This window comes from Calonectris borealis, chromosome 1, assembly GCF_964195595.1.
Source record: "Calonectris borealis chromosome 1, bCalBor7.hap1.2, whole genome shotgun sequence".
Classification (NCBI taxonomy): domain Eukaryota; kingdom Metazoa; phylum Chordata; class Aves; order Procellariiformes; family Procellariidae; genus Calonectris; species Calonectris borealis.
In genome coordinates, this window is record NC_134312.1 from 143,054,999 (window position 1) to 143,197,625 (window position 142,627).

Sequence of the window (142,627 nt, forward strand, 5' to 3'; positions counted from 1 at the left end):
ACGCACGCCCAGTTTGGGGGAGATGTGGACACTCACCCTTCCCAGCAGCCGGCACCAGGCACAGGGGTTGTGACCGCGGCCCCACTCCAGCCACCAGTATGGAGCCCATCACTCGCCTCATTCACCTGGTACCCCCATAGTTGGTTGTCGGGACGCACACTGTTCCTGCCCCAGGGACTGCAGTTGAGTCCCCCACCTGCTCCGGTTGGTGCCCCTGAGACCCCACTTGCTCCAGCTGCTGACACCACCAGCCCAGGGCGCCTGCACCCCAGTCTGACTCCAGTGCCTGGCCCCAAATCCACTCTCGCACCCCCCAGCAGTCAGCACCTCATCCCTACAGCACTCGCACCTCCACAGGACAGCAAGTCAAGTGGTGCAGGGAGAGCTACCACAGGATTTAAGGAGAAGACAGGCTAGGGTGGGGTGATGAGGCCCAGGGCTGGGTCAGACAAGCGTGCTGACCCGCCACAGCCTGCACACAACCGGACCCTCTTAAACACAGCCCTGTCCACCTCTTACCCCTTTGCTCCTCCCCATCCCCTACATGCTCCCTCGTAAGTTTTGCATAGTCCCACTGACAGCCCACCACCCCAGATATCTGGGACATCCTTATCAGTGGCAAAGCCTGCAATTTCTTGATGGCCCGTCAGTCGGTGTGACTGAAGAGGTCGTCTTCCCACTGTCTCCCTTATCTTTGTCGTACGGGTTTGTGTCTCTGTGTGATCTCATCACTTCCCCCTTTACTCGTTATCCCCTTTTTCATTGATCATATCACATTACTGAAGCAGGGGCTCTCATCTTCCATGTGCCCTTATAGAAGAAACATGGCAGAAACTGCTGAGACGTAGGCAACGCTGAGTGCTGAAGTGGAAAAGGGACCATCCCTGTAAATACCATTGAGATCTAAAAATCAAGGGACATTCAAAGGCAAATGGTTGGAAAAAGTAGTTGGTGGGTTCTGGAAATTGAGATGTCTACAGGTAAGATTTCAGAGGTAGGGATGAAGGTTTTCCACTTGTATGCTCCTCCCAGTCAGAGCCCCTCATCTCTTTTTCATACAAAGTATTTTGTCTTTAATCATTTCATACCAGAAGGAAATGCTTTGGAAACCAGAATCTGTCAGCTGAGTTCCTGCATTTCCCACAATCAATTATGCTGGTATACAGATAATAATGAAGAAAGTAGCAGTTTCTCCTTCATCCTATATTTGCAAACCAGACCACCATGTACTCTAATGGAAAAGAGATTAGAAGCCCATGATTTTGGATCTCTTGTGCCTGTAAAGAAAACCAGTATTTCCCTAGGGAAAAGACAGGACGCTGTTCTTCTTCCCCCAAATGTATGTTTTATTAATTTCTCTATTCAGTTCTTAGCAGTTTAAGTGGTAAATAAGACTTAACATTTTTTAGCTCATCCAAGCAAATCTAAATCAGGGTTTCACTAACGTACAGCTTTTGGCATCCGACAAAGCCAAGAGGCCTTTTCATTGTGGTGTCATATTGAGCAAAAGGTTCTTCATTACAGTGTTAGTTTTGTTACAACTCAATCATCAATGTTTCGTTATGAAAAAACTGTCAGTGAATCCTCCCTGGGCAGAGCCCTCCTGATGTAAGGAGAGAGACATGAGAGTGTGCCCCAAATTAAGAAGAAAAGGATGTGGGTGTTTTCATCACTACCTCAGCCAGCTAAAGAAAATCCTGTTTAATTTGAGAGATGTTACTTCTATATTGTCTAACAGTAAAGCTTTGGAAAATGAACTTTAGAAAAGAAAATGTAACATGTGCCTCAGGTGAAAACCTGTCCAATACTAGGAATAATGGGTCTTTCACTCATCAAAATAATAATGACCAAAAAACTCAGATTAATTCCTCCAAAATATGATTGTTGAAATGTGCTGAAATAGGTAGTGACAGATTTCTAGTAGTCTTCCCTTCCTGCTTCCCCACCTCAGAGCATCCTGACCCAAAGAAACTTCCCATTAAATTGCCTGTACCTCCTCCATTAAAGCATGCTGATGAGCAGCAGCATTTGAGAGCCACTGACAACTGGCAAAGTCTACCTTAAGGAGTACTATTTCCATTTGTGAAAAAGGCAGGGTTTGTAATCAGGTTCTCTGGTATCAGTGCTCTTGGTTAAAACCAAAATTCTTTTTCATTCATAAAATTAATGTTTTTCTTATCTGTAACTTCAACCAAAAGAATTTTCCTAGCTACTGCAAGGCTATTTCCAAGTGTCAGGCAACAAGCCCATTCTTTATATATGACCCACACAGAGAAATGGAAGTGATTGCTTTGAAATCCTACAGCCTTCTAATGAAAAACCAGTAAGGGTCTTCTGCTAGACAACAAACTCAATAGAGCACTTCATTCTAAACAAGAGCATTTAGAGACTGAGCAGAAAAGCAGCAGCACACTACAAATGAAGTCAGATTATGCTCTATCTATCTATTCCTCTTCATGTCTGCCAAAGGCAGCTCACTTTCTGATACCTTTCCAGAGAAAGGTTGAGCAGCTGAATAAGGCAGCGGATAATGGCTGATAATGGCAGTTTCTCCATTCAGACTGCAGCCCCAACAGTTTCTTCATTTGTCTACCTTAGACGTTCCTTTATTTCTCTTACCAGGAATGCCCCATATAATTCTGCTAAATAAGCTCCATGCCCTTGTGCACTCTGCTGTTCATAGGCAAACTGACAGGTAGCTCACAGGCACTGGAGCAGATGGTTGAAAGCTGGAGGTGCGGCAACCCATGCTAAGCCTTTTCAATCCTGAGATCTTACAACATAGCCATGCTACCTCTCATGTTCCTCTGCCTTTAAGAAATTTCTCTTGAAGGAAATTATAGCGATGAAAGCTCAAAAATTTGCTCGTATCAACAAGCACTTAGAGGTGTATTTCAACTAAAAGGTGTGAACTTTTTCTTCTAATCTTCACCTTAAAAACCTCAACTAGTTGCACATTCTTTTCCAGTCATTTCAACAGTAGGAGCTACTTGTCTTGCAAAAGTTTAACACGTACATTACAAAAATGTACCGTAGACTATATATGTTTCATTAGTGCCACATATGCTTCTCATCCCAGATGAAGTATACATTCACATGTTTAAAACAAATTAGTGAAATGAAAGTTAATATACTATGCCAATTACTAGTAAGAAAATGAAACTAATTGGACAGTCAAAAGCCACAATGTTGCAAAGTCCTTTAATACCAATTAGCTGTGGCAATAATCAATATGCTGCTTCTAGGAAAAATCTATTTGCAAACAGCCGTTGCAAATTAAACTAAGCTTTAGGATACATAGTTAACATTGTATTATAAAAATTCCCTTTTTCTGGCAATAAGTGAGTAACAAATCCAGGATCTTTTATATTAATGAGTCTAATTTAGGTCAACTGACAAGTCACAAAAAAGGTAACTGGTCACAAACCTAGAATTAGTTTATTAAATCCTTCCAGTGCTCTGTTTCAACCTTACTATTCATTTGCTGCTTCTAATTTATGTACTGTTTTTTCTTTCTTCCTCTTTAAAAAGAAATTTCCGAGCAATTTGCTGGGCATGACAAAAGCACAAAATACAGTCCCTGATCCAAAAGCCTTACAGTCAACAATTGTTTATATAATATTCATTCATCATATTGCATCCATGTTCTCTGCTCTCCAGAAAAGAAATGTAGTATCTTCACAGAGTAATTTGAAGTAACCTAAAGGAGGTAGGAGGAAAGAGTCAAAAATAAATTATTTTCTTCATTATCAGATAATCAACTCTGTCTTGGATGTTAATCTTGTTTGTGAAGAATTCCAGTGTGAAGGACAGAAGCTTGCATATAGTTTAACCTAATTTTAAAATTACACACACTGAACTCAAACTGGGTATAATCAAAGAACTTTAAAAAAAAATCCTTCCTATTCTACAGAGGGAATGAAACAAATCTTTCAAAGATTTCAAAAGAGGAAAGACTCTCTCTCTCTCCTTCTTTTCACCATTTTTTTCTCCCTTCACTCTCATATTAGTCATCTGCCAAAGAAGTCAAGGCTTTATTCAGGATGTAGAATAAGTAAACTAAAAACCTTGTTCTTCCCAAATGAATTTCTTGGAAATTGATATCTCCATGTTCGACTTCACTTTTGTGAGTCAAAAAATTAACACTATAGTGTTGGGCAATTCTGTGAAAGTCATCTAGTCAAATCAAACCTGTTTCACTGCAGTTTTGCCTTTGGCTTGTAGTCCTGTGTGAAATACTGTAAACTCTTCTTTTCCTGGGACATTCACACGCTTCCACTATCACTCTTACAATGCCAGAAGTGGAAAAATATTGTAATTTGGTTCTGAAAATAAGATTTATCAAGAAGGTCGTTGTTAGTTTGTATGTACTTTTTTGTACGTACTTTTTTGTACTTGTAGGTAGAATAGGCCATTGGATCTCTAAATTTCCTTGGTGCAATCATCGGAGATCTGACCTTTGGCTTTTGATTTCTACAGGGGCGCAATAAATAGTATAGCATCATTGAGAATAATAAAGATCAAACTTGTAGTCTTCCTAGCTTACTGGAAGTGATAATAATAAATCTTCAGTGACTTAAATATATTTTATAGTAAAATCCAATGGTTCCCTATAGGAAGGTGGGACACAGGTAAATGGAACTGGAAGATAAAGAAGTGACTGGTTAACTGGACAGTTGCACAAACAATGACTGTAGATATGGTATTAAATAAATTAAGGCTTTTGTTTTGAAAGATATTGAAATGGTCAGCATGAACCACTTCCTATCAAGTAATAAAAGATACAGTATAACCCAGCCCTGCTGAAGAAGATGCTTGGTATGCCTTTTTAGCTGGTTTACTGTTTCTGCTCTGGAAAATATTACTTGGAAAACCCCATCTCTAGACAGTTTGGAAACACAGGAATATTGGCAGGGAGGCAGAAGAGCAGGTCAGCTCTATGTGCTGAGTACGTGCTAGAGTTTAATCATGCTCTGAGGTCTCGCCTCTGCTAACTGCAAGCAGCTGACTCTTTGGCAGCTCTTCTTTGAAAAGGGTCTTTAGTACTATAGCACCAGCAACAGAGTTGTTCATTGTGATTAAAACAGCAATAGCAAAAATTTCACTAATGGTCACAAAGACGACAAGTGCAAATCCTCTGTGTTGGTTGAGGAAAAAGGAGGGGAAGTAAGTTTGCTGTGACGTCTGTATGATTCAGTCAGAAAGTATTAAGTGACTTATCTCTAGCTTTACCTCCTGCATCTCTGTTTTGAATTGTTACATTTTTTTAAAACTAATTTCAATATAATACTACATTGGCAGTGTCATAACACAGCTAGGATTTAGTCAAGTTTTCCGTTGTAAAGATCTATTTTCAGATGTCTAAACTAGAACTTAGTGGGGAGAAAATACTTTCTGGGGCATAAAGGGATAAAATTCGACTTACAAAACCTTCAGTTCAGGAGAGCCTATTTTTTCCTAACTATTTCTTAAATGTAGAGACAGAAAAAAATTATTTTAAAGACTAGATATACAGTCAATTTTTCATTGCACTGTTTCAACTGTGTTAACCCCTCCTGTCAAGCAAAAGCAATAGATTTTTGTATGATCGATAAGCATGGTTATTTGGCATATAAAGCATTTTTAATGTATTTTGGGCTCAGATTTTTGAGGTAATGGAATTTAGGTTCCCCAGAGAGCTGGACTGGGATCTGATCCCACACATTCAGATTCATTAGCCGTGATTTTGTATCCCAAGGTAACTCTTTGGAAGAAAACAAATACATCTGGATTTTACATAGATTGTAATGGAAAGCTGCAAAAGGAAATGCTAAAATAACTGTTTCATTGCTAATGCAATAGACCCAAAGCCTAACTAAAGTCAAATAAAGTCTAATGCAACTTGGGGAATTTAGGTAACAACCAGACTGTCCACAATATATTACAGTGAAGAGCTTATTATTCTTCTTTAAAATAATGCTACAGGTCATGAGATAATAAGAACCATATAGCCTTTTCCAGACACAGAAGTTGTGTATCTTTTCTTTAAAAATATCTTGAGACGTTGTCTTTTTTTTTTTTTTCCACAGAACCACAGAGGAATCAAATGGAGTAACAAATGCTTATTTCTTATGCAGAATTGCTCTATTCAAAGTTGAAAGTCAAAGTCTACAACCAACAAAACAGTTAGTAGCATCTCTGTGTGAAAAAGCCATGATGTTGTGCAGCCACGTATGAAATAAAAGCTTTTCAATTCATGATTCATAATTGTCCAAATCTATAAAGCTTTCTGAGCAGACCTCAGAAGAAAAATAAATGTCTATTTCTCTTTAGTGCCATTTTGTAAATGTGTGGCCTCTAAAGTCTGTGTCCAAGGGATGCAATTTGAAGTAATTTTCCTTTAAATTAGCGGTGGTGAAATAGTCTTTTAATCCTTTGGGTCAGGGAGGGAAATCACTCTTTCACTGTATAGTATTTATAGGCATACAGCTTTGGTAGTCAAAGTCTTCAGTTGCCTTGGAGCATGGGTAACACGTCCCATTTTTAATTTGGAGGATCTATAGCCAGTACAGAGTCCAGCAATAACAGCTGCAACACAGGTGTGATAGGCGAGGAGCCTGCCCAGAGTGAGCCGTCTCGCTGCCACCTGTGTCTTACAGGAGAAGGATTGATTTGGGTCTGACAGAGGAGAGGCCTTTCCAGGACCTGGCAAAATCAGCACCCAGGCTCCCCGGGCTTGGCAGGAAATATGCCATAGCCCCTAGGCATTTATACACATGTCAATGTGTGAGATCCACAAGGTCTGCTGACACACACTCTTGTATTTTGGATCTTTTCCCTCTAAATAGTCAATACAACCTAATTGCTCAGCTTTGCTTGGCTGCAGTTCTATTGTACAAGTGCACGGATAAAGAACGATACAGCATATTCAAGCAAACACAAGGTTAAACTCTCATTATAAAGTTGGAAATGGCTTAGAAAAAGAACATATATTCTCTTAAAAACAGCTAGATTTATTTATGAAAATCCCGGTTTTGGCTGTGTACCTTTCACTTAGGGTATTTAAGAAATACCTCAGCTGTTAGACTTGTGGCAACACCTCATAGGGCAACATCCTCTTTCTGCTCAACAGACTTGAAACTTTTCAATTTCTAGATCAAAAGTTATCTTCGGGAGGCAGAGACTTAGTGCCACTCCTTCTCAGTGTAACTTACACAATCATTTTTCTGATCCACTCTCTGCCCTTTTCACTGTAACACAACATCTGTGACTGTGACTACTCCGCACCAGTTTCTACATCAGCTGTTTATCAGCATCAGAGACCAACCGAAGCTGCCATTGGATTGTTTGTTGTCTCATTTTACATGAGTGCCAGTGAGCACAGGCATTCTTTTATCCTATCTATTATTACATTTGCGTTGACCTGTATTATATTAATAGGCAGAAGACATTAATATTCATCGTTATAATATTAACAATTAATATTATTACAATGCAAATATAGCAAGCTTCACTACCTGTATCCATAATATTTAATAAAATGAAATAATTTTCTGTTGCTTCTTTGTAGTCTATTATTTACCATATTGATTTGTGTATTGTGTAAAAGAGCCTCTTATTTTTCATGGATTCTTCTTCTACACAATCTTCAAAATAAGTTCTTAATGCTGAAAAGTAAAACTTCCCCAAAATAGTAACAAAATAAATTAAGGAGTCCAGTCATATATCATAGAATCACAGAATGGTTTGGGTTGGTCAGGACCTTTAAAGATCGTCTAGTCCAACCCCCCTGCCAAGGGCAGGGACATCTTTCACTAGATCAGGTTGCTCAAAGCCCCGTCCAACCAGATTTTGAATGCTTCCAATGATGGAGTATCCACACCTTCTCTGGGCAACCTGTTCCAGTGTCCCACCACCCTCATATAAACAATTTGTTCCTTATGCTCAATCTAAACCTACCCTCTTTCAGTTTTAAACTGTTTGCTCTTGTCCTGTCACTTCAGGCCCTGGTAAAAAAGCCTCTCTCCATCTTTCTTATAAGCCCCCTTTATGTATTGAAAGGCCACAATAAGGTGTGGTGTCCCCGGAGCCTTCTCTTCTCCAATCCCAACTCTCTCAGCCTTTCTTCAGAGGAGAAGTGTTCCAGCCTTCTGGACATTTTCATGATCCTCCTCTGGACCTGCTCCAACAGGCCTTTCTTGTGCTGGGAACCCCAGGTGGGCTCTCACCAGAGCAGAGTAGAGGGGGAGAATCACCTCCCTCGACCTGCTGGCCACGCTTCTTTTGATGCAGTCCAGGATAGAGTTGGCTTTCTGGGCGGCAAGCGCACATTGCTGGCTCATGTCTAATTTTTCATCCACCAGTACACCAAGTCTTTATCTGCAGAGCTGCTCTCAATTCCTTCATCCCCCAGTCTGTATTGATACCGGGGGTTGCCTTGGCCCAGGTTCAGGACCTTACACTTGGCCTTGTTGAACTTCATGAGGTTCGCACAGGCCCAGTCCTCAACCCTATTAATGTCATGTTCCTTTATTTTATTGCTTCTTATCTGAGTTGTAGATACTTCACTGATCATCACAGCATTCACTGGGCACTCTTAAAGTAAAGCAGAATGATGATTCCCCTCCCTGGTCCCATGCTCTAATTTCACTGGCATCAGACAGTGCTAAAGCACATAAAACAGCAGGGAAAGACAAACAGTAAATGTGTCAGTTCTCAAAATTACAGCATTTTTCTTTTGAGTATGATTTTTCCTCAGCCACAAGAGGTTACTAATTTGCTCCGGTACCACTGTGAGCAACCGTAGCCTTCTTTAGGTGACACGTAACGCCCTTCAGCTATAGTCCCTCAGCACGCGGGGGAGCTTCCTCTTGTTTGGGTTGAGGCTGACTCTCACTCTCCAGGCCAAGGCACAGGTTTCAGAGCTCACTGTTTCCCTGCAGCAACTCTTCTCCAACAGCAACATTATCTTCCAAGGAGAGGAAAGCTGACAGCAGGAAGAGAGAGCATTTTCTACAAGGGAAGTCCTTTAGTCATTCTCCATAGGCTTCTGGAATAAGGGTCCCTCTTTTTACTTTGCTTTGGACAGACAAAGAAAAGAGGAAAAATGGTGCTAATGCTCTATGTCTAAAAGCCCATTAAGAATTGTTAAGCTGATTTTAAATCCATGGGAATGCATGTGAATCTGCAATTGACTGGGCATTTTTAGAGGTATCAAAAACCTTTTTTTTCTTGCCGGTTACACACACTGGTAAAAACTAAAAGCACAAATTGCACATACATTTTTGCATGTGCCCTTCAGCAAAGGAAGGTCCACAAATAGCTCCTTTAGGTAACCCTGGCAGCAGCTGTCAGTTGGTCTATGGCAAAAGTTTCCTTCTGTTATTTCATGCTGTAGAAACAGGACACTCTGCGGATAGATAAATCTTCTCCCTTAAGTTTTTCAGTGGCACGTACTTGGACATACGCTAGAGAAATTATTGTAATTTTTTGCTGCTAGACAGTATTCACAATTGACTTAATTTTTTGGCTCTGATTTTTTAATAGCTCTGAATATGACTTTAAAATATATGATAGTCTTAATAATATATTAGCTAACTTTGCACATGAGAATGGCAAGAACTTGCTGGATTCTAGCATCTGATTCTCTGACTTTATGGGCAGATATGTCATACAATTCTTTTTAAAAATAAATAATAGGTCTCATTATTGTGGGAAGGTTGTTCTAGAACGAGCTAGAATCAGGCTGTTCTAAAGCCAGCTTGTAACTGTTTGGTCCTCGGACATCACTGTCCTTAAATTAGAAATTCTTTTTCACTGTTTACCTACCCGAAATATATATAAACAAGATTTATGAATGATGCCACTCTTTTTTTCATTTTCTTCATTGTAAGTTCTAGAAATTCAGCTGACCTAGTAATGAATCCACCTCCTACCACCTATAATTTTCTGCCAATTTAGAGATGGGAAGAGAAATGGTCTCCTCTGGACAGGGGAAACACAAAGTGCTGGTCATACATAGCATTACAGTTTCAGTGTATTATTACACTGATGAAGTTTAACAAACACAGAACCATAGAACAGCCTGGGTTCGGAGGGGATGCTCCTTTGCCCTCCATAGATGCTTCTCATGGAACCCCTCGCAGATGGGCTCTGAGCATATTGAAGCTGGCTCTTCTAAAATCCAGCGTCTTTGTCCTACTACTGGTCTTCAGTGTGCTCAGCAGGATCTTAAACTCCCCCATGTTGTGATCGCTGTATCCAAGGCTAACATTGGCAGTTTTGTTGTCAAGTAAATCTTCTCGGTTTGTGAGCCGTAAACTGAGCAATGTGTTGTTCCTTGTCGACACGTCAAGCATCTGTAGCAGGAAGCAGTCCTCAACGTGTTCCAGGAACCTGATGGATGACTTGTGCACCGCCATGTTGTTTTCCCAACAAGTGTCTGGGTAATTGAAGTCACCCATGAGAACCAGGTTCTGTTGGCCCAAGACTTCCTTGAGCAGCCAACATAAGGTTTCGTCAGCCTCATCATCCTGATCCTGAACAAAAATATTTTCATTTAAAACTTCAACCACACTTTACCTATGGACAAATGTTACTCAGATATAAGCATTTTCAGTTCTGAATAAATATTAAAATTACCTATGTCCCTCTTCTATTACGTTCCGATATCTTGCAGAGAAACAGAAAATAGCAACTTGTTTGTGTTCTTCTATAGTTGCACAGAGATTCTGCATATGTCTAACCACTATATGAAATAACTTGAGATGATTGATGCTTTGACTCTAGAGTTATTCACCATTTTATATATTTTTTTAAGAGCTTAATGAAAACTCTGGTGTAGAAATAATGAATTACAGGAATTTAAATAAAAATTAACCTAGAGAACTGCATAGAGACACTATCTGTAAGTTCAAATAATGAATGTGAACTGTTTATCCAGTTATTTAATTACACAGACTGTTTTAATTCTCCTTAGGTAATCAATCTTTATTAGGTAATCTACCTTGACTATTATAAAATCTTTTTTTGTACAACAACATTGCACAGATTATGACAATGGGTTTCCTTTTAAGAAGCAAATTACAGATGAGTTAAAACAACTGTCATTCAAATATCCTTTTTCACTCTAAAGGATCCCAAAGCTATTCACAAATCTTGTGTATGCAGGAAATACTTCATCATCGATGCATATCCTTCTGGGAATAAGGGAGGGTAAGAGCATCTTAAAACAGGTTAAGACTTGCAACAAAACAAGACAGCTGAGGTTAGAGGAGGAACTGGAGGAGAATGAAAGGAGTGCTGGCAAGATTACCAGGACTAATACAAATCTCCTTCCAAAAGGGAATTGTGGTGTGCACTTGTAGCATGCAAGTGAAATGCTGAAGCATACTGCCCCCGCTTTCCTGCACTTTGGTTTCATTGCTCAGTGAAACACCAGCCCAAATTATGGTTTAGAGACTGCCGGAAAACTTAAACTGATTTGACTCCTACAGCCACTGTACATATATATCTCAGTGCACCGTCATTTACAGTTATCAGTCAAGATTCAAAAAGGGAATAACATGCAGCCTGTGAATAAAGCATCAAAATCACGTGAAAGACACTTTAAGAGTACTAAGAAATATAGTCACCAGAACCTATTGGCCTACTATTGTCCATTAGATATTTCTGTATTTTGTTGCTGTTGCATATTTGTCTGCAAGAGTCCAACAACATAATTACATATTAGATGTTGCATGCACACACATAAATATATATATTTCCTCCCCAACCTTGGTTCGGAGTTGTTGGGTCCACGGTCACAACACAAAGTAGTACATTGCCTGGGCTCTCCTGAGCTTTAGGAAAACAGCAGCATCTCAACCCTGTCCAAACCTCATCACCATGTTAGCAAAGATATTTTCGCCTGATGAAGGGGTGACCGTTTCCTTAGTCCATCGTTACATCACCAGCCACAGCACCCGAAATTCGGAAAGCACACGTCCTGGGCACGTTTGCATTAATCGGGTTGGTTCATGCCCTCCAGCCTTGTTCTCTGAGCAGTTTAGCTCATGGCGAGCACCTTGAGCTGCTCACAACTAAACCTTCTTCTGAATCACTGGAAGAAAAAACTTTATATGTTTGAGGTCTCACGCACTCTATTTTCTGTTTATTTCTGCCTTTTACAGTTGCCATCTGGCTCCACGCTCTGCATGCAGAGTTGGGGACACATGCAAGTCTACGGCCCTTTTCTATTATTTCTTTACCTTTCAAGGTGTTGAAGGACAGTATTTAATGTCTGTTTAAAGTCTGTGATTTGAAAAGGTTATGCAGAAGTACAGCTTGTTTTTACCACCACTGTCGGGGCCCTGTGGGGGGTTAGGGGCTCCCTGCGAGCAGCGGGGCTCCCCATGGTGGGGCAGGGCAGGGCCTGGCAGCCAGGGCCCGTCCCACCCCCAGGCAGGCGCAGGGCAGCCGGGGGCACCGGGGCAGCCCCAGCCCCGGGCATCGGGCACCTCCCTGGGGATGGGCCAAGGCCAGGCTGGGACATGGGTGGGCAGGTGGGCCCAGCTGGGCGGGGCCCATGGCCGGGCAGGGCAGGGCTGTGGGGAGCTGGAGACCGGCCCTGCTGCGGCATCGCTGGGGCAGGGGCTGACGGCCCTGGGGGGCCGATGTGGGGTCCTGGGCCCTGGGCAGGGTGGGGGGAGCCCCAGGGGGCTGGGCTGCGACAGTCAGGGCAGTGGGGGCACTCAGGGACACGGCAACCACAACACAGCCTTTGTTCAGAGGAAAAAAAACCTCTACTCTACTAACAGTGTTGTCTTTGCACACCAGTTTTTCGTTGGTAGTTTTGGGAATCCTGATCTGCTGGCTGGGCATGCCCATGCCTAGGGGCGTACCTACCCACCCGGGCGCAGGTAAGCCCCAACGCACCCTGCCCATCCCACGCACCGAGGCAGCCGCTCTTGAGCCAGTTTTGACCCAAAGACTGTGCAGTTCAGCAGAGGTTTGTAACCAGCCAAACTACTCGTGTTGAAGGAGCATGGCCCCGCCAGAGCCCAGCGCCGTGCCGAGGAAGCCATCTGCCTCCGAGGTGGGTGTGCAGCAGCCTGGAGCGCAAGCAGAACAAGCTGGAGTTCATCAAACCCCACCTAAGCACACCTGCCTGAAGTTGGATAACTCAGCATTTAGCTGGTTTTTAGATACTTCTAAACTAATATATTTAAGAGACAAGCGCAACAAGGCTCGTTGTTTTAATTAGCATTACAAAAAGCAATTCTGTAACTGACAGAAGAATTGACAGTATAAGATTGCAATCCTTAACGAGGCTTTTTTTCCACACATCCCCAGGCCACTAAGTGAACACATCAGAAGTTGTAAGTATGTTGTAGCTCTGAAATCATAATGTTTGGCACTGATTTCAAAATGCCTCCTGCACATTAAAGGATATAGGGTTTTGCTACTTGCAAGCACTACATTCCCCTGTATTGTAGTCATAAATAGATCAAGTCATGCTTTTGCTTTTAATGGATACATCTATTCTTTTGAAGCAATTCCCCCTGTACTTTCATGTACATGGCAGATTTGTTTGTATGGTGGAGTTAGTGGAGCTGGCGTGCACAAACTGGATTTCTTTCAAGTGAAATATTAAACTGAAAGATGAACTGCAAGACCACACTTCATGTGGACCACACTCCAGCAGCTCCAGCGTTCAGTCTCTGGGACCAGTTTGAAGTTAGTCCGAAGTAAGAAAAAAGCCCTCAAATGTGTTGTGAGGTTGTAGCACCAATTGCCTTGCACTGCAGATCCAGCAAGCAGTGTGTGCATTGGTCCCTGCTCCTTGCTAATGGAGATGGAGCCTATACGACTTTAGAGTTGGGGTTTTGACCAAATTTCACCCTTTACTTTAATGATGCAAAGATACTTTTCATACAGAAGCATGTAACATGATATATTTAAAATCTATATTTCCGCACAGGATATTGCAGGATTTATGTAATTTTACTTCTTGTAAAATGGCCTTACACCATGCTATATTCTACTGCTTTGCCATCTCACACGACTGTTTTAAAGAACATAATTCATGTCCTCTTATTTCCCATTCTAGGTTCCTTTCTGCATTTATCTTTTATCTCTTTCAGTATTCCTCATAATATTTCTAGAATTACAAACAAGAAACTACCAAGCAACTAGTATATTACTTTCATCAGTAAGGAAGCATATAAAATTTGGTAGATAACTTCCTGAAGAAGGTGGGATGAACGTTCTGTAAGCCCTTTGGCACCGCAGACTGGCTGAGCTGAGAGTTTAGGGTGACATAATACATTTTTCCATGTAAATGCAAGGAAGAAAAAAACACAAAGGAATCTAGGTTTCATCCATGTTGTCACAAAGTCTGGTAAACGCATTAGCTAAGGGCAGTGATTAATTCAGCACTCATGTAAATGAAATGTGCTGTCAAAGTCATTTTTAGTCTTAGTCCAAGTATAACTTCATCATCAGCTGTTGGTAACATGTCACTTCCTAACTTTGGTTATTTCTCATCCATATGCTCACTAACATATTAACTACTCTGCATTATCACAATAATGTATCTTTTAATACAAATGCATCAGTGTGTTCATAAAACCACCAGAACATTTTCCAGTGGCAAAGTACTTCTCTTCAGATATGATCTCATGACTAAATTATTCCTGACTTGCTGCCACATACACCCCTAGGTCATATCTGTGTTTTTCTTAATGGGTGAACATAAATTCTACAGTATGGAGAGAAATAAAACATGCCTAATAGGGAGGAAAACACATCCCTTGATGGGATTGAGGCAGGAAAAAGAAATGTTGCTCAATTACTGCCCTGTCTCCCCTGCCTCTCATTTATCTTTGCTCTTTTTTCATATAACTGTATGTGACAGACAAATGAAGTGCAGCATTTCTAAATAACGCATATTGCACCAGCATGCGGGAGGAATAAAATAAGGGACACCATTTTCATGATACTTAAAAACAAGAGCTCAAAATAGGGAAAAGAGAGTACACCCAAGTAAGGTTATCCTCGTAAGGCACAGAGGCCTCATCATGTTTTTTTTCTCCATTAGCTTGGCTGAGAGACCAGTGACCACCTCCCTCCACCTTGTGCCCATAGCTAGCCTTCAAGAAACCTTGCAGAATGCACCTATTTGATTGTTAGGCTGCAAAGACATTTTGAAAACTTCAAATTCAGCGAGTAGCTGTTTCCAAACTGTAGGATAGCTCTCTGTGTGCCTGGTTCTAGGAAGAATACTGCTGATGCAGTGTAAGCACTTCAATGGCAAGAACAACCTTGCAATTTAATACATTCCCCTTACTTTGCTACTAAGAACTCCTCTGGAGGTTGCAATTTTCCTTGGGCGAGGGGGGAACCAACAAAACAACACAGGGATCCGAGAGCTACAGCTCAATAGTGTTAATAAATAGCAAAGCACCTGGCAAAACATTGGCTGGAATAGCGGAACCTGGTGTGGAGGAGGGAGCATTATTATTATTTTCTCACTAAGCCTTATTTCAAGACAATGTTTAAATCAATCAAATCATTTATGTGATTTCCCAGCTAACTAGGTTGTTAGCTGAGATTTCTGTGTAAATTTTGCTTCATAGCATCATTGCTGTGATAGAAATTGCTGCTTCTAAAAGGGGAAGAACCAGCGTATGCAAGCATTGCTGCTATAAACAGCATGGCAGAGGAACTGAAGGCTTGTTTTGAAACTATGTAAAGCTTGCTTTGCAACTATGTAAAGCTTGTTTTGCCACATTAACACCAACTGGAGGTGCAAAAGCTCCTGACCTCTGACAACTGAACTGTTTATCCAGTCAGGTGCCTAAAAAGAATCAGACACTAAAATCTGCCAGCATTTAAATTTGAGGATTGTTCGGGGTCTCTAATAATAACCCACCAGATACTTGCAGTCATGTGAAATGGCTCAGCCATGTCAGACGGACCATAATGGCTCACTGGCATCAGTCTGTCTTTCTGTCTGCCTTTCTGTTTGTGCACTCAGATATGCCTAAAGAATATACTGCATGAAACTTGCAGAAAGAAATGCTAGCTAGAGGAGTCAGAGTCTGGAGGAAAGCCAAGGAATTATTTTATCCACAGAAAGTCAGATTCCTAAGTAAAGTCGCAAAATCTGGGCAAATATGGATTAGTATAAGAACTAGATTAGCATAAGAAATATGGAGTGCCTTTGTACGATGTCTTTACACCAGCACAATACATAAAGCTGTAACTGTGCTTGCATTTTATATCTGCAGATGGTTGAAAGGCAGAAAGGTTATGTCAATTTCTCTATTTAGACATACAAGTCTAGTACTTACAATGAAAATAAATGGGGGATTTAGACTTATAACCCCTGAAAAAAATTGCATTCCACAAAAAGATCTTATTAAGAAAGTCCTAGGCCCTCAGAATTTAGGTATTCAGCAGTGCTGATGGCATCTTGTAAAACCTAAGGCAGAAGTGCTCTCTATGAAGTCAGTATATCCTGTTCTTGAGCAGCCCCTTAAAGCTATGGCCAAAATATTTTTTAAAAGATAACTAATGTAACAGGATTTATAGTTCACATAAAGGCACACATTCACAGTTATAAGAGACATTTGAAAGAAAAGATTCACTATGATTTTTCTGCACTAGATTATTAAAAGTCATATATTAATATAAAAGAGAGAGCAAGAAAGAAATGAGAAGTTTGTTTGAAACCAAAACTGCAGATATTTGTACTAATCTGCAGAATCAATCATGGGGAAGGGGTAGATTTTATGAATGGAGAACAAAATATATGCTGTTTTAATAGTGAACATTTTGTATTGGCATGAGAAATATGGCATAATTGTTTTCTCATATGCTCAGGAACAAGCCACAGTTGACTTGACTGAAAAAAGTATAGTAAGTTCGAAGAACAAAATGAAAACTATTTCAGAAGAACAGCAGTAGCTTTCAGTTGCTCCCTGACTAGACAACACCTTACTTGTTATTTAGGCATTATTATAAGCCTGCCAAGAACAAACGGTCCAAGAAGGTCATTCCTTCTTTAAGGCCAGCTTGGCTTTTCTCCTGTACTAAACCAATGGGTTTTATTTTATAACGAAAAGGAATCCTGCAAAACTGCTTAAAAGCACTGGTTCCTGGTGTGCGCTTCAGTCTAGACTGTCTTGTCTACCCTGAACTGTTAGAACATGTTGGGTAACAGCCTTTTCAGAGACTCATAGAGTTGTATGTCGATAGGGACCATTACACCATCTAATCTGACCTGCAAGATAACAAAAGACCTTACATTTCATCCACTTATTTCTGTATTAAGCCAAATAATCTATTTGGCTAAAACTTCTCTTCCAAAAAGGCATCCAAGTTTGAGCTGAACACGTTAAAAGAGAAGTCTATGCCTTCTTCAACAGTTTATTCCAATCTGAGATCAAAAATGGTGGCTTATTTCCTTACAGGTGTCTATACAGATTCTACTGCCAGCCACTGGTATTTGTTAAGTCTTTCACCAGTAATATATTAGTGACTCTAGTAACCATTATCCCCCTGCTCACCCTCAGAGAAACCTACATATTTGTGAGGAACCACCTCTTGGTACATTCTTTAAGCAAATCTTCTGAAGCCTCCCACTGTAAATTGTGTTCTGTGATCCCAAAATTATTTTTCTGTACCTCTTCTATTGTTTCAAAGTCCTTTTGAGAGAGTAGATATCAGAACAGCTCCAGCACCCCGCTGTTCCTTCTTTGTGTGTGTAAACTCAATGTTCACATAATCCTTCCTCTATACCATCATTCTGGCAATTCATGCCAAGTTAAAAGGACACTATCACCAGCCCCTTTTCACAGCCACTCTGTCCAGGATACGCTCCCTACCTGATAGCTTGCCTTTTGCGGTCCAGCATGTGAATGCCCTGCCTCGGTCGAAAGGACCCAGTTTATCAAGCAATCCAAATTCCAGTGTAGGACTGTCTTGTCTTGATGATTACTTAGTCGTCTTCAGTCCTTGGAGCAAATGTGTTCAGCAGTAATTTTTTGCTCCAAGTCACACGGACAATGTCGATTGCACTAGATCTAAGACAGATATTTATAAACACAAGTCTTAGAATAATGTTTCCTCACCGACGACTGCCTTATTCATTATATGCCAGTTAGTCTATTCTTAACCCATTTAATATATGCTTTGCTGGTATTGTGGAGTATTTACTTTTAAAATTAGAATTCATACTATGTTATATAAAGGCTTTCAAAGCCGTAGGTAGATTGCAATATTGCAATTACCATCACCTCCCAAACTAGTACTCGCAAAGGAAAACATCAGGTTTGTTTGACATGTAATGTTAGTGTAGCTAGCCTAGGCTTACTCAGGTCAATCTTCCTGTGCATTTTAAACATCACCACCACATCACCACTCTCCTACTTTTTTGAAACTTCCCTGGTATTATCAGTATTTATTTTAAAAGCATGGCATTAGGCCAAAGATTTCCTTTGCCACCTATATAGTCAATGCTGCATTCGGTTTAAGACAGACAGAAGGTATGATGTCTCTGCATAATTATCTCATCCAGTCTGGGTAATAACTAAGCTTTTCGGTAATAACCTGCGTTGTGAAAAGGTCGCAGATGAGCTGTGCTTGAGACCTGTTGGTCTTCCAGCATCTCCTACAGTTTCTGTGCTCAGAAAAGGGCACTTCCCCCACCCACAACTCACATGGATCAGTTCGTCAGCTGCAGTACAGAGAATTAGAGGACGTGTCTTCTAGAGGCCTAAGCATGCAAAAAGGACAAAGCCAAGAACATACCACTAATGAGGAAACAGTAATTGAAGTAGACTAATGTGCTGTCTCCGAGCTGGATGCCAATCACTCAGATGGTGCCTGCAGTGAACACACACCCTCAACAAGCAGAGCACAGAGCAAATCCTCAACTTTCTGCGGGTCCATCTCCTTATCCACAGGCTCAAACTGCACAAAAAGACTCTTGCCTCCCTTCCCAAATAGCCTCTGTGTCATGCCCCTTTGCTTCATTTCCAGCAGCATTAACACACCCGGCACAGACCGACTCTTTCCTCTGGCTCTGCTTCAGGAACAGGGCTGGTGTCACTGCAGCTGATTGGACCCAGCAGGTGGGAATACACCTTTCCCCACAGTTGCGGAAGGTTAAAGTCACCCTTTCTTCTCCAGAGCACCTACAGCCAGGGCTATAAGTGCTAGGGCTATAGGTACGACTCCAGCTATAGGGGGTGCTAGGTCTATAGGTGGTGCTCCACACACAGAGGTTTGGGTTGTTAGACTTCCCCCTCCCACTCTTATCAGACAGCTGTGCCAAGGAGGAGGTTTAGATTGGGTATTAGGAAAAATTTCTTCACTGAAAGGGTTGTCAAGCATTGGAACAGGCTGCCCAGGGAAGTGGTTGAGCCACCATCCCTGGAGGTATTTAAAAGACCTGTAGATGTGGCACTTAGGGACATGGTTTAGTGGTGGACTTGGCAGCGCTAGGTTGATGGTTGGACTCAATGATCTCAAAGGTCTTTTCCAACCTAAACAATTCCATGATAAGAAGTGAGGAATAAACAGGGTTCAGGCCATTCATTCACACTGGGCCTGTGTCTGTTCCCATTTTGTTATTCTTTGCCTCAGCCTGAGCTGAAGCAAAGCTGTTGATGTGTATGGCAGCAGGCAATGAAAGGTGACTGTTTCAAGGAGGAATTCTTTACAGCAGATGTTTTTTAAATAAAGTGGGTTTTTTTTTCATCTAATGCTTTTAGCAAACTCTAAGGAAGCAAAAATCTGTTCTGAATATATAGAAATTCAGCTTTGTGAAAAGATGTTTTTATCTTCTGATTCTCTTTTACTTTACACATAATTTGGGGGATTTTTTTTCCTATCTTTTAATTACAGGGGTGCTTCTAAAACAGGATTCACTGGCTTCTAATGTTTCTTACCTAAGGAGTCAGATAGCAATTAATGACTTGTTGGAAGAGGAAAATGTTATTTTTCTGAGCAGGTTTTTTACTCCACAGAAGAAAACAAATTAATGAGAGAAAACAGAAAAGAAAAAAATCTCTCCAGTTATTGTATCTTATTGAGAGCTAATAAATTTCTCTTGACAGCCTAATCATCGATATTTATTCTTCATTTTTAGAGTAGGTTCTCATATCTGAGATAGGTTGAACTCCCCTGGAGTCCCTAAATCCCCTGCAGAGCACTACCATAGAATCCTACTACAAATTCTGTCAAAGAGGAGCACAGTGCTGCAAAACCCCAGTGATGATGACAAGTATCCTAGCACCAGGCGGCTGCGAGTGGTGTTGCTGAGAAATGTAAAACAAAGCCCATGAAACATTTAAAGTCTTTCTTTTGCAAGCAGTATGGCATTTCAAACAGCTTTAGGAAAGTGAATTAATTTAGCCAGAAAGTCAGGTGGGGATCTTAATTCTGCAAAATATATAATAACTCAAATTATAATATAGCCAGTACATAAGTACTAGTACCCTTCAGATTGATGAATGCACAGAAACATGTATAGGCTGAAATTAGAAGACATTCCTATAGAACAAACCCTGAGCTCAGGGATGCCACCTAAAGCGCTCTACAACGTTTACATCCCTAAAGAGTGAAGGAATCCATTAGAAAGTATCTATCTGAGCTGTCTGCAACAAAATTTTTTGACCTGTGTTTTTTTTCAGTAGAGGACAAATTTTATTGGGTTATTTTAGAAAGATCTGAGTGGCAAAGGATATACATAACCATCCTCCATTTCATGCATTTTGTTTCTGCTGTATACATTCAAAAGAAGTTGTCTTAGAATTTAATTGCCCAGTTTGTAACTTACAGATGCTTTAATTACAGTGCATAAACCTTCAGATAAGTTTAACTAAGAAGCTGAGTTTAACCTTGAGACACTGCAGTGATATACTACTCCACATACCATATTTTAATTATATCACCAGATGGTTAGAAGCCAGCCTAATTGTATTTTAAACACCTACCTATTCCCAGATGCTGCATTCTTGCATACAGATAAATTCTCTCAGAGGATTTTAAAACACAGCACAAAAATGGCCACAGTTTTGGATTGCAAAGCAGAGATACAGAGGACAAGTACTCATCAAAAATCCCACCAGCCTTATGAAAGTAGGCTTATTAAAGTACTTGTGTACTTTAACAAGTAATTTAGGCTACCTAATGCATAGCTAGGCTCCAGCTTTCCAGCCTTAGAGAATATCTGGGCTCAGTGTTGCAAACTTTACGCTCAGGTTGAAGTGAATCCTGTTAACTTCACTCCGTCTGAACCGTCGTGTTGAAAAGAACGATGGAGGAGCCTCTGGATCCTGAAAGCAACGAAGCAGAGTTATTTTCCTTGTAGCTCAGGGCCTTTTTACTTGCTGGCCAATGCTGTATTTCTCTACCCTCTAGTGGTGAAAACACACTCTCAGAAAACAACTTCAGTAAGTTTTAAAAACATCACTAAGATTTTAGCCAGATTTAAGCGTTTGGAAGTTCTGAATGAAAGATTAAATGACTTTTTATGTTGAAATAGGATAACAAAGCATTTAAGGCACCAAAACGTAATAGGATTCCACAAGTACTGAAGTGTCCACGTTAACAAACCCAGCCTGGAATGAGGCTGCAGCAAGTGACTGTGTGCTTTAGTAACAGAAAATGGCATGACTCAAATAACTGCTTGTTACTTATTTCGTAGAGTATTTTAACTAAGAATCTCGGGTTGAAAGTGTACACAAATAATTGTATCTTAACTACTTCTCCCTTATTTCACCTTCTTCAGTTGTTGCCCTTTTACATAATTTCTGCCTTAGAGTTCATAGTATGTTGCAGTAAATACAATAAAGTTTAACTGATTGTTAATATCAGAGCCTAAATAATGAATAATAAGACTTCTTTATTGGTCTGAGCATATGGAAGCTGTCAATACACTTTGGATCATAGTTGCTACATTAATGAATGCCCAAAACTTGCACGTAAAAGTAATACCAAACATTGTTCATATAATTTTGTCTTCAGCACAGGAAATTGTTTGCTATGGTAATTAGCATTCCTTAGATACATTTTCCATACTTATTAACAAACTAGTTAGCTCTGTAGCATAACAAATATTCTCCTAATTACTGCGTCTGGACCTGTTTTTTCACTGCTAATATTCTGCTTTTAATTTTCTTGCACGCATAGATAGATAAATAGATACACATACTATGCATACACATATGTATCATAATGAAATACATATGAAAAATAATTCACTCTCATAAGTAAATAAGAAATATAAATCAATTTAAAGTTGCTAAGATGTCATTTCCCTAATGCAGAGTTTGTAAAGGTCAGAAGTGAATAGTTGTGTCATTCAAAATCCCATCTCTGCTTTTAGCAATGAGGGCAGCCTCCAGAAATGACATGGGGAACTGCAGACGTCAGAGCTGAGTCTGCTGAAGTCAGAGTGACATTTCCAGTATTTTTATGTCTGTCTAAAAGAAGTTGAGCTTCAAACCCCAGCACAATTCTCTTCCTTCTTAACCAGACAAAAGAGAATGGATGAAGGCAGAGAGAGAAAGAGAGATGTAACGCAGCCCCAGTGCTGGCAGAGACAGAAGCCCATGTCGGGAGCCATAGCGGGGTCGAGTCCCAGACATTTTAGCGAACACTGGGACAGCAGCTGAGTGGGCAGCCCAGGCTCTCTGAAACACCAAAGGGTGTCCCCACACAGGGGTATGTATAGGAAGAGAGAGCTGGAGAAAAGTGAAGACTCTGCTCAGGGAGCGCATGAATCTCCAGGTCTTCTGCAGTGACGTGAGCATTTCGGATTAGTAAAGACTCTGAAACAAGGGGGCTTGGGTCAGGGTGTGCTGTGGGGGTGCAGTGGGGCAGGAGGGGAAAGCATTTGCAGGGGAAAGAAATCTGGGAATGAATGAAGAGCCTGGAGCCTCTTTGGGTCCTTGTTAAACCTGGATGTAGATGTAGCCCATATTGCTGATGATCAAAAGCAAAAGGAGAGCCCCTAGAGACAAACGTTGACTTTGGCAGCTTAGCAGAAATAAAGTACCTGGTATTGGTGAGCTCTTATGGTTGTAGACCAGTAAAGTTATAAAACTACAGGGGAAACTCTCGGTTTGTTTAATATTCTGAAACTGGCCAGTGCCTGTAACACAATATGGGAAGGAAGGAAGTCTGCAGTTTGTGGGAAATCTGATCCTCTTCATTGGTAAACCCCAGCTGATAAATTCCAGGATAAAACTAAAAATAAAGAGACTTTTAAATGAGTGCTATAGTTAGTAAATATGTGGCATGTAAAATACAACAAAATTTTGCTTGTTTTCTGTAGAAGTATTTTGCCAAGTAATAGAGACTTGTTCATTTTAAAAATGAAAGGGAATTTTAGTTCTGCTTCTGAAAATCTGCTTAATACAATGCCAGCTGTAAAGTCACTACTTAAACTTCTGTAACAAGAAAATGAAAGAGAATTCACAATTTTCAGAGACATTTCTTAATGACTCAATAGATATATATAGAAGGAGCAAAAGATGAAACTTTCTAATTACATCTGTGGGTATATTCTGTAGTGGTGACCTTCCCCAAGCTACGCTAGCAGTAGAATTTAATTTAAAAAAGGGGGTTTACAGTACTTAATTACAAACCACAAAAAACCAAGAGGGAGGGAATGGGTAGGAAAATCAGACATATTAAAATAAAATGTACACATGGGGGAAAAAGAATTAAATCTATAGCTTCATAAACTGATAGGTAATTGGGGTAGAGAGAGTGAAATATAGTACTCAGCATTTTTACAAGGCTACAGATGCTATAGTATTTGGATTCCAGATCACAGCGTGTAAGGTACAATCAAAAATTCCAAGGGTATTTTGATATGTTCGTCTACTCACCTCCCCCCAAGGCTACAGATGTTGAAGTGAGATGTTAGAAGAAGCCACAGCACATTCATGAGTGAAAAGCATGAGACCACATCCATTTTCGGAGCACTTAAATGGCACGGTGGAATATGGTATCAGCCAATCAGTTCTGCTGAAGATGCATTTTGTACCAAAAAAAATTACTTCTAGCACTTTAGTTTGTTTTAGGCATTTCTTTCCCACAGTACACTGGCAAAAATGCATTTCACTCCCTTGACCAACACAGCTATGCCAGCAGAAGTCTGTAGTACAACCTTGGCTTAAGAATGCCATTGATATAAAAATATTTCAGGTCTCATAATCCATGTTTTTGTTCTATGTAGACCATCACAGCAAAACTCTTTCTTTGTGGCTTCATTAGGAATGTTCCCACCATTGATTTCTGGAGCAAAGTTGCATTCCCTGCAAACAATATCCCTGTGATGAACCTGCACGTCCCCTTTCTGCAGCACTGGAGCCATTCGGGTGCTCAACTGTTGTGATTGCAATGGACGATTTATGTGATTTTAAATAGGCAAGAGGATCTACTCTGAAGTCGATCCTCAGTTCTGAAAGACAAGTGCTCTTCTGCAAGCTTGTAATACAAAAATACTATTTAAAAGGACTTTGATTTAACAAGAACTATTTTTAATGCTCTGGATTTAAAGGTCAGTGTTCCCCTTTTTTCTCTCCACTGTTTTTTCAGTGGTGACGATTACAATTAGTAGGCTTGAAATAAAAGTATGTCATGGCTTTTGAAATGCGAAGCTCAGAAACTGCAGCTTGTGGCAGTTGCCAGAAAAATACTGAAGATGGATAGTTTTAAGCTGACTTGTGAACGCTAGTAACAAGGAGCAACATGACTATAAATCTAGAATAGTAACCATTACCAAAATGTACTCCAGGGTTTCTTTTTGACTTTGCCATTGGGTCTGTTCGCAGACAAACATGAGTGTTGTTCTGTCCCCTGCAAGTCATATGCAATCTGTATGCAACACGTGCTCTATGGTATGGCTCCCAGCTTTTTAAGGAGTCTCAAGACCTTTTACCTTTTAAGAGTCCAGACCTCTGTGGATGTTGAATTATAGATTTGCTCTATCATGGGTTTAAGTGATCACTTTCCAGTAGACAGAAAAATTGACCTGAATGTGAAATACTCAAAGTTGTTAGGCTGTTTATTTTACTATAATTTTATCTAATGTCCACTTATTAATACCCATTATTATTAATTGCTAATTAATAACCAATAGAAACTAAAGTCTCCTATACTTCATCTTGAAAATCTTTCATAAAGTATATTAGCACAAAGGCATTCCTGACTTCATACTACCCGAGTTTATAAAAACATTGAAAATCTGTGACACCCTGTGAGTGCCTTACCTAGTCTTTATTTAGTGACACTGATGGTTTGTGGTTTTTCAGTATGCTATCTTAAAAATTATCATGATAGTAAAAATATTTTGTGAAATCCTTATAGTAATTTTTCTAGATAGTCTCTGCCTATGTGAATGTATTTAGTCTCAGCATCAGAAAACAGTCTTAAACGAAATACTGTAGATTTTTAACCATCCCCTATAGTTGGAAGAGCACCCTACTGAGACTACAGCTCTTGGTATCTGCAAGAACAGCTGCAGTGTTGGAAAATTCATAAAGCAGCAGAACGTGGGATCAGGTAATACCTTCAGATCCTCATGCACTATTGTGCTTTATCCCAGCCTCTTACAGATTTAAGCAGTTTTAAAGGGCAGGGTTTTTAAGAACATTCTAGGTATGTGCCTTGCTTCCACCAGCTATCAAAATAAAAATCTGTTTTGTGTATTTTATAGCTCGTCAGAAAAAATCCATGATTTTTTTTTTTCCAGATCTTTCCACTCTGTATTGATCTTATTATTTGTGAAACACTCTCGTTTGGGTTTGGTTTTTAATATTTTCAGTGTAAATTTTAGTCTAGCAGCCTCAACTGCCTAAAAACTGTTCTAAATCTATTTTGTGCTTCTTTCCCATGAGAAAAAAACAGAAATATTTGAAATAAGCTCTATAAATTCTGGTATGTACATATGTATTCACACACATATGTGCTGCCTGTTATTAAATGTTTAACCTACATGTGACTGTTCCTAAAAAGCAGTATCCATGCAGGCTGCCATGGATGCACACATGGCCTGCACTGTCCGCAGAGGTCAACAGCGGGAGTGATGATACAGTGGTTGGAGGAGGTGGGTGCCCCTCTAGAGCAGCATGCGGAGAAGTGGGCACCTCTGTGGGACAACACAAGGGCAGTGCGCTCCTGAGTGGGAAGAAACCAACAGAAAAAAGAAGCTGTAAACCTGCGACAAAAAAAGGGCAGCAGAAAGGCCTCGGGAGTCTGAATTAAGCACCCTCTTGTTCAGGCAAACACAAGAAGGAGAAGACTATTTCTTTTCCATTAAAGATCATCTACAGCAGTTTTTCCGGAGCTGGACAGACTGATCATGGCCCTTTTTGCTTTTAACTATCTTATTACAAGCTATAAGCTACTCTGAAGAGAGCTAACATCCCTCTCTCTTGTAAAAGGTGGGATTCCTGAAAGGGAAATCCAGAACCATGGTTTCTGTTGTAAGTGCTCTTTATACACCTTATTCATGGCTTTTAATTAAAAAAGAATCCACCAAAACTCATGGGAGCAAGATCCAGAAAAAAAGATTTTGATTTTTTAGCTAAGTTCCCATCCCACTCTGCTGAAGAGTTAGAACATGCCTACATGCAAGTTCCTGGCCCCTACCATTTATACTGGCCAAAGTAGACTGTTATGCTTAGACAGCACAGCAATTTTTTTTCAAAAATGGAAAGACACACTGCTTTTTAGATTTCCTTGAGAGGTTAGGTGGTGTGGAAGTAATCTGAATTGTTCTCTGAGTCTTGTGAGCAGCAGCCTTCTAAGTCGAACCTTAGGCAGGAATTGGGGCATCTGAACTACTGCTTTATCCCGGACCAGGAGTGCATTTTTGAAGTGACTCTCCCACTCGCCCCCACTTACCGCACTTTGGCAGAGCAGTCCTGGAGCGCACGAACCAGGTTCCTTCCCGGTGTCGCAAACCTGGATTACGTGCTCCAGGACAACAGGTAAGGCTCTGCAACTGCTCCTGGGCACTCAGGCCTTGAGGACCTAGTGTAAATCAGAGTTCAAAGAAATAACAGCACTTTACATCATTGTGCAATGACTTTTAGAAAGGTAGAGTGTGAATCAAATGTTCTCTGAAACGTAACAAGATTTCAAAAATAAATTAGTCGCTAGAGGGAGCCTCTTAATCGTCATATCCTAGTATGAAACCACTACTAACTTGGGCCTTCAACTCTTAAGATGTTGAAGTACTTTAACAGGGTCAGCGAGTGCTACTTCTTCCAGTAGTCAGTTTAAAGAAAATGAGGGTAAAAGACAAAACTATGCAAGGCTTCTGCAAAATTCCACATTCATTCCACATTCTGAACAAATACAGACTATCTAAAGATTTCCTCACAGAAAAACAGGTAGAGCCAGTTAGTGCAGGGGCTGGGAATAAAATTAGCTTTGCCTAGACCTTTTAAAAATGCTATCTTTACATAGCATCAGTGTGAGGGCATTCACCTTTCCCTCCTTCAAAGATCAAACACCAAAATAAGCACATGTTGTCACTGTGAGAGGAAAGTCTTCAGACCACAAGCACTACGAGCACTACGCTCCCGCCTTTATCTTCATCACACCATAGCTGTGCCCGGACGGTAATTCCCAGCAGCCAGATTCCAACGAGTGCTACTTACAGCAGTGATCTGGTCTAGCTCTCTCTGTGTTAGAAGGCAGCTACGTACAAAACAATGAAGACGTGCTCCTGCAGTGTAACTGCAGACATGCATTCAATTTTCTGCTGTATCTAAATTTAGTAAATAACATAGCAGTTATGGTTTGTGGTTCTCCATTACAAATACTACAGAATTTGCAAGAAGTCCTGGAAAAACACAAGGAGAATAGGAGAGCTGTGGAGGAGACCCCAGCTGCAAGAGGGGTGCTCCCAGTCAGCAGGGCTGGGATTGATTGCAATCTGGACAGAAAAACCCAGCACCTCAGAAGGTGCTTTCTTTTTAGAAAATATACAGCAGCAGAGGGCATCAGACAACAAGAAATCTTACCTACGTTAATGAATCCTGAAGCGCTAAAGGCACAGTGAAGGGGAATGGGAACTGGAAAGTACAGATTGAGATGCTGTAACACGGGTGGGAATAAGGAAGCAGGCACTGAGAGAAGGAAAACCAGACACATCACTTCTCCTGTGTGTGTTGGCCGTAACCACTCCAGCATGGAAACGTTGAGCTGGGAGAGAGCAGGGGAGGGGTCACCTATGGTGCTGTAACTAGCCTCAGAGGTGCTCCACTAGCAAACCAACCTAAGCACTGCAATTGGTGACGAACCACCAACTCATAATGTCTCCCTTCTCTTTTACAATATGAAAACACAGCAAATTCTGACAGTAAAGCAAGATTGCTCTTTGATAGTATCTCACGCTCTCCCAAAACTCTCAGTACAACAGGACTCAAACCTGAGTCAAGAAAAAAATCAAGAAAGCAAGCATTAGCCAGCATGTAACCGTAATTTGAGTGATGACTAGGAAACAGGCAGCACTCAGAAGTGAAGCCAAATGATTCATTTTCTGCAAAAGCAAATTCAGGTCTCTTCCTGGCATTTCCTCCCCACACCCTAAATCTGCTTCTCACTGCGTGTGCAGAGATGAACTTGTCATTGCTGCAGGCACTCGGGGCTGCCATAAAGTGAAGATATTCGCTCAGTTTCTATTTCTACAGACAAAGAATTGCTGCTACGTAAGTACAACAATTTTTTGTTTTCCTTGGTGGAAATGAGGAGAGGTTTATGGGGAACTGTTATTTATAGTGCCTTTCACTGGAATGTCTCAAACTTGACGGAGGTCCTTCCCTTCCCTTGAGAAACCACTGCTTGGGCAGAAAGCATTTTAGCTACATTGCTGGTGTTCCCCAGCCCGACCCACACACGTCTATGAATGTCACCATTGTGCAAACGGCAGTGGGAGGTGCAGCTTGAGGGACTCTGGGATAAGTTAGACCATCCAGCTGCTTGCAAGCTCCAGTATAACACGGCTTTCCTGTGGCGAAGTGCGCATGAGCAGCTAGGGCAGATTTAAGGACTGCCTTCAGAAACAGATGTTAGATGCTGTGCTGTAGCAGCCGCCGTTGCGCTGAAAAATTTTTAATGCTTTTAAGTCGACTGAAAATAAGCTCATACTCCAGTGTATCAGCTGCCTGCTTTGAGCGTAACTTGACCAGGTATCGTATTCCTCCCTTACTCTGTTGGGAAATGGACAGGAAAATTTTAATGGGCATTTGTAAAGTTTTTTTTTTGCTTCTGTAGATAAAAATATCTCAAGGAAGTTTTTAAAAGGCATTTCCCTTTACAATAACATTATTCTCATACATGTCTACGTGCAAAGTGAGAGCAGTCAGCTGCAGGCAACTTGTTATCATGAGTCTGGCTTTTATCGTACATATATCAGGGCTACAAAACAGGAAGTTTTAGAAGATATTTTCACAGGCTGAACAGTTCCAATCTGAATGGAATTACCTGCAATACCTGTCACTGAGTGTTACCAAACTGATGCCACAAATGGGTACTGTTTTTGTGAAATGTGTATCTGAGTGTATCTAAAATTATGAGTATTTTCTCTTACGCAAAGTGGCTTGAATTGGGATTTCAGTATCTTGTGAGTATTTTGATAGAAAAGTAAAAAAGTTCAATCAGTAAAGGAAAACAGTAAAATATTAAATATATGCAAGCTATACCCCCCCCGGGTTATTAAAATGGATGAAGAAAGGGACAAAATCTAAATTACTTTGGGTGGGTTAAATAACGGGAGAGGGAGGAGTTTTGCTTTAAGCCAAATTTAATTCAGATAGCAAAGCAGACAGTTTGCTTGCAGCACAGCTTAAGTGCCACTTTGGCAAAAGTGGTCCCAAAATGGTCTCCAAAAAGGCATCCTCCCAACTGCTGGTGGCTGAATCGGGTGGGCACTTGCTGCTGCCCCAGCTGCCGGGGGCTGAGCAAGGAGCTGCACTGCAAGGACCTGGGGCCCCTCTGGCTTCTCAGAAAGGGGAGGAACAGGGCAAGCTGCTTTCCCTGTCCCTCTTGTTCCCAGCCGGGCTGCTAAAGCTGCTCTGACCCGATTCCCGTCGCCTCTCACTAAGGAAATGGCTTGACAGGGATAATATCAGTCAATGCAGTGACTGTTTTCTGTATATTACCTGCTATGTTACAAGCAGCTTCTGAGGAAACTCAGCCCCGAGCTCCAGCCTGTGCTTTGAATCAGTGTATCTCTACTGCAAAGTACAGGCAGTTAGTGACAACCAATTACACAATTAAATTTGAATTTTTCCAACTCCCATTCATTTCAACTGCTTTGCAGGCACATAGCACATATATGTAGAAGATGGCTGAGGTGTCCTCCAGCATCTTTCCTACTCAGGATGCAGCAAAAGCACAAATCCAACTGCAGGAAACTAAGTCTGAGTGTCTGTAGAGAGCGATGCTGTATCAGCATTGCTGCTTGTAAATAAGTGTTTAGAGCTGTTTGGATGCCAATTTCCTAAGCATAGAAATTTAAATTTTCCCATTGAGGCCTGTAGTGTTGATGAATAAAATGTAAGAACTATGGATATTAACTAAGCTGCTAAATATTATCATTTCTGGAAAGCAAAATGTGAAACCAACCAAATTTATAAAATTGCGATGCTTAGGATAGTTCAACCAGCCATGGGATAAATTTGAAAGGAGTCTTTCTTTGAAGCCCTTACTTCAAAGCCTTTAAACAGTTTGTCTTGTCCTGGCAGTGAAAGAGAAAGCCCCGGAGGAATCTTTGCAGAAAGCTGTGCAGAGAGGGGGAAAAGAGCATCACACCCTGAAATCTGACACATACAAAGAAGGAAAAGGCTCAGCCCAGAGTCAAACAATAGGAGGTCACAAATTCAGTGTCTTCTAAGGAAATGTCATCATTGGAAGAGGATGACTAGAATTTCTACAACTAAAGATATCTCTTACAAGCCTGAAAGGAAATTTGGCACACTATGTGAAGAAACAGCAGGCTGCTACTCTCTCTGTGATCACAGAAAAATAAATGATACTGAGGACTGTATTTTAAAAAGCTCTTCTCTTCCTTTCTGAACAGTAAGTATTTTTCACACAGCTGAGTCGTGTAACAAAAGAGAATTATTTTGCTATTTTAAGATAAACTTCTCTACACAAAAAGAAAAATTCCTCTAAGAAGTGAAGTTCTAGCAATAAAAATAACATTAATGCCTTTACTCTTCTTCATTTAGGGTCTGATCTGAGGTGCACTGAAGTAAATAAAACAGAGAGAATGTTGATAGGCTTTGATTAAGTTTTTTATCCATTTTTATTGCAGTGACTATTAGGAAGATGTAAACATGACAAGGCGCTCTCTCTTGATTTTGCAGGATCTGAACACTCCGAATGCAGAAATGATTTGGCAACTAACGTCTTATTGGTAAGAAAAAAGTTCATTAATTATTGTTATATTGTACTTAGATCTAAAGTGAGCGAAGTTTAATAATGACATAATTCTGTATTATAAAAGAGTAGGGTTGTTTATCTGTAAAGCATACTCACAATGTGATTTTTTTGTTTGTTTGTTTGTTTGTTTTTCTTGTTCTTAACTTTTTCACAACACAAAGGTCCCAGTCTGGGTGAGAAGGACATCAGAGGAAGTTGATCACATTCTCAGTTTCCCAGACCAACTTCTAAAAAACATCCCAAGCCACTAAAGTAAAATAACGTACATGTAAATTCCCAAGTGAGACTGCTCATAGGAAGTTTAGAAACAATCAGAAAAGGAGATTTTAAAGTTATGGTCCTGACATTTTCCTTTTCGTGACATCTGTTTGGGTCAATGATCAAAATTTAACACACCCTCTACATCTGGGCAGAGAGTGGTCTGGTCTGCAGCCACGCGGGAGGGTCTTCAGCCACTTGCAGTAAGAGTGAGGAATGGCCAGGTCATTGGCTTCTTTCCTTCTTCTGTGTTCCAGGACATCCCTGGTCGCACCCCTGATTCTTGGTCTGCTTCTGCAGCCACCACTGACACAGCTTTCCATCGTCACACAGCCAAACATTGTCCTGTTGATGGCTGATGACCTCGGCATAGGGGATGTAGGTTGCTATGGGAATGATACTATAAGGTAAGGAAACTGAGCGTAACAGTGAACAGAGCCGGTGTGTTATTTAATGTAAGACTGCAATCCTTTGCCCATCATCAGCTGTTCCAGCTCTTTTCAAGTTCATTTCCTGGAGAAATGGGAGGATTTCCCATGGGTGCCATTAACAGTAAATGTAAAGCACTACCAGGATTATCTCACAGCCTAGAGGGCATTCCCAGGGCCAGCTCTGCTATCCCGAGCTACTTTACTGTGGGAATTTGTCAACCGTTCTTGTGTATTCCTTAATTGCCTGACATTGAGAAATGCTAAGCTCTTACACATACCTGGAGATAGAAACATTGTCCCATCTTTCAACATATAAGGCCTCATTATCTCATTTAACTCCGTTTTGCCATTCTTTCCCAGTCTCGCGTCAAAATACAGTCTAAATCACTGCAATGAGCTATGTTGCTAGGAAATACTTCTCTTTTCAGACCCAAGGACATAGTATTTGCCTTCTCTTTGAAAATCATGCCACTGTATTGCCTGCTGGCTTCCTACCAGCTTGTCACTTCTTTGAACAAAACCAAATTTGGTATGATCACTGCCCTCGTCCAGCAAAGTTCTCAGAACCTGATTGGCACCAGCCGGCACCGGCCGGCCAGTTTCTGATAGTTAACTGATGATCATAGGTAGCTGATGGGGCTCTGCATGGCCAGGCCTCCACTTCAGTATAGCATCATCCCCAAAGCATGAGTTTTCTTTTCAAGAGCAGTGGGGTACATTTCTGCAAGGCCCTTCATAGGACTTGGGAAACAAGAAGGAATGATTGCTTGAAATTTATCCAGATAGCCATAGGTAATGAAGAAAGAAAAAAAAAAGTATTTCCCCATCACTTGAGAAAATTAAAATAAAATAAAAAAATAAAATATTTCCTGACCATCTTCAAATAGAAGAAACTTCCCAAAATAAAGATAAATATATTATTCCACATCCCCATTCCCTTGAAGACCCTCTGAATGATATCTGACAGTGTGGGTTGCATTTTTAGGACCCCGAACATTGATCGCCTGGCAAAGGAAGGAGTGAAACTGACGCAACACATCACTGCAGCTCCACTTTGCACCCCCAGCAGAGCAGCTTTCCTTACTGGCAGATACCCCCTCCGATCAGGTTTGCCTTGCAAAACCAAGCAGCCTTTAAACATTGCTTTATTGCTGAAGGGAACAACGTCATACAATGGGCACAAAAGAAACGAGGGTGTGCAAATAGAAGGGGTGCCACAGACGTCATCCCTCCCTGAGGCACACAAAGACACACCAGCTATGTCTAGCACCTGTGAGGTGGCATCTACAATGAACCCACCTGGGGCAGAGAAGAACCAGCTCTGCAGAGCAGCTTGCTCCCCCCCGGCTCGCAGCTTCAGTTGCGTTTTGGTGCTCTATTGCACAGATTGCAGCCAGAATGGAGTTAGTACAAATTGTTACATTCAAAAAAGCCATTACACAGAACATGAAGAATAATAACACATTTCTAAAGCACTAGTTACATTAATTTCAGCCATGGGTGACTCCTCATCAGATATCAGAAACAGCTCAGCCCTGCAGGGAGCAGAGTAGATCTATGCAGATGTGTGTCCATTCCCTCCAGTCAAGGTGCAAAACGAGTCGTTTACAGGAAAGCTTTGTTACCTGTGTGTCAGAATTCATCCGTCCTATGAAATAACAGTTTGACAGCTATATTATTTTTCCCAGTTCTGTTTTTGAAGAAAAAATACTACCCTGTCAAACTGCATCCCTGAGATGAAGAGGTATGAAAAACAAATAGCTCTACATGTTTCTAACAGCAACTCTCTAACACTTGTTCTATTGCAAATGATCTTCAGTGCCTTCATTCCCAAGGCATTTTGAAGCTGAAATGTCATCCTACTTTTATCATGGCAGCTCTCACTGAGATAGACAGCTTGAAAATGCACATGAGCTTGTACAGACTCTCTCCCACTATAACAACAGGGCCAGAGACATTCAACGCTTCCATGACAGATTGTACTTCACATAACATTGTATGACAGGGTTATGCCAGTTTATAACGCTAAATAACAGAGTGTAAACCTGCAGGTGAGGAGAAGATTGCAGTGCTAGATAGATACTCTGTGGGTTTCAGAAGTCGGATACCAGCCATGCCACTGTGCAGGGAAATCCTGAGCTGGAGTTTGAGGCTGACAGAGGGCTGAAGTCTCCCTACCCTCCTCCTTGCCCTCACAGTCACACTAAGTAAGTGCACTTCATACAGCCTGGATGCCACTGTGACATATAAAAGCTCCTATACAACTGTGCCATTCTGAATAAAAATAAAATAAAATAAAATAAAATAAAATAAAATAAAATAAAATAAAATATCTCACTATGAGATACAAAGAAGAATAGGTATTATACAATGGAGAGACTTAACTCTTTCTTATTCTTGTCCAGTGTCCTAGATTAATTGCCCCAGACAAACAGCATTAGGATAAACATTTAACAATGAAACCAGGAAACAAAGAAGTGTTTGATAAAAGTACTCTACCAGTTATACTTACTAAGATTGTTTTTATTGCATTTTGTAGGGATGGATGCTATAAACAATTACCGTGTTATTTTTTGGAATGGCGGCTCAGGAGGGCTTCCTCCGAACGAAACCACTTTTGCCAAAATACTGCAGCAGCAAGGCTACAGCACAGGACTAATAGGTATGGGGACACTCCTGAAGATGGCCTAGAATGTGTTTCACCTGCACATCTCACTCAAACCACTTGTTTTAGTTAGCAACTGCTCATACCTCAGTTGTAATATTTTTATTTCCTGATTTAAGAATATCTTGTAAGAAGAAATCCTGGCCAAAAATAATCTCTCTTAAAAGAACAAGCATCTGATAAAGAGAATAATCTTTACTGTTGACCTGTTTTCAAGCACAGCTGTGGTTGTTAAAATGTATAATGGAAAATATGTTAGTATTTCTTGACTACTATTCTACCAAGTATATGATAATTTTTCCAATGCTACTTCATAAAAAACAAAAACATGAGTTCCATTTAAATATGCATGCCGATGCTTTACACAGCCCAGAGCAGATTCACAACAAAAGGGAACAGCTGCTACTTAAAACAATAGAGCCAGTTCATAATATTACAGGATTCGGCCTTTCAAAACCAGAAACAAAGCAATTCTTTTTTCTTTAATTACAGCTTGCCACTATAGTTCACCAAGATTTCAATACAGCCCACAAAAAATTGCCTCCTTCAGCATTAATAAGAATTCCATTTTACTTTATATTTTATAGGACTTTTTTTTTTTTAATACAGTTGTAACTTTTGGTCATGATCCAGCTGCACATAATTATTTATCTTTGGTAGGTCACATAGTTCCACAGACTGATAAAACACAAACATTCCTGAGCTGAATTTTCAGCTACTTGCCCTAGCTCATCTGAGCATCTAAATGTCAATATACAAAATCTATGTCTGACACATAAAAAAATCGGCTGCACAAATAAACTGAATTTATTAATAAAAGTGTCTGCCGGAATGGATTTGTATTCATTCAGCAGAATAAACCTAAACCACACAGGACAATACTAAACAAAGCTTTCCAAGCATTTTAAGTTCTATGTTATTGAATCTTCTTCTCCTGTTATTTTTGTAGTCATATTATTTTAGTTCTTTTAATCAGCTCATTAAAAAGCCCACGTCTATTAGCCATGTGCTTCAGCTTAGCTTCAGCATGTAATCACTAACAAAACAATCAGATTTGTCTCCACTTTGCCAAAGGAATTGCCCTGCAATTGTGCTAGGATTCTGCTGCATCCCTCCTAGAAGCTAGCTAGCAATATAAGCTGGCATTTTACCTGTGGGCATCTCAGCTAAAATCACACCATAGACACCAAGAGCATCACTTAGTTTAACTGGATTGACAGATTCTGATTAATTGCACCTTAGGGGATGATGGAAAGCACTGGTGATAAGTGACACAAAAAACCCATAAGAAGAACGTTACATTCAAGTCATGAAGCAAGAACTCCTAAAAACATCTACCCACATCACCACAGCTGAATAAGCACTAAATAGTCTCACCAGAATGGTTTGTAATTGTTTTGCTCTGAGCACAACCAGTTTAATTGCAGAGTTAAATCCTATTAATAACCTGCAGCTTGATGTGATAATGAGATTTTTTGTTGGGAAACGCTTTGCAGATTCTTTGTAGACAGAAAGCCAATGTTGTATAACATATGCCCTCAAAGATTAATTTATCTTAATTATACAGTTAGTTTATCTTCTGGAGATTTGAGTCTTTTGTAGCACGTTAGTAGTCTTTATTGACCTCAGCTGGAGATTTAGGGGTTGGAGTGCATCTGAAGTCCAAAGATACTTCAGCTGCACCTGTATTTATGACCAATGCATCTATGTATTGATTACAAACCTGTTTCATTGTATCACTGGCTCTAAATATGTCAAGAGGTAAATTGAGTAGAGATTTTAGCTGGAAGCAACTCATCCACCTAGAATAGAACTTTCACTCTTTCTTTATACTTATATCCAAAAAGCAGCATTTTTTTTCCTCTGAAGTAGTTTTTTCTGCTCCTATTGTAATGCACAGCAATTCTATTGAAACTTGCTCAGGGTTGACTGCTAGTAATGTATTGGTACATAGTGAACCATTTGTTTAGGATAATATCCTTCTGTAAGTACACAGTTCTTTACTCCACAATGAGAATTAGTTGCAAATTGGTTTTCAAATAAAATTCTAAAAGTTCATTTTGATCTAAAGATCTGGTATCCAAGGCCTGCATTACATCAGAGATCATAAAATGCAACTAAACTGCATCTCTCTGATGAGAGGTAGATTTTGGTCGCTTGATTCAGATATTCACAAGCCTCAGTGGTTGAGCCGAATGAGCCAACTTGTTATGTCTCTGTGTAAGTGCCTAACCAGTCTGTTTGAATAGACTGGGGGGGGAAGCAAAAGCATGGTTTTGATGTGCCGTTCATCATAATAGTGGACATATGTTCGTAATAAAGAACAACTTGTATTGGAAAGGGTCAGGAGATGTTCCTTTTGATACATGAAGACTTCAGACTTTAAAAGAAGGCGGCTTTGACTTTTTAAATTTGATGAAATACAAACAAATGGCAAAACCACTTATAAAACAAGGCCTTTTATTCTCATCCAGTATACAGAGATATGTAAGTAAATTTGCTGATAATAATATGTACAGCTTCATGAGAAATCCTGATCTCCTGAGCTCAAGTTCTTCTGGATCTGGTGGTGTGTCTGGCAAACCCACTGCTCAGCTGCCAGTTACTTGACTACGCTATCCATAGCTTCCCTTATCATTCTGGCACCAACACGTCGCCGAGTGTTGCCATAGTCCTGACGTCAAGCCGTTCAAAACTTTCCACAAACAAGTCTGCATAGCATCTTGAAGGTAGAGAAACAACAGAACAATGTTATTTTGCCCTGTGCTTACAAAAGGACTTCTTCCTCCTATTTCACACCTGACAAGTCTCCAGGAAGGCCGTACATTTTTGCTCGGTTCTGAAAACCTGAATTTTTCTCAGTTTCTAGTTCCCTTTATAGACCAGTTTTTTACATTTTGATCAAAGCTACAAGGCATGAATATGTATACAGAGCACCAGTAACTCTGCTGGAAATTTATAATTTGTAGAGGCTTACTTTCATTGGTCATAAGATATATCCCATTATATCCCTATATACTCCGTATATATGTGTAGGATGAAGAAGTTATCACAAGTAGGAAAAAACCAACCATTTTTTGAGAAATGTTTTGTATGAGGAAAAGCCCATTTTTAAATATTATCTCTTTCCATTTTAATAGTCTGTATTTTCAGGGAAGTGGCATCAAGGTGTTAACTGTGAATTCCGCAACGACCATTGTCATCACCCTTTAAACCACGGGTTTGACTATTTTTATGGGATGCCTTTTACGCTAATAAGTGACTGCCAACCAACGGAAACACCAGAGATGGACAGAGTCTTTAGAAGGAAACTCTGGATTTACACTCAGACGATTGGCCTCGTTACACTCACCGCTGCCTTAGGAAGACTGACCGGTTTGATTTCAGTCCGCTGGAAAACTCTGACCTGCCTTGCTGGGTTTAGTCTCCTGTTCTTCATATCCTGGTTCTCAAGTTATGGGTTTGTACGATACTGGAACTGCATTATGATGAGAAACCACGAAGTTACTGAGCAGCCAATGGTGACAGACAGGACTACGTCCCTTATCTTGAGAGAGTCCATTTCCTTTATTGAAAGGTAAAGTGTGTTTCCTTTGATCACATTTCTTCTGGTTCTTGCATGTCTTGCAGCTTTCAAACGGCCATGTGAAGTCTTCATAATTTTTATAATATTATATATATGCCTATTAATTATTAATAATATTAATAATGATACATATAATTAAACAAAAAAAAATAACTGCTGCTTAAGGATGCCTGTTATTCCTAGCTTCACTAAATCTCATAATGTTTCCAAATTTCCATGGGTTGGATTGAATATTTCTAGCTTATTTTGAGGAAATACATGTTTCTATCAATGAGACCAACATTGCAGCTTTAAGGGATAGCAGCTGATGGCAGAAATGTGTGTGTGGGCTGGGGAAGGAGAAGTAGAGCTGTGAGCTAGCCTTATCGTATGGACTGACACATGGGCAACAGCTGGCAGGAGATGAACCTGCTGCCTTTGTTTCAGTAGCACTGTGGTGGTTTGCAATAGCAGAGAGCGGAGCGTCAATCTGGAACTTTTCTATCTATGATTCAGGGAAAAAAGATGGTCATTTTATATAAGTCAAACATTATTTTATCAGACAGATCCTAATCACTGGGGTTTAATACCTAACGAAGGAAGATGTTTCTGAAACGATTGTTGAAATATGTATATACGCAAATCACAATACCATTTTCCATCACGACTGACCTCTGTATGTACTGAGAACCTTCCTCCCTAATAACAAAGTGTTGATTTCTGTTTTTTAGAAATAAGCACAAGCCATTCCTCCTCTTTCTTTCCTTTTTACACTCCCACACCCCTCTCCTCACCACAGAGAAGTTTCTTGGGAGGAGCAGCCATGGTTTATATGGAGACAATGTAGAGGAGATGGACTGGATGGTGGGTAAGTCACCGTAGCAAATAACAATGTCTCCAACTACCTAATACCTAGGTCTGAATATATAATAAAAATGCAGTTGTTATTAAAAGAACAAGGAAGAGAATTAAAAACAAGAACAAAAAAAGTCCTAAGCTTTTCATGAACATCTGTCAATCTTGTATGAGCACTGTTGGCTTACAGTGTTGGCTTTTTATTTTCTCCAGTCTTGGACCAAATGAGTCTGTTCACTCAGGTTTTTTGGTCTAGTGTTTACCAGTTTTAACCATGTCCCCTTGGTTCCTGTCAAGGAGGTCTTCTGTTCTTCTTACTAAATACTACATGAAGTGAGAATTATTTAGTTTTCTGTGATTATTAAAGGTCAGGTAATTTCAGCCTCTTATGGTCATGTCTTATCTATTTCTAAGTAGGACACATCAGAAGGTGATAAAACTGACAAGCAAATTAATTCCAGGTGTAAACCAGCAGGCTATTTCTCGGTGACTGCTGCATTTGGTGGAGTACTGAATATTTTTCAGCCCCATTCACAAATCCAGAAATGTTTGTAAATGTTAACTGGTATGTTCCCAGAAATTAGATTCATGTTATTTTTCAGCCTGTTTTTTGGAGGGGAAGAAGAGTTATTTATCACCCAGTCATGGCGGAGGAAAAGTAGCCACATTTGCAAAAGGGATAAGAATCAGGTACACATACAGAAAGAATTGGTTTTCAAATCTACCTGTTAAACACTTACACACCACAAATATGATTAAGAACATCAGAAACAGCTCAGAACAACTTTTAAATAAAAAAGAACTATGTTATTAATACATATTATACCGAGCCAGTAATTTAATGCAAACACTAACTGTGATCTAGACAATGTAAGATAAGGGTACATGACATTTTTTCCTCATTTCTCACGATGGCCATCACTGATGCAGAATCTAACTTTTTTGGGGCCTTGGATCATGCTTCTTTCCATATTTTTACAGCACATGGCACTTCTACCCTTTACAATACAGGCTTCTGTGACTGTGGTTCTTGCACTCCTTTGTTATAATACTAATAATACACACATCAGCACATCACAATTTTCTTTTACAGACAGTGAAATCACAACTACAAATCTTGATCCTAAAAAACTCTTCTTTTAAACAATGAGCAGCCCTACATAGATAAGAAATTACATTGATGAATGTTTACAAGTCAGAAGCTAAAATTTATGTAGTGTAAACAATATTTTTGCTTTTTAATACACACATATTCCTGTGTTTACAGGCCAGGTTCTAGATGCTATTGACAAGGAAGGCTTGAAAAATACTACCCTAGTTTACTTTGCCTCTGATCATGGTGGATGGCTGGAAAGACAAGAAGGCAAAAGGCAGCTGGGTGGCTGGAATGGAATATACAGAGGTAAGAGCTGTCAGGGATGGTGACAACCCAGCAACAACTAGTGAAGTACTCGGGACACCCCTAAAGCTTAAATAAGACTGCATGCTCAAGGAGTAACAGTCATTGAGAAGCAAATTTGTCTCATTTTAATTAGGCATTTAAAAATTTAGACAATTCTAGCATGTTCTTTATAAGCCTGAATTCTCAAACTGGCATTTCCTCATGAGGCAACAGATCACAAGTTAATTTTGATTAAGCATGTGTAACTTCTCATTACATATTAGTCACATCTACATCTGAAGCCTTGCCTTAACTACAATAGGTATGTTACAGGATGGTAAAAAAGAGAGGAGACCTAGGCTGGGAAATCACTTTATGCCTGAAAATTTTATTCACACTGAGTTCTGATGGGGCAATGTGTTTGTAAAAAGATAGAAGAGAGTAAGTATGTAAGGTCACTCGAGGGGTCTGATATAGTGAACACACTTTCACTGATGCCGAGGAGAAGGAGCTTAGCGGTAAAAACAAAAGGGTAAGGAAGGGTCATAAAGGTAACGTTAGACACCTTATAATAATACAATAATATTTGTCTAAAATTTCTGTTTTAAATGAAACATTTATTTTAATGAAAATGTATTGATTTTTTTTTATGAAAGGTGGAAAAGCTATGGGAGGCTGGGAAGGAGGAATCCGAGTCCCAGGGATATTTAGATGGCCAGGAGTGTTACCTGCTGGCACAGTCATTGATGAACCTACAAGCCTCATGGACATTTATCCTACAGTAGTTCATCTGGCTGGAGGGGTGTTACCCCAGGACAGGTACAAACACAAGTGTCTTTATTTCTCCTTCTCTCCCAGACAATGGAAAATCTAGTTTGGAACCACATTCTGAGTCTAACATTTTCTTTTTCACCCCTGCTCCTTTTCTAGATGCATTTATGTCACCATAGCTCAGTCACCTCTTCTCTACTTTTCAGATCCAGCACCTACCTGCAATCTTCTACAAGCATCTTCCTTGTTCAGAGTTGCCAGTTCCAGCAAGAGGTGCACAGGGGGAACGCAGTCCTATACAGCTTACCCCACTCTGACGGTCTCCATTTTTTTTGCTAGGGTAATTGATGGCCGGGACCTGATGCCTTTACTGCGAGGAACAGTTGAGCGCTCAGAGCACGAGTTCCTGTTTCATTACTGCGGCGTTCACTTACATGCTGTGCGGTGGCACCAGAAGGACAGTGAGTACAGAACTTCTTTCCCAAGAATTAGGTTCAATCTACAGGAGAGCAGATTTGTCTCACACATTTTTTCTGGGACTGTAACTTTCCAAGTAGTTCCAGGTGTAAGGTGGTAAAGAACTTAACAGCATCACCTGTACTTATATGGCCCAAAGAGTTTGTTTGTGGCTTCAAGGCAGGCTACTGGAGCTCAGCATAGGTCTTGTCCACCTCTCTATCTGAATGCAATCTGGGGAGTCCATGCCCTCCTTGTCTCAAGGAGAAGTCCTTATCTCCGTTTTTGCCTGTCCTTCTGCTACCTTAACAAGGAAGCAAGCCATGGAAACCCCAAAACTTTTTTTTCATGTCTTCATAAGAAATAAAGTCAGGGATAACTGATACTTGCTGAAAATTTTGAAGAAATTTTCAAACGTCAGAAATAATTTTACTTTATTGGTTTAATTCTATGGCACTTAATTTTAAATGAAATTACAATACTATATCATCTAATAAGTGTAGAGCTGAAGTGCAACCAGAAATGAACTCTAGAAAAATATTCACTCCTGTAATGCCTTGTGATAACCACCAGTGTCATTGCAAGCCTTCTTTCTTTCCTGCCAGGTGAAGCCATCTGGAAGGCTCATTATGTGACCCCCATCTTTCATCCACCTGGGGCTGGGGCTTGTTATGATAGAGGATTTTGCCCATGTTTTGGAGAAGGCGTGACCCATCATGACCCTCCGTTGCTGTTTGATCTCTCGCGAGACCCCTCTGAAGCCAAACCCCTGACGGCTGACACCGAGCCCCTCTTTGACACTGTAATAAGGGAGATTGGAAGAGCCATAGAAGAGCATCGCAGGACACTGACTCCAGTCCCAGAGCAGCTCTCCTTGTACAACGTCGTGTGGAAGCCGTGGCTGCAGCCGTGCTGCGGGACGTTCCCGTTCTGTTGGTGTGACAAGGAAGGTGATAATAAATCTATTGACCTATAAAGACAAGAACCAAAGTTACTTCCTCAAAAATATTTTCAGATCAAGAGTGTTTTCTTTGGGGGTGTTGATTGGTGGGTTGTTTGTTTGTTTTAATGGAGCCTTTATTTGAGAGTTGTTCCAGCGAATGGCACAGTATTTGGTAAAGGTGGCTTTAGGCTGGACACTCTCAGGGAGGGATCAAGACAGAATAATCTGAAGAAAATGTTTTAACTTGCATCTGCTGACAATTGAACGAATAGTTCAAATGCACTGAAGCAGGCCAAGATTAGAGCTGTACAAGTAATAACTTATGTTTTGTTGTTTATGTGAATGTATACTTAGAAGCTTTGCTTTGGTTTTTTGTTCTGAATTTCTAAGTGATTCCTGGACTGAGGTCTCCCTTAATTTTGTTATCCTTACTGGCAATGCATAAGATGTCCCTATAATAAATTTTTGCAGACTATTGCTTCCAAAATCATTAAAAAATAATTTCACCCACAGTTCCTCATAGAATCTCCTTTAAAAGTAGCTTTCTTCTTTCCTTGTAGCTAGTCTCTCCAGCAGCAGTGATGATGGCAGCTGATTAGCCTGGGGCTTCTGGATCGGGAGAGATTGCCCGGGTGAGGCATAAAGCTTGGAAATGTGACAAGCTGGGTAACAGCTGTCTGTGCTTTCTGAGAAGGAAGGGACTCCTCTGGTTGGAGTCAGCCTCTTTTGACAGCAACACACAAAAGGGAAAGGCTTTTCCCTTTCCAAATCTCCCATTGCACCCAGCTCCCTAAGCAGCACCGGCCAGGCCATAGTGGCACTGATGGTCACAGAAGTGCCACACTGATAATCAGTTCAGTCATTTGGGCACAGGACCGCATGAGTTACCTTGCTGCCCATATCTCAGTCATAACTGGTTCCTGCTAACAAGAAGTAGGTTCAGAAAAGACTCTTTGAAAGATGCCTAATACTAATTATGAAAACAAACAAATTCCAATTTACCATTAAAAAAGGAAATGTAGAATTAAGGTATTTTTTTGCTTCACAAGTTAAATTTTCATCCCACCAAATAGCTAGATTTACTTAGATCTATCTCCTTTACTGCTGTAAATTCAGTTCTTTCCTTCTTTGTGTTAAAATAGTTGCTCCTATTAAAGTGGCCCAGCAGGTAATGCTTTTCATTGTAGGGTACAATATATACCTGTTCACATAGACAAATTTACACTGGTGTATCTGAACATGTAGGCATCTGAGAACATAATTTGCCCATTCAATTTATGTCACATGTTTTTTACTGTTTCTCTAACTATCGTGCTAGCACCCATTTCAGTTGTTCATCTCCTTTGAGAAATGTTCGGTTTATTTTGGTTTTATTTTCCCCCTTGTTTCCCACAATTCAGCCACCAGGAAATCTGCAGGTAAACAAAGCCCTACAGCTTAAAAGAACAATTTTATTGTATGGTGTGACTTCGTGCATTTCATGGGAATTTCTGGGAACCCAGGGTCTCTGCCCAGGCTGGGGGACAAGGCTGCCACTTTCCCCTTTGCAGGTTCAAGCCGTGGTGAAGCTGAGCGTGTATCCCAGAGACACACAGACGGACACACGCAGAGGACACTGACACAGCCAGTCACTGTCTCCATGTATTGTGCTGACATGTATTGTGTAGTCTGATGAACGTGGCACAGGCTTACAAGCAGTTTTGGTAAACTCAAAACAGCATTTTTTAGATAAAACAAAGCAGTGCATCAAAATAGTCTCCTTGACAGTAAGTATAATGAACATCCATTTGCCCCTGTTAGGAGTCCTTCAGGCTGTTTTCAGTTGAACAAGAAGTGTATGATTAAGCCAGGTATTTCTTTAGGCTAGTCTTATTCACTTACAAAGAATGTACCATCTCCTGTACAATGCTGTCTCATAATTTCCAGTAAGTGTCACATCATAACATAGTATTTTATAACTAAGCATTTTTATCCTCTCTAAAAATAGTAATTAAAAAATAATATCCCAATGTAAATTACTAGCAATATGATATAAATAGCAAACACTTACTGTCCTGCTTTTCAGGGTTCAACTTCAGTTAGCATTGTTTTTTCTTGTACCCTTCAGTATCCTTCACAGGAATATTTTGGGGTTTTTTTTCTTAGAAGGGATTTTACTAGCCTAAGCAGAAGACTGGGATACTTCAGAAACTGAAACACATGAGCTAGTTACAGAGTTGACTTTCTGCCATTAGGCAGTTCATTTATTTCTTATTAATCATTGCTACAATTAATAAACTATTTATAAATTATTTATAAACATATTACTTATGTTCATTCACTCCACGAAATCTCATAATCTCTTTCTAGACAATAGGGGTAAGACAAGAATGGTATTTTATCCTTTGCTTACTATGTATTTTCTTTTCTACTTTTTAAAGCCGGCAGAATTTTAAGAAGACCAGAGATATTCTGTTTTGCCTTGGAAACATGGGCTCTTCAGGTTCAAGATTCTGGTTTATACCTCTTTCTTGTGTGTGATGTATGTTGCAGGGCGATGAGGAGGTCCTCCAACTTCTGTAGAACCTTACCAAGGAAAGGAATAGCAATGCTAAGAGCTAGCAGTTTCTAGGCGAGGAAACTTGATTTTAAATGTTGTTTCTTAACATTTAAAAACATTCATATTTTCAGGAAGCCACCATCAAGGTGCTTACTGTGAATCCAGAGAGTCCAATGTCGTCACCCTTTAAATGATGGGTTTGGTTATTTTTATGGACTGCCTTTTAGCTTAGTAAACAGCTGTCAGATAACTTAGCCTCCAGGACTGATGAGAGCCTTCAGTGTGAAGCTCTGGCTTTATAATCAGATGATTGGCCTCATTGCACTCACTTTTGCCTTTGGATGACTTACTGGCTCGATTTCAGTCAGCTGGAAAACTGTCATCTGCCTTGCTGTGTTTGATCGCTTGTTCTTTGCCACCTAATTCTCATTATTGATTTGTAAAACACAGGAACAGGGTTATGATGAGAGCCCATGAAATTACAGCACAACCAGCAGCGATGGAAAGGACTTCATTTCTCATCTTGAGGGAGGCAGCATCATCTACTGAAAGTTAAAGTATATTTCCCTGCAAATATACTTTTGTTTCTGGAGCATTTTGCTTCTCTGTTTGAATGTCTGAGAAATGAATGATCGATAAGTTAATTGTCTTAAGCCAAGATTTCAAAAGTAGGACAGAAATAACTAAATTAATGATAATATTATGTCTTCATTCCAAAAGCTAAGGTTGCCCTGAATTTTCCATGATCATTAGCTCTTTCCAGACACTGAAAATTTTTGAAAACTTTCACATTTTGGAAAAAAATTGTCCAAACTACACTTAAATAAATATTTATTTTGCCAAAAAATATTTATTTTTTGGAGACCAAAACTCTTTAAAGGATTGCAGCCAAAGACAGCAGCAGACTGGCCTCCCAGAACAGCACATCCAATGGCAAGTATTTCACTTCAGTCATGGGCCCACCAAATTAGTTGCATCTGATTGTACTTTACTTGAGCTACCGACCCACGTAAGAACTACGGGGAGGCTTTTTCTATTCTCTGCCCAGCACTTCCCAGCAGGAAGGATTCATCATAACTTTCAGTCTTCCCACTTCTGGCAGTACTGCTTAGGGCAGGTGCTACAATAACAAACCACATTAATTTCTGCAAGGGATCAAAAGCCAGGGAATCTTACCTGCTGTGCAAATCACATGTGTCTCTCAAGTTTTAAACTTTTCTCCTTTGTCTTCCAGACACATGTCAAGAAATGCTATCACAGCATCTGTAATCGTAGCTGAAAAACCAACACAGATCTGCTGAAGAGCAGAGACTGATTTGTTATTCTAATAACTGTATGATTAACAATATAACTACCATACTTTGACTATAACTAATAAATTTTGTTTCAAGTATCTAATATCTTAAATAAGTGTCTTCTTTAAGTGCAATGACTAGTTGTTATGATACGCAAGCGTACCAACTCGAGTCCACTCAGTGGGCCCTGATTTTAAATAGTGCTAGACGGGACTCTTCAAATATTGATACAACTGATAGACAAATGTCATTTTAACCTTATTACTACCTGTGAGTCTTCAATATTCAGAAGATCACTGAGCGTTGATGAACATTTTCAAATATTAAAAAAAGTTTATGAACTTTAACATTCACCACTTAGGGGCACAGCCCATTCTCTGTCTCTGCACTGTGTGACAGGGTCTTGGTCTGGAACCAGGTCTCCACATGTGGCAGCAAAGACACTGCTGAGGAACTCCCTTCACAAAATGCTCTTTCTTGGCACTTGCAGGCTTTTTCTGTGGTTAAAATACAGCTCCTGCAAACACTGATGTTTTAACTGGAGTAAAAGGGCCAAAACCAAATCCCTACTTTCTTCACTGTGTCTTTGCAGACTGGATCCTTTCCTTCAGTCTTGGTTTGTAACCCAGAAACTTTCTGCTGCTTCCCGAGCCGTACCATCTCCACTCACTTCTTTCCAAGTCCCTCAAAAAAATCTCTTTCTCTTTAGCATTTCTGAAGCTTTACTTTAATATCTGCCCCTTCATGCATGCAAGCATCCTTCTCTCCTCAGGAGTGTCCTTGTCCTAATTTGAGGCTCCTTCCTTGCACTCTCATTTCTTTGTCCCACTCCATGAGCTTCTCCCAGCTTCAATTACTTCTACCAATTACTTCTCTGGGCAGAAGTTCTTGGTTCTTGAAGAAAATGGTGCAATTGCTACTGCTATATCCAGATAAACATTTAAGTCCCTAATGTTCTCCTTGAGACTCATGCACTGCACCCACTGATGATGCTATGAATCTCATTGTACCATACATTGTATTTATCAAAATCTAGTTAATAAGTTCTGATTGTTTTCTCCACCTTGCCATGGTATTTTGTATTAATATTTATTTTGGCCTCTGAGCAATAATACGTCTATACCAAGAACCTCTATCCTTTTTTTCTGTCTTTCTTTGAATAAAGCCCTTATTCAGTGGATTACAGCATGACACATTTGTATCCTCTTTTTAAACCACCGTAAGAACACATAGCCAGTAAAAAGAAGGGTCCGGTGCCCCCATGGGCCTGTGAAGTTGCATGGCAAGCCAGACGGTGCAACCACGTGAGTATTAGCACTGGCACAGGAGAGAACTCGCAGACAGAGGAACTATAATAACATAATGGGGAATTAGCCAAGCTGCCAGAATTGGTATGCATACCCCAACGTGACACTACGATGAGTGATTTTCTTTGATCTTAAGGGGGCTAGTTGGCTTACCCTCTGCATTAGCCATGGCTGTCTTGCTTCCACCCATAAGGTGGTTCTCCAAACGGCATGATGTAGCCTACATTCTCACTGCCCGTGATTTATGATCTTCCACTCGGTTACGGCTAAAGCTCTTTCTATCGCCCTTGGCTGTTACAGGAGCTGTATTTCCAGCTTCTGCTTTAGAACAGTTCTTCCTTATTCAGCACTTAGCACCAGGAGCAGGCAGGGAAGCCCTCCCCTGCGGCAGGCAGGATGAAATGCCTTTGACCAGCTTTTTAAAGGAGACTGACACCCACCAGCTACTCTGATACGAATATAAGCCGTGCTTTTGAAAACCCCTCTTTAGAAGTAAAGATCAGAAAGCCTGAGACAAAGAGGAAAGTGAGAGCAAAGCTCCTCCAGTGAGTGAGCACGGAGTAAGTAAATGATCAGCTTTTTTTTTTTAAAAAAAAAGTCGCTTCCGTTTTTCCTCCTGGGAGGACTTTCCCTTCTTTCCTTTACACAAAGCTGACATGTCTTTCTAGCGGGGGTGAACTTGCCATTGCTTGCCACGGAGCCCTGGTACCTGGGTGTGGGGCCAGGGTGGGCGCTTTCCCAGGCGGCATCCAGCCCATTTCCCATGAGGTGTTTTTGGGAAGCTGTGCTGAAACAGCGAGCTTTGCCCACAGAGCTGTGTTTTCCTTGTCCTGCCTCTGCTCTTGCTGGTCTCTTCCCCTCCTAACCTACGGCTGAGAGGGCAGCCCGGCCTCTGCCGTCCAGCGGAGCTCATCCACCAGATCATAAATAACAAAAACAATGTGTGAGCGGGGTTAGAGCGTGTGTATGGGGGGAGGAGGGGGGTTTACAATAATTAACAACCTCTGTTTTCCTTCCTCTTCAGCGTTTCAAACCAAACTCCAGTTTTTGGAGGGTTAGGTGATGAATGGCAGGTATTCTGCTTTTATTATTATTATTGCTGGAGTTACTGCGGCTTTACAATGGCGTACAGAAAGCATAATTTGCCTCCAGATTGCTTCCATGTGATCTTCACTGTCTCTCTAGCAGCCGTGCTCCTAGTTGCTGCTCTTTTTGTTTCATTTGTCTGCCCTGTTTCTGTCTCCAATTTTCCACCCTTGTGTGTTGCTCTTGTCCCAGCTGTAAGGAAAGCTGCATGTTCCTAGCTGAGTAGTTTGAAGCCAGAAGGCACAATTAGATCATCTAGACCAGGGAGTGCTAACCATGATGTGAAAATGCATGAGCTAACTTGAAGCCTAGGGCCAGACCATCCCTTTCCGCTGTTGCTCTGAGGGCAGGGTGCTGCTGTGCAGCAGCAAGGCCAGAACAGGGTAGCCATAATAAACTAAAAAATTCGGGTTGCTTGCCGTGAGAGTTTTGGTTACTGACAATGCACAACGCCAAGTGGTAATACAATGCTATAAACATGGTAACAGATACCAACTATTGATATTACCCAGGTCAGTAAGAGCTATATCCCCCCAGTGAGCACTGTTGCAGTTGATTCCCTAAGAATGGACAGAAAAAAAGACAGACCACTGAGCACCTCCTGATTTTTGGCTTCTACCTTTCTTGCAAGGACATCCCTTGTCTTATGGTTGATGAACAGCACCTGTTTTGGACTCACCAGCTGCAAGCACTGAGCAAGTGACTATGTGCACACCAGCTGGGAGCTTTTTCTTCCTTTTTTCACTCAGTCCCCACTTGTTGCCTCTCCCTTCCTGAACATCTGGATGCCTAGAAGCTATGGGAGAGAGGGAGGAAAGGGACAACAAGGTGGAACAGCATGTTGCATATGTTTGTTCCAGAGCCATAATGCAAGCTGAAGTTAGCATTTTTAATTACATTCTAATATATTGTTTAATGTGATTAACCTGTTGTGTAGTGTATTTTTATAGAAGGTGGAAAGTGAGTGCTTATTTTTAGCTAACAGCTAAGCAGCAACATACCTCCACACATTACTTGAAAATGTTTGTCCTAATACTTATAATTCACTTTTGTTATGTTTAAGTAAGTGGTAAAGGGTTGGGGTTTTGTTTTGGTTTTGCATCAGTGTGCAAATAATTTCTTTCAGTATCTGAAGTTAGACAAAGAAAACAAGAAATCAAATTCTTTTGCTGTGTCCGATTACTGACTTTCAGCTTAACTGGCAAGAGCTTATTCCAAATTTTTCTGTTGGAGCTGTATCTCTTAACATTTTTAAGAATGAGAAGTTCCTTTCCATTCTGGTGGATTCCCAGAGCGAGTGGTGGTGTTGCCAGTCTTCTAGGGATGGGGTGAAACATAAGGTATGCCTGGCTTCAATAAATATTTTGGCCATGGGCCAAAAATGCATTCGCATTTTTGAAGCAAAGGTTTGTCTTTTTTCTCCTCTGTAAGACTTCAAGAAGGATAGACTCTAATCTGGGAATATATTCAACAAGTGAAATATTCGGAGGGTGGGGGAACTGCCTGGAGCCAAGCTGCAGTGGGGGAAGAAGGGCTAATTTCCTAGCAGTTTCAGGCTTGCAGCTTGCTTTCTGTAAAGCAGAGCTGAAAAAAAACAGGGTCTGCACAAGGCAGCTGGCTAGAAAAAGCTATCTAAGGCTACTTGGAGTTGTTACAAATCCATTTGAGTTAGATCCACCTAATTCAACCACTTAAGCAAGCAAAAGCTTCTTTTGCTAAATCTATTCAAGTGACTGTTGAGGCAGCTGCAGGCTTTGTGGCATTCCTGGCAGGTTGAATGAATTGTATTGTAAGTCGATTAAGCCCTGGTTAATGGCTGGCAAATTTAGAGAAAGAAGTGGTAGGCCAGTCATGTGTGGGATCAGCTGCAGATGACAGTAAGTTTTGGATAAGGTTTACAGACAATTAAAATGGTTTGGAATGGAATATGTCTACACAAAGTTGTGCTGGCCAGTTGCTGCTGTTCATGGCTCTGCAGGATTTGGCCTCATTTTGCAGAAATGTTTAGACTGAATTATTATAGAGTCCTATGACTTTTTATGTGCAGGTACTAGGCTGAATAACTGATGCTGTGTACTTCTGGTTGTAAATGAAGTAATAATGCTTTTAGTTAATAATGACATTTGAGAACCCTTCAGTTGAAATTTAGTAGTAACAGCAGTGATAAATTGCAAGACCGTACTCGCTATCAGCTTGAAAATAACTAGCTTTCTTAGACTTTGGGAAATCCACAGTTGTCTCCTGTGATTCTTTGTTTGGGGAGACTTCTGTTGAGAATAACAGTATCATCACTTATATTCAGAGTTCCCTTTGTCTGTGCAAAGACTAATCAATCTATAGAATTAGTATTTTAAGATTACTTTGGGATTAGATGAACCAGAATTTATATAGTGGGGAGGCTCATTAGTGTGAGAACTAAAAGCAATCTTGAAATAAAAAAGGAATGGTTTGATGAGAAGCAGCTTCTTCAAGTCAAGGGCCATTTTCCTCAGGTTATTTGAACACTTTAGGTAAGAGTCTTAAAATTAGCTTTAATTTAGCTCCTTTAGGTAGCTTAGAAAAAGATGTCTCATGAAGTGGCTGCTGGGGAAAATACTATGGAGTTTATATCAGGTTGTTGCTCTGATCATATTTACTGTGAACTGTTACATTTCATCTGACCACCCGTTATGGGGAGTCCCATAACTTGTGTTTCTTTACAATACTTTTCTTTCTTCCACTTAAGATATACAGTCATGATTATATTGCACTCTACTTGGAAACATGATTGAATAATAAATCACCTTGCAGAAAATGCATGCTCTATTTGTCTGACTTCACCTTCTGAATACTGGCTCTGTCTCAGCAAAACTGATGAGCTTTCTAAGACCTGTGTTTTTTCCCCATGAATTTGTGCACTTATTAATAGTTTACTGTCTTGTTCTTTATTGAGCTTTTGTTCTCTCAAAATATAACATCTTTTCCCACTCTTGAATCATTTATATGTGGTTTTCTGCTCCCTCTCCAGTTCTCAAACTTCACTTTGAAAATTCTCTACTTTTGGTCAATATACAGTTTGATCCCATCAGTACTCATGTCTTTGGGGTAAAATAATGTCACTAGTCCCTCTTTTGTAAAGAGATATAAGGATTAATGGAGTTCTTTTTTCCTCCAGCATCACACTGGTGACTGTGCTCAATTTGTTGCTTACAGTAAGCTTAACTTATTTTCAGGATCGCTGCCTACCAGAAGATGATTGCACCGCCACCTTGCACAGCCACTGCTGCCATTCTATTCAGGTGAACAGATTTCTGGTTCCTCTCTGCATGTATTTCTATTTCTATTTCGCAGAATTAAAATTGCTTTGTTTGAATTGACCCACCTTTTTTTCCCAAGCAGCCCTGGGCTCAAATGAATCACTTTTCCTGATGCTTTGTTTGCTTTAAGTCTTTGTTCCCTTCCTTATCGCCATGTAAGAAATTCAACTCCATCAAAAATCATGTCATCATTGTTCTCTCCCCCCCTCTTTTTTTTTTAATTCCTCCCTGACTGTGAGCCCCACATTGTTCTGAAGTTGTCTTTCCCTTTGTACAAGCCCTTAGAGAAGTAGTCTAAGGTGCCAGGCTCTTACACAGATAGAACTTCCCTGTGAAATCTTGTAGGAGGAGCAGATTTCTTGAACAGAAGGATGCTATAACCTCATAATGCTGTAATTCTCTATGTATGCACTAAGCACAGCAGCATTACCTTAGAAAATAATTCTAAGGCAAGTACAGACACCAAATTTTATAGTTTAGTAGGTTTTTTTCAACATCTGATTGCCTGTGCCAATGGTTTCTAACCAGTCCTCATAAGATCATTGTCAATAAAGCTATGGGAGCTCAACTATGGTGTAAATCCATATTAAGTCTTGTAAATAAAAGTTACATAAATAGTGGCCTGTGTTTTCCTAATGTTTTGCACTTACCTGATTCATTAAGCAGATTTTGTAAAAATCACTTAGTAATACTAGCTGTCAAATGATTTTTAGGACCATCTTAACTACATACTTATTTAATGTCCTCATGTTTTTAAACAATGAGATCTGTCTCCCAAGTGGAAGTCTCTGGCTATGCCTTTAACGTTATCATTTCCAGAAATAGCTTTCTGGGTAATTCTGAAAAGGTTTATATAGATACGTATGTATCTACATGCATGTTTTATGTTCTACTTTCTTTCAACCCTATTGCTTTCAAGATTTATTGGTGTTTAGTAACTAAACATTCTTGCACTCTTCCTCCATGTATTGCTGAAAGATGATCACTTTGAGCTCTAACCATGTTTATTTTATAATGTACAGTAATGCTACATAACAACTTAGGATACGGACTTGGAACTATAAGCAGTAGGTTACCTGAGATGGAATTTGTCCTTGACCCTATCTTAATTCACAAGCAGGATTACCACAGGGACCAGCAAATATCCAGCACTTAACAGCATGAGAAAACAAAGTGCTAGGATGGGGCTGCAGACATCAGGAAAAGCAGATTTCATCATTTGCTTTTTTTTCCTCTTCCTTTTTTTAATGTAACAGAAAGAGGTGGGGAGCACTACTCTTGTCCCCAGCTTGGAAAGAATGCCTGACTGACTGAAATGGGCTGTCAGGGGCTACTTATTTCCAGGGTCCTTTAGAGACCTTCTTCCTGCAGCTCTAACTTAATGTATTGGCGCTCTGAAAGGATTCATTATACCAGTATAATGCCCTGTAACCCTTAGGAGATACAACATTGGCAAATAGAAAATTCTCTTTTCCTTAAAATGAGTAATCCAAGTATAGGGATGGGAATTGCCCACAGTGCTTCTAAAGCAAGGTTTCACCACAACTCTGTAGATCACGTTGTAACTTAGTAGTAATATGTACAAAAAAAACCAGCTGGAACTTTGCTCTTGGATGATTAAATCCCCATAGCCTCTGGTTACTTATTTACAACAGGGAGTTCACAGTCACGTTTACAGAAAGTTCTGTGTGTTGTGTTTGCCTGTTAGAGGTGATGGTTACTTGTTCATTCAAAAGCATGTTTTTGTATACAAGATCTTCACACCAAAACTGCAAATCCTGGAATGATTTGCAGGAGCTTTCTCAGTCTGTGCTAGAGAGTTGCTGCTGCCCCATGTCCTGCAAAATTAGTACACACTGCGGTGATGACTCTGTCCAAGTGAAAAATCAATCCGGGATTAGGTTTTAATACTATTGATCAGCAATACTTACTTGGAGGAACACATAGCTTCAAATGTTCTAGGCATATTTGTATAAAAAGTATGGTATGTATGTGTAAAAAATGTAAATTCTGTTTTCTGCAGATATTAAATACAGTTGGCGCTGGTATGGGGCCTGATGGCTTCAAGTTCAAGTGTTCTTGAGTTGGACGGGAGAGTTTGTTTAGGATTGTCCACTTCCCTTCCAAATATAATTAAAACTGCTTTATTCACTGGAGACAAGATATTCAGAAAATGTCAGAGTGACTTTGGAACATAACCTGAATTTTCATAGAATTTATGAAACTGAGAAACATTAATTTTTCTCAGCTCTTTGAAGTTTTTGATACATTTTGAAATCTATGCAACTGATTCAAGACGAAAATTCCTGGGCCAAATGATAAGATGACAGCCTTCACTTATGTCCTTGCTTCTTGGGCTGTAGAAAGGCTACTGCAGCCTCTCTGACTAGAGTGATCTAGGTGGTAGAAATGGAGAAAATGGAACCAGTAAAACTGTCCTCCTCCTTCCCACTGAAAGTGGGGCTAGGAAACAAAGTTTCCCAGTATTTTGTGTTTCATGCTTCAGATCTGCTGCTAGAGGGCTCCCATCACTCTCGCCGTTACAAGTCACGTATGTAAAAAGTTATTTTGTTGTGTTTCAGGAGGCACCTGCTAACGTTACTGACATCATGTTTATTCTGGAACACGTTTGGCTTGAGTGCAGCTATGGACTCTAAACCCAATATACTTCTGTTTCTGGCTGATGATCTTGGCATTGGAGATATAGGTTGTTATGGGAACAACACCATAAGGTAAAAGATCTCTCAGTGCAATATATTTAACACTATAGAACATCTATCCTGAGTAATTAAGCATAATTATAAAATAAGCAATGTTCTTAATCCAAGGCTCTAGTAATTGTGTATTTAAGTACTTGTATATATGCACATAGGATTGGGGCCTAAGTAAACAGTGTGCAGTGAAAGGAAAAAAAAAAAACATATTTTCATTTTGGTTTTTAAGTTGTTTCTGGGAATTCCTCCCCTTGCCTCCTCCATGTGTTAACTCTCCAGCCACTTGTTTTAGTATTACAGTTACTGTTTTCTTTCCTTCTCATGCATGAATTTCTTCGTTCCTTTTCATGCATAGTTAAGCCTTACTCTATCCACCCAGTGCTTTTCCAGAATCCTTCATCCACTTGCTTGCCAAACACTCCGATCCATGTGGACTGACCCACATAATTTATTACGTGATTACGTGCCTTCAAAACTAGTGGTTACATTCCTTCAAAACTAAAAAGGCAAAGCAGAACTGAGTGGCCCCTGGGAGCACATCTTACAAGCCTCAACTCCTGTCCTCCAAGTGGAGCACAGACCCGTTGTTGGCATGCTCTGGGTGCATCTCCCTCACGTGATGTTGGTGGGGTTGTGCAGAGAAATGGGAATGTGCTTGTGGAACTCTGTTGTCCTCCTCTGCTGGTGGTGAAGACCAGGGGGGAGCCCTCTTTCACTCTTTGAGGTGTTGTAGTCCATTGTTCTGGGAGAGCTAGGCTCTCATAAAAATGTAACTGTGTAAGGATATCACCGTATTATGGAACAAATAGCACATGTTAAAAACGTGGAACAGAAAGTCTTGGTTCCAAGAGCTCCAGACACCCTGGGAGATTCTCTGGCTCAATGAACTCTGAAATTTAGGGTCCAAATGTGCTGGCAAAAGTGATCTATTGGAAGTATTGGAATAGAAAAATATCAGCCTTTCTTAGATAGGTTTTTCCGTTTCAGTTTTATTTTCAAACTAAACAGTACCAACAATGCCTAGGTTTCTTTTCAGTGTTGCCAAATGCATTCTGTGGTTGTGTCCCGAGAACGGATTCTCCAATGGCTACAACCCACTTCACCTGCTGTATCAAACTTGTTACTCTATCAGTCCTGGAGTATGTAAAGGAGATTTTTTTTTTAAGGAACTGTTCAAAAGCTCTAGTTCTTCTTGGCAATTTATTAAAATAAGTTTCAGATTACCTTGCTTCTATTAAACTTGAAACTGTTTTTTAGGACCCCGAACATTGACCGCCTGGCAAGAGAAGGAGTGAAACTTACTCAGCACATTGCCGCAGCTCCGCTTTGCACTCCGAGCAGAGCAGCTTTTCTCACTGGCAGATACCCCATTAGATCAGGTTGGGCCCATTTTGAATTACAAATTTCTGTGTATGGTGCTGAGGTACTACAATAGCCGATAAGTATTGGAATAGGAGAATTCAGCTATTTCCTCAACGTGAGATAGAAGGTATACTGCTAGAGGCTTAAACTTTCTATAAGTAACTTCTGAAGGGGAACCACTGCCTCACCAGCCAATAGATCTTTAGCTTGACTTTCTAGGTTGCGGGAGCTCTATATGATGAAAATAGATAAGTATGGAGAAATGCCAACAGCAGTAATATCTGTCGTTTCCTTACTGCAACACAGCCTAGGGCAAACTGATGGAATTCCTCTTGATGGTGATGGTTAGAGGTAAGGGCTTGAAACAGGGCTCCCAGGAGAAATGGGCAAGTTCATTGTCGACAAAGTGCAGAAAGGCACAAAACTCCGGCAAAAAAATGGAGGTTTACATCCATTCCCCACCTACCTAAGGTGCCTTATGGAGGACTTCATAGATATCCAACTCTCACTAGGTGCTATATAGGAAAATTAGATGCCTATTTGGAGAGCTAAGTGCAAAATGTGTGTTGGGTGAACTGCATCTCACCTAACATGATACAACATCCCTCTGAGGTAGGGAAATGCAACAGTTATCTCATTTTAGATGAAGAGCAGAGAGACTAAATTATCACAGTTATTCGAAAGGCAGAAAATAAAACCTACTATATACTGTCACCAATGATTTATTTCAGTTTGATGGTAAAACTGGTGCAAAGCAGTATTTGTTTTGAAATATGACTCTTGACTACCTGAAGTGCTTAGACACACTGATGTGACGGCATACAAGATATGCTTGGGTTTACATCTTGTCAGGAACTCTGTTGGCTTCCGATTGAGCTCCTGACATGGAGGTTGGCAGGAGTAGCCCAGCCTCTGCTGGCACAGAGCAAAAGGCCCGCAGGAATGACCGGAGCTGTTTCTATCAGGGATGGCGTCCAGCAACAGGTACCGAGCGCTGCAGTGGAACGCCGGGTCAGGAGGGCTCCCTGCTAATGAAACTACTTTTGCCAGGCTGCTACAGCAACAAGGCTATACCACTGGACTGATAGGTAAGGGGAAATGTTTTAGCATGACCTAGTTATATGAAGGGAATTTAGGGATTGTATTTGCCCAGATACGAATCCTCTCCAAAAAGTGGAGAGGGAAAAACCCTCTTATTTGCAAGACAACTAAAAATATTGCAGTCTGAAGAGTTTTAAGACAATACTAATGCCTGTACAGGGCACCCGAAACAGGAAGAATTAAAAACGGTCTCATGATTATAATGGGTGAGCATTTATTTTAGTTGGCCTAAGATTTTTCAAAGGCTGGTCCACTGTGAGAGTTTTGTTAATGTAGAGATTTTTCCAAACAAAACAATATCTTTAAGTATTTCATCTGCCTTTAGGAGGCAAGAGGCAGAGAAACAAAAGAGGATAGGGAAAGAAAGGAACAAAGTTTGTATCCACAAAGGAGAAGATGAAGCGCAAGTGTCTCACAGATGAGGTTGTGAGGTCCCAAAGAGGCATGATACGATGGCTGTTTCCTCAGATGAAGCCAAAATGCAAAGGTGTCAGGGAAACACTACTCTAGAGCACCTTCCTGTCTGTGACTTTGGTCAGACCTCAACAGTTTCAAGATTTATCATTCTTTTGTCAAATGTCTCTAAAATCAACTGGCAAAGTCTCTCTTTTCCCTTTCATTCGCTTTTATTACTGTCAAGTGACAGGCACTCTCACAATGGATCCCTTCACATAAATGGGTAGGTAGGGTAAGCCCTATGTCCCTTAAAGCCAGGGGGTCAGGGCCAGCTGTGCCAAATTCATTGTCATCTCCAAGTGCTGGAAATAGATGTGGCTGCACTGAATCATGAGTTAATGAACTGTAGTCTTCCTGGCTGAGTCTGTAATTACTTGGCACTCACATAACCCGGCAAACCTCAGGGTCCTTTGATCCAGCACCTTTTCTAAGTAGACAACAGCTTCTGTCTACTTGCTCTATTTTGGGCAGGGGTAGAGTGAAAGGTTGGTTTACAGCCTTTTCTCCTTTTCATACGGATCGGGACGTGCCTGAGAAATCATCTTCCTGAGTCTGGTGATCTGTTAACATTGGTCAAAAGTTTACTTCCATGAAGTTGCAAGTAAATGATTGAAAGTTAGGAAGGGAATGTATTAAAGCAGGCAGCGAGTTCGAGTACCTTAATTCCCTGATCCTCATTGAAAGGTAATAAAATCCCATGCTTATGTGACCCTCAGCTGAGTAGCTGAGCATCTTGCAAATTTCTCTGTTTATCCCATGTCCATTTGGGGATCGCCATACCATTACGGTATGACATTCACTTGATCAGGCACTGGTTTCACCCAGCATCCTTGTGCATGAGGAGAATGTGTCGATACTCTGTTGAAAAACAGAGTGACTCGCCTAATTCCCGAACAGATGCTGATGATGCTATTGTGGGCTCCTTTTGAGTTGTCTACCTTAATGTTCTAATTTCTTTCATGCTTTAAAACCTTCAGGAAAATGGCATCAAGGTGTAAACTGTGAATCCTTCAATGATCATTGTCATCATCCTCTAAACCATGGGTTTGACTACTTTTATGGTATGCCTTTCACACTTCTAAACAACTGTCAAGAAAACAAATCTCCAGAGCTGGATGTAGCCCTTCAAGCTAAGCTTTGGCTTTACAGTCAGATAATTAGTCTTGCTGTGCTCACTCTCACTGCTGGAAAACTGACTAGTTTGATTTCCATCCGCTGGAAGATAATTGCCTGCTTTACTTTGGCGGGCAGCCTTTTCTTCATTTCTTGGTACTCCAGTTATGGCTTTGTGCCGTATTGGAACTGTATCCTGATGAGGAACCACGATGTCACTGAGCAGCCGATGAGGTTAGAGAGGACTGCTTCCCTCATGCTGAAGGAGGCAGTGTCATTTATCAAAAGGTAAATGATTGTCTGTAATTTTCTTTAAAGGGACCAGGATGTTTTGGGCACTTGGAATAGAATATTTTTCTCCAGTAACTATAGCTGTATCATGATAACTGCTTTGAAACTCATATCCAAGTTCTCTATTTGGAAACCCAATGCACTTAAATTTTAATTGCAACTGTCTCACATTGGAGGATACAGTAAATGAGATAGATTTTAACCCAATGATACATGACCATTTCATTATGCCCTGTAATCTATATTTGCTCCAAGATTAACCAGCTAATTTTTACACTTCACTCTACAAGCCTCATTTGTGCTCTTTTTCATAAACCCTATAAAACTCCTAGACAAAATATGTGATGCACAAAATTATTTCATGTGAAAATCTCAAAACACTTTAAATCTATTTTTATGGATTGAGAAGGAAGCCAAGTAATATCATTCATTTCCTAGATTCAAGTTCCGCCTGCACAGAACTCTATAATATTTATGTGCATCAAGTGCCTTTCTGTAAAACAGGGAAAGTAACTATTCTTTTCTTAAAGTTTGTGAAAACAAATATACTGAAAATTGTAAGTGGCTATCTTAGAAAAGTCACATGAATATTGAAGTAAATATGAGACTGGCTCTAGTTGCATTTAACTAAAAAGGCATCAGAGTTAGGCATCTGATTCATTTAAGCACTGTGCAAATGCTATGCCTGTTTACACATTGGAATTTGAAAACAATCTGGCTGAAAAGGATCTTTCTTGCCCACATGTCATGCAAAAAAGAAAACTGTCAACTGTGATCAATGGGGATGCACTAGCTGTGGGTACAGTCTGGACCCAATGTGTATGTCTGTGCATGGATGAATATGAAACCTTTCAAAATACTCCAAACACACAACAAAAATTATTTTTCTTTGGTTTGTTTTTAAGAAACAGGCATGGGCCATTCCTCCTCTTTTTTTCCTTTTTACATGTTCACACCCCCCTCTTTACCACGGCAAAATTTCTTGGGAAGAGCCATCATGGTTTATATGGAGACAATGTAGAAGAGATGGACTGGATGGTGGGTAGGTATTCTTCATGAAGGATTTGTTTCAGACACATACACCTGTGTATTTTAAAGCAGGAAAACTAATAAGGCTAAAATACCTACAGAAATCTAAGCTATTAAGAACTTCTTATAAGGCATTGCAAAAGATTATTATTGAAACATTAGAAATGTGGCTTGATCTTTCTAATTGGTTAATAGGAACCTTGCTGTCTCTCTTCTTAAATTTAAGGCGAAATTCTGGATTCGCTTGACAAAGAAGGTTTGAAAAATCATACATTCACATACTTTGCCTCTGATCATGGAGGACACTTGGAGGCTCAGGATGGATCTGCCCAGCTAGGTGGCTGGAATGGTATTTATAAAGGTAGGAAAAACACTATGACTTTACATGAATGTTAGAATCAGAAACATAATGAATTTGCCTGGCTGAAGCTATCATGGCTGGAATGAGTCGCATTTTTAGCTTAAAATATAGGTGACATACAGAGGTGTTTTAATCTTAAAGTCACCTTTTCTTTCAGTAAAGTGCAAGCATTACACATCTCCTTGACAAAGGTATTGTCTAGCTTGATACCTGTAAATTATTTGGTGTTCTCAAGTAAAAGGTGCTGGAAAAAATGTGATAGTTCCCTATATTGAATTCTATATCTCTCGTTCGCTCTCTCTAAGGCTTTTTTCCTCTCTCTACAATAGGACTGTTTCCTGATTTGCTTGTTTCTTTTTCTCATTATGTTTCAGAAATCATTGCTGCCCAGCTAATCAATACAGAATAGAGTAAGGGCACATTGTGTCATGACTTGCGGCAACAATGCCGTATGCTTTGATATTCCACCCAAAATCAGGGATTGGCACAAAATCCAAATGGCCTTGGTGGTCTAAGAGGATCTCACTCTTTACCTCCTGCTCATCCCTTTCTGCTGTGAATCATTCTTCAATCTGCTGAGCAGTGCAGTGGCTTTTTTCAAGCCAAAAGAATATGCATTTGTTGCATTTTCTCCCACCTACCCCAACAGTCCTGTGTCATCAGACCACCTCATCCTGTGACCTGTCGTGAACATGTGACAATATGTGTCAGGTCTTAGGTTCTCTTATCACCAATGAACCATCCACCTCTTGCCCAAACTTTTGTTGTTTTTATTTTCCTAAAACAGGTTTCTTCCATTTCAAAACCTTCTTGAGCTGCTCCACAGGGCACAGCAAAGGTCAAAGACATGGAATTTTGGTTCCCATGAGGTGGGCGCTCCGCTGCTGAGCAACGGAGGTTGCTGGCCCTTATGAAAGGGAAGGGCTTTCAGTTAGTCTGAAAGGGAGTCTCCATCTCAATCCCTGCTTTTGCTTGAGAAAGTGCTTCTCTTTGTGGATGAAAGACTGATTCATAAGCCTGACGGGATCTAATAAAGACAATGTTTTTTCCATATTGAATATATGAATTAAAACAGGTTTCTGCTTTGGGAGTTAGGTAAATATTGTCTTCATACACCCAGGATCAGGATGCTTTATTCGGTTAGTTTCTGTTAGTAGCAAGTTGAGAAAAGATGTTTTCCTGCCATTTGAAGTAAAGCGTATATGGTACGATTTCATAGGTTCAGATTTTTTGCTTCTGAGTTAAGAGATGTTGCATTAAGCATTGGAAGAGTCAGGTCCAAATCTTGATTTCAAAAAAGGAAGAGATGCACAAGGCATATGGAAATATAAGCGTTAAGGAGACATATTTTGAAGGGAATCCATGTCTGTAAAGAGAAGATTTTTTCTTAGCTGTTTATTAAAATAGGATACTAATTAGTAAGTCTTGTGTAGATTTAAAGAGAATATCAAGTATTTCTTCAGTCTTATGAGTTCTTCCAATTTCCAGTTCCTCCTCTTTTCTTTTGCTAGGAAGCTCTTCAATAACACAGGTGAATACAAGCAACCCTTGAAATGGAGGATAATAGAAGGTTGAAGCTGTTTTATTGTTGCTGAACACAGGTCTTCACAGGTAGATTTATTATTCCTAGCCTCATTCCAGACCTGGACAGGCTGGATCGATGGGCCGAGGCCAACTGTATGAGATTCAACAAGGCCAAGTGCCGGGTCCTGCACTTTGGCCACAACAACCCCAGGCAACGCTACAGGCTTGGGGAAGAGTGGCTGGAAAGCTGCCCAGAGGAAAAGGACCTGGGGGTACTGGTTGACAGCCGGCTGAACATGAGCCGGCAGTGTGCCCAGGTGGCCAAGAAGGCCAACGGCATCCTGGCCTGTATCAGAAATAGTGTGGCCAGCAGGAATAGGGAGGTGATCGTGCCCCTGTACTCGGCACTGGTGAGGCCGCACCTCGAATCCTGTGTTCAGTTTTGGGCCCCTCACTACAAGAAGGACATGGAGGTGCTGGAGCGCGTCCAGAGGAGGGCAACGAGGCTGGTGAAGGGCCTGGAGCACAAGTCTTATGAGGAGCGGCTGAGGGAACTGGGATTGTTTAGCCTGGAGAAGAGGAGGCTGAGGGGAGACCTCATCGCACTCTACAACTACCTGAAAGGAGGGTGTAGCGAGGTGGGTGTTGGTCTCTTCTCCCAAGTAACTAGCGATAGGACAAGAGGAAATGGCCTCAAGTTGTGCCAAGGGAGGTTTAGATTGAACATTAGGAAAAATTTCTTTACTGAAAGAGTGGTCAGGCCTTGGAACAGGCTGCCCAGGGAAGTGGTGGAGTCACCATCCCTGGAGGTATTTAAAAGACGTGTAGATGAGGCCCTTAGGGACATGGTGTAGTGGGCATGGTGGTGTTGGGTTGACGGTTGGACACGATGATCTTAGAGGTCTTTTCCAACCTGTATGATTCTATGATTCTATGATCTGTGGTCAAAGTTAAAATAGAGATTGCCTCCTCCTATCTTTCTAGGTTCAGATGAGTTATATGTCACATTTTGAGGCCTTCTAAACTATGTGAAGTGCAATGCAAATGAAGAGTCAAATCTGTTGAATAAGCAGTGTATTACTGCATCTTTTTCTGTACATTCAAATGCAATAAGCCAATTAAGGGGTTTGTGTTTGCCTCTGAACTGGCATATGTTGATTCATTTCACTGCAGGTGGAAAAGGCATGGGAGGCTGGGAAGGAGGGATCCGTGTGCCAGGAGTATTTAGGTGGCCAGGAGTGTTACCTGCAGGCACAGTCATTGATGAACCTACGAGTCTTATGGATATTTACCCCACAGTTGTTCATCTGGCTGGAGGAATATTGCCACAGGACAGGTATGGAGATGTTTTCAACAGGAGAGAGTGATAGGAGAGCTAAATACTAACAATTTACTGTGTTTCTTATCATCCTTGGAGATCCCACAAATATCGCTTAGCCTCAAGCCTGGTCTGAGATTTTAAACTAGTGAGCAAACTCTCCCAGATATGCCCACAGGTGTGTTCACGGCCAGAGGAATTGTTCCTGCCAAAGACCAGGTGCTAGTTTCAAATAATGAGATTCAGCCTCATTCAGGAAAGAATTGGTGGCTGAGGTTGTTTTGGTATGAACTGACTTGACTTATGGACACTTAAAAATACCTCCTAAACTAATTAAATCCATCCCTGCTCAACAGATTTCTTTAAGCTCCTTTGAAAATTGCTGAATGTAAACAATTATGAGATTGGTATTGATTTCTTGAATAAATTACTTTTTTCTGCTAGACTAAGCTCTAAATATTGTTTACATATTGCTAAATGGAATTAGTTGATCCAGCTATTAAAAAAAAAAAAATATCTAGGGATTTAAACATCGGTTTGGCAGTCCACTGGCTACTCTAAATCTATGACCAAATTATTCTGTATGCTGTCTCAAGCACTGGTGCAGCCAATGCAAAAGCAGTGATAAGCATGCAGTTCACCGTCAGGTTTGGCCCCTGCCTGAAAATGCTTCTCCCCATTACATTAGGGTGATTGATGGACAAAACTTGGTGCCTTTACTGCGAGGAAGGGCTCAAAAGTCAGAGCACGAATTCCTGTTTCACTATTGTGGGGCCTACTTGCATGCAGTGCGGTGGCACCAAAAGGACAGTAAGTATAAATGTTTGTTCCATGATAAGTGCAAAACATTGAGTTTTCTCCTCTTGATAGGCATCTTGCTAATTGACAAATTTATTGCATGATGGGTGTTTATCAGTACTGATCTCTGAGATTCTTGAAATTGTTGTGCATAACATACCAGTGACTCTGGCTAGCTGGACATGTCTTGCAGCAAAGAAATATTTGTGAGTAACAAATCTGTAGAAAGTGGGGAGGGAAGGAGGGAATACGGGCTGTCTACTACTACACTGGAAATTTAATGTGGTTTTCTTCATATTTCTAGTGTGTTCCCTCTTCAAAGTCAGTACTCCACACAGATAATCTGATTTGTGGTGATGGGGGTGCCAGGGTGTGTGAGAGGAGGTCTCCTTAGTAAATAGCTGTACTCCTATTGCTTGAAGGCACTTTCCATTTTCCTCTATCGTCTTGTAGTCGTGCCATAAGATTTCTTTCCTGCCAGGTGGAGCCATCTGGAAGGCTCATTATGTGACCCCCGTCTTTCATCCATCTGGGGCTGGGGCTTGTTATGGAAAAGGAATTTGCCCATGTTTTGGGGAAGGCGTGACCCATCATGACCCTCCGTTGCTGTTTGATCTCTCGCGAGACCCCTCTGAAGCCAAACCCCTGACGGCTGACACCGAGCCCCTCTTTGACACTGTAATAAGGGAGATTGGAAGAGCCATAGAAGAGCATCGCAGGACACTGACTCCAGTCCCAGAGCAGCTCTCCTTGTACAACGTCGTGTGGAAGCCGTGGCTGCAGCCGTGCTGCGGGACGTTCCCATTCTGTTGGTGTGACAAGGAAGGTGACAGCACACAAAGTTTGTGAGATGGATGTCTACTAACATGTCCTGTGGCACTGAGTCCTCTGCTGAAAAAGCTTTCGGAAAATAACTGTGTCCTTTCTCTCTCTGGGAGGCAAAGTGGATGAAAATAAAGAAAAGGAATGTTGATCAGAGATTTTCCCCTTCATTCTTCACCACTAGCCAAAGGCCTAAGGAAATGCTGTCTGGTGTGGTAAAGAGCTTGAATGGAGACTGGTTTTGCAGATTCGCGTGTAAGAGATGGCTGTAAAGGTATATGCCTAAATTCTGCCTAATTTATGCCTGCTCAAGCAAGACAATTGGAGAACTCTGCAGAGAGCCCAGTGTATGACGCTGAGCAGGCAGCAGTTAGAAATACTAGACTTACGTGGAACTCCAGATGTTCGCAGTTGTGCCCCTGTAGTCCACAAATCATGGTCGTACTCTATCCAAACACAGTAGTTTGTGTCATTATTGCTTCCTGTACTTCTCTCTTCTCTCTGCAGTGATCTTGTTGAGATGTTGAGCAACACCTGAGACAGAGCGAATCTGATTTAGTGAGGGATCGTCCTCCAGTTGTGAATAGCTTTTTGAACAGCTCTGCAGCTTTAGCTATGTGACAACGTATATCACAAACAGTACGAGGTACAAAATGCTAAAGTCCAGTATAACCCTGCAACAGTTACAAAAGAGAGAGAAGCATTTTGCTCTTCAGAAAGAGGTTCTGGTGCATACTAATCTGGCAAACAGCAATTTTATTGAATATAAGATGCCAATAAAAAATGTTTTGGATTAATATCTTGCACTGTTTTAATGTCAGTTCCAGAAAAACAAGGTTCATTTGAGACTTATACTGGAATTAATGCTCAAAAATATTTGGTAGCAGTATACAGAGGTTTACAAACTACAATTTGTAAAAAGGGGTCTTGCCAATACTAGTTATTTAAAAAAAAAAAAACAAACACTACCAACCTAGAAAACACAAACAAGCAAACCAAAAATCCTGCAGTGGTGTGACCCTAGCCAGACTTTCTAAGAAGATGTGACTCTGCACTGAAGCTTGCAGTGAAATTGCAGTGATTTTAGGGCTTTGAATTGTATTAATGACTGGGTTTTTTGCAGAAGTGGATGAAGTCAGAGTTGCTAGAACTGCAAAGAACTTGGGGGTTGAAGTGAGTAAATGGAAACAGATTATTTTAGTTTGGTTTTTGCTGTTGTTGTCCCACCCCCCCCACCCCCCCCAAGGAATACCCCTGCAAAAGTTTTACTTGCTCAGCCAGTTTAGTTGATGAACAATTTTCTTTTTATCCCTTAGTCTTTTTTCATAAGTGTGACATAGGAATAATTTTACAAATTTCTGTTTGTGTCATTTCAATATTTATGTTCTTCTCTACTATAAATTCATTCTGAAAACTTGTCAAAGGTAGAAGGGACTATACAAATGCCAGTGTTTGCATTTAGTACTCAGACATGTGCAAAAAGCCAGGTAGAAAGTGGCAGTATAAAGCACACAATGACTCAAAAATTGAGTTTTTGCTGGCAGAGAATTTGCCTGTATGCAGCAGTGCGTAAACAGCAGCTTCCTGTGCTCAGGCGCAGTGAAAAACCAGTTATCGTAAGAGGAGGAAATACTGCAGGGCTCAAAATGCAGAGATAAAAATCATCTCCTTTCTGCCTCATTGTTACAAAGCTCTTTTTTTTTAAAAAAAAAAAAAAAGTCTTTGTTTAAAGCTTAGTTCTGTTGAAGACAATAAGTAATCACAGCTGTTACCTCTGTACTGGGTCACTAACGTAGTGGTGAGGAACAGGATGCAAGGTCTGTGCTAGCAGAATGCCTCCTCCGCTTCCAGACAGAGTTTTGTTATCAGGGAAAAATTTAAAGGTGTGGGGGTTTGGGAGGATTTTGTGTTGGTTTTTTTGATTGGTTGTTTTTTTAAGGCATGCCAGCAGCAGCATGGGCACATCTTCAGTAGTGATCACATGGTGAGAAAGATGTAAACAGTCTTAGTTTAGTCATAATTTGGACCAAAGACAGATGGAAATTAATACATATGTTATTGGCAACTTTTAAAGATCCATCTTTCCAAAGGCATGACGTAATTTTGAGAAATATATTTTTTTCAAGAAAAATCTTTGCACCAGAAGCATCACAAGCTGTTAAGTAATCATACAAAATTAGTAGTACAGTCAAATAGGTATGAATAAAAGTAGCCCAATTTGAAAACTTGTATCTTATAAAAATAACTGAGTATGGTCATAAATGCAAGGAGGCCAACAAATAAAAAACTGCTTCAAACCATGATTATCCCTGCCGTGTATTATACAAGTCTGATAGTTTAAGCTGCTTCATCTTTCCACCTCACTGACTCCTACTGGCTTCTCTAGAACACAGTGTTGAATTCAGCATTCACTGTATTCAAGTAACTCGGAGAACTGAAATGTCAGCAAACGAATAGATGAGAGCTCCTCTAAGTAATTGCTTAAGACCTTTTGAAGGGTAAAGTGCATTATAACAGAGTTAAGTTCTGAAAGAAGTGTGAGTGGGGGGTGGAATACTAAACTTTCAGTTCTTGGGGGTGGGGGAAGAAAGTGCAATTAATATCTTCAGCGCAGGTAAGTCTACCTTTCCTGAAAATGCAACGAAGAGGAAAAGACAACATGACAGAAGAAAAAGGGGAGGACAAGCTAGTCCTATTATTCTGCCAGGAAGGCTGGAAAAGCAGGGTGGGAGAAACAAAACCCCGGGGCTCCGAGTGCTCTGATGTTATTATTTATAGCATCTCTTTTGAGGCACTGAAATAGAGCAGTGACGGGCTTTATACAAATCTGCACAGAATTAACTGGATAGGGAGTCTAGCAAAGGCAGTAGCCATGTTGTGCCAGTATTTCAAGAATAAGGACTTTGTACTCCGCCTGGAATTCATATGAAACCTGCCTGGCTGTTCCACTTTGCTGGTGGTTGCTGGCGGGGATCCCAGGCGGTTTCTGTGCTGGAGACTGGGGGAAGGGAGACTAAGAGGAAAAGGAGCAAGTCCCAGCCCGCTTCCTCCCACACACGTCTTAGAGGATCAGGACTGTGCAGCACACCAAGGAGCAAGAAGAGTAACTGAGACGAGGGTTTGTTTTCCACATTGTTAAAAGGGGTTGGCCTTTTTTATTAGTCTTGATCATTTATTGTGGCGTACTGGCTTACAGAGGCAATTACTATCTGAGGTTTTCTCAGATTTCTGTAAGTAACTGCTGATTTCTAGAGGCTGATGTTAGATTTATGGATTAAATCATTTTTTCATTTAACAGCTAAAGAAACTGGACAAGCCCTAGGGCCCAGTACTGGGTTTGTGACACTCCTAGCGATGTTAGTGAGAGCTCTGCTTTCAGACGGAATCAGCCCCTAACAGAAAAAGGTGAATATGCATATCTAAATTGTTGTGGTTTTTGCATGGATGGGATATTTCAGATTTTTCTCTTCACAGCGAAGGAATGAGTGTCATCTCTAATTTACTTCAGTGTACAGCATGAAGATGAGCATGTGCCAGTCTACCGTGGAGCTGGTTTGTCAGGTACTTCTGCATGTGTCGCGGTTTAACCTGGCAGGCAGCCAAATACCACGCAGCCACTCACTCACTCCCCCCACCCCCCCTCAGCGGGACGGGGAGAGAATCGGGAGGGTAAGAGTGAGAAAAACTCGTGGGTTGAGATAAAGACAGTTTAATAGAACAGAAAAAGGGAAAATAATGATGATAATGATAGAATATACAAAATGAGTGATGCACAATGCAATTGCTCACCACCCGCGCTGACCGATAACCAAGTAGCGATCGGCACTTCCTGGATCACGCCTACCGTTCATATACTGAGCGTGACGTCACATGGTATGGAATACCCCATTGGCCAGCTGGGCTAGCTGTCCTGATTATGTTCCCTCCCATCCTGTGTACCTAGCTCAGTCAGTAGGCACGGGAGCTGTCCTTGGACTAGGAGGGCACTTAGCAACAACTGAAAACATCAGTGTGTTATCAACATTCTCCTCACACTAAATCCAAAACACAGCACTAGGAAGAAATTTAACCCTATCCCAGCCGAAACCAGGACAGCATGACTGTTTGCATGATTCCAGTGCAACATTTTCTGCAGATCCCTTGGTCTGTGGCCATTCACAAAGAAAAGGTGTGCATTTCCCAAGCCATTCTTTGACCAAAGTGACTAGTTGTGCTCTCTATTTCAGCAAGCATAGGAAATTGCTTCCGCTCATAAAATTTGCCTTGCCAGTCAAAAATAAATATTTAGAAACTGAAGGGTTATTTCTAGGCTTTTAAAGCCCAGGTTGGGTTCACAGAGTTGGCAGGTAGAAAAACTGGCTTGTTAAATTTATAAATTGTATTAAGGTTTGAAGTCCTTTAAGGAAATGATCATAATGACATTTATGTTTCTGGACAGTTTTTAGTACCATTCAGATAAACACCTCCTTGAATGTACTAGATGGCATCCACACCCAAGGATGTTACAGTCCATTCCCTAAGAATTGCACTGCAAATACCGCTTTCCAGGCTGACTTTTCTTTGAAGCATTTTTTGTAGTTTCAAAGCTCACAGTAAAGATTAGATTATTTTCCTGGACCTTAAAGATAATTTGAAGTTAAATAAAGAGTGAGATACTAGTTTTACTTATCTCCTGTTACAAACCTCCTGCTTGTAAAATGGTGAAAACCTTCCTTTCAGTGAACACCAACAGTTCTGTGCATGTATTGAGTAATTGGTACCTTTAACACTTGTTTAAAGCCACGGGCATTTAGCCTTCTTGCCAAACACTCACCAGTCCCCCTGAAGTTATTGGCAGCTGGGAACAGGCCAGATCTTGCAAAACTGCATGCTGTGCTATCCGACATCACCCGGCCTCAGAAGTGCCCTTTCTGCCTTGCGGTGTCAGTTCAACAGGGCTCTGCGAGCACACGGTCGGGAACGTAGGGCCTGCCTAATCGAGCCCTCGTAGTTCAGTCCACCTCTGTTGTAGCCAGCCAAGGCTGTGGCAGTATGATTGCGGTAATGCAGGGCAGTTAATGACCGACCTCACAGACAAGATCACCAGACCTACTGGGCTCTGATTTTTTTATTATTATTATTATTATTATTATTTTGTTTTTCCACCAGAATTTATGTAACCAGGTATGTACCTGTTTCATACATGGGGAAGCCACGAAGTTTACCAGGGAAAACAATGGTAAGAAAAGACATTTGCTGAGGGTCTTTTCTGGTTTTTGCATGTTGTGCTTAAGAAAATTTAAAAAGATCTCTCTCTTTTTTTTTTTTTTTTTCTCATTGAGAATCTGAGAGCAGTTAATACAGGTTTAGAACTATTGGTCTTTCAAGGACTTTTATCCTACTGTCATAGGACTGGAGGTTTAGGAGTATATACAATATATGGTATAGTACATTTACTATGCATTTATCACATTGCAGTATCTATTAATGAACAAGCAGTCAGTAGGTATGTTCTAGCGTATGTATTTTACTTCAGGTGAACATCCGTAAGGTGCCTCTTGCAAACACCTTGAGCAACTAAGACATGTGCTGAGATATTCTTAGGGTCTTCTAGGAAGATAATCAAGGTTAAGCCCATTGCTGCAACCTTGAAGGAGCACTTTCCAGATGCTGTGTGTAGCACTGGGTGCAGTGGATGCAATAGTCAAGGCATTGCCATCATAACCAGCATGTCACCACACCAACCACCTCCGTGCTCCTGTCCCACGCACTCCAGGAGCCTTAACAGGAGTGTTCTACACCCCTGTACAAGGGGTGTCTCAGGAGACTTGCAAGCATCCAACCACTCATTCTACTGGAAACATCTGCTGAGATTAGTGCAAATCTCAATAAAGAAATGTACACCAAAATTCCTGTGTGAATAAAAAAACAATATTACTGGCTTTAGAAAACTCAAGAACTTTTGTAAATATTCAGGAGCTCCATCTGCTGGCAGTATTTGGTAGCTGTTTGCATCTAAACAGTCCTCATAAAACTTTAATAAACAGTTTAAAGTCTATTGTAAAGCTTACAAATGTTTTTGTAATATTACCTCTTTACTTCTAATTTCAGGAGCTGCCTAAACATTTGGCTAATTTTGTGCTTGTTTCCAAGAACCTGTGTATCAAATCCTTCAAAACCCAATTTTTTACTGATACTGGCTGATGATCTTGGTATTGGAGATGTGGGTTGTTATGGCAATGATACAATAAGGTAAGAATGTATTCTACGAAATAAATTATCCCTTTCTGATGAATTTCAGTCGAAAAAACACTGATAACAGTATTAGAAAACTCATTATTAATTAATTAGTTTATCTAGATACGCTTCTTTTTAAACCATGTACAAAATAAATGTTCTACAGTAATTCCTACTGGAGTAATAATGATACAGGAATGCTTGAGCAACTTTCTTGGACTTCTCATTTTCAGCATGTACAGTCAGAACTTTGCAAATGTGTCTGTGCAGTGTATTTGTCAGGCATGTGTATAATTTATAAGTTTCCACAACTCCAGGGTTGAAATATCAAGGACTGAGATTAGGATTTAATATCAGCTAACAACTCTAGTAGGCTTGTTATGAAATGACAGCTCAGTCTATGTGATCTATTTATCCCTGCTGCAGTTATCACTCTGTATATAGATTGATTGATAGAATGATTGTATATATATCCTGTGTTTACTCTAACCTATTATAATCTTGGAAATTGTGTTGTCCTGTATCTATTAATGGAATCTTTTTCACTATACTGGGTGAGCTTTTGATATGGGATAGACCTGAAATACCTTTTCTTTTTTTTTCTTTTTAGTTATTAATAAAAACACATTTGTCCACGGAAAATTCATTTCTAAGGAGTCAAGGTATCTCAAAAAATATCTAACAGAGCTTTCCTAGTTGAATTGTAGATAAACAGAGTTTTGTAAATTTGATGGTGATGTCCTCGACAAAACTAGGAGGAGTGGGATACCACAAAATTCTGTGTAATACATCTTTATGAGAGATGGGATTTTCCTCTTTAGGACCCCTAACATTGATGGCCTGGCAAGGGAAGGAGTGAGACTTACTCAGCACATTGCTGCAGCTGCTGTCTGTACTCCGAGCAGAGCGGCTTTCCTGACTGGCAGATATCCCATCAGATCAGGTTGGGCCTCTCTCTAATGGTTCACTGCAGTCTGTCTAGCCATTATTGCTATTAAAAATCCCCTTAAAGAAACCATTTTAAAGACTAGTTAATCTAAGGATTTGCGGTCTCAGTGAGATGGGCAAAACTAAAGATGACTAGATTTAGTGATTGATTTCTATGGGAAAATTCCCACATAAAGCACATTTAATGTGGCTAAATGACAACACAGAAATGGATGAAAATCCAAACAGCACAAACCACCCAGAGGTAGAAACATGAAGAAGAAAATTGTGTAAACACTGTATGTTCAGTGGTATTAAGATTATGTGTAAACACTGTATATTCAGTGGTATTAAGATTATATGTAAACACTGTATGTTCAGTGGTATTAAGATTATATTAAGTAAAGTGTAATATTTTGAATACCTGGTAAACTTTTTCATAGTGAAATGTATCAGACTGTGGAATAGGTCTCAACAATAATGTTTTAAAACAGATTTACTTCAGTCATGTAAATTCATGACAGAAAACTTCAGCCACTGCATACGTCAGTCATAATCAGTGTAGCTCCTCTGATGTGATCCTGACTTCCTAAAGGAGAAATGTAATCATGAACTGTACATTTCAGAAGTGCGTACCCCGGACTCTGTAAGCCTTTAGTTCTATATAAAACTTCCTTGCTTGTTTTTTCTCCCTCTTCTCTTTTCTTAACATTATATTTTGACAGAACTTCTATTGTAAGAGGTTGCCTAATGTCCAAACATAGGCATCTTAGTGCCATTTGTAGACACCCCAGCATAGCTGAGGCATCTGCATTGGACTAGCAGATAACGACATGGGACTTGGAAGAGACATTGGTCTGGGGGTCAATCAGAATATCCCAGGGCATACTAAATGGCTTATAAAAAGGCACTAGACTTAGGCAACTGAGTCCCATTCATTAGAAAGAATTATCTGAGAAGACTGAAAATCTGAAATATGGCTTATTTTATGTCAAAGACTGTTATTTCTATCTAGGCATGGCATCCAGCACTCAACGGCAGGTTCTCTTTTGGAACGGATGTTCTGGTGGGCTCCCACCAAATGAAACTACTTTTGCCAGAATACTGCACCAGCAAGGTTATTCTACAGCACTTGTTGGTATGAGACATAGCAACTGGCCCCTTTTTCATTGCTTGTTATTCAAATGAGGCTGCTTCTGTAAATATTTTTCTTTGCCAAAATGTCTAGGATCAGTTAAACCAGAGTTTCTTGTATACATAACTTCCAAAATCAGCAGTGTTTTTAGAATGCCATCCACAAGCCCCAGTGTCAACATAGCGTATCTGGTAAAACCGAAATAAGGATGTATGGGAATACATGGATGTACACTGCAAACAGAAGTAAATGCAAAGGAAAGAATCTTGTTTGTCCAGTACAGATTGCTTTAGAAAGAACCAACAGAGATATTCACTGATCTATTCGAGCAGAAAAATGTTGTCTGCCAGTTAGTACCCAGAAACCACAGTGGTCTTAATTATATCTGGTGGCTAGATTTTCTGTTATTTACACAGTCTGCTTATTATCACAGTCAAGACTCTAAAAGTGCCTTATTTTCTGCAAAAAGAAACTGCCAAAAAAGCTGAAAGAGTCCCATTGACTTCAGTGGGTTTTGGATCAGAATACATGTCCAAAAAAGAAAATCCTATTAACTCTTTGCTAATTTTGCCTGAACAGCAATTAAAGGCTGTGTCTTTCAAGCACCTCCCATTTTTAAACTCTTTTTAATGTACTCAAAGGTGTCATGTGCTTAATTGTAATTACTGTGATTTTCACACCTCTGCTTGGCTCCGCACGCTGAGGTGTCATTTAGTTCCTAAATTGAAGTGAGTCTTAGTGATGTACTGACTTCACACAAGCCTGTGCAAAGGGGTAAATTTTTCCTAGCTCACTGCAGCCTGGTATAGCTTATACAGTAAACTACATTCATATACATGAGCACAGAGCTGGTTAGCAGTTCTCAGAAGTTATTTGTCTAGCTAATAGCCCCTAAGCCCATGGTTATAGACTGTCTGTGCTTCAATGTCAGGATAATTACACTGCTCTGTAATATGACTTCATTAAGGTTCATTATCAGTGTATGACATATTCTGATACGTCCAATTGTACTGGATAATTGCAACGGCCTATTTTTGCTACTCATTTTAGGATTAATATAGACACACAGAGCCAATATGTACACCTTCTTCCTGAAATTTGTTCTTGGACTGTGAAGGTCAGATAGAACTTGTGTGTAAGTTAGTTCATGTTCTTGCACTTAGCTGTGGCACAAGGGTTTCTCCCCATCAGGCTACCCATTAATGAATGGTTACTTTATCATGTGAAAAATAATAAGCACCAACTACTGCAACCCTATTCGTTCTTATTCAGGGAGGTGTCTGAGCTGGACCATTGCCGTACATGGAATTTTAACAGACAGGTGAAGAAAACCAGCTGTTCTAGGCAGATAAAGTGCCAATGCACGACTGCTCCCTAAGAGTCTGTCCCCATTCCACACCAGCTGCTTCCTTGGCTGCACCTTAACTGAGGAGTGCAGCCAACCTATTAGAAATACAGGCAGACAGACCCAAGAGTAACGATGTTGGATTTAAGATCTTTGTTTTATATTTTCAGGGAAGTGGCATATGGGTGTGAACTGCAAATCCCGCTGTGATCACTGCCACCATCCTTTGAATCATGGCTTTGATTATTTTTACGGCATGCCTTTTACCCTTTTGAATGAGTGTCAAGGCACAGATGACCCTGAACTGGCCAAGTCCTTGCAAGATACATATTGGCTTTACACACAGATGATCATCCTTGCAGTGCTTACGCTTTTGATTGGAAAACTTACCAATTTATTCTCAGTAAAATGGAAAATAATTATATGTCTGGCCACCTGTGGTCTCCTGTATTTCATCTCCTGGTTCTCCAGCTATGGTTTCACCAAGTACTGGAACTGTATCCTGATGAGAAACCATGATATCACTGAACAACCGATGAATCTAGAAAAAACTGCTTCTAATATGCTGAAGGAGGCAGTTTCATTCATTGAAAGGTAACCAACAAAAATTGTATCGTGTTTTAAGGATTTTTAAAAATAATGTGATTACTGTGTCATACACCACTAGAGTAGGAAGCTAGCATGCTGAACTACCTGTCCTGATGCTGGCCAGTGATTTGTTGTTTTCTGGTATCCCCCTACCTGTCAGCATCCAACTGCTGTCCTTCATCTTATACATAGCTTGTCAGTTCCTCAGGAAAAGGAAGATGATTTTTTGTGTGTGTGTTTATGTTTTGTTCACCTAAAACAAAGGGGTCTTGGCCAAGGACTGGGCTTTCTGCCAGTAGGAGCAGAAAAATTATCTTAGTCTGATGAATGGACTGTCATAGAAAGTGTCATATGAAGTTAGTATTTTACAAACAGGAGGGTGATAGTGAGTTTTGTTTTGTTTTCCAAAGGTGTCCTTCATTTACAGTACTATCAGTAACCTCAACCGGAATTGAACAAACCACTAAGGCTTTAAAAATATTCATGTGTCAAGTCTGGGCATACCCCTGAAAAAGATTATACTATTTCTGTCAGGGTTTAGGGGTTGGTTGTTTCTTTTTTAAGGGAAATTGGGGTAAGATAAATCTCTTCTGTGAACCTTTGAGCATAGATAATCTCAGGTTCCTAGGAACACCTGCCTGGCCTGATGTCAAAGAGATATGGTTCCCCTGTGGGTGCAGTGTTGTATCTGCCTCTTCCATGAGGATGTCTCAGATGTCCAGTAACATTCATGTTTAAGTTTAAGCAAGCGAGTCCTATTCTCCTTGCCTATCAGAGGGTGTCAGTCTTTTGGCTATGAACTTGCCAAGTTATTTATTTAATGTTCTACACATGTCTAATTTGGAACCAGAGAAAGAAAGGGCCCATTACTATTTTGGTCTTAATACAGAACCAAAATCTTTGAGGGGTGTTTTAATCCCTTCTGTCTCCCAAAACCTCAAAAATGCAAAGATGTCAAAATCAAAAAATTTTATTTTAGACCCCAATAATAATTTTTATTGAGATAGTCACTACCATGTCACTGTTATATTTTGGTTTGAGTGACAGTTTGCAGAGAAATGACTATTGTTTTCTTTTATTTCAGAAACAAGCATAGACCATTTCTTCTCTTTGTTTCCCTTTTACATGTTCACACCCCTCTCATCACCACAGAGAAGTTTCTGGGAAGAAGCAGACATGGCCTATATGGAGATAATGTAGAGGAGATGGACTGGATGGTGGGTAAGTGGTTGTCTTGAAGAAAATCCTTCATTTATTTGAATGTGGAAAAAAAAATAAAGGGGTGGTCACAGAACTCCCTTTTTGCATGAGACAGAAATCAGTGAACTTGCCTTGGATACACAGTTAGCTCCAGAGATTGCCATTCCATTACCACACCTCATTTTTTCTTTCTTAAGATGAAAGCCCAAATTTTCTTGTGAGGATTTGTTCTTTCTATTTTTCTAATTGACACACTTCTTTGCTGCAGTGTTAAATGCAGTAAAATAAACAAATACGTGCTTGATCACGTTGTTAATCACGTTGTTAATCAAAATATATGACACCTCTCCAGCTCTGCCTAGTCTCAGAAGATATAGCTGGTGCTGCTGTTGAATACTACATTATATGGTGGTTGGTTTGTGTACTTGTTCCTTTTTATCGAAGAATAATCCTTGGAGCAGAAACCAGAACTCCCTCATAGCCAAAAGGCCAAGTTAAAAAGCTATGGAGTTTCACTTAATAAATTGTGTGAAGTCAGTACATTGTGAAGACTCACTTAGATCTAAATCTAGGATCTGAGTGCTGATTAGGTTAGGTTTTTAAACTTAATCGGCACTCAGAGCCTAGATGTAGATCTAAGCCTTACTTAGTAGTTCCTTTCTGCTTCAGTGGGAGGGAGGGAGGGAGGGAGATAGCTCCTGTTTGTATTTAGTCAAAAGCGAAGATCCTATTGCCAAAGTATTCCCCTCCTGTCCAGGCCAAGATTCAATCCCTGAACCTTTTCTTCCTCCAATAACCATGTTTACAAAATTGTATTTTGAGAGGAGCCCCATGGCTTCTGATGAGCAGGCTGAGAACCTCTGCAAGATCCAGTTGAACCAGAGGACTCCGCCATGCTCCTCTTCCAAATTTTTGGCACCAGTCACCTTCAGGCACAGGCTATGCAAGCAGAGCTGGATAGCAGAAGTCCTATGGTGTAAGGAACATGCCTTGTATAGGTCAAACAGGATGGCAGCTAGTGAGGACAGATGTCTCCAGGGTTGGACAGCTAAGAAAGAGATTTGGGGTCTAATTCAGAACCAATATGCCTAGACTCAATCTAAACTCTTTTTAGGGGAAGGTGTCTCTTTTTAGGTAAGGTCAATACATAGTTTGACCAAGGAGACACAGGAAGTCTGTAAAGGAGAAAAGATTGAGCAAAAGAGCCAATCACTGGCTTATGCTTTTAACTCGCGTACTTCAGCTTTTGCCGCTGCTTCTATAGCTATGGAAGCTGTTCTTGGCGAATATATTTGATGCAGCAGGTGATGAGGACAAGCAACTAAAGATAAATCATATTCGGTATAAACATTTGACGCTATCAGTACTGAAAGCATTCCTTATGAAGCTAGGTTTGAATTACAGTCTGTGAAGTTTTTACCACTGACATTAGGAGATTTTGGTTGATAGTATGCAGCCTGATCTCAGAGTCCCTATTCAGTCCCTGGTGAGACACAGCAGTTTTCTATGATAGAAATCTAGGCAGCATTATTTAAGCTTTTCAAGATGCTTGAAGCTACACAATGGAGACAATCCTTGACTCAGAGAATTTACAGCATAAAGCTGACAGAGTATTCTGAGTAGCTTGAATAAAAGGATCATTAATTTAAATTATTTTCCAATTGGTTTTATTTTTTATTTTACTGTTTTTATAGACACCACAAGCAAATTTTGGGCACATTCAGCAGCTTTCTGTTGGGCTCTTATTATTTCTGTAATGCAGGATTACTCTTTGCATTGCTTGTGGTAGCTCATAACAGAACTCATGCAGGTAAATGGAAAGACTCGGTCTTCACTGAATTTTGAGTCAAGACCTAAAAAATTTGACTGCATCTCCAGACATAATTACGATGTTTTGCTTTGTTTATAGGCAGGCTTCTGGATGTTATTGACAGAGAAGGCTTGAAGAATACCACATTCATTTACTTTGCTTCTGATCATGGAGGATCCTTAGAGGCTCACAGAGGAAATGCTCAGTTGGGTGGATGGAATGGGATCTATAAAGGTAAAATTTTGGTAATGTGTACATGCATAAGAATTCCTCTTAAAAAGAAAATAATAGAATAAAATGCATCCAGATAAACTATATTTACTAAACTGGGATGATAATCTTGGATTGTAGGGCTGGAGCAAATTCAGGGCATCAGCTATTCATCTTTCGGCCCCCAGACAGGATCACTTTCACCAAAGCTACTCCTGATAGCTGTATTGTCTAACCTATTCTTAAAGACCTTCAGTGGTTTCCCAGATAATCCAGTTTTCATTGTCTGTGCTACTGGAGGTTTTTTCCTGGTACCTACCTTGGATTTTCTTGCTGCATTTTAAGCAACAGATCTTGCCCTATTCACCAATCTACAGAGATGAGATTCTTCCTTTCCTCCTTGCCTGTTGTTGCAAGGTCATCATGTATTTCAACGCTGTTATGTTCCCCCTCGTTCATCCTTTCCTTAGACTCCAGTACACTTGTACCCCCTGCTAGTTCCATGTTGTCTTTAAATATTGTAAGCACACTATCTAATCCATAACCCAAAGCACTACTTTAAAATGTTGTAGCATCATAGAATCATAGAATATCTCAAGTGGGAAGGGTCCCATAAGGATCATCGAGTCCAACTCCTTGCTCCTCGCAGGACCACCTAAAACTAAACCATAGGACTAAGAGCGTCGTCCAGATGCTCCTTGAACTCTGACAGGCTTGGTGCCGTGACCACTTCCCTGAGAAGCCTGTTCCAGTGACAGCCCACTCTCTCAGTAAAGAACCTTTTCTTAATGTCCAGTCTGAACTTCCTTTGACGCAGATCCAGAACACACTGTTTGGAGTCTCACTTGAAACATTCTTCTGTTTTTCACAGTAGACAATTATCTATGTCAACACTGGCAGATATCATGATGACTATTTTCTTGATATAGCCTTCCAGTTCCTTACCCATCATACAGATGTTTCATCTAGACTCTCTTGAGAGGCAAGGTTCCCAGAGCTTGGTTTTAAAGGCTGACAAAGTGGCATGAAGAATGGAATTTGCACTGTAGTCATTCTACTGTTCTCCAGGATTTAGTGTGTTTTCATTAAAGCTACTTGAATATTCTGAAAGTTTTAAAACCTTTTATTATACATTCATAATGTCTAATATCTTTCATTCTTTTATCTCTTTTGGTACTTTTTTCTCCCCTCTAACAGGTGGAAAAGGAATGGGAGGCTGGGAAGGAGGGATCCGTGTCCCAGGAATAGTTAGATGGCCAGCAGTGTTGCCTGCAGGGACAGTTATCAATGAACTGACAAGCCTTATGGACATTTTCCCAACAGTGGTTCACCTCGCTGGAGGGGCAGTGCCTCAGGACAGGTACAAAAGTGGCTTCACAAACCATATTTGCTCCCCTTTCTTGATTTAGACAGGTGCTGACTATAGATGTCATGCATCCTAACAGCCACAGGTTAAATTCTGTTTGTTTCTTAACCAGGCAATTCTCTAGCTTGCTTTCTGTGTAGCTCTCCCCATCTTGTCTACAGACACAGATATTCACAAAGCTGTTTGGTCCTGTTAGAGTACTAGGACAGGCCCTTTCCAAGACTAGGAAGCCTGGTTCTTCATGAGTAGGGAAGGTGGAGCCAATGGCACATGGCCTGCATTTGGCTGCCAGTACCGGAGAAGTAGCTTCCCTGGTAGCAAACAATTTGTAGCATCTATGTTAGTAGACTCTTCTAAAGAACACAAGAAAACGTGGGTGGCTAAGCCATTTGAGCAAAAAGCTTAAAAGTACTGGTGGTATGTAACTAAACCAACTGTTAGTCAATTTTTTTTTTTTTTTTTTAATGAAGCCTCGTGCTCACAGAGCTATCAGTGACTTCCATTTCAGGGAGCAAAATTAAAGCTGTGAACCATGCCTTCACTATGGTTATTACTTACTTCCAGGAAAATTACACTAATGGTGACTTATCTCCCCAGGCAGGATGTGTGAACTAGCTGTAATTGCAAAAACTGCTAGCAACTGCTAATCACTGGTCTCCACCCATCCACACAATTAAAAAATCTCAGGGCTCATTAGCTAAACAGTAGCTTGGTTTAGAAATGACACTTGAAATCCTAATGCTGCATACATGGAGAGTGCGTACTGCTCACGCTCCAGCTGCAGACTGAAATTCTTAAGCAGTCTGGTGACTCCCATCCTCTCCATCAGGGTAATCGATGGGCGCACCTTGCTGCCTTTGCTGCAGGGAACAGTTCAGCACTCCGGGCACGAGTTCATGTTTCACTACTGCGGTGTGTTTCTGCATGCAGTGCGGTGGCACCAAAAGGACAGTGAGTATAAACATCGCCCCCCCCCGAGTATCACAGACGATGTAATGACCTCTAGCTTCCAATAGAGTACCACGTAAAAACATACGTACATATATCTGGAGTAAGTTTATTGCCTCAAATTCTCATGTCTTCTACAAGGCGCAGAATGGCTTCAATGTTAGCTGTCCTGCCTTGCCTGAGATAAAGGGGTTCACTTCCTGGGTAGCACAGCTTCAAGAATCTCCCTGTTGTTGCAGTGTTTCTATTGCTTTCGCTGCAAAAGCATTCGGAATCAGCTTTAGTGTAAGATTGAAGAAAAAGGAAGTGCACACATAAGGTCTTTATCTTTGTTTGTTTGTTTTCAATAGCCCTATCTTATCTGTTTCATTTTCTCAGCTGTGGCATTAGACAAGCTGACTGCAGCTGTAATGCTTTCCTGGGCTTTCAACAAGCACCCAATCTTTGCTGATGTCACCCTCCGTTACAGTGTGAAAGAGAACAGGCCAGTGACGGGTAGCTGTGTCCTTATTCTTCTCAGAACGGAGGGTGGCATTTGTGCGACCAAACACAGGTGCCTGGATCTGAGCTTGTTGTTTTATAGTCACTGAAGAGATGCAGATGTTTACAGGGTGTGATTCACCTCCTTTTGAGTAGCACATCTGGGCTAGATCAGTCATGCCTGTTTCTCTCCACTGACTAAAAAGGGAGCTGAGACTGACCATATCAGATATAAAAATCACCCTCATATTAAAGTCAGTTGAGATGAATTGCACCTTCTGTGTAAGTGTAAAGTTCATGAATTTGTGGTGATGCCGTACTTCTTTCTTTTTTTTTTTTTCTTCCCTATTCTGCACAGCTGGAGAAATGCAGAAGCAAATGGAGTAGGCTATGCCTACTCATCTTCCCATCCTTTAGAAACATGACTCCTTTAATTTTTGTTTTGCTTTCCCTATCTGTGAAGTGAGAGAAGAATTATGGAGTTCTTGAGAGACTGCAATTAGATAATGGTTACAAATGCTAGGGCATTCCACCATCAGCAGCTGTTCACACTCAGCTGCTATGTTGACAAGGAGCAGGCTGTTTGAAGAGCGCTTTGAGTGCTGACTGTGGGGTGAGATAATCTCAGGCAGCCCAGCAGGAAATCCTTCTTACGTCACCGTGTTAACTGGGTGATCTTTCTCGTGCCCATTTACAATGACAGTATCAACTATAGGTAGTATCAAGCCAAGAATCTACTTGCTCAGTGAACACTTGAAGACTGCAAAACTTACTTGTACTTGCAAATCTTTCAAAACTGACTTCTCTGTTCCCCTAGATATATATATACACACACACACACATGCACGCATGTGAGAGAGAGTATCAGGATAATGGCTGAGAACTTTGCTGTCTGTCTTGTTGGCATGAATAAATACATTCCAGCGTTGCAACACCGAAGTTTTAGTCATACTGCCAGTTTAACCTTGAGGTCAGTGCCCTTGTTGTCACACCACATTTAACAGAAGCTTGGCTCCCGGGCAGGAAGTCACTGTGCCCTCGACTGACAGGAAACATGGAGGAAAGAGACCAAGTACTAAATGTGAGGATGTGATGCCAGGTGCTGCGGTGGAGTTTTATTTTTAGGTTCTTGATCCCCAAAGATAAAGCTGGGTACTTCACTGAAGGGAAAATGTGTAAGCTATACAAGCCATACAGTACTTGAGGAGCTAATCCCTTCAGGGTGAGATCCAGAGCAACCCACGCTCAAGATGCTGTATGATAGAAAATGCTAAGTACAAGGGTGTTTCATAAATCCAGTTCTTCCATGGAGTGGAGCATCTTCAAGCCCTCCAGGGAAGGGTTGTGGGTTGTTTTTTTTTCTCTTGGGAATCCTCATTCTCTATTTTCTCTGGAGAGAAGATGCTGTTAACATTTTTGTCTAAGAACTAGGAAAGGGATCATTTATTTAAGGGAAAAAAAAAAGAGAAAGAGTGCTGTAACTGCTGCTACTCTGCCTTGTAGCTGGGTGGTAAGGCCTTCACAACCCTGCTGGGGCTACTGTAATTGGGCAGAACTGCTGCAGAGCTGGTGCTTGGAGCAGCCACAAGCAGGTGGGCCTGGTCTCGGCAGCTCACTCTGCCTTGCTGGGGGTTTGGATGACCCCATACCACCGTGGCTATGAAACAAGGTGATCCCCGTGAGGGAACCCCACTTAAAGTGCTCAAGGCCAACATTTTGGCTGTCTCAACTACTTACTTATCTAAGGAGACCAGGACTCAATTCTTTCCTTTGTTTAGGCACAATCAGAATACATCATCTCCAAGTGACGTGTAAATCACCACTCTGCTCTTCCTGTGGAAAGTGGGCCTCTGCAGTAATTATAAATCAGAATTAGTTGAACCAACACCATAACCTAACACTTTAAGCAATCACTTTTGGTTAGGAGTTATCTCCCTCCATTCTTATCAAGCTCCTTAATGTTAGTAAAATACAGAAAAAAACACCGGAGGAGGGACTGGTGTGCTCCTTCCCTGGTAAATGCCATAGGGCACAGGCCAGCAATGGAGAGAAGTGCCTAGCAGGGGAACGCTCTGCAGGCGTGGCGTTGTGCAGCACCCACCTTCCAAAACACACGGCTTCCCCCCGGCCTAGCCCTCCCCACGCACCGGGGGGCCGGCATGAGGGCCGCGCTCCCCTCAGCCAGCAGAGCGGAGCCGGCAGGGGAAGCCGCCGCCAGGGGGCAGCGCGGCACCGCCAACCGCCACGGGCCAACCGCCACAACCGCCGCCTCGCTGCCCGGCAGGCGGCAGCAGCGCCTGGGCTCGGGAGGCGCCCGTCGGACGTGGAAGGAATGCTTCAGGCGAGGAGGTTATAAAAAAATAAAATCTCTCTGGCTCTTCGGCGCAGTCAGCTGCTCCGCTTTTCACTCTCAAGTGCCTTGTATGAAAAGCCACCCACATCTGTGGGGGTGCAGAGGGAGCGTGGCCAGGCCCCCGCAGGCTGAGGGCTGCGGCCTGCTGCCCTGGGTCCCCGGGGACGCGTGGAGTAGCCCCGGGCCCGGCCGGGCTCACGGGGGGAGCCACGTGCAGTGGCTTCATTTCCAAAGCGTTGTCAGCGCTGGTGCTCCTGAACCATACCGTGAGCTCCAGGCCCGAGATTGAGCTAACACAGCAGGGTGGGGCATGGCCCGTGCCCCAGGGAGCACAGCGCTGTTGCGCGTGGAGCCCACAACAGGCTACGCTTGGCGGAAACGTGGGAGTCGCCACTTTGAATCTCTCTCCCCATGTATCCAAAACTTGGCAGACCAGGGAGTTAGAGACTGACAGGGTACAGCTCTTAGAGCTGCCACTAGATATGTGAGAGTTCACCTGACACAGACTGCTGCCAAGCCAGCCCCACACCAGAACTGCCAGGCTCTTGATCACATCTAACCCCGAACCCATTCAGCTGTTCGCATTACCTAAAGCAGAACAGCGGTCAGAAGCTCGAGTCTCCTATGCCTCTAAATCCATCACTATTCTTAGGGATCTCTCTTCATTTCTTTGTAATGCATGTTTTTTCCGGACAGAGAAAGTTCTGGGCAGAGAAAGCTTTGTCTGACTGCAGTGACTCCTGGAGAAAATTCCTGCTAGGAGAGTCATGCGGCACTTCCCCAGTGAAAGGCTAAATACATACTCCACCAAGGGATGCGTGTGAAGAATTGCTTTTCAGGTTAAAGGACTGCTGTTCTCCTCACCTAGCTTTTACCTCTTGTTCTCCTAGGCTATGTAAGGGGTGTCTACATGACAATTTCAGTTCAGATCAGAAGCGTGCTTTCAAAGCGAACCCTCCCTTGAGCATACCCACTCATTGTGCTTTGGGTTGCACTGTGGAATGGGCTTGGAGATCATGACTTTACATGAAACTAAACTGTAAAATAGGCTCCAGGATTATACCTAATATACTCTAATCACTAAAAGATGTTGTGTAGATAGGACCAGACAAGAGTTAGCCCCCAGTAAAACACTCCCAAACACAGCATGGACGTCAAGCCATCGATAACTCTTCTGCTCTATAGATCAGTTTCTAATAGGCCACACTACCTGTAACATCAACCCAGATACAATATGCAGATGCAAGGTGTATTTTGTGTTTCCATGAGGCCACATGCACAGCTAGATCTCCTATGCATGCCTTTCTGCAATTTTTCCCCATTGAGCCACAACTGCTCATGGCAAGGGGGTTGAAAACAATGCGATGTTCTGCATATGAAAGACTGGCTGATCAAATATTACCATGGGGCTCAACTTCCAGCCAAGCCAGAAATTCTGATTCTTTGCTCCAACTGCCATTACTTCTGACTGGGCTGACAGACTTTTCAGAGTCTGTTTTAGCTCATTTACAAGTATATCACATTCATATTACATATTTATTGTCTGTTTACTGCTATCTATTGGACAGGCTAGATATGAAGCCATTGTGTCTTGATGTCACCCAGGCAGGACCCATTAATTAAGCCTTCCACTGAAGCCAGAAGAATCCTTTGTTTATATGTTAAAGAGTCCTTTCCTCTACCACAGCACAATAAGGCTTATTAGTGACAGTCCATTTCTTTCTGCTTGTTAAACTGATTGATTGTTACCAGATGGGTTTGAGAGATGTTTGGATTGAAGAAGCAGGTTTCCTTTCCCTTGAACATATTGTATTAGTGTGTTGCCCTAAAATTCACACACATCCTTCAAATTCTGTCAGAGCTACTTCAGTAGCAAACCGCATATCCCTCTTTGCCTCTTGGAGACAACTGAAACCCCTGCTGCTTCCATCAGCACTGATTTCTACCACCTTTTTTTTTTTTGATCCCTCTGTAACCCAGCTGTCTGCTCAGCTCACCAAGACAGGTTAATTACAATCAGCCTCACTGTATCCTTCCAAATGAACTAAAAAGGACCTGGCTCTCTCCCATGCTGCCACTCCAGTAATTATTTGCAGCTGTGAAAAGTGGATGTTCAAATTTTGCAGAATCAGAACAATTCTCCTCACTCTACACTCACTTCTCTGAACTGCCCTATAGTGTATAAAGTATGGGGAGTTCAGCTCAACTATTTATGGAGAAGAGTGACTATTTAGTTTGGTTTTTCTGAACATTGATCACATAAATTCCTACCTATAGCTAGATAAATATGAGATGGACAAGTAGACTTATCTATTAAATCGTCATTTTAGCAATATCACAATAGCACTCTTAACTAGAGCCAGCTAATCAGAAAAATGCATATGGCCATATGGCCTTCTAACAAGCATCTACCCGACCAACAGGCATAAGACCCCAAAATCCCATGCTCGGGGGGAACCCTGATATGACAGAGGATGCTTGCATTTTTGTCATGAGACAAATGCTCTTTTAGTCACAAGACAGGCAAAAGTAGGAGGACGTGGAGCACACCCCAGCCAGCAGCAAAGCACACACTCAAACAGAGCTAAAGAATACCTGTCCTTAGTAAGCCATCAGGAAGTGAGCCCATTTCCTTTAAGAAATCCACCTTCTGCATCCTTTCTCTCACAATTTCAGAAATGGAGATATCTAAAATCTGTAACATTTCTAAATGTATTATGCCAAAACATTTGAGAACCATTGAGACATCGTCACTCCACAGAAGTGCAGAAGCGTAGCTTAGCAGGACATGGAAACTGTGGGGTGGAAATAAATAGACACATAGCCAGCCAGCCACCAACTGGAGATTTTAAGCTAAAAGATTATCTAAGATTAATACCTGATATTTGTTCCCCCTCACCTTTTAAGAAGTTTTTAAATTTTATTTATTAACAAAATATGTTCTAGCAGTAGTAACACAACAGAGACAGAAGAATAAAAGCTGCAGACTCCCAGTCATGAAGAACAGCTCCAGGGACAATAGAAGGAAGGAAAGTTCAGCTGATTCCATTGAACCAAAACCAAAATGCCATGGAGGGACAATGCAGTTGTCAGCTCAGTGCATTACAGAAGTGGCTCCAAGTGCTAAATGTCCCCTTTCTTCTTCTCTCCCTTTTTCAGACATAGCATCTAATTGCTGTCTTCTTGTTGGGCACATTGTTGCCTCCAAGTTCTGTGTAGTGCTTTCTAAACGCAGGGTGAGGAATAGGGGGAAAAAGGAGGAGGGAAAAGGAAGGAAAATCTCCTTGTTGAATTGCATTCAGATTTAGTCCTAGTCATTTGTCATTTCTTCATTACAAGTTACAGACCTGCACTTAGCCAGCAGTCAGTACAAGAGCTTGATAAAGGACAAGCTCTAAAGCTGCAAACGAGTTGCCTTCATCATATTAACTTAAAAACTAGACTCCAGATTTTACTGTTCTCATGGCCCGCAATTACCACCCTATTTGAAAGTGTGCTGGAAAGTGAGCATGGACATGAGCTGTGATCAGTTTCTGCCCAAGTGCTCTTCTTGGCTCAGATGTACAGAGCCAACAGAAGAACCATCTACCAGTACCTGCACCCAGAAATCGGGGGCTACATTCTCCATTTCCCCCCACCAGGAGGCATGTAGTGTTTTAAAGGGACACAAGGAAGTGGCAGAGAGTCCCTCTGCACCCAAAATATTAGACTTAACCATCCACACGGTGTATATGGCCCTGCACGTACCCAGAGCCCAGGTGTGCCCGTGAGCCACAAAAACCATTCTGAATCCCTGCCAGCTCCCAAAAGAGCCTTTCCCCGTATGTGACAACCACAACATAAGCTTGCCCTAGGAACGACAAAGCAGGTCACTTAACACGTGAACTTTCAGGGCCCTCCCCTGACTCCTAATGCCATTAAGCTGTTCAAATGTGCTTCTTCTGTGACAGGTGGCACCATATGGAAAGCTCATTATGTTACTCCCGTATTCCAACCAGAAGCCTCTGGGGCCTGTTTTGGAAGAGGAATTTGCCCATGTTTCGGGGATGGTGTAACCCATCATGACCCTCCGCTGCTGTTTGATCTCTCTCAAGATCCTTCTGAGGCAAATCCTCTATCAGCTGACACTGAGCCCTTGTTTGACGCTGTAACGAGAAGAATAGGAAAAGCCGTAGAAGAGCATCGCAAGACACTGACTCCAGTCCCACAACAGCTGTCTCCTTACAATAATATATGGAAGCCGTGGCTGCAGCCATGCTGTGGCACATTCCCGTTCTGTTGGTGTGAAGAAGAAAACAACAAAGGAGACGGCATACTTTAATACCAAAATCAAAGTACAGTTAGCTTAAAAAAACGTAATAGTTTTCACATTCACATGACTAGAGTCATACAGAGATATGGGTCAAATTACACTGGAATACCTGAAAGGGACGTTATTGATGCGTTTTATTCAACCTTTTCTCTTACCCACAGAAGTTCAGTAAGCCTGTAATTTAAAAAAAATTGAAAATGCTCCAAACATATTCCACCTATGGATCACCTGTATAATCTATCCCTCTAGTGCATAATTCTGGATCAAATACCCAAATAAATGAAACAAAATTTCTTTTCTTACTGATTTTCAATTCAAATAAATTATGAATTACAAGACAGCAAACTTTAATTGCAGCTGTTTGTACAGGTAATGTGCTTGTTAAGGCAACAGGACTGAGCCCGAGAGGGGATCTCTACTTAGGCCTTATCTTTTTAATGAAAAAACTGTCCTATGTTCAAAAGCACAATTGCACATTTAATTTGGAAACATACCAAGACACATTGGCCTCTAAGAAACACACACCTACTAATTGACAGCAATTTTTTGCCTCATCTGTACATTCATTTATCTATCATGTAAGAATTCCCAGGAAAAACTGAACTGACCTAATTTTAAAAATTAGGTAGCTAAAGTTATCATCTCAAGTTCAGCAGCGAAGTATCTAGCTATTCTGAAATGCTAAACCACAGCAATTCCTACTGACATACATTTTCCACTTTGTTAAATGTTCTTACTTGCGAGAGCATTGAAAATCATCACCCAACTGCCTTGACGAGATAGGTCCCGAATTTCATGATCTGTGAGACCAACTCATAAGCTGCATGTCCCACTTCAGTGATAATGCTCCTGATTTCATAAGGGTGCCATTATGCCCCATGAAAAATGAGCTTTGTTTTGTGAGACAGCACTTTGTTTTCAGTAAGAGGTGTTAAAAAATTCTGTGCACACACTAATCACTTCAGTGCACAGGTCATCTTCTCCAAGCCAAACAAGTGTCAGCACTCTGTACGGTCATTAGGGAAAGGGAGGGAATTAAAATATCTAATCCTCTCTTGCTGCCCTCAGGTTAAATAAATTCATCTCTCAATATATAATCCTAACCATGCTCTTGCAGGGTTTTTGTGTCAAATCCTATTTTTAAGCAGAGATTCCTGCATTTTCTTCTTCAAAAAAAGTAGATTGCGTGCCAGAGACTCGGATTCAAACTTCTAAGCCTTCCTGGACACTTCATATTCACTCCTACCACACAGCTATCAGTCACCAACACTTTAAAAGTAAGAAGGGATGTTAAGAGCAGCACAGCAGGTGCTTCAGATGACTAGTTTCCTTAAAGCTTGCTGCCTTGCAAAACCACGCCAGTGCAGCTCTGTTCAGTACCAAGGTTGTACGTGTGTCATTTTTTGCCTTTCAGAAACGGGAGGAGATAAGAAGGCCCACGGCAGCTGATAATCCCAGAGCAGTGCGCTGCTCTCCCAGCTCTCGAGCTGCAACAGCAGGTCCCAGCCCTCTCACCAGCCTCAGGACAAAAGAGTGTGTATGCCTGGACTATGCACCTTTTCCAGTGTTTTCAGGAGTATACCCCTGATGTGGTATGTCACCAGTGTGATAAATCACAATGTCATTTTGCTCTAAACAGCACAGGTTGTGACCATGATGCAGCACCAAACACAATTCTCCAAAAAGCTGACCGGGCATTTCTTCAGGTTATTTCCTGTTTTACCTTTCCTCTAAAAGGTCACCAAGCAAGTTATGTGGAAATTATTCCACATAAATCAAAGGGCTAATCTGACAATGAACTGATAGGACACATCAATGTCAGACTTGACAGAAGTATCTAAAAATACATTTGTTCTTACTGCTTGATAGCATTTGAATCCACATCAGCATTGCTAAGAACTTGTCAGAAGACTTGACATTTTTCTGTGGCTGACAGCGATTGAAACCAGAGCAGTTGCATTTTGCTGGATTCTCACAGAAATAAAAAAGCATAAAAAACCATGCATTTTAAAGCCAGTTTGGCCGATTCAGAGATGGAGGAGAAATCTTATTGCTCAGTGGGGAACAATGCCAAAAGCTGTTCTCTAGAGTCAAGCCGGTCAATTCAGTAACATCTACATTGACAGTTAAGCATGAGGATAAGCTTTTTCTCCATTTACCTCACCGCCCTCCCCACCCCCCACCCCATTTACACACACGAACATGCCCAGTCACAGGTGAGGCCACGATTAGAGCGTTTACCAGGGGATGGGAAGGCGTTCAAGCACCACGCAGCATGTAAGCATGGTCCAAGCTCCTGTTGACAGACTGGGAAGCCCAGTACATCAGCAAAAACCCTGAACTCCATCTCCAAGCATAGCGTGAACGCTTTCGACCCAAGTTTAAAGCCAGGCTAAGAGCTAGAAACACGAGCCAAGTGCATTTGGATTGGCTTATACGATGTCCATCATGCAAGCCTGCCCTTCACCTCACAGGAAAAAAATCACCCCGCATAAAAGTAAACATTAAATATTTGTGCAACACCTCACTCCTCTGAAAGGTAAACTTGCTAAACTGCCATATAGAGTCAGACGCTAAGGACTCACATGAATTTATTTGCTGCCTTCCTGACATCCAAACACAGATAATTTCTTCTTGGCTGGCATCTGTGGAAAGCCAGAGGGGCTTTCGGGCAGGAGGGGGAGGAAACAGGGCTGGCAGCATAGAGTAACTGGCTTTTGTCAAGTAACTGTTGGAGACCTCAGCCAGGCAGAGAGGAAGAGGGCGAGACAGTGCGCACAGGGTAATCTGTAGATGACAAGGAAAACAAAGTAACAGGAAATCACTGAAGAGGATGTACAACATCCCTTCAAAAAAAAAAAAAAAAAAAAAAAAAAAGCACCACTGGGGAGGGAGAGAAAAGAAAGAATACCCCAAGCAGACTATCTTCAGTCCTAAATTCTTTTAACTGTCTAAAGCTAAATGTATCTTAAAAGACGCAAATTTTGAAGAGACAGTGGTAAGCAGGGAAAGGAAGTAAACTATTTTACCTATTTTCTGCAGATTCTAGCCATGGAGTGGTTGCTGATCTCTTCACCTGTATAGACTCTAGTCAGAGCATGGAAGCTCTGCGCAAGCTGTTCTTCTGATCTCCTGGGGAATATACATTCCCCATAAAGCAGGTGAACCTAACATAGCACTTAGGAGTTGTCCTCGTGCACACTTCCACATAGAATGCATTAATAGGTAAAAAGCTGTTACAAAAACGGTTTGCATTTGAATAATACTGAAAGAAATAAACTCTTAAGTCAGTTACCTAGGTTTGCTTGAAAAATCACCTATAATGATCTTTTGCAAAATATATGAATATAAGAATAAAAGATAAGTTATATGGTTTTTCCCTTTTCTCATGGTCTCTCCCTTCATAGCAGGGAGCAAGCACCACATAAAATGGCCTATTGGGAAAACCTGAGGCAACTGGCAAATCTCCAAGCCAGTGTTAACCATAGCAGAATGTGCCTACACATGGTTAAATACAGACACCATAGAGAGGGAAGCATTATTCTGTAACAAATGAAGATAGTTTTTACTGAAAAAGCTGTGGCTGAACTGTATAAATGTTTGACATTCATGTTGTATGAAGCTGACTTCCATCTAAATAGTTTGATCATTATTAAATGACATTTGGAATCGCTGCAGTAGGCTGTCTCAGCAAAGTAATTGTCGAGTCTCAGAGTAGTGAGACAATGAGCTTCTAAGAGACCTCACTTCACCATGTTTAAATATCAGACACGTCGCTTTGTGCTCTGCTGGAACCCAAGGGAATGCCAGTGCATGGATCCCATCATTTGAGGATGCAAAATTGTGTAACAGATAAACTGAGAAAAGCAATCTGAGCTCAAAGTTTATCCAGCTTGAAATTTCTGGGGACTCTGAGTATATTTGAGAAGCATTTACATAAATGACCAAAAAGAAGGAGTAAATATCAAAAAACACTTTTGCTCACCGCCAGACTGTAGGTTAAAATACAGACACACATACATATAGCGTGAATAAAATACTGGAGGATTTTTGTAGAATGTTTTGATTATAATGTTACATCTAAACAATTCTGTAAAAATCAAATTTATTAAAAACTTAGTTTCTCTTTGAATTACCGTACTACTGCATTACTAAGATTTTTTGAAAGCAAGAAAAAATACTAAAAAAAAAACCCACCCCACATTTCTGAGGTAAATGGGGATATTACAGGTTCCAAACAACCCTGGCTTCTGTTCTGCCATTTGTCTAAAAGCTGTAAGTGAAAGGTTTGGAAACACAAAGAATTTAAGGAGGTTTTTTTTTTTTAAAAAAAAAAAAAAAAAAAAGGTCTTTAAACTAAACAAAATATAAAACAGGTACCCACCCATCACATGCAATCAATTTTGTTCCAAGTACTTAATACTATGAGAAGGCTTTGAAAATCACAATTCTCTAAAATAAAACAAATCACCTGTTTCTGGTACAAATCACCTGTTTCCTTTACACATCTAAAGGAAAATCACCTATATTTATCATGGTTAGAACCCTGTACAGTACCATAAAAGAGAACAAACACTTTTCCAAGGCAGTTAACGTCATGCCATCCTGAAGCGGGAGAAGTATTAAAATAATCACAAGTTGGAGGCTGGCTCTCTTGGAATATTTTTTTTTCCCCTCCAGTTTGTTGAAGTTGAAAGGGTACTGACAAAAGTCAAAGTAAGATTCAGGAAAAATGCTTGCAACTTTTTTTTTTTCCTTTATTCATAGTGTATCGTTGTCATTAGTTTTTATAATGTTTAAAGTCAATTATATATCATTGGGGTTTTTTTAACTACCTTTGCTATAATTACGGTATGCTGGTATTACAAGTTGAAAATTTATACCAGGACGCAAAGTATTCCTTGAGTGTCACCCCTTTTAACCGTCAGCACCAAAGAAACTATTACTTATGAGGCAGCCAACTTAGGATGACCAGAATTTCCGGTGAAGCATTTTGCAAGCAATATACTGAAAATGCAGGCTATTTCAATGACTAGCATTAACTGACGTGTATTTTTGCAGGCTATTTAAGAGTTGACTGCTATGCATTTATTCTCATTTATAGCGCCAATTTAAAAAAAAAAAAAAAAAACACCACAGAAATAAAATCCCAAAATAATCAAGAGAAAACTGAGGGAAAAAAGCAATCAAATATATAAAACATTTTTTCCATAGACTGACCTAAATACCTTTACACAAAGGTAAAAATATTAGAGATGTGAATTAAGAAAACAGGCCAATCTCATGTTATTTGCAAAGTCATATGAATCGGAACAGTTTAGATTAGCAAAACAACAGAATCAGACCCATTAAGGAATAAATAGGCATGCTGCAGACTCCTTTCTGTTGAACAAGTAGCCATTTTCAGGAGCATGCAAGTGTATCAAGCCACCTGCTACTAACCCAGCCTTCCATTCATGGACAGAAAAATCAAGGTAAAAAAATAACTAAGCGTTTTTGCAAATACCAGCCTTACAAAACAACAGATGTGAGCTGACTGAACTAGAGAGACAAAGAAAACGTCTTCTTTCCCAAGAACAGCCCAATTGGAAAGGTCCTCACAAGACACCAGGCAGTAAGTAAAGTGATATTTCAAGAACGACAATCTCCTCTTCCTGTAGGCTAGGAAAGTGCATTAACCCACATGTCTAAAATTTTCAAGAATTTTCCTTGTGGCACACCCACACTATCTCCTGTTTACACATGAAGAGCCCCAATAAAACTGTTGTATGGCAAATAAAATTACCCTCTAGCTGTGAATAACTAAGCACATGACAAAAGAAGAATCAGCATGTTTTGTTTTAAAAACAAGCTGTCCTCTTTAAATACAGAGTCTGCCACACAGCAATAAGTCAGAGCCTGGCCTTTCAAAATCCTTACAGCTGCTTCTCAGGTCACTAGGGCTTAAACAATACTGACAAAACTCTCAATCATGCACACGCACAGACCAGCCGGTAAAAGATCTTCAGTGGTTCTCATTCTACCATGCCATTTTTTCCCCTTTACAGTTCATTGAGGTTATTATTCTACAGTGCCTTCCAAACTGCCAAAGTGAAAATATGTCTTGTTTAGGGAGGAATGGTGCTGCCAAAAAGTCTACATTTCTTAACTTTCTTTACCCTAAAAATACCTGGGGCTATACCACACTTTAATGTGGAAGGAATTCTAGGTGAAGCTTGCTAAGTTTTTTTTCCAAGTCATGTTTCGACTTAGCAAACCTCAGCCCTGTGGTTCATGGCAACGTGCTGCCCGTACCACCCCCAGACCTGCTTGTGGCCCCAAGATTCCAGAAGGATGTCTGCAAGAGCAAAGAAGGCTGCCCAAAGCACAGCACTTGCAAATTCTGGATTCACTCATGAGATTCTCCCTTCTCACACTCTGGTGACAACAGTACTGTGCTAGAGTCCACTACGACACTACATTACTTGTAACTAGTTCAATGTTTTTTGTGTGAAGACAGTACACAAAAACTCAGGCAGGGTTTTTAACCACAGCTGTACTTTTCCATGAAACACAATAAACCAACTACTGTTGTGCTAATTCAAGAGATCCTAAAGCTATGTATGTCTGTAGAAATAATTGTAACTCACACCTTTTAATTCTGCTCAGCAGGTAGTGCTAATGTCTCAAAAACAATTTAATAAAATTAAAAAACGTATTAAAGTAACTAGTCAGTCACAAATACTCCTCCCTGGCACAACATAAACAACCTGTAACTCCGCATCATCTGATAAGCATATGACTTCCATTTCCATTTTATTTCCTTTCCATTTCTATTTTATTTCCATGACATTAATGTACTACATTTCTTTGCAAAACATTGTATAATCCACACAGAGTACTATTTTACATATTAGCACTTTCAAATGTATTCCATGACAGCTCCTGTAACTACATTCATATGCCTATTTTAAAACCTTTGTTATTGATTTCATGTCAGTAATTTTTCTCCCATAATCTAATTAATGTGCCCAGTAAGATCTAGTAGTTACTGTAAAAAGTACAGCTGCCTGAAGCATGAGTTCACATTGTTGACTACAGTTTTATATAGTCTTCAAAAACTGTTTGAATTATATTAGCGATAATGCTTATAAAACAGAGAACTTTTTCAGAAGTGCACAAGTTCACTAAGAAACAGGGATAATCAGCAGATCAAATGCCACGAGTAAGAGTACACGCAGCTGCTGTAATCTCGGCATAGTGCTGCACTGGGCCACACACAACAAGAGGTAGAACGCACCTACCTGTGTTAACACACGAAGGTTACCTGCACAGGAGAGGCAGGCTATCAAGGGTCCCTTGATCATAATCAGTGGAGAAGTTGAGAAGAATCATCTTCTGGACATCTCTCTCTTCGACTTCAGAGACCCTAAACACCTAACTTGAACTAGAAGCTTGCATTCAGCAGACCCACCAAAGAGATTCCCACTTTAAGAGTGCTTAGAATAAATAAGAAATAAAGAACTAGATAAAATCAGAAATACCCCACTGAAGTAAAAGCAAATCCACTATCGTGAATATTAGAAATTAATTCTAAAATACTCAAAGATAGTTTTTCTTCCTCTAAGGGACCTTTTGACTCCTTTGTTCCTTTCCTAATTTGTCCAAGTTATTCCCCACCCCCCATCCTTTTTGATGGAGGAAAAAGAAACAAAAATTCCTTCCTTCCTACCCAGCCTTTTTCTTCATTAGCATCTATGGCAATCCCTCTGATGCATAATGTTACATCACTGCTTTTTAAACAGAATTCCCTAGTTATTTCATTAGGTATATGTGTACCAAAATTGGTGACATATTAAGACTGAAACGTGTTTCAAGTCCTGCATCAGCACTGCAGAATTCTTATTCTAATATTGAGTGGCATTATGAATAATTCTGTCAAATCTGTTATCATATTAGCATGCCTGTCAAGCTTCTTTCTTTCAAAGTCTTTCTTTTTCCTTGTTTGTTAAGACAAACTTGCTGAGATTAGTCAAATCGAAATACCCAAATTCACAAAGCAATCCCACATAAGTATACTTAATGTAATAGAATCCCATCAGTAGATTTTTCTGGAACTACGTTCACAGATTTATTAGTACCCACAAACAGCTATTGTTTAAAAGATCTTCAAAGGGTCTGTTTACTAAAACAAGTGCCAATTGTGTTTTCAGTTGCACTCACACTGCCTGCAATATGGCGCAGCCATGCTAAACAAGAAGAATGCCTTTGTCAACTGCAGTTTGAAATACTGTAAACAAGTTGATATAAAGCACCAGAAGGTTTACGCCATAGTGTCAGCATTTCTTCCTCTGACTACACAACTCTGAATATTCAAGTAAAGCTAACAATATTTTAAGAAGCAACAGTATCCTATAGCAACAATGTAAAAGGTTAACGTACATTATCAGTCTATCTTAAGAGTTTTACACCACCCTTCATCACGCTGGTGATGAAGCTGAGCAGCTTCCTATAAATAGGGAGAACATCCACTAGTGATCTCAGACAAAGTCTGAATTTCTTCTAATCCTAAATACACTTAAATTAAAAAGTTTTGTCACAGACTCCTATGAGGCCAGGATTTCATCTCCTCACTTTTTTCTCATATTAAAGTCTACACTGTGGTGGCCCTTCAAAGTGTTAACTTGGTTTCAAGAACAAGGTTTTCCTTTAAATAGTTTTATAGCATCTTCTAGAAGGTAAAAGTACTTTTGAAATAATCTCAACTTGTGAAATAATCTCAACTTCCAACATGTTTCACACTGACGACTGTTTCTGCAGAATGCTATGGGGAGGAGCAGGAAGGAGTGATAAATATGAGAGTTTGAACTCAGAGGGTATCATTCATTATACTTCAGAAGGCACTATGGGAGAAAAAGATGAGACACACATAACAATAAAGATGAGGCACACTTAACAGTTATAAAACAAGAGTCTGTTTCTGTTAATCTTCCCTCAAAAGGTATGAGGAACTATATCTACCTCTAACTTTGGTATCAAGTAAGCTATGGAGATAGCCAAGTATTCAAGGATTGCATTTATAGAAGAAACATAGATCGTGATGGCCATTACAGTACACTCTATCTTAATGTAAAAATGCATCCAATTTCTTTTTGATATGTTCAAAAGCATCTTTCCCCATGTAGTCCATACGCCCTTCCTCCCATTTTCTCCGTTCATCTTCTGGACTTGGTTCTTCTGGTTTGAAGTGAATAGACAGCTCTGAAACAGAATGTGCGACTTCGTTCTGTGGGAAGAAGCAGAATAGTGGGAAAACAGTCATTTGGTTGTTCTCATTTCAGAGCCGTGAAGTTAAACCTTAAATGTCAAACTTCTGGTTTGTACAGTCCCAATTAAAACAATAAAACAAACAGCATTCAAACATTCATCCTTGTTTTGATAATGTGATCTCATTTTCCCATGCTTTTACTACTTGTCATAGCATCTTTGAACATACCAAACATTTATTTTACTTGTCTTAACTCAGACCTCGGCATACTCAGCAATAACACAATGAGAATATTACAAATACGGCCTGTTTAGAGTAGAATATCTCCTACAATAAAGTGTAACCATGTATCTGTGTAAATTTTGTCTTCAACAGGCTTTCATGTGAACTTAAGTTCCTAGAATTTTTGGTCATTTGTTTTATCTGATCTCCAGTGAGATCCATATTATTTAGCAGATGTGAGACACATTACCCATATAAATTAATTCAAAAGATTGACACTATTCATTATGCCAATAACTAGTTCATTTTGTATGATGATCCAAAATTGTGAATCCTGGTTCAAGATCAAGTTATCGTAGATGCACAAATGCAAGACGTATTTTATGTGGTTGAAATTATGACTAATAAGAAAAACTGTGTCCATGATTGACCAATGCCAATAAAACCGGAACATCCCAACAATTATAACCAATAATAAAGATGAAATATAACAAGGACTAATCAAGGTACCTACTGAAAACCTGCTTTCAGTACTACTCTAAGAGGCTTAAAGGCAAACAACTCATCTCATGTTATAAACAAAATTGAAATCAACCAGAATGGCCTTCCAGTGAAGCCCTCACAAATTCAATATAAAAATGTTTCAGAATAGAATTTCATGGGCAGGAATCAGTGGCTTAAACTGCCTAAATGCCCTGGAATATCCATTATATCTGCCGATTTGGGGCAGATAAGGCATAGGACTTGCGCAAGACCTGCACCTGCAGGCCAGGTAAGGTATTTCAAACAGCCATCATGACCCTATATGCTTAGGCAACTGCATCCTTCCACATGTATCCCCAACTGGGCCCCACTGTGTACGTGACCTTAAACATGAATAAATACTCTGAAGAGCATGCTTGTTCCCTATAAATGCAAATATGTAACAATACTTGGTATTTTAATTTTCAGGCTTTGTATACACATAACTGCAGTAATGCATGAAGATTCCTTTCTTTACCATTGGCAAGCCTTATCAGCAGCTTTGGATGCCATTAACAAGACTCATCATGTTTTTAGAAATGAAGAATTTTAGCTAGGGCCCAAACACCCCTGGCTGCACAGGAGCTACAGTTTCACCTACAGTTTTGTTTCCCGGTCTTAAAGTATTTCACTGTAGTGCTTCACAATCATACAAAAGGCCTCATTAGGAAAATGGCTGTTTTGTGTACCTTACAAGTTACAACTCCTTGACAGTCTGTCACCCCCATCAACGCCAAGTCTGGCACTGCTGTCACACTGCCCACAGACAAATGCAGTGCAAGATCACAAAGGAAAGCCTAGTAGCTTAGGCTTCATGCCTGATTCACTGTACATTCGTTTTCCACTTGCTTGGAAACATCACTTCAGGTAAAAAAAAAACCCACAGATAGAAAAACCCAAACAACTTTGCTTGTGTTAGTATTGGAGAGCTAGAATTAACACCATGCATTTATTACTTGGGGGCTAGCACAGGAAAATATACATTTAAAAACTGTAAGTATAACTGATAGAAAGGGATCATACCCCAGTATTGGAAGCCGTTAAAGAATTACATAGCTAAAAGATTCAAGAAGTTATTTGCACGTTACATCATAATTAGTTGAGATTTCCCAAAATGAAGTTGGCAACAAAGACGTGCATGCAATTGTTAACAGATGTACAATGCAGAAAGCTACATGTACCAGTTCTGAGGTTTCCTGAAATGCAGGATGAAATACAAGTTGTTCTGAAGATCTGTCAGGCTCAGAGAGATGGATGCTAGAACCGCTTTGTTCAACTTCACATACAGGTTGCTAAAAATACAGCCACTGAGGTTTTATTAGAATATTTTTTCATAGCTTCCTTAACATGAGAATTCATACAATACAAATCGATTTCAGTCTTGGGGTAGGGAAAAGCAGGGGATGGGAGGAAAAGGAACGAAACACATTATCACCAAGGACAAAATTCATCTCACCCAGCTTTAGCTATCAAAATGGCATTGAATCTAAGCTCCCGCTATAATCAATCTAGGATAAGTACCTCCAGAGGGCAGCTCATCTCATCCTAAAATAGGTTCAAGAGTGGCTGTCATTCTACAGCGACTACAGAAACAGCCTGGAAAGCTAGCTTACAGTAGATGCCTACCATTCACAAGGCCAAACTTCAATGAGAAAAATCTCAATTTAGGATAATAGCTTGCTCTATAACTCATGAGCTTTTTATATGTATAGAATGAGAACAGAACAATAAATTCCAAAACAGAGGTAAAATAGATTGCCCAAAAAATATTGCTCCAAATATTTGCCTTTGCCAGATTCAAAAAGTAAATGAGTAGACAGACCACATTCAAAGTCTTTTCCACCAAAACCAAAACAATCCCACAAGACTACTGAAGCTAAGCCACAAAAAGTGCAATGATGGTGTTCTTAAGTGAGAAGAGAATCAGGCTATTAATTTCTAATCAATTTGATCTTCTGATAAACCAATCCTAGTAATTAAAAAAATAAAATAAATTTGAATGACACTATTTTAAGTGAACATTATGATTTTTTTGCCCGAAACAAACATCTTGGAAATGTGTCCCTATTTGGTTTGAGCATTTCCAATGGAGTCAGGTGCATGAGGCACACAAGATCACACATCCTTTGCAAATAAATTATTCTTAAATGATATAGCTGGAAGGTTTGCGGTTTTCCTTCAGCCCCTCCACATTCAGGGTGGAAAAGAAAGGAAGGAAGACTACAGTTTTACTTTATGGAGTAACTATAGTCTAAAGGGATGAAGTACTGAACATAATAAAAACTGTTTTCATCTTACTAGAGAGAAGTCCACAAGTTTCAATAGCAGATGACATTAGAACATTAATTTCATTTTCTCCCAATTATACCTTGCTGTAGCATGGTTTATCATACAACACGTAATGACTTACACCTGCAGAAACATTGTGCTATTATGTCCAACTTAATTCCTGCATAAAATAAGGGGAGTCAGTGCAACAGAAACACCAAATACAGGAAGTGACAAAAGAACCAGGACCCCTGCAAAGTTCATCAGTGGATTCTTTTAAGACATTCCTTGTTGCCCAAATCACAGAAATTTGGCAAACGGTTTTCCGAGTCAACGCTTCTGGAGAAAAAACAGTAACTTCTACAGAGGAGTGATAGAAAGGATTCTAGTTTTAAATATATTAATCCACATGAGTATTAATATTCAAAAGATTACTTTGGTAACAGAAATTTTTTTATATTACACTTTATTAAGTAGCTAACAACTTTCAGTAAGCAATCTCTTTGTAAAACTCAATGTAAACTTTCAACCTCCAGAAACATCATGCATGCGTGACTAAAGATTAAGAAAATAAATACTCTTTAGACTATTTCTGATGCTAACAAGAAAATTCAACAGCTACAGCTAAATTGAAGAAGATATAATCTCCCAGATCAGAAGCATAATTAAAAAAAATCTCATTTTAGTATATCATTTTACTTTGTTACTGCGTATAGTAATATACGACATACTTACAGCTTTGAAAGTGAGTTCCTCAGGTGAGCATGCTGTGGGATATATTTCGTATGTCTGCTCTGGAAGCACAGGCATTTGCAGCGAATTGGCCACAGAAGGACTGACCTTTTTCAGTGTAATTTCAACTCCATTGAAAGTGTGCTAACAAAAACAAGAACATCTCACCACTGAAATGCAATTTTGCAGGAAATTAGTATCTTATTTACAACAGTTTCACTTCCTTACAGGGATCTCAGCATTAAAGGAAAAAGTTTTTTGTGGTCGCAGATTCAGAGCATGTTGCAATTTAGATTTTTGCACTCATGAGTATGCCAGCATCATCAGGAGGTAAATGTCACAGGTATTTCCACCTTCATGTTACCATGGCTGAAATATTTCTTTACTGCACAATTTCTTAAAAATTTAAGCATGCTAAAATATGAGATTAAAAACTACCTATTCCTTCCTCTGCTTTCCAATTTGTCCAAATTCCTCTCTGGGGCTTTGATGGTAATTGTCCAACTGATGAGACTATGCAATTAGTTCAATGATGGTAACAGTCTAATATTAAAAAAAACATTAAGAAAATATTTACATAGGCATAAAAGTGATCTAAATTGTCATGTCTGGATACAAAATTAAAAATCGTACTTCTCCTACTCGTTACTTTATGATGGTGGTCTCCAAGAAATCATCTATTTATCAACAGATTTTTTTATTCTATTCATGGAAACCATACACAACTGCACTTCCTCTGAAGAAAATAAAGTGTACAGAGCTCAATAAATGCTTGACGACATACGAGTACTGAATATAACATCCTAAATGTAATTAACACCACCTTTGCAAGTCTGATTTATTTGTTATGACCCTCATAAAACAAGTTAGAATGTAGTTCTGAAAAGGTAATTTTTACTATAGTTCAAGGGCTAGTTTGATGGTCTACATCAGCTTAGCTTCAAAAACTCAAAAGTCTACTTCGTAGACAGATTATCACCTTCTCTGGCTAATTTGTATCATACTTTGTGTTTAATTTGCACCATCTGTACACATACATTCCCATACAAACTCTTCATCAATTAAGAAGGGGACTGGGAGAAATCTTTGAAAAGCCAATAGTACTAAAAATCCTTCCTAAACTGCTAGTTCAGATGCTTCTAGAAGCAATCACTGCTACTACCAATCAACAGATACTGTGTTTTTTCATGTAATTCCTTCCTCTAGAAAACACATAATTTTCAGAATTTTTCTTGTGATTCCAGCATATTCCCACTAACTCCTTATTAGTTACCTTGCATTCCTCAGATTCTGATTCTTCCACCTTTTGAAGTTTTTCTAACAAAGGCAATATGCTGGCACTGTATATATTCCACCAGAGGGCAAGAAATGACAGCTGATGAAACGATCCAGACGTGGTGCCATCCTGCATAACTCTCTTTGTTTGAAGGTTGTATTTGTAGTTCCAGGGCTTTGTTGCTCCCAAGAAGTGAACAACTTTGGCATCTCTACCAAAACTGTAGAGATTAACATACAGGTCTACACATTAAATTTTTTTTTTTTAGTCTATATAAACTGCTAAAGAAACATGCTTACTCTCACTGGTGAGGCAATTTCAACATTTTGCAACAGCAACACATTCAATATGAGTACATATATTAATATTTTTTCTATCTTATTAGTTTAAGGTATGTCGTTCGGCATACAGAAAACAAAAGGCTGCATTGCCATTTGCTTCCAGCTGCTGATTCTAGTAGAAAAGTTCATGAAGGAAAATGACAGGCTCATGCAGTACCATTGCCAGTCCTCCTGCATACTTTGTTCACAGACAAATACCACTTCAAACATTGAATCAACAAAATTGGTTATTACTGATCCCATATTAAAAATTACTAATAAATACATCGTCCTAAGTTCATCTTCCAGTAAGAGTGTTTTGTGCAACTGGAACAGTAATTCATCACACCCTAAATCCAACTTGCCGTCTGCCAGGAAAGTTTCTCTAACTGCATTGTCTGAAGTCATACGATTACCAGCACAAATTTTGTTGAACCTAAGAAATGGTTTAAAAAAAATTTTACAAACCCCAACTGTTTCTCATAGAACTGACTGGAAAAGAAGGGAACAACTTTCAAAGTAAAGCTGTCAAAACCTAATGCTAAAGTAATCTCCATCTTTTCAAACATGAGAAAAGCTTCTCTGAAACAACATATGAGACAGTGTAGCCAACTCTGGGACTCTCTCTGTATCCAGATGCAAGACATTCATATTGCATTTACGTTTCTACTGGATGATTTTTACATAACATCATTTGTGACTACTGTAATTTATAATCAAGAGAATATGCCATTATTATTCTCTCTTATAATAGAATCTTTGCTAACAAACTACAAGGTTTACAGTCAGTCAGAAGTGTTACTACTTACTGATTGAAAGCAGGAACATAGGTGTATACAGCACTGCTGCTTAAGTTATAGAGGAAAGGTAAGTGTTTGCCAATATCTGCTGTTGCCCAGTTGCTGAAGAAGCTATTCAACAAGCCTTGATCACCTCCTAAAGAATATACAAAACAGTATTACCATAATTATGCATACACTCAAATTTACGTCAAAATTTCACGTCCAAGGATGGGAGTGAGACTGGTGTGTTCATGGGACTGCAATTTGGACTTGACAACATGGCCACGTGAGCAGGTACAAGTGAATAATACCTGATCCACTCCGATGCAAGTTCAGTGTAAATGAAGTCCTATTGTAATATATGAAGAAAGGAGTAGGAAAGGGTTTTGGTCTCCCTCAGAGCAGAAGACTGAAGATCAGCTGTCTTCCTCTCTCCTAAACCAGACAGCAAAATTACAACTTACTGAGCAAGACTCAGACACAATGTCCCTTCATTGCACTCTTCTGGGAAGCACAGTCCACAATAAGTCAACGGGTCTTAAGTACAGCGTAAGAGGCAAAGGTCTGCACCTGAAATTTTTGTGGGGGCACAATTACGTAAAGCCCAGAGAACTCCTGCCTTCCTCCATTCTGCCAGATAGCATGGAAGCTATGGAAAAACAGCTTACTGAGAAGGAATCTAATGTCTTGCACTTCATCCCTTATGCTTTGCCCCTTACCATCAAAGCTGCCATGTTCAGCAGCAAAGCGGAGCAGTAGGTTGTAAGTTTTCAAAGAAGGTCGGAACACAAATACACCACTATTAAAGCAGTCAGGCCAGCCAGAATCAGGAGCTGCTGAAAACTCTTCTCGATCAAACAATTCATCAACATTGCAAAGCACCTTAGAGACAGCAGGAAAAAAGAAAAATTGTTAGAGCAAATGTTTTTCTAGAACGAGTAGCTAAATCAGTACCAACAGAGTAAATTGCTAGTTTGGCCAAATATATAGCTTGCAGAGCATAAAAGCAGTGGCAATGCAAAATATGCTAGGGGTCAGAACCTCTATTTTTAATATAATAAGGTAACATGAATTGTGGTTCTCCATGATTTCTCTGATAAAAGCACAAACCCTGTGAAATTACTTCATGAGCCTCAGAGACCCTCCAGAAGGTCCCTTTAAATATTATAACATACCATAACTCCATTTTAAAACTGGCCTGCCTTCCTGACCAGAATAAGTCCAAACGAAAGTGTATGACAGAGATCTATTTTAAACATCTGTCAGAAGCCCATTTGCATAGAGTGTGTTTGTGATACCTTTTGACAGTCCTGAGGCTACTCTCAAAACAGCATTTATTCCTATGCAGTCAGCAAAACTGTGAGCATTGCCAAAACATGCCAGCTGGAGCTCCTGCGACCTTATGACCACCAGCAAATCTGGTCACTTCATAAGCCAGTAGGCTGCTTGACGAGGAAGCATCCACACCCAAAGTAGCTCTTTAAGACAGACACAAACGTTTCCACGGCTCCCGGTCTACTCACCAAAGTGTCTGCATCCATAAAGACACATTTGCTATAATGAGTAAGAGTCCAACAGTGAAGCTTAGTGAAGGTTACACCCAGTTCTGGCCTCTGCATCAGAGCCAAACGGACTGAGTCAGCACTGTCAAGCGCATCCACCTCGATTACTTCGTCAAACACGCTGCAGAGGACAGACCTACCAGAGCAAGCAGCGGAGAGAAAGAAGGGAATTTAGAGAGGTTCATCAGAGTTCACTTCTGGCATGAAAACAGTGACATACAGCACAACATTTTTTATGACAATAACAAAGGCTAGACTGATTGGTCAGAATGAGAAGTCAAAAGTGAAAAATCCTTGTAAAGAGCCTGCTGAAGTGGCAGCTATCAGGCCATAAACCATCACCTCTGCCACTATGGGGCCAGCACATCTCAAAAGCAACAGGTGCTGTATGGAGGAGAAACCAATCCTTATTTTAGTTACTTAATCTCCTATAGAAACACCAAATTAAAGCAGCTTTCATCCTGCACAATTGTCTCTGAAGAACACCACCATACTGTGTTGCCAGTGCATTGCACAGGATGTGGCCTGCACAGTCATTTGCACTTATTATGCCCAAGTAAACGCAGCTTCAAAACTGCACTTTTTAAAACCAGCAATATATACTTGCTCACTACTACAAATCATCTCAAATGAGACTTTAAGACAGACATCTTTTTTCAATGCATATCGTTCGTAAGAATTTTATAGGTGATACCAAAGTAGGTAATTTTTCTTCAAAACACAAGAAAAAAGTCTTTTAAACACAGCTTATTTATTTACATTACACTATTAACTACAAAGTCCTGGATGTCATACAAGCACAGAAAAAGAAAAGCCTGTTCTGATTATCTAGATTTCAGAGTCATTAGCTTTTGCTTGACTGATCTTCAAGAGACAGGAGTTAACTGGGAAAGAATAAAGAGTAGGTACAGATTTTTAGAAGCATAGTTCAGTGATGTACTTTTTTTTAAATGCTATCCTTGATTAAAAAATACATTATAAAGGTCTTTCCCCCCCACTGAATGGGGATGAAAAAATTGATGGACTTAGTATCCACCCAGGTGTCAAATGTACACAGTATTCCCTCAGGAAGGTTACAGTGTTCTGACAAAATCCATACTTTAAAAAACCTGTAAAAACAGATTTCTGTACATCTAATCACAGCAAAAATGGGAAAATATGTTTCTTGAGCCAGATGCACTGAAAATACTTTCACGTGGCATACAGAAATCAGGAGCTTGCACACTTCCTAAGCCATAGCAGAACTAAGAGTTTAAGTGGCTATGGCATGTCATGTTCCTTTTAATAAGCAACACAGTCCTCCAAATAACAGGGCTTGAGTTCAACAGATCTAATGAGATTTCTGTACATGCAATTCTGTAGTGCCTGTAGAATCACAACCCAAACTGGAAAGTGATTTAAAAAAAAAAAAAAAAAAAAAGAGGAAGCAAAAATAAATTAATTTCACATCCAGATAGCCATGCACCAATATTTTAAGAAGATTAGTCATCTGAAACTGAGCCCCTAAGGTTTTTGGAGAGTTCTGATGTCACAGGTGGTTACGTATCTTGCTCTTTCTAAAAGAGAAACACTTGGGGAAAAAAACAGTAGTGCCTTTATTTCGGCTCAAAAGCAAGACGTTAAAACCTTAATTCCTAACTTCCCAATTATGGGCTTAAGACAACTTCCAGCCACAAGTTCTACTTTTTGCAAGTGAATTCTTATTAGGCTTACGATCTTATCATGGATGTTATTTGGGACTCGTCTCAGAAATCACTAGCCAAGGGGGAACTTCTAAACATAATGAAATCCACAGAAAGCCTATTAAAATCTTTCATGCTGTTGTTTATTCTCCCATATTATCAACCTCTAAAAATACATGAATCCTTACCTCATCCCACTGGAAACCTCTGGTGTAATTAGTACTGCCAATTTTCTAGATGTCATATGGTTCCTCAACGACTGTCCGAGAACCAGAGCGCCTTGACAGTACACATCATCAGTGGCAAGGGTCACAAAGGCTTGATCCGTTACTGTGAGCAAATATTGAGAAGAGTCACTTTACAGCTTTAACATAAGCTCTTTTGGCAGGTTCCTACAATCTCCCTCCTCCAGCTAACCAACAGGCTGCAGCTTGTAACAACCTGCAGTTCCTGTGATAAGCTCTTTTCTTTCCCAAACTCCCTCAGAAGACACAACTCAATAGAAAATCCAGTGAACAGGATGTTTTTGAATTTTGTTATTTTTTGTTTGTCCGATTTACATAATAACAGGTATGAAGTTTTTGGACTAACTTTAAACAAATAATTCCCCAAGTCTTATTGCCTAAACATAATGTCAATCAAAAAAGCCGATCTGTAAATATTTAGATTTTACATTTAACTAACATAGTATAATACAACCGATAAGAAAAATGTTCCTGTTTATACAGTGCCAAAAGCTAAGGAACAAAACAGGATGTTAAGTATTAGCCAGAAATGTCTTTCTTTCCATGACCTCACTGAATCAACCTAACAGGCGTTCTTCTTTGCTCTGTCCTCTTTGTATGGGAGTAACTGGTGCTGGCTGAACAAATGCAGAGAAACTGCTACTGGGATTGGTCCACCTCCCAGAAGCTAAGGATCCCTACCTCAAGTAACTCCAAGAAAATTAGGAATGTTTCTCATTGTCAAGAAACACATAGGAAAAAAGTTACAATAAAAAAGAAAGCAAGCTACACTCCTGCACAATAGCAGACGTAATGTATTTTGTAGAGATACCAGGCCTTGGCAGTATCACCAGGGGCTGCTTCTTCAGCTCTGCCCTCTGACAGAATCACTGTTATCAGGGTTCTCCTGGGGAGAGCCAGAACCTATGATTCAGCAAGGTGAACAGCATCCTCAGAGCAGAAGGAAGACCTCAGCTTTCTAGGCTGCAAAATTAACCAGAACAAGATGAGCGGGTCACACAGATGAGGGGAATTCCCCTGAGCTCTGCAGAGCTTCAATAAATACTTGTGTTGAACTACTTGTTTAAAACCACCATCATCTTAAGGGACAAGCAATTTATGCTAAATAAATTAAAACAACCGAACAACAACAGCAACAAAAACACCCTGTCATACAGTTTCCAGGCTCTGTGAGAGACACAAGGAAAGAATCTCACAGAACTAGTTGCAGAGAACCCAATAAATGACCTCATGGCTGCCTCAGCCAGAGACTGCCAAAATGAATGACTTCAAACCTTTAACCTAACATCGAAGTATGCAATGGAGTATGTTTGGTGGCTGTGACAAGCTCCCAGGTACTAAGTATTTCATTTTTCATGTCCTCCAAATCCAGAGCGAAGCACAGACCCACTGGTATGCTGTCTTCCTCCCCTCTTTTTGCCCTACCTCCCACTCATCTCCAGCCAGACCTGAAGTCGAATCCAGCACATACACCTTACGTTTGCTGACATTGCAATGGACCCCTGCACCTCAGGAGAATCCCAGTAGTGTTAAACTTGGCCAAAAAAACAGAATCATCCATCCAAACTTAAAATAGTTTGCAGATCCCTTAGCTAAGCAAACTCCAGTAACATTTTTAATCACAATTTCCAGAAGAAGCAAATGAAAAAAGGAGCTTTCAAATCTCCTGTTATCATAACAGCTCGAGCAAGTTATGGGTGTTCCAGAAAAGAATGAGTAAGGAGTTGCTTACATGAGTGGTTTAAGAGGACAGTTGTGCAAGTAAACTGCTCCTACTGCAATTTTCCAAAAGATTAAATTAATAAATACAAGCATACATAAAAAAAAAACCCAAAACAAAACACCACTGAAGGCTACTTTAGCAATAAAATTATTCTCCAAAGACACAAAGAATCAGCAAAGAAAAGCACTTCTGTGTCAGGCAACAGGCATCTTTAGCCAAATAAAGGTAATAAAACAACTACTGAGAGGAACGTGGGGGGTAGGTTAATAAAAAAAGCAAACTGTGAAATGAGTGGAAGTTTAAATCTTAAAATACTGTTATAAATAACAACCACAAAACCAAACACAATCTTCTTATTGCTTCTGCAAATTCTTTTAGTTACAGAAGCTGAATCTTTGTATAGGTAATACATCTAAAAATACTCAAGTTACTCATCAAATAGTTCAGCAAGTTAGTAAGGCAAATGACCACATCCTACATATGCTTTCATGGCCTGCACCTCTTGGGCTGAAGTTGTGGTCAGAACCACAAGGAAGCAAACTGCCAAACAAATATAGCTTCTAAGAAACTCTTGCTAATACCTCCCACAGAAAAGAAACCAATTGTCTCTTTTGAGAATCAGATGTGGGATACATATTATGGCCTTCTTAACAGAGTGAACCATTACAGAGATAATTAAATAGATAATCAAACTATTGACTGAAACCATGTAACATTAAAATATTTCTGGCACAAAGACAGAAGCATGTCCTAGCGATTTTAAAATTGCACAGGGATGTCACTAATCCATTAAGGATCCATAGGGAGTTTAAAATCAAAAGATTGTATCATTACTTGTTCTTTCATCTAATCCCTGTTTTCAAGGAAGAAGCGTCACTTAACTTGCCTTGTTTAGAAAGTTCTGTGGAACTTTGGCGCTATAAGTAAACGTTTTATTTTTATAACTGAAAACTAAGGATCAGATTTTCATATAAACTTGCAAAGTAAACCCTTCACCTGAAAATTCCCATTTAACTGAAATCAAGGACAATGCTGCATTAAAACTAATGTACACAGGGTTTCACTCACTGACTTTAAGCTGCAAAACATTTAAGTTTGAAGGCCAAGGGTATAGGTATTTAAAATTCATTGAAACTGGATTTTTTTTTTTTAAGTGTCAAGTGCAGCTTTATGCATAACTTTCAATTCTTTGTGCTGAATGACAATAGGATTTTTCACAGAAAACACCTAGTGTGAACAGTATTAAGTTTTCAAGCAAATTGTTTTCAAGCTGTGGAACCCTATGGCTAATACCATTGGCTCTCAGTGAATTCTGAGAAAAGTAAGTGTATGATTAGAATCATATTAAAACCATTTTGTACGAATTTATAAACCTGCTCATTTCTCTTGTCTGGAATACCACACAGCACATGAAGATGCAGATTTAGAAATCATTATCATCAGCAATGGCTCCTCAGTTTTAATACCTAACAATAGTTTCTCAGAACAAACCAAGGATTTTCAAGCTAATAACTTTGGTGAGTTATTTTAGAGCCCGCTCTGCAGCTACAGATAGCAACACAGAAAAGACAGCAGAAGCAATGTGAATCACTACAGTCAGTGTGATTTTATGTGAAACTTGTTACAGTTTTTTAGCCAAGATCACCAACTTCTTATGCTACTTATAGCAGTAGTACCTCTGACAACACTGCCAGAGGCAAAATTCTTCAACAGGCCTGAAAACCAATTCTAGGGCAGCTAAAAGCCTCATTTAGAATCTGCACCAGCAAGCAGACACTTGTGCTCACTTTGATGTTCAAAGAAAAAAGAGAGAGGGAATAAACAAACACTAGGTACCCACTGAGAATCAGGAGTGACTCATAGTAAGGAGCACTGAATGAACCACATGCACCTGACAGCTTCAAGACAAGTTTAAGCAGGGTGGGGTTTTTTCCATAATCCATTAGACATAGCTTTTAAAACATATTTCGGTCTTTCTTCTGATAGACAGAGAAAGGATAGATGTGCTCTAGCTGTGGCTGCTAGAGTAACAACTCAAATTTGCCAAGTTGCCCACTCCAGAATTGCAATAGGAGACCAGAGACTCATATGCTACAACTTTCCTACAAGCGTATTCTAAATAACACTTTGCCATCTTATGCATAAAAATAACAGTAGATAAACCAATAGCTAAAAGCCTCCAGCAGGCTGGTTAGGTCCCCACTGTGTACTGCCATTCATACGATCCAACATTGTATCATTGCTTTCTTAAATTCCTCCCTGGTACCATCTGTTGCTCTTTTGTCACCTCCCTCCTTCTCCTTCAGCCACAATCTGCAGGACGGGCAGGCCGCAGCCTGGACCTGTGCCCACTGAGCCCCAAGCACCTTTCCAAGATCCGGAGCGACAATGACATAGCACAGCCCCAACTCACATCACGTTTTCTAACAAGAGTTTTGTTACTTCCCCCCCCACACATAGGTCCCTCTGCATCCTCCGCCAGAAGCATGTCTCAGTGAAGATGTGCAAGACTACTGCAAAGGTAACAAAAGCTACAGGCCTTCTCACTTCTCTGACCTAGCCCAACCGTATCAGAAGCACTTGGAACAGCAAGCTCTGCTCCAGCTGACACCCAGAACCTTAAAAGCAGTCAAGAAGTATTTTGTTGTAAGTAGGTAAAATGAATAATGATGTCAGACAATAACCTATGTCAGAGCACCATCAGAAATTATTATGCAAGTTTTCAGCAAAGATGCAGTTCTTGCCATAGTAATCAAATGACAGCTGGCAATTTTAATTCCCATGCTTCCTCAGTCTGGTCCAACAGTAGAAACATTGACATTACTGATGAAGGTGGCACAACCAACACTTCACACAGATCTTTTTGTAACAGAATATAAATTGACGTTTGATGGCACACAATATTTCCCTTGGTCTAACGAAGTTCTGCCTGATCCAAAATCAGACTCTCTCTTATCCTTTATTAAAACAATACTGAATTTTAGTAGACAGGATTACGACTGTTATCTTGGAAGGCTACAAAAGAGGACTTGTGTAGCTTTCACTAAATATCTTTCAGTTAAGAACAGTTATATTCTGCTTCAAGACCCTGCAATTTTGTTATTGAACAGATAGTAAGTGATCTTTATGAAAAATCAAATGCAACAATATTGTAATATGTAAATAAGCATAACGCATAGCACCCAAAAATAGTCCCAAACTAGTAACAGACCAGTTTGAAAAACATTAGCAGTAATTGCTTAAGCAATCCAAAGATAGCAGAGGACTTGATATGTTAAGTTAGATGCTTCCAGTCTTTCCACCCTCCTTTCAAAAAAAAAAAAAAAAAAAAAAAAGAAAAACCCAAACCAAACAAAACCACAATTCTCTAATGCTTTAATTTGCAGGCTCCCCTTCTGCATCTTCCTCCAGCACTGAGGTGCCACATACATGAATTCAAACCCGGGATCTACCAGGCCAAATTCCCGAGGAGGTATGTCTGCAACACCCTTCAAATGGTTCAACAAACCCAACTTCGGGGGCTGCCGCCCAACTTCTTCCTCAGTTTTGAGAGCACATTCAAGAACCGAAAAAGCACCTGCACCCACCCCACATGGTTAGCCCTAAACCAGTTCCTCACGACTTTAAGGGTAACCGAACAAACGACTACCGCTGCTATGTAAGAAGGGACACGAGAAAGGTTTCTCCGGACCTGCCTCAGGCGGAGGGAGCCCACCCCAGTCGGTCACCCCGCAGACCCAGCAGGAAAGCGCACGGAGGCCTGGGCAGGCCAGTCTGTCCGTACAGGCTAAATGAGTTTAGCTCTTTCATCCCACCAGCCAGACGGTTTAAATCCTAACCCGAGGCTGCTAATTACAGCACAGTACTCTGCTGATAACGAAACAGCCGAGACCCTCGCCCGCACCGGGGTGCGAGGAGGGAGAAGGCCCCGGCGGGGGGGGAACCGGCTTGTGCCGCCCCGCCGCCCCCGAGAGGCGGCTGAAGACAAACCACGCGGGGTGCTGCCAAACGCGACGGCAGCCCCTCGGGCAGAGCCCGGCGGCCGCAGCCACGGTACTCACCGGACATCCTGCGGCAGGCGGGGGCCAGCCGGGCAGGGGCACGGCCCACGGCCCACGGCCCAGGCCCAGGCCAACGGAGCTCACCTGCTCGCGGCGGGCCCGGTAAATCGCGAAATGGGATTAGCCTCTTTCCTGCTGAAGACAGTGGTAGGTGAATTATATTCGCAGGGACTCCTGCGCAGCAGCAGAGAAACGGCATTAGCGGCAGAGACCATTTGGGAGGGTTGGCACGACCCACCCCGCCCTCCCGTTCCCGGCGCTGGCTTTACTGGAAGGGGGCCATCCTCCTCTCGCCCCCTGCCCCGCCGTGCGCCCCCGCAGCGCCCTGCCCCCGAGGCAGGGCAGAGCCCCGAGCTCAGCGCCAGCAACCCCCGGCTGACACGGGCCCCGCACCTGCCCACTGCTCCGGGCCCGCCCGGCCGGCGCCCCCCTGCTACGCCCGGCGCCCCCCTCCCCACGCCCCCAGGGGCGGCGGCGGCACCGCGGCGCCTCCTGGCGGCGCGGTGCGGCACTCCCCCTCCACTGGCCGCCGCCCGGCAGCGCCCACCCCGGCCGGCCGGCGCAGGCGATGGCGCCCCGCGGAGCTCTCCCGTCATGGCGGGGGTTGGGGGGCCTCGCCTCGCCTCGCCTCGCCTCCCCTTCTCTCCTCTTCCCTCCCGTCCCGTCCCCTGCGCGCTGCCCTCGGGGGCTGTGGGGCTCCTTTCAGCGGGACCTCCAGAGAACCTCCCTGAGGCGCCTCCTCTCGGGCCGTCCGCCCGGCAGGCTGCCTGCGCGCTGCCCGGTGGCGTTGGGGAAGGAGAGGGACCCCCTCATCCCCATCCCCCGCCGTTGTTTCCAGGCTCCCGGGCGAGGGGCGCCGGCCCCTGCGGAGCTGCGCGGTGGCTCAGGCCGACATTAAAGAGAAGAGCAATTCCTGTGGGAGGGACGGAGCGCCCGGCCCGGCGGCGGGTGTGGGGAGCTGCCGCCTGCGGCGGCCGGAGGGTGACGGCGGCGGGCTGACAAAACGGGGGGCGTGCGGGCCGCGTCCCGCCGGCCGCGCTCCTCCGATGGCAACGCAGCCTCCCCACCACGCACACGCTTGTGCAGAAGCGGAGAGGAAGAAAGATAAGCGGGGGAGCCTCTACCGTGCAGCCCTTTCGGGAAAACATCGATGTCTTCGGTGGTGAAGGTTGCAGAGTGTGGAAAAAAGATCTTAGCGCAGGAGTACGATGACTCCAGCGTGGCTTACGGTAACCCAGATACGTGGGATTCACCGTGAGCCAAGGCGGTCTACCCCTTAACTTCTCTGGAGCCATCATAACCCCTACGGATACACACAGTCTGATCATTTGTCACCCAGATAAATAAATGTTTTCAGGCAGCTTGTGCTATTCAGAGTGTTATATATTTTTTCACACATACATATATAAATGCACATATATTTGCACAGCGTGCTTTTGCCAGTAACTTAAGTGAGGTAATCGTTACATGTAATTCAGCCACACAGTGTCTCTGCAAGGTAGTTTTAGGCTGACGTGGTTCGGCCGAGGCATTTTTGCATCAAACTGTTCTGTGAACATCAGTAACTACTTAGCAGAAGACAATGATTTGAGACAGAGTGCCACCGAAGAAAATGCACATACCACTCAACTATTTAAACCTTTATTTCCAACAATTTGCAAATGATCGGTGTTGCCACTCCAAATGCTCCAGCATTTGTTCTCTCACATACTGGGAGTATCCTGAAGGTCCACCAGAGAAGAGGATGTCATTGCCCTGGTAGTGGCGAGGTGTTTAAGAAAGGAAGGATATAAATGTGTAGGAAATCAAGCTTTACTTACCCTGCAGAAACAAAATTTTCAGGAAATGTGTTCATCATATGCTTATGTAGACGGGTCAACTAAACAACATGCCGATGGGTAGCAAGATCGCTATTGTAGATAGTTTTACTGGCAGATCTATTTCAGTTGGGGGACTTTGTAGTCAACAAAGGCATTTTCTTGGTAATAAAAGTGATGACTACATTTAGATGATTTTCTGTTTTACTTGTGTGCCAGCAACTCTTTCACAGCATAGAATAGATTTTAAATGTCAGAGCCAATAATTCAAGCTAGAGTTCTGATGGTCTAACAGCCAGTTTATATTCCTTCCTTCCCCTCCAGATTTAAATATGTTAGAGCTTTGCTACATAAACCCCCAATTATCTGAAATAATAATTATTATTATTACAATAATTATAAAAAATTATCATCATCATCATCATCATCATACTAGTTAAAGGAGAAATTAACACTGAAAAGTGTGCCTGCACATCGGTATATTGGTCGTATGTTGATGTAATTAGACCAAAGAGCTTCAGAGGGGTAAACACTCGGGGGAGGGTGTTACAAATTCAGGTTCATGGGTTTTGCTCAAATTCTCCGTAATAAAATCTGCTTTTTGGCTAATAATATTAACACAAGTAAGAAATTCTTTTGAAAATACTATGAACAAATTTAAATAAATTGTAATAATATTTCAAAAGCAAAAATGTTAATAATGCACATAGATCCTTCTCTGGACACTGCTCCTGAAAAAAAAAAAAGATTCTTCAGCTGTTCTTTTTTCCCCTGAAGTCTTTAATTTGAAGCATTTCTTTCTCTTCCCTAGCAGGACATAGATGAATTTGTGTGTGAAAGGTATCAGCCGGCGTATGTCCCAGAAAGTAACAAACAGAACAAACAAAATTCAGATCATCTCAGGTAAAACACAGTATGTGTTTATTGAAAATTTTCAAGAGAAAGAAGCAAAATATGTATTTTCATTGTTAAACAAACAACTGACGTGGTAACCACAAAACACTTTCACATTTCATTAATTAAAACTTTATGTCTACCTGGCAAAATATATATCAATCTGTTTTAACTATTAACATGGAAAATTAGCATTTTTAAAGAAATATCAAGTGTCCTTGAAAACCATATTAAAAATATGTTATCATTCATAAGTTGAAAGTGATAGCCACAAAGGTGGTCATTTGTTTGTGTGTTGTCAAGATGTTTCCGTATTTAAACTGATGTACATTATCATTTCTTACTTTCAGGATCAAAATAAAGATTATGGTAATCTCCTCGGTAACTGGTATGTATCCATTTCAAATATAATTTAGATTGAATAGTATTTTATTTTATGAAAAGAGTACTTTTTCACATGATGTCTTCCTCTCAACAATTTAATAAACACAAAATCATGTTTACCTCCATCTACATGGAATTTCAGTAGGAGAAAGCATGCTTCACATATAAGATGAAGATAAAAACACACAGATTTCCTCTGTGTTTTAAAGAGTTAGCTAAAATGGCTGTATTGCAGAATTATGTCAGTAGACTGCTAGTTTTGCCAGCTTTTATCTGCATTTCATTCATTTACTAGTATTTTGATTCAGTTAGCTAAGTGAAGGCAGAGAGACTGGAAAAGTGTTAGTTTTTGTTGATAGATTTGCCTACATAAGGACATTTGTTAGCAACAGCAAGGTTGATCAGGAAGAAGGGAAAAAGATGAAACAGCCTTGCTAGCAAAACTGTATCAACCATACCTCTGCATACGTATGAAATTTAAAAGTTGGTGTGACATAGATTTTACAGAACGAAGTTTCACAGACTCATTCTAAATGATTCTGAAAACTTTGTACCTATTTTCCCTTTACAGAAATTATGAATAATGTGGTTCTCAAAAAAACCAGCCTGCCAGATGAATGCCTGTAAAGGCTCCTAGAGCAGGACCTAAGTTTTCAAGAAGAGAAACAAAATTTACGACAAATTCCAGTTCCTGAGAAGAACTAAACACCATTTCAATGATTGATAAATAAATAAATAAATAAATGAAATCAGCATGTGTTCCTCTCATTTTTATTTTTTTTTAAACAGTGGTTCGTCAATGTACATATTCTTTCCATGCTATATTTTAAAATTAAGAATGAATTTTCCACCTATAGCTCCTTTCACTTTGCTAGAATTCCCACATAAATACAAAGTAAAGGCATTCAAATTTGTAATCCTTTATACAACCTCAAGTTTTCCTTAAACATTATAGACAATACAGAAATACACTAAAGAAGCTCAACATGTATGAATGGAAATGGCAATTTCCTTATTCCTATTCTATCAGAAGGATTAAGTATTTGGGCTAATTTTGAAAACAGGAAAAAAAATTGTTTGGTGACTCAAATGCTAACAAACCAAAATCTTTCCATTTTCAGCTTATATTAAACTTTATTTCTTTGTTGTTTAAAATAACTTCTGAATCAAAATGCGTATCCAACCTCTATGAATGCAGGTCGGATAGTTCTATACCATCCGCAGACGTTTTAAGCACATCTTTGATGACGTAAAGCTCAAGGTGCGAGAGCGACGTCAGGTAAAAGAGAGTAGGATTGTAGTGTCTCAACAAAACGTTCATTAGAGGAAGATTTTCTTTTGTCAGAATGATAAAGTAGAAAAACATTGTTGGATCTGTGGGCTGAACGTCACCCACCAAAGGGGCCTGTGATCAGAGGCCAACTCTTCTTTCAGTGGTTTACACTGTAGCCCCACCTGAAAAATGAAGATTGAACATTCAGCATTTCCACACGGATGCCCTTTGCCAGCTCTTCTGGGCTTTTTTTGCTCCAGTCCTTTTGAGGCAGCAGGTGGGGACCTCGTATCCCCAGAATCGTATAGACAGCCTTCCCCATCTGTCTCACTCCCCATTTCCAGAGGGCCACGGGATTGCTGACCTGATGCTTTAGTTACACCCAGGCCACAGAAACAGCGGAAAATAAGAGACTGTCAGACCCTGAGGGCACAAACAGCCTGCACAGCCCTGACCAGCCTCCCCCAGGGCATCCCGGGCCGTGCTCCGGCTGGATCTCCCCTGTGTAACCCTGCCCACGCCTTCCCCCGGCGCCCGGCCAGCAGCAGCCGCCCCGGAGACCACTCTGGCAGCCCCAGGCCGAGGCTTTCTGAAGCGCCGGGGGACCCTGGATCTCTCAGAATTGCCTGTGAAGCTTCTCCACACATCTCCTGTGTTTCGCTCACATCTTAGTCATTAGTCTCGTTATGGAACAAATAACACGCATTAGAGGTTTAAATTGACCTCTGTGGCAGCTAAGGGCCAGGACCGAGCTGTTCCGAAGAGCTGGGAGCCGAGGGCAGCCGCAGGGGAGCCCAGGCCGTCTCCTCCCCGGCGGTGGGCACGCACAGAGGGTCAGTGATGGCAAACGGGCCCCATGGATGGGCCAGCCATTGTCAGATGAAGACAAGGCAACCGGCCCACCCGAGGCCAAGCCAGGAAACCCAGCCAGCCATCCGGGCTCACGGTTGGGGCAGGGGTGCCAGGGATGTGGCGCAGGCCGGGGCAGGAGGCCCACCCAGGCCAGAGCTGAAATGGGGGCCCCGGCCAGAGGATACATGGGGATGCCCCAGGCAAGGCTGATCTGGGCCACACAGACTGGTTTCCACACACAGGGCCACAAAAGTCAGTCACCTCTGTGGTGACAGAGACCTCGCGTCATGTAATTTCCTTCATAAAGTGACGTACATCCATCTTCCGGGCACGTTATGGCTTCCTATACTTGTCTTTGATGAAGAACGTTAATTACCAGTATCTCTTACAGACCAGTGAGGTTGTTTAGGATGAGATTTTCAAATGCCCTCATCCCTGACCTATTTCTGCCCCCACTGAAGTTGTTTGTAAAATTCCCATCTGCTCCAGTGCTAAATCAACTCGGAAAGCTGGAAACCAATTTGATCTTACCATGTGGTTTGAAACAAAGTCTCTTGTTCTTATAAGCGGAGTAAGCTGCTATCGATCCAACAACTAATATTACAAAAGCAGAAATTATAGGAGATGTAACTCCAGCTATTAATCCTGAATCTGTGGAAAAAGAGAGAGAGTTTTTTCAGAGACATTGAAATGGCTTGACTTAAGCATATTCTCTACTAAGGTGTGCTTTTGCCAAACGATGAGAATTGTTTGGTGAAACATTGGAAATCCATTAAATAGAATTAAGCAGAAGACTAGAAGTTATGTTACATTACAGCTGGTGTGAAAACGGTGTCTTAAAGCCTGATTTAATATAGGTACTGCTTTTATAAGGCTGACATTTTCTTACTATTTTATGATGATCGGAAACAAATTATAGAATAAATTATTTACTATACCCGTGTTTCCTCCATGATTGAAATTATGCTCCTCTTCTCCTGGAATAGAGGGTGAAGTTTCATCAATAAATGTTTTTCATCTTGTTTTGAGAACAAAGTCTTTACTCAGCAAAGTGTGATTTCGTACAGAAGGTGAAGGGGGGCGGCTCGACAGGACTGTGAGAGGGCAGCTCCCCTTCCAGTCCTGACTGAGCTGTGCTGGCTGGAGGAATAACCGTCCATCCTCCCGAACTTCGTTTTGGGAGAAGAATATTATCTTCTAAAAAAAGGATAATACTTAGCAGTCTGCATCAAGCTGATTTCACAGGGTGTGGGAGGCCAGTGTACTCTGGCTATTCTCTACTGCCAGACAATCAGACGATTTATCGATTATTTAAGTCAAGATCATAGGCTCGGTGCATCTACTTTCAATTCTCAGCAGAAGCCCTTCGCTTTGGGACTGTCCTAGATGAATTAAAAGGATTAATCCTGCAAGGTTCTGGCATATGCCAGAAGACTACAAAATGTTTAGGAATATATTTCAAGTTTGAGCTTCAGGCTCAAAGCCATGGTTTGTGGAGAAGGATAACTAATCTAAGTAAAAATAGCAGAGTCTTGCCCTGTACCTTCAGTGACAAACAGATTACCACTAAAGAAAAACCAGCCAGCTCCGAGTTACAAGTATTAGGGAAAAGCTGCAAGGAGAATTGGCAAATACTACCTGTTATATGCGGTGGTAAAGGCTTCCCATCAAAGAGATCTGAGTCATCAAAACCTCCTGCAAGATAAAGATTAGGATTTCTGTTGCAAAATTATCTGACCAGTGGTAACCCCTTCAGTTCCCTTGTCCAGTCTTTTTGTAGTGTACTAGGGAGGGGTGAGGGACCTTTGAAATCCCAGCTTCGACATGGCGGATGGGTCAAGTGTCTTGCACTGAATGGTCACCTATTCAAATTCACCTGGAAGCTGGAGTACAAAAACTGTTGGTGTCTACCTGTTCTGCATCTGTATTGGCACTTGTGGGATGTATGGGCTTGAGCTCTCAGTAGCACGAATCCTTATATAGTATGGACATCTCAAATCCCAGCAGTTCTTGGAGCAGGAAGTCAGTGGGTCCTTTCCAGGAAAGACTCCAGAAGGATCTGTCCACGGCTCACCACTATAGTCATACCAGAAGTAAATACGGGCTATATGGTGGTAGCTGGGGTAGATGTGCCACTTTATTTAAGTGGGTGTCTGGGACCACACTCAAAAGCAATACAAGCTCAGATCCATCTCCCCAGTCCCACCTGTTGTATGCCCCAGGGCCGTCTCAGCTGCACATCTCAGTATGGATTCGAACATAGGCTTATCCATGCCTTGTGGCTAGATGTCAAATTTGAACCTTAGCATGGTTCAGTGTTTACATACACAAAATGAAAAGGCAAACAAGATGAGTATTAGTCTCATGCCACTTAGGAGTCAACGTCCCACATTTTGGGCAGACTTGCCCAGACTTGAGCAGCTTTATGGTACCAACACTAAAACTCAGAAAATCTTTCCAAACATTGGATCAGGAACAGTGATTACAAAAGGGAGATGGAGGGAAGGGATGATAAAAATCATTAATAAAGAAATAAGAGAGTAAACTGTTCAAAATATCTGCTCTGAACAGCTCATACTGCTAGATTTTCTTAGGAGAAAATATTCTTACCAGAATTACTATGGCTTCCCGGTCGTGGTGGAAGAGGTGGGTATAATGGTTTTCTTGGGATGTCACCTGTTGATAATTAATATTGTTAGATGATTGGACAGGCAAAACTGAGAGCTGTAAATAAAGGGTATGATAACCTGAGATTTTATACCTATTTTTAATTTGTTCTCCGATTAATTAAGAAAAGGACCTTGTCACTAGTTAAAAAGTCTCAAGCACTGTATCAACAAATAGCTAGCTACTAAAATGAATTAGAAAGTGAAAAGGGAATATATTCAAAATTAAAATGAGAGAAGAATTCACAAAAATGTTGAAGGCAAATATTTCATGTATCTCTGGCAAGTGCTAACATTGTTTAATGCTGACAGCTAGGAAGTGCAGTGTGTTACTGTAGGTGTCGGTGCAGTTATGCAGAGCTGACAGAGAAGTTGGTGTTCTGGGCTGGGCAGGAGGCAACAGGTTATCTCTGTGCCCTCAGCAAGTATTACTAAGATCTGGAGATTAGTTTCATCTAACAGACACTGAATTCATCTAATGCATGATGAATTTTCTACCCTTGAACAGTGCAAAATGAACTCAGACTTCAGCTTTGTTGTTTAGGACTTCGTGCTGGTATTTGGCCTTAATTTTTGCCAAAGCATTAGGAAGAGATGCATTGGATAGAGCGGGAGATCTGATGACTAATAGCAGTTTCCAAACTGCCCATACAGTGCTGGAGTAGCAAGAGCTGACTCAGGTCAAAACCTGCCAAAGTTAATGCCCAGGGCTGTTGCTCTGAGTATATAGAGTAGGTCCCCTCTTGCCGTCCTTTCTCCAACCAGTTCAGTCGCATATTTAACTGTTCTCATAGACAGACAGTGAATTTAGCTCTGAATAAATCAAAGTTAGGTCACAGAAATAAATACCAATTTCCCTCCCTCTCCGTAAATCTGTCTTTCACCTTCAATACATGCCAGATACCCTTCTATCATGTTTTCTTCTTGCCTAGCTGCTAAATACAATGCTTCTGTTTGTGAGTAACGTTTAGATTCTGATTCAGCAAATTATTTAGATATATACTTAACTTCAGGCAAGTTTAGCCTACTGCAGTCAATGGATTTTACACAGAGTCTTAAAGTCTGAATCAGACTTTGCCCAATTAATTCTATTCAATAGAAGAAGAGACTTTTTCTGTTCCAGAACTGTGTGTAATGAACTAAGACTCACCATGGCACGAAAGCAGATCCCATTATTCTATTATGATGCTGCACTTATTCAGTCTTCTCTAAGCATAAGAAGATATATTTTATGGCATAGCTAGTGAAAAAATAATGTCTTGATAATAATATCAATAATAATTAATCCCATTATACCATGTATGAATGTCAGTTAAGAACCTAACCTAAAATGGAGCAAAGAAATAAAAACCGAGGGAAACATCATTTGCCATGCTCGGAATGAAAAGGTTGGGTTTAGTGAAGTTACTTAAGCTATTCATTATAATTTAATCAACATACTAAGCCCATCCTGTCATAAAAGTACCCATTAAGAACTTGCAGGAATGGAACAACTAGTATGGGCAGGAAGACATGACAGTATAGACATGGGAATTATAAACAAATTAGATTCAACTTTATAAAGTGTGGGCTAACGTGTCATTCAAACACAGGCATGAAATGCCACAGGGGAACCTGGAAATGTGAAAGGCCTGGAAAATTTATACACATAAAAAGATATAAATATAAATAATATAAATATAAATATAAATATAAATAATATAAAAGTTAAGATTCTCTGAGACTGAAACATGAGTAAACCAGACCGCTGTGACTGGAGTCATAATTCCGAGGTTCTGTGCAATGGGCTGAGAAGTAATTTTTCTTTTGTGTAGCCTTGATTCAAGTGGAATTTTAGGCTTTGCTTCAATACTACTTGCATTTAGATGATTTCAGTGTACAAGAACCTTTCTAGAGTACTTCACATCTAAACACACTAAACAAAATGTGGTGCAAAATTCCCCAAAGTCAAGGATTTCAAATGTCTACACAGGTCAGCACAGTATGGTGAATAATTCCTGGGTCAGTTCTGGATGTTACAGAAATACCTGGAAATTATAGCAGGTTACAACAGCTTGACTGCTCCAAGCTTAAGCTATATCTTGTCCATCAGTGCTCATCTCTCAAACATTCCTTCCTGCATTTCTGATTTGGGATCAGCAGAGCTACAACAAGCTCACACCTCTCTCTATCCACCGTTATCTGCTTCCTAATCTTAGGCAGGCTCAAGCTTCTTCTTGGTAGCTGAAGAAACTACTGCCATCACCTCTTGTCTTCAACCTTCTGCCAGAGGCCACCACCCTGAACCATCACGGCTGAATGGGCAGTACCTCCTCTCCCCAGCCGTGACTGTGGTAGCCTGGCATGGTCGTGTAAACCGTAGCTGACTTAGCCCAGGCAGGCAGGCCAGCCTGCAAGCTCCCGCGGCTGGCAGCCAGACACAGCCCACCCTGCTGTCCCGCTCTGCGTGGTGGCCTCTGGCAAAAGGGCTGCATGTACATGAGTTGTAGTGGCTCCCGTTGCTACAGTTCCTCCTACAGTCTTGAAATCGCTTTTCACAAATTAGGCAGGCTTCAGAAAAAGACTGCGAAAACCCCCAACCATTATATTTGAGAAAAGAAGAGAATACTCACCCCCACCAAGAGCATCTCCTAAATGCAGATCATTGTCTAAAAATGAAAAGGAGGAAGATGTAGAGAAGTGAGTTACGCACAATTCTTAAGGGAAGTGAGATGTTAGTTTTAATAGAAAATGTGCAACTGAATTTTTGACAAGCAACTTTTTCAGGTCAGTCCCACAAATTCAAATAAGGTATTACACTTTTCTTGAAAACTCTTATAAAATTTAATATTTGCCCACACAATAATTGACAAATGATATGGTATTTTCTACTCAAAATACGAAAGATTTATTCCTGCTTTAAATAAGCTCAGAATAAATCTCGTAATGAAATCAAGATCAATACCACTTTAATATATTTGCAAGCACATAAATAAAGTTAGCTATGTTAAGATATTAAAATGTAGCTTTTTTAAATATAATTCTTTATTAACGTTTATGTCTGTGGTTGAAACTGGTATATGCATGTTTGGCTCACGTGTAATTTGTTGAACTGCAAAAACTGAATACCCTTTTCAAGAACAAATAGTGGGAAGTAATAAACCTACTTAGGGAGAGAGGATTTAATCAACTAATTTATGTAAGGGTCACGGTGACATAGAAATTTTTGCTACAAGCGATCATACGCGCCTGTCTGAGGTTGGGTGACAGTCTGTTTTTCTTTGGCTGAGCTATAAAGCTTTTAAAATATACTTAAGTGTCTGCATGTGCATGTTATGCAGTGATCAACAGGCTATTGCCATTCCCCCAGCACTGTACATGTGTCTCGCTGTAGCTGGGATAGAATTTTCCTTCCAATAAACAATTTGTCAGTGAGCTACAGATGCATAAACAAGAGGAGCTCCATTTCCAGCGTGCAGGTACAGATATGAGTATGTGGGTGATATTTTATTCCATATTTAGGTGTATGGAATGACGGTGAGCTCTGAAAGGTCACTGAGTAATAGGCAGAAATACATTAGATGGATGTCATAATTCCAAGGATCCCTTTCTTACTTCTTATAAATGTGGAGTGCTGGAATGAATCAGAAGGGACAGCAAAATCTACCTAAATTTTTATACCGATGCTTATTGCCACACAAAATTAGATAGATGCTCAATTAATTTTTTTTTCATTGTAATTGTGTCAGAATTCCTGAAACCGAGGAAAATCCATCCAAATGCATCACCGTGCAGATGTCTGACTTCATGTGTTCTTTTTATCCAGAGGGAGTGGGAAGCTGCTTTTGCACAGTAGCTAGTCTCATTTGTGTAACAACTCAGAAATGCTTTGATCACCCGGAAATCTGGCAGGAAAATAATCAAATTCATGACTCGGTTTGTTCTTGTTAAGCCAGGTGTTGATCCTGTCTGTGTCTGGCCAGCAGAGTGTTGCATTTCAAAAATACCTTTATGTGTCAAATACTAATACTGTAAGAAGCAATAAATTGCAAACTGGATTCAATTTATGATCGAGATGAAGAATTCAGATAAAATGCAGGGTTCTACTCTGGAGGGTTCTGGCAGAGTTTTGTTGCAGAAATGCTAAGGTTGATATGAATGAAATACAAATAGAAATGCGTGTGTCTGTAGTGACCAGAAGAAACAGGAGAGCAAAGGGTTAAAAGAACAAGCAATAAAGGTCACCATTCCCAGCAGAAAAAGGGAGGAATGTGTTGTTTCTGTCAAAACCAGCAGGCCCGCACTCCGATAAGACGACAGCACAGATGACTTGTCAGCAGAGGAAAAGCAGAAGAGCACTCTAAAGCGAAAGGTTGCAGCATTCCACCTATTCCATTACTTTTCCTGTTTGCCCACCCGGAGCATTGACTGTGTACCCCAAACAAGCAAAACCAGACGGTGGGCAGCAACCTGGCCTAGGGTTCAGAGACACTGAAGTAAGCAAGATTATGAGGCAAAGGACCTCTCCAAAATAGCTGATGACTCCTAAAGGGTAGAAAAGATCTTTCTGATCAAGAAGAACCACAGAGACAGGATAAGGACTCAGTAGCTGGCGTACCCCGTCCCGTGTTGCACATGATGGTCACCAGACCACCTGAGCACACACACCTTGGTGCTCATGAGTAGGTGGGTTTGAGTGTATGACTGAATTAAATCAATGGCAGGATGAATTTGAGTGAGTAAAATCAACTTATTTAGAGATTTTGTAAATAAACATCACCACCATCTTCCATTAAGTTTTGTGTTGAACTTCGTTACACTAAATGGGAGGTGCCTACAGGAGAGCTTCAACTCAGGCAGAGGTTTTTATGTGGGAAATGATGCCCAGAGGACATGTCCTGTACAGTAATTGGCCCCAGATCAACCAAAATCATCATCTCAGCCAGCCTCATTTCTCAATTATACTGGCTGAATGAAACATGGAGGAAACCCTGAGGTTAAGATGAAGCATCAGGCAGATGCTAGGACATAGTTTTGTATCATGTTTCTGCACATGTTTCCAAATCCAGTAATTGATTTTTAATACCATTTTTTAAAATTAGTTTTAATTGCTTCTAAACTCCCTGCGATCCTCTTCAGTGCTGAAAGAGATTCCAAAATGGTCTGGAAAACATGGAGTTCTTCATTCCCAAGAATTAGTGAAGTTGATTCAGGTAGGGCAGATAATCATCTGAGGGTCATATCTCTAACAGATTTGGGAGTCCCTAAAAATCAAATTCCTTTCACCTGACTGAGGCAGCTTCACTGTAGATATTGGCATCCCTAAGTTACCTTTAAACATGACTGAGGACGGAGTCTTTTAGGGCACGATTCAAGTGTCTTACTTAAAATGTCTATATTAGGATGAGAACAAATCCACATTTAGAGTGATATGAACCATCCCTAGACATGCTGATTTTTCTCCACAGACTTTAAAGGAAATCAGGTCAGTTAGCTAAGTAGAGGGCAGTGGCTTAGCAGTACTTTACAACAGACACTTCTAATCTAGGCCAAACACAGGTTTTCTTTGCAAAATGAAGTGGGAGGGAAGAATGCAACCATTACAGGATTTAGTAGCTACCACATTTGCGAAACACTGCCTTGCTTGTTCAAAGGGCAAGCCAGAGAATCGTGTGGAAAATGTAACTGCTTTCGTGTACGTGAAGATTTATTGCAATGTTTATCCAGAAAAAGACTGAAAGTTGTTGTGTAGCTAATGTTATCCAGCATTTCCTGATTCAAGCACTTTGTCTGATAGCCAGGAATTTCTTTTCAGTTGAAAAATCTCTACGTTATCATAAAATGTTCCATCATAAATACATGTGTTGTTTTGTTGTTGTTTGGGGTTTGGGTTTTTTCAACAATAACGAGTGTTCATTGGAAATCGTCATTTGTCATCCTCAGGACTACGGCTAAAACCTTTTGGTTCTCTCTGCTATTCAGAGCCTTTTTTCCTTTCTGACACAGGTCTTTGTAGCAATCAATACTAGATAATAAGTAAATACATGGGGAGAAGAAAGAATATCCAAATTCCTTCTGATTCTTTTCCAAGTCCATTATCAAGCGTCGTGAATATTTATGCTAAAAGAAAAGATAATGGAAAAAAAAGTAGAAGAACTGTTACCCATTTTTAGCAACAGTTACCCATGGTTATACTCCCCAGGGAGTTCAATACAGACTGGAAAAGCATGAAGATCATCTTCAGGAAAGATCAGTGGCCAGTCATGCTCTAAAGCCTTACTAGAAGCAGTAAAGACATGTAATTGGTAATTGTCAAAAAACCACTTACTTTACATACAGAAGACAGCTAGTATTCACACAAATGATCTCAGGTATGGTACATTAGCAAATATGATCAAGAATCTCATGGGAGACAGTTTCTACATATCTAAAATCAGCTATGACCCATTGTCTTCATTACTTACTCAGCACAGGCCTTGTCGGTCTTCTGATCACTGTAGGCTTCCTGGTAATTATGTCGTCTGTGGGACACAATGACATACCAATAAACATTAACAGATTAAACTTTTTCAACTTATCAAAAGAAGGTATCTGCAAATCTAGAGAGCTGCATTCAGTAAATCTTTACATATTGTGACAGAAGCTAAGAATGATGGGATATGTTTTCAAAGCCATTGGTTTTTTTGTTTTAAAGAAGATTTTAATTTTATGACAGAAACATTGAAATCTAGCATTTCTCAATTCTGTATATCTTTAACTTAAGTACTAGCCACGTCATATTCCTGTCCTCAAGGAAAAGGACTGAAGATTTATTATTGGGTCTAAATGCCATGGTAAAATAAGGATAGGAGATTTACCTACCTGGGTGATCAAGAGCATCAGCTAAATCAAAATCACGCTGACCTAGAAGGAAGGTGACAGAAGGAAACAGAGTAAGTCAGTGGGCAGGTGTCCATGACCTCCAGGTCTGGGGGGTTCTGGACAAAGCCAGAACCCCAGCAAGAGGCAAAAAGAAAAACCCATCCAAACAGGAGCAGGCGCAGAGCAAGCTGTCAGCTGTTGTCCCTGCGCCGCGCAGCCCTGGGTGACCATGCCAGATGGGCTCATTTAGTTCAAAGCAGCTAGTCGTTCAGGTAGCGCCAAGAGAAGCTGCTGTCTCATGTAACCCATGTTCAGCCGCTGTGCAAACATGCCTTTGAAGAACACAGGTTGCCTGTTACAGGGCACAAGGGCTACTGCCAGGAGACGGCTGAAGGTAGCATTCAGCACGGTACTTGCAAACCAGAATCATTAGGTGAGAACTTTTAATATCTTCATTAGTGTTTTACTAGCTCAGCTTCAGAGAGCAGCTTTACTGGCAAGCCTGCCTTGTAATCACTTGTAACATGAATCAAATTTTTTTTTTTAATTCTTCCTGTAACATGTGCCAGCAGTAAAAGATATAAAGATGTGTTTACTGCTTTAGTTTCCGGTGTACCTTAAAAAATCTGAAAGGGGAGAAAAGAACCTTTCCTGTTCTGTGTTAGGTGACAATGATGTCATTAAATGTCACAGCAAAGCAATTAGTATCCTGACCTTTGAAGTTAGCAGGTAAATAAAACTGGAAAACATTTAAAATGTATAAACTGAAGCATCTGACTTTGAACTGAACACACACACTTATTCATGTGAGTTTTACTTTCCACTCTTTACAATCTGCCACTTTCCTTTTAATACACAGCCTTCATGAAACACCTCTTTGCAGAGTATCTATCCACTAGTTTTCATCCAGACTGAAACTTCACCGTCCTTGTGTTTGCACACCAAATACAAGATCAGCCTGTACAAACCCACAAAAAGTCACGACCTGCCATGGCTTCCCTAAGCAGAAAAGTTTTACTGTGCTCTATCGAGTAAGCCTCTTGATCTGCATCTGTTTATTATCCTGTCTACAAGGCTTAATATCTAACTCTGCGAAGAAGTGTTTTTCTTGGTAAGTCTTGAACGCTTCACAGCAAGAAAGGCATCATTGGTCAAGCAGGGAAACTGAGGAGCAGAGAGAGGCCATCAGAGGTTCTCCAGTGCGACAGCGCTCTGGGTTCAGCTCAGCCCTCCCCTCTCGACAGGTGCTGTCCATCTTCATGGCATTCTTCACCTTAATTACTGTTCCTGAATAATAGCTCTCACCTGTGTCAAAGAGCTCCTGGAGAGATTAATTATCAGTGGTAAAACACTGTGTGATCCTCAGATAAAAATCAGCGCAGGAGCATAAAGTAGAAACGTTTTGATTCCCATGAGGATTTTCACGTAAGTGTGTGAACTTAATTATAGCTGGTGCCTGATGGAAAAGATAAAACGCAGCTGGAATGCAAAATAGCAAATGGCTTCTAAAGCAAAACTGTCCCTATAAAATATTATGACAAACCTGTGTTTGGAAAGGAAAAGCAGATAACAGCTTTCCTGTTAATGTTATTAGAGTAGTATTTTATCTCTTATTTGAACTGATCTTGGAGTGTCACCTTGTCTGACCACCTCTCCTTCCCCTGCCCTTATTGCTCAGCCAACCTAGCTAAGTCCAGTAACCTTTGGACTGGGTCCTTATTTGGATAATATTCCAAGACCCTGACAGGTTATTTTTTTTATATGAATCCAACAAAACACATAAATACATAAAATTGACAAGTGGCTTCCTCAGAAGATACTCTCTGCCAGAGCCCTGAGGACATCACCAGCCCTTGCTGGCCCTGAGCCCCTGCCTATGGGCTGTCACAGCCGTGCTGCTGCCCAGCCATGGGACCATTTGATCCCAATGCAGACTCCTACCCGCAGGCTGACATCCTGGCATTGCCTCAACTTATATGGTCAAATTATATTTTTCTGAAGCATTTCTTTGGTGCCAACAGTATGAGCAACTTAAGTTTGACTGTCCTTTGATTTTGTCCTCTGGATAAATCTTCATTCTTGATCGGCATCCTGAGTGCTGGAGGAGGCTGGCTGACCTGAGCCCTGCTGCTGCAGGATATTGCCAGCAGGATTCAAACCATTTCTCATCAGAGTGAGTCATCAGAAATAATTTTGTAACACCGAAGAGCTGTTGGCCAAGCCAGCTCCCGTGCTACAGGTCCTGACACGCAGGAGCTAACGATATAGAAAGCAGCTGCCAGGGTCCTAATGCTGTAAAGAGAATGTGACAAAATCATCTTGTGAATGAAGACTCTGGAAAACTTCCAGGTACAATATTTCTTTGAAGTTAGGGGAAAGAAAAAAATAGGAGGAGGAATCTAATCAAAAGTGGTTATGGAATTCCAACAAGATGATGCAGATGCTTCCAGTTGCATGAGAACCAAAGCAAAACAGCATACTGAAACAGTTACTGACATCTGCCCTTCTCCTGGACAATACTGACATTTCCCTCTCCCGTTGTATGTCTGCTCTGTTATCAAAAAAGTGGGAAAAGACAAGAGGGGTTCTTTTGAGACAGCAAGGGAGAAACAGAGGACAACCACAGAAATTTTAAGAAGAGAGAAAAGAAGCCTGAAAATCCCCTGCAGAAATTATTCAGATTGATTTTTTTTTTTTTAATTATTTCTCATGATAAACCAAGTAATAAAATAGACACCAACACAGAATGACTGATGGGGAGTAAGACAGGAATCTACACTGAAATCTCTTTGGCTGTGTAGATATAAACCTTGACAGATGGGCAGATTGTATGTGGACATCTGTGCAACATGGTAAATGATATTCCAATAAACCAAAAGATTGCTTGGACTTCCATCCTGACTTCCTCCAATAATAACATCAAATGACCGCAAGGAGTAAGATTTTGTGGAGCAGAATTTTAAATGCTCGTTACCATTTCTGAGACTGCACCTAGACATTTTAAGAATCTAATTTGGGAGGATAACAGATGGTTAAATAGCTGAACAGCCCAGATTTCATCCGCAAAATGGTGGATCTAAAAACAAAAACACATTAGAGACTCAGAGAATATTTAGCTCAATAGGAACTGCAGTCACTTCAGGGAACTCTGAAGATAAATGACAACAGAAATAAATTAGCCAAGCTTCTTCACAGAACAAACAGACTGAAAGAAATTAATTTTCCACATATAAAAATGGCCTGTTTTTTTGGACCAGCTTCCATAATAGAAACAGCTGGAAAGATACTGCTGAAAATGAGAATGAAAGAAATTTTAGTGGGGAGAGAACAGCTTTGTTCCTTTGGGGTTTTTTATTTGGTTGGGGGTTTTTGTGTGTGGTTTTTGTTGGGTTTGTTGTTTGTTTGTTTTTTTTTTAACCTGGATAAAATTATGAAGAGATCTAGCTATGCAGGAGGTATTATCTCAGAGTTATCTCTGTTATTACTGCTTTGGGCTAGTATGCTATTTCTTGGCATCACTTCTAGCCTTTCTTCTGGGAGTATCCCTGCTTTTACATAGAAATAAAATTATTGTAATAGTGGGTTTTGTTGGGTGGTCCACAACGATTCATAACAGAGAATTTGAGAAAATCCTTACAAGCTCCTGCCTGACACCGCAGAACAGTCCTTATCTGCAAATGCGAAAATGCTAAGCTAAGAAAGCAAGCCTTCCAGATGAATATACAGTTTGTATCGCGAAAGGACCTGTTTTAATTATCTTTACACTAGCTGCTCAAACACAATGAACTACACTAACAGCAGGACTTTTGCTGGCACTGCCAGCCTTATTTGGGATGTAATTCCCTCATCACCACCCAACGCATGTAGCTGTGCCTATAAAAATCTGAAGTGTAGACCTGGCCTAAATAGCTAACAGTAGACTTCTCTGTAGCAGCCAGACGAGAACAGACTCCATAAAGCCAAGCATCAAAATATACTAGCTTAAATTTCAGTTACTACATTTATTTTTACAAGCATGATTCTTTTGGGTAGGACAGTAGCTTTCACTCACTTTCTATGAGCCTTTTAAATATAATGTGTGGAAGTCTGATAATATAAAATCCTTGTTAGTCCGCTTGCTGTACTATGGAGACTGTTACGGTTGCTGTTTGCCACAGAGATACTGAGCCAGCTTTTAGTAAGTTCGCTTGAATAGAAGACACATCCTTCTGAAGCATCATGGAGCTGAGGTCATCTCACCCCACCAAGGCAGTCCCCTGCAAAGTCGTGTCCTCAGGCCCATGCGCATTTAATGTTTGCAAACTTTTGCCTGTATAAGTTTTCTGTGACCCAAATCTCCAGTCACTAAAATGCAGACAGCAGCGTCTTTTGCCTATGGTTGAGTTTGTGACATAAATGTTAAATGGATCCGTCACCCTTTAACTGTGAGCTGATTGACCACAAGGGCCTGAGGGCCCACGGTTTTTGAGGAGGATTTACGAGGAACAAGGCTGGATTCTGCAGGTGCATGTTACCTGTTCGTCATTATGACTGTAGTCAGAAGTTTTCTGACAAAAGGCTACCGTGGCATCACTCTGCAATTTTTAATCTCCATAAGTAGGCTCAGTCCTGCACTGGATCCATATGAACACAGCTTGTGGCCATTAAAATGACGCACATTTAAATAAGACAGTATGAATATTGCTAAATGAGAGCCAGGTTATGCAGCAAACGAAATGAACTTCTCAGGCATTTAATATGCATAGTCTAGTATTGAAAATGAAGCTAAGATCCATGCGAAAATGTGTCTATGTGTGTGGACATCTTAAATGCATACATGCACATGTGCGTTAGATAAATCCTTTTGTCATTAATATGATTAAATTAACGGGCTTTGAGTGCATTGCTAGCAGACATATGATCGGGATGAGATTACCTGTGTTACAAATAAATTAGAAGCAACTAATTTAGAAATGTGAGCTAGATAGAAAGGGAAAATAAGTTGATTTTACATTATTTAAAAACAAGAACAAAAATTATTTCTTCAGTGTAATTAAATAAGAATTGTTTTGTGAATACAACGAGCTTAAAACATTATGAAGCTGGCAGAGACTGAGGAAGAAGTGGGCGACTCACAAATGAGAACCAAAATTTTCTAAAAAGGAACAATGTGTTACCGAAATCGCTCATGGGACCCATTTTATGTTCCTTTTAGCTGAAATGGTAGGTTATTCTTTGTATAGATCATTTTCGATTTATTATACAATCATGAGACATATTTCCCCTGTAATGAGAAAATAGGATGTATTCTCCCAGGTATGTGATTCAGAACATACCCGTTTACTGGTCCAACTTTATTCAGGAAGCAATTATGTTTGTTTAAAGGAAATTGCTCATGTAAGAAAGGTTGTGGGAGAACATAAAGGTTTACGCCCCAGAGTGGACACTTTGGACAAAATCTCAATGAGCGGGTACTATTTCTTTGATGTAGTGCTCTCATGATCCATATTTCCTGATGAGGTTACTGTAGCTTTTTTTTCCCATCATGGCCCTTTCGTTCCATAAACAATGATTGCCATTACAACCCCTTGAAGATGGGGTGGAAAATGAGTATGCTTTAAAATCTGTAATTAAGATCTATGTTCCAGTCCATAGACCACAGCATATGGACCTGATTATTGGCTTCATCTTTTTTTCTAGGCCACTTCTGTTTATAGTTTGAATTCAAGGGAAATGAAAAGGTCTCTCTCACTTATTCATACAAGAACACATTTAAATAATTACCAGCAAACAAGACGCACTAATAAAGCAAGAGTGGCAGTACCGCTTTAGGTCTGTGCAGTATGGTCTCATCAAACATGAAAGAAAATCTTCTAGTTCGATGGTGTTTGCTTTGCTGTGGACAAACAACAGCTGTTCAAAGGTAGCTGCTGTTCTTTATGATGTGATATGCCCTGCATACATAAAATAAATCATATATCATTTTCTATATTTTGCTTCAGAGTGAGTGCAGAAGCAGCTGTGTGTGCTGTAAAATTACAGGCAGAGCAAAGGAGTTGGGATCTCTGGAGAAGCAGCACCGTGTGTCTGCCCATCGTACTGAAACTCAGATTTTCAGCCTGTGTCACGAGGAAGCGGAGCTTAGGCCACGGCCTGGGCTGTTCAGCCAAAATTTCTCTCTGGCCCTGTGTGTTCGTGAAGCTGTCAGCCCTTCTCAGCCATTTGGTCTGAGAGCGTCAGGCTCGGTGACGGTCACGTTACATGAGAACTGTACACGTAGATAGGCTCAAACAAGAGACCTATATGAGTGTTCCTACTGAAACCCTATAGTGTGGCACAAGCAACAGCTGTGCTGGGCTCTCTGAGTGACCGCTCGCTGCCTCAGTACCAGCTGGCTAATCCACACTTTCCCCAGCTGGTACTTTAGAGACAACAGAGGGAGCTGAAGATAATGTGGGGGGTCAGGGAGGTGCCAGGCTTTGTTATTTCTGGTGCTCCCAGAGTGTCTTTTAATGTTCCTCATCCCACCTTCATCCTTTAGCTCTTCCATATGGGTAGCACAGATCTCAGTAGTGCTATTCTGTAACTAACATCGAGTTGAATTTGTTTCAGAAATTCTGTTGTATAACTAATCCTCTGCCCCCTGAGGTCAGAGTAGCCCTTTGGCATAATTATTTTTATTGCTTCCTAGGGGTTTAGTAATACTGCCAAGTCGAAGTGGATGATCAGGGTGTTTCGTACACATTCTTTGCTTGTATGTTTAAGATGCAAGACAGCAAAGAAGCAAAGCCTGCATCTTCTCTGTTTCATGCCATTAAGAACATGTTTTCTGGAAAAGAATAATGCTGGAAAGGGTTGCTGGATGTCAGCAAGCAGGTCTATTCAGCAACAAAGTCTCTGCGGAGTCTCAGGAGCCGTCTCTCATCTCATTTGGACTAAATGAGAAAAGCAATTAGGCTCCCTTTGCAGAGCTGAAGAAGCCTCTGCACATGCCACTGGAGCGCACAGAGAAGCCTCTCTGAATGACCCTGAGCAAAGGGTGATGGAGCATCAGTTGGTATCTGAACTTCAAAAGCAGGAGACTCAGAAGAGGATCTAGTGGCTCAGCCTTTGGAGCGAAGAGAAATCGAGAATCTTGGCATGCAGAATGCTCTGCAAATCTGAGTTGGATTTCTGAACAAAGAGTCAGCCTTCTTTTTGTTACCATTATGCTCAGAAAACAAGATGGTCTGTACGATCTTTGTGAATAGAAATATCTGGCTCATATCTCAATGGTAACCTGCAAGGTAGTGTGGTTTTGATATGATATAGATTGTGATCCAGGAGGCTTTGTTGCTGTTAACCCAGGACTGTTCCTGGTGCGGAGTGTATGCTCCTGGTTCCACCACCACTGATGTGGTGATATAACATCAATATATATATGATATATATAATATCAATATATATATGACCTAGGACATAAGGAGGGACTTTGCTTTAATTGGTCTGCTAATCTTAGTGCCTACTCTGGTCTTTGGTTTCATTTAATCTGGAGCATTGTTGCCCTTTGAAAATATTTTGCTGTGATTTAACTTTTTAAATAAATTCCTCAAAAATTAAAAAATGCATTGATGACAGGCAAATCTTATACAGTGGAAGTGGGACTGTTGTATTTTTATAACCCCTTCAAGCCCTTTCTCGCAATTGGGATGGCCTATTTGCCTTCATGAGATATTGTACTACAGATCAGATTTTAAATAGTATTTTCCCATAGCAGTCATAGATGTCAGCCCCCCTGTGAAAAAGAAGGAAGGCTCTGATCAAAACAATCTGAATCTCTCTCTTCCTAACCAAGAGGCAAAATGCCACAGAAAGGCATATTTTTATTGATTTTTAATCTTGAAAGAATCATGATATTTATTCGCTTATTACCCTCAATGGGATGGAAAGAGATTGACAATCACTGGTGTAAATGAGGGAGAAATACACACTGAAAACAGGCAGTTTGGGCACTGTTACCAGGCTTGCAATGTGGCAGCAATGTTTGAAAAGTGAACCCGAGAAGCTGAGTAACCACACCGGTTGTTAGCTCTCCCCAAGCTCTGATGTTGCAACAGCTCTGCTGTTGTTAGTGTTTCAACCAGTTCAGGTATGTCTATTTATCAAACGGCAATCACGCCCCTGGATGATAGCGCTGGCGTGCCTACAGATGATAGCAGCTCTGGTATTGGGAGGGAAATAGTTTTGGCACCCAGCAGCAAGAGAATTCATTGTCTGATATATCCCTGCTCCTGCTGATATGCCGAGTGCTTCGGCACATACACAGAGACCTCACGCAGAGCGACAGCGAGGACTGGAGCTTGATGGAGCAGTATAAGAAAAACAGGACTGTGTTTTTCATCTCTCCCATTCTGTCTTTTAACTCCAGTGAAAACTACATTATTCATAAAACTAAGTCACATAGAGTCTCAAATCCAAACAGGTCTGTAATTTTCTGTCCATAAAGTGCCTAGCTAATTAACCGAGAATACAATTAGTTTTGAGTCAACATCTTTGTAAGCCTTAGCTGGACAGTGGTACATGGTTTACTGGCTAGCAGTAAATGCTGTTCCTTTTACCTGCATAGCATGCAATACTTGATGCAGTAAAGTTAGTGTGTCTTAAACACCGTCAACCTTTGTGCTGTCTTTGTTACTGACTAAATATGTGATCTATCAGTTGGTCTTAAAGACCATGGATATGTAGAGTACATCTGTACTGGGAACCTGAGGAGCACTCCTGAGCGGTCAGGTCTGGGCGGGAGCCTCAGCTGCTTTCCAGCTCCGTGCAGGAGAGCGGCCTCGGGTCGCACTGCTTCCCCAGCACAGCCACGCTCACGGGTCTACTGCCCAAATGGGACCTGCATATGTTTCAAACAGGTGCGTGATCTCGGTTACTGGGGGATTAGGACCTCGGCTGTGTCTTACCACACCCTCAGTGGGCAGCGTAGGCACAGCCAAAGCTGAATTGCCACAGGTCAGCTGAGCCGCACTAACTGACGTGGGACGTTAGCTTGAACTTCAGTGGAAGAAGTTTCTATGAAGTTTCTTTCATTTGGGTTGGGCTAAAAGCCACTCAGACAATTAGTTGTTGCAGTTCAACTTATATGGGAGACCTCATGTGACCTGTGTAAGCTTGGAAATAACAAGAGCCAAAGAGTGTAGATAAAAGTATGGAAGACTGCAGTGAGCATGTAAGATTCTGAACTATACCAGGTCTCACTTTCCTTGTGCAATGTGGTCCTTGGTTATGCCACACTTCTGTTGAGATGTGTCCATCGAGGTAGTCTAGCCAGCTAACTGAAGATAGCCGGACGTAAAGGAAATGCTAGATGGTAAGGGGAGTGATGTGGTGGCACAGCAGTTCAGTTTCTAGAAGATATCACAGATGGTTACAGCTTAGATAAGAATTAAGGCTGTGTATAAAAAGGTGAATCATGCCATAGACGTTCCTGTCATAAGGACTGAGACCAGCTTTTCACCAGCATGGCCAAGCTTTTGTCATATCATGTCTTGATTAGGATTGAGAAGTGGTTCCTGTAAATGTCCCCTGAAACATGCTAAATACTTTGATGATAAAATTCAGTGGCTGTTGCCGTAGACTTAAAATAATTCATTTTGCTTTTCAAAGTGGATTAAATAGTTTCCACAGTCATAAGACTGTGACCAAAGCCCACAGCAGCTTTCAACAATGACTTCTTCCCCAAAGCAGAAGTGGCTCTAAATTAGCACATGTGTAAAGCAAGAACGGATAGGCTGACTATCCTTGTAATTAAAGTGATAGAGTATATGGAAATTGGCTTGCCCATGCTCAGATTGTTTGAACAGAAATACTCAACATAAGAGAGTTCTCCAGAACAAGAAAGTCCGCATGCCAGTGATGAGAGACGGTGTGAATCATCGCTGTTCACAACATACTGCAGGGCAGGCCAGCACAGTCCTACTGCTCTGCTGTTTCTATGCCATGTTACTTGCTGAAGACCTCCAAATAATTACTCATTTGTTCAAATGGAACTATGGCACTAATTTAAGGTAAGGTTTTTTCACTGGCCATCACCGCAAGATCTCCTAAGGACTCCATTTAAATCAGGGGGGGTGGGAGGATGAGCAGCAGTAGCTATTTTGGAACTAGTGGTTAATGACTGATTTCTTCCTGCAGTTCAAACACTGCGCTACAAATTTTTGAAGTAATGCTAATACACGAAAAAGAAAATGTTACAAGTACACTACATGGCAGATGCTCACGAGGATGATCCTATTTGGTTTGATATCAAAAGAAGTTTTACACAATGTTTTGCTAAAAGAAAATAATGTTAGAATATAGAAAAGCAACTCAATATGAAAGGACTACATCTTCCCAACTGCTATTCATTCGTCAAAAAATATGTACAAAATGCATTCAATTGTTCATTAATCCCGCATGAAAAAAAAATACGTATGCCTGTGTGTGGATTTTATATATTCAGGAATATGTTGGCTAAGGTTAATAAATTATTAATTTATAATTATTAAAGCATGAGCACCAATATAAAGCATGAGCATCTTTAAGCTGAATCAGAACTTGTTTTTACAATATAACTAATGTGTTTCAAAATATCAATAACCAAGAAAAGTTCTAAAACCATGAAGTTAGTATTTGACTAAGAATCTCTTTGGAAACTTCAAGTTCCCCTGGAAGCTCTCATTTTACGGTTTCCATTTAAAAAGTTTATACTCAAGTCCAAGCTTGTGAATAATTTTAGGGGAGCAACACTAAAGAGAAAATAAGAAATCATAACAAACAACTCCAACTAGCATAGCTATTATAAATGATCATCCAAAAGATATATATCTCTCTAGAAACTGCAAAAGTACTTATCTAAACACTCTTGAATGCTTCTCATGAAACAGCAGCAACAAAAATAATGCCAGCAAGCATTTCTAAATAAATAAGCTAATTTTTAGGGGTTAGGGTTTAGGTTTTGGCGTTTTTTTTTCATTTTTAATAATCTCTCCCTAGAAATAAGCCAAGGCAAAGGTCACTTACCTCTTACATGGACTAGAAGAAAGCCAAGGCACAAAAGAAAGATACTTCTGAATTTCCCCATGGTCTTCTATGCAGTGCCTTGATTACACTGGTTGTTTTTTTCCAAGCGATGACGGTAGATGTTGCAACTGCAGTGCCGAGGTTTGAGGGAGACGCTTGGAATCAGCAGCTCTCTCCAAAGAGTTCCCTCACCATCACACTCGAGCACCGAGGAGGAGAGAGAAGTCCCTAAAAACCTCTTCTAGTACAAGACGATGAAAGCAGACGACTCCTCTACGGCCACGCCGTGAGCCGCACCGTAGGTGCCACCCGCCCTCTAAGAAATCTATTTATTGCCCAGGCAGGGAGCGGGGAGAGCCGGGGAGCCAGCGGCAGCGCCCAATGAGGAGGGAGCCAGCGCATCCCGAATCCACCTCCTTCCCAGAGGGAAAGCCAACCTGTTTGACACCCTCGCCTTCAAAGCAGGGTGTGGTGCTGTGGGAGCTCAGGTAGCTTGTGGGAGGAGACCGGCCTTCTCCGAAGCGTGCTTGAAAAAAATCTCTCGGATATGCTCTGTCCCCAACGCCCCGCTTCCCTGCTCGGATGTGGGTGAGCAGTAACTGCTGATAAAGGCAGTCCTGCCGGAGCCCTAACCGCTAATCCAGCCGCCGAGGGAGGGAAGTGGAGGCCGAGAACCTGCTTTGCAAAGACTTGGGAATTGTATGCAAAGGGATGACCAAAAAACCCTAACTTTATAAACTTAAAATGTGACGTCGGACTGCTGAAGTGAAGCATGTTCGGCTCCCTGGCAGATGCTTATCTTCACAAGGTAAACATTGCCTGTCGTGATTTTTTCCATTGATCTAGATGTATTTTTAAATATAAGTATCCATGCATATCCTACATGGAGATGGCACAAATAGTGCCGAGTGTGAGAACACAAAGCTTGGAAAATGAACAAAAACCGTGCATCCGTCCATACATGAACACGCTTTAAAATCACTGATGTGATCTAAATCCAGTTTTGTCATCTCCTCTCTAGCAAACACGCCTGCCAGCGCGCCTGTCTGTTGAGCTGGGGTGCCACCGTCACCGGCGCCCGGCGCCAGCAGGGAGGCTGGTGTGCGTCCTCCCTTTTCCCGGGGGGAAGGCTGCAGGCACTTTTGTCAGCGCTGTTTTGACGAGGGCAGCAAATACTCTGCTACCGTGAATGGCCGGTCTGTACCCTCGTGGTGTTGCTGGGTGATCCAGTCTGATGGGGGGCCCAGTCTGGCCCCAAGTGCTTTTCTGTTGAGTTACATAGAACGTACGATACAGTGTGTGCACTGAATTCATGCTTTTATGCTAACTACAAGAAAACTGAGGCAACACAAACTGGACTGATAAAACCCAGTGATACTGGATCTTCAAGAAGCTTGATGTTCAAGTAGGTCAGCTTCCTCCCCCACCCCAAATTTGAACAAGTAGAATGGTTTCTAAAGGCCTGGCTTATTGTATCATAAGGCTTAACTATTTTTAAGCTACTAAAAGAAGCTCTAAAGCTCAATTTATGTATCATCATTCTCCTTGTCAGGGCCAATTGCTCAATCTCAGAAGAGTTAAGGACATTTAGGCTTAAGAGGTGACTTTGGCAGCCAGTGAAAACAAGAATTATACCATGACACACGCAATCCCCTAAGTCCACTGTTTATTTTTTTCCAGAATAACAAAAGCAGGCACACACGTGCTAATCTTCATATCAGTGATGAATTTGCCTGAAGGGAACAGGAAAGTTAGCAAGGCTATGTACTAGTCCCAGGCAAGTCCAAGCAGCTCACAAACGTTCAGTAGCTTTACTTCAAAACAGTTCTTGTAAATGAAGTTTTCCCAAAATGCTTTACCTCATCTGTCAGCTGATACTAGTTCATTGGGATATTGAAGATCTTTAAATTACGTTTGAAGACGATGCACCCCTTGTCTAGTTCCTCTGAAGCCAGCTACTGCTCTGTCTAGCTAAATAAAAACAATATGAAGAAGGCCCAGGAAGGGCACACTGAAGGAGTGGACCTAGTATTGGAGTCGGGAGGTCTCGAATACTTACCCCGCTTCTGTTCTTGGGGCATTGCAGGAACTTCTTAATCATCTCAGCTCTCTCTGTCGAAGACATGCAAGTGATTGCCCGAGAGGTCAGGTAAACAATACTACATATTAAAAACAAATATAACGCCTGACCAGAAATTGCAGTTTTATCACTTTGAGAAATCATTGACTTATCTTTTTCTATTTAAAGGGAAAACAAAGTTCTGCCTAATATTCACCTGACAAGGTGGATGACTTGCCTATTTTTTTTTACTTGTTCTTTCAAGAAAAAACTATATATTTAAGAAATAGCAACTGGGTGGAGAAACAGAGCCAGTGTGTCTGTCTATTCTCTACACCATACACTTTTAGCCCAGCAGGTCTCTTTTAGATGAGATAAGCTAAAAGAGAAGAAGAGGACAGTCACAACTCACCACAGTTGCAACCCCATCCTTCCTGTGGGCAGAGGTTAGACATTGCTCTCTTTGGCACGGGTGAGCTGCTGTATGAGTCTATCGGAGATGAAAGAACCAAATTATACACTAGAACTACTGGGGAAAACCACTAATATCCTACAGTATTCATCTTTTGTCATAAAAATGGAAGTATTTTAATTAAAATATTAAAACATCTGGTAATATTAGACATTAATTTAAATATAAGCCAAATACACAAGTGAATCAGTGACACAATTTCTTGGCAATGGAAGAGTACAATTATTACACGCTAGCTAAAAATTCCATGTTTTTTCACAAGCAGAGGGAGGAACATGCATTTTAGTATTTTATCCTTGTGGTTCTTAAAGTACTCCAAATGCAGGTTTGAAAAAACTGTATTTTTGCTCCATTCAAGTCCTTTTCCTATTCCTAATCATCTCTTCACTTTCTTTCAAATGTGTCTTTTATATCTGCGTAACAGAAAAGAGCAAAAAGAAAATAATCTTTTCAGTTTATGAAAAGGTTAAGGTTTGTTTCATAATCTTGTCAAGTGAAAAACACACAGAGAATAGTACAGTTTAGATCGTGGCCTAAAATAATTATCGAGAAAAATACCAAAATGCACAATTGGGAATGTAATTCAGCCCAAAGTATACTGAAAGTTGAGTGCACTAAAAAGAGTTTTCCTTAGCATTCAAAATTGGGCACAGATACTGAAATGAGCATGAATAGGAGCTACAGTAAAAAGCTGCCAAATTTAATGCTTAAGAATCGCCTGCTTTCATTTCCACAGCCCAATGAATTCGTTTGGATAAGTTCAGATAAGCATTTGAAACGGACATCACATTTGAAAACTGTGAAAACATTTTTCAAGCGGTCCTTCTCACTGATAGTTAGGTCCTTCTCACTGATAGCCTTGTAGAGGCTAAAGTGACATGATATTCTGCAAGAAGATCCTGCTTTGCTTTTTTCCTTCTATTACTGAAGGTAACTCCTCCTCCTCAAAGGAGGTAGGCTGGAGGAAAAACAGAACTGAAGAAGGTGTGCCACAGGAACAGGACAGAGCTCTTCGCTGCCATCCATTTAAACTCAGTTTAATGGTGAAGGTACCTCACCAGGAGTGAGCTTGCAGTTTGGGCCTGGAAAGGACAGTAATTTTTCATCCCACTGCACAGTCTGATCGAAACCTGTATGGAAACTAGAACGTTAATTCCCAAATTGGGATCTGAAGACCACGATGGGCAGCAGCTGATCCGTGGGAAATGACCATAACAATACTTCAGGAGGGTGATGATTAATTGTTAACTGATCGTGTTTCTTGACCCAATGAACGTGAGAACTAATGACTTACGCTATTTAGTTACACAATGCAAGAGCAGCTGAGCTAGGAAGGCACAAGATCGAAGTCTCAATGGGTAGTGAGGCAAATAGCAACATAGCCATTAACACCCCGATAACTGAAAAATAAGCGAACTGCTATGTTTTATCCACAGGTAGGTAACAGAAACCCATAAATTGGCAGTTTCTTGCTCACTACAGAAGAACAGCCTGAAATTTCAAGCCTTCTCTTTACCCTTTTCTTCCTAGGTGACAGCAGCCAGTCTTTCTTCCTTCTCAAAACAAACACCCTTAAGTTTGCCCATACTAAGCTTTTTACTGCTGTGCATATTTTCAGTAGATTCTGTGTTACCAAATC

At 40.8% G+C, this 142,627-nt stretch overlaps 5 protein-coding genes across 15 annotated transcripts; 3 read left to right on the top strand and 2 right to left on the bottom strand.

Moving 5' to 3' along the window:
- The first annotated feature begins 31,321 nt into the window (after window positions 1-31,321).
- On the top strand, window positions 31,322-43,396 carry LOC142073683 (arylsulfatase D-like). Its single transcript, XM_075133747.1, has 11 exons — window positions 31,322-31,414; window positions 31,956-32,105; window positions 33,115-33,236; window positions 34,669-34,791; window positions 37,948-38,371; window positions 39,091-39,227; window positions 40,482-40,616; window positions 41,252-41,414; window positions 41,706-41,827; window positions 42,428-42,772; window positions 43,326-43,396. Exons 1-11 carry the CDS (start codon window positions 31,335-31,337, stop codon window positions 43,358-43,360), a joined length of 1,836 nt encoding a protein of 611 aa, XP_074989848.1. The 5' UTR covers window positions 31,322-31,334; the 3' UTR covers window positions 43,361-43,396.
- A 4,944-nt stretch (window positions 43,397-48,340) lies between these two features.
- On the top strand, window positions 48,341-65,333 carry LOC142073689 (arylsulfatase D-like). 2 transcript variants are annotated; one of them, XM_075133758.1, is made up of 12 exons: window positions 48,341-48,466; window positions 48,931-48,979; window positions 52,205-52,270; window positions 54,871-55,020; window positions 56,260-56,381; window positions 57,330-57,452; window positions 58,899-59,322; window positions 60,231-60,367; window positions 60,581-60,715; window positions 63,413-63,575; window positions 64,246-64,367; window positions 64,837-65,333. In XM_075133758.1, the coding sequence occupies exons 2-12, from the start codon at window positions 48,969-48,971 to the stop codon at window positions 65,202-65,204; spliced, it is 1,821 nt and encodes a 606-aa protein (XP_074989859.1). In that variant the 5' UTR covers window positions 48,341-48,466; window positions 48,931-48,968; the 3' UTR covers window positions 65,205-65,333. The 2 variants fall into 2 exon arrangements, with proteins under 2 accessions (XP_074989859.1, XP_074989869.1); XM_075133768.1 differs by lacking the exon at window positions 48,931-48,979.
- A 2,838-nt stretch (window positions 65,334-68,171) lies between these two features.
- Window positions 68,172-88,366, top strand: LOC142073700 (arylsulfatase D-like). 10 transcript variants are annotated; one of them, XM_075133828.1, is made up of 14 exons: window positions 68,230-68,295; window positions 68,476-68,582; window positions 68,652-68,738; window positions 70,326-70,395; window positions 71,268-71,408; window positions 72,004-72,055; window positions 72,215-72,336; window positions 73,336-73,458; window positions 74,971-75,394; window positions 76,473-76,609; window positions 78,498-78,632; window positions 79,806-79,968; window positions 80,804-80,925; window positions 87,706-88,366. In XM_075133828.1, the coding sequence occupies exons 8-14, from the start codon at window positions 73,338-73,340 to the stop codon at window positions 88,074-88,076; spliced, it is 1,473 nt and encodes a 490-aa protein (XP_074989929.1). In that variant the 5' UTR covers window positions 68,230-68,295; window positions 68,476-68,582; window positions 68,652-68,738; window positions 70,326-70,395; window positions 71,268-71,408; window positions 72,004-72,055; window positions 72,215-72,336; window positions 73,336-73,337; the 3' UTR covers window positions 88,077-88,366. The 10 variants fall into 10 exon arrangements, with proteins under 10 accessions (XP_074989889.1, XP_074989945.1, XP_074989899.1 ...); XM_075133844.1 differs by lacking the exons at window positions 72,004-72,055; window positions 87,706-88,366 and adding an exon at window positions 81,761-82,339 and having other exon boundaries at window positions 68,193-68,295; XM_075133836.1 differs by lacking the exon at window positions 68,476-68,582 and having other exon boundaries at window positions 68,227-68,295.
- An 8,551-nt stretch (window positions 88,367-96,917) lies between these two features.
- On the bottom strand, window positions 96,918-113,163 carry GYG2 (glycogenin 2). The gene is made up of 10 exons (XM_075133876.1): window positions 113,103-113,163; window positions 112,710-112,841; window positions 106,869-107,010; window positions 104,960-105,134; window positions 104,156-104,318; window positions 103,464-103,590; window positions 102,332-102,554; window positions 101,062-101,202; window positions 99,240-99,350; window positions 96,918-97,332 (listed from the first exon to the last, which is right to left on the bottom strand). The coding sequence occupies exons 2-10, from the start codon at window positions 112,714-112,716 to the stop codon at window positions 97,171-97,173; spliced, it is 1,251 nt and encodes a 416-aa protein (XP_074989977.1). The 5' UTR covers window positions 112,717-112,841; window positions 113,103-113,163; the 3' UTR covers window positions 96,918-97,170.
- A 3,827-nt stretch (window positions 113,164-116,990) lies between these two features.
- Window positions 116,991-138,689, bottom strand: XG (Xg glycoprotein (Xg blood group)). Its single transcript, XM_075140177.1, has 9 exons — window positions 138,458-138,689; window positions 127,436-127,477; window positions 127,039-127,095; window positions 123,208-123,243; window positions 120,540-120,605; window positions 119,568-119,624; window positions 118,868-118,906; window positions 118,461-118,580; window positions 116,991-117,139 (listed from the first exon to the last, which is right to left on the bottom strand). The coding sequence occupies exons 1-9, from the start codon at window positions 138,516-138,518 to the stop codon at window positions 116,991-116,993; spliced, it is 627 nt and encodes a 208-aa protein (XP_074996278.1). The 5' UTR covers window positions 138,519-138,689.
- Window positions 138,690-142,627: the final 3,938 nt, after the last annotated feature.

Coding starts and splice junctions, on each gene's coding strand:
- LOC142073689 (XM_075133758.1), top strand. Junction 52,271..54,870: donor ACTGCTGCCATTCTATTCAG/GTGAACAGATTT, acceptor GTTGTGTTTCAG/GAGGCACCTGCTAACGTTAC. Junction 57,453..58,898: donor CTATACCACTGGACTGATAG/GTAAGGGGAAAT, acceptor TAAAACCTTCAG/GAAAATGGCATCAAGGTGTA.
- LOC142073700 (XM_075133788.1), top strand. CDS start 70,343: ATGTACCTGTTTCATACATGGGGAAGCCACGAAGTTTACCAGGGAAAA. Junction 78,633..79,805: donor ATGGAATGGGATCTATAAAG/GTAAAATTTTGG, acceptor CCCCTCTAACAG/GTGGAAAAGGAATGGGAGGC. Junction 79,969..80,803: donor GGGGCAGTGCCTCAGGACAG/GTACAAAAGTGG, acceptor CCTCTCCATCAG/GGTAATCGATGGGCGCACCT.
- GYG2 (XM_075133876.1), bottom strand. Junction 102,555..103,463: donor TATGTTCCTGCTTTCAATCA/GTAAGTAGTAAC, acceptor TAATCTCTACAG/TTTTGGTAGAGATGCCAAAG. Junction 99,351..101,061: donor AGGAACTCACTTTCAAAGCT/GTAAGTATGTCG, acceptor CTGTATTTTTAG/CAACCTGTATGTGAAGTTGA.
- LOC142073683 (XM_075133747.1), top strand. CDS start 31,335: ATGACAAGGCGCTCTCTCTTGATTTTGCAGGATCTGAACACTCCGAAT. Junction 33,237..34,668: donor CAGATACCCCCTCCGATCAG/GTTTGCCTTGCA, acceptor TGCATTTTGTAG/GGATGGATGCTATAAACAAT. Junction 34,792..37,947: donor CTACAGCACAGGACTAATAG/GTATGGGGACAC, acceptor CTGTATTTTCAG/GGAAGTGGCATCAAGGTGTT.
- XG (XM_075140177.1), bottom strand. CDS start 138,518: ATGGGGAAATTCAGAAGTATCTTTCTTTTGTGCCTTGGCTTTCTTCTA. Junction 123,244..127,038: donor ACCGACAAGGCCTGTGCTGA/GTAAGTAATGAA, acceptor TTTCATTTTTAG/ACAATGATCTGCATTTAGGA. Junction 118,581..118,867: donor CAATCATGGAGGAAACACGG/GTATAGTAAATA, acceptor CTTTTTCCACAG/ATTCAGGATTAATAGCTGGA.